This window comes from Centrocercus urophasianus, unplaced genomic scaffold (assembly GCF_019232065.1).
Source record: "Centrocercus urophasianus isolate 14NV4802_14NV808 unplaced genomic scaffold, USGS_Curo_1.0 seq_12, whole genome shotgun sequence".
Classification (NCBI taxonomy): Eukaryota; Metazoa; Chordata; class Aves; order Galliformes; family Phasianidae; genus Centrocercus; species Centrocercus urophasianus.
In genome coordinates, this window is record NW_024884364.1 from 16667491 (window position 1) to 16811669 (window position 144179).

The 144179-nt window shown below is 39.0% G+C and overlaps 1 protein-coding gene across 3 annotated transcripts; it reads right to left on the minus strand.

Annotated features, from left to right (window-relative positions):
- Nucleotides 1-966: 966 nt before the first annotated feature.
- HTR1F (5-hydroxytryptamine receptor 1F) lies at nucleotides 967-113974 on the minus strand. Of its 3 annotated transcripts, XM_042810913.1 has the most exons (6): nucleotides 113849-113974; nucleotides 58730-58823; nucleotides 11561-11652; nucleotides 9183-9315; nucleotides 6911-7062; nucleotides 967-5827 (listed from the first exon to the last, which is right to left on the minus strand). In XM_042810913.1, the coding sequence occupies exon 6, from the start codon at nucleotides 5787-5789 to the stop codon at nucleotides 4689-4691; it is 1101 nt and encodes a 366-aa protein (XP_042666847.1). In that variant the 5' UTR covers nucleotides 5790-5827; nucleotides 6911-7062; nucleotides 9183-9315; nucleotides 11561-11652; nucleotides 58730-58823; nucleotides 113849-113974; the 3' UTR covers nucleotides 967-4688. The 3 variants fall into 3 exon arrangements, with proteins under 3 accessions (XP_042666847.1, XP_042666845.1, XP_042666846.1); XM_042810911.1 differs by lacking the exon at nucleotides 6911-7062; XM_042810912.1 differs by lacking the exon at nucleotides 6911-7062 and having other exon boundaries at nucleotides 11527-11652.
- Nucleotides 113975-144179: the final 30205 nt, after the last annotated feature.

Genomic DNA, 144179 nt, shown 5'->3' on the forward strand with positions numbered 1-144179 from the left:
TCTCCCAGTGACTATCATTTTAGAAAAGGTAGGTGTGCAAATAGAGTGATTTCTTATTTCATGGCTCTGGATCACTTTAGGCAGCTTTGTACTGCGAAATGCAGAAAACTGGGCTTAGCCGAAAGTGAGTTGCTTAGCAGACGCTTGCTGTCATACAAATTAGACACAGCTTTTGCATCTTGGAGTGCTGCCAGCAGAGAACTAGTTATTGCATTAAATGTCTACTACCACTCGTGATCCAAACTGAAAGCAAGGAAATTAATCACTTTTCTAGCTTCACCTTTGTAGTTAGCACTTTGGCATTAAATTTGTTTTTCGTCTTTTAAACACAAACTGTAATATACTGCTCTGAAATTCAAATCAATGAGTGTATGGGGAGAACAGGAAAAGATTTAATTTAGCAAGAGAAAGTGATGTGCATTTGTAGGATCTGTCTCATTTTAAAATGGAAAGGGATGTTAACTTTGTTAGTGCTGTGTAATGTCTGTTTCACAGGAATTCATACCTTCAAAACTGAAGTTCAAATAAACATGTAACTTGAAGAGTGGATACCATTGATTTGAACTACCAGTGTATAAAGAAATAGCAGTGTTCAATAAACACTTTCCTTGCCTTTTTACTCTGCCCCAACCAAGTCAACAACTCAACATGAAGTAAAGAAGTGGATTTTAGAAAATTTAGAGTTCAGCAATTTCCTGAGGATATAAGGTTTCTTTCAGTCATTGCTGTCTGCTGTGAGAGGGTTTTGACACTTGAAGGGCTGTGCTGGATTGAATCGGTAAACTTAACTGTTTATGCCAATGCTGCTGACTTCTGCCTGTTCTGTACTCTGTAGTCTTTATCTTCTTAGCCAAGCTCTGTATCACCAAGGTTTTGATCTATTTACTTATCTATTTATTTACTAAATGGTATCCAGAAGCCCTAGGTCATAGAAATGTTTATTTTTATTTTAAAGGTTTATTCTTCAAATTATACAACAAATTAGAAATTAAGCTCTTCAGAAGACAAATAGAAAATCCTTAAGAAAAATTCTGCTTAATTAATTTCAGGATTGTGCATGGGAGGGGAGATAGCAACATATTGCTGGCATTTTTAAGTTCTGATATTGGTAGTACTGTCCCTGTAGTGTATCAGCACTTTTCAGAAGAGGAATAGGAGAGAAAACAGTAGGTAAATCTCACTTCTTGTGGCTCTGAAATGCTTGCAAGCATTAGATTTATGCTCTGTCTTTACAGGTCTGCTACAAGGGTTTCTTCCTGCTTTTCCTGCAGCCTTTTTTTCTTTGATCTGCAGAGCTCTAAAAAGCCCTCCCTTTACTGTAGCTACAGGGGTGATTTTCTGTTTCCTTTTGCAAAGGAATCTGAAATACAAAGGCCAAGTAGGAATGTGTGCTTGCCTGGAAGTAATGTGCTGAGTTTGTAACTACTGGAGAAAATAATTTGGCAGATACTTATTTCTGTGTGCCTCCCTAACGCTAAGAACAATTAGACACCAGCTGAAGGCGGTGATTGCCAAAAGCACATTTGGATGAGGTGGGTGTTTCTGGGTGGTACAGTCATGCATTAACAAGTGTGACTGCGTCATGAAAACAAAAGTGTATTCATACCCCAGTCCTTCTGTAGGAATGTGCTATCCTCAGGAGAAAAGGACACCATTTGGTAGGGAGGCAAGGAGAAGGACTAAGCACAGGAAAATGAGGTGTACTTAATTTCTTACTGTTAGTAAAAATGTCTACCTGAATTGGATGTAGCTTTCATAGCTACTTCTGGAGTCATCCTCTGTGAAAGATGAAGTGGGAATAGGTCAGCTGCTCCAAATCCCGTTCTCCAAGTGTTTGAAGCAATCTAAATGGATGGGCAGTTGGGCAGTAAGCAGCAACTAGGAGGGCAGCTGCTGCAGCGATAGGGGTCCAGGGAGCTTTGTCCGAAGCAAAGGTAGATGGAAAACCCTTTCCTCCAATACATATGCTCTCTTCCGAAAAATAGAGTTAAGAAAGCAGACTTTTTTTTTTTTTTTTTTTTGTTCCTTTTTCTATTTGGAGGACTGAACTCCTACAGGGTAAAGAGCTAATTGTAAAAAATAAGTCTTAATTCCAGTGCATAAAATCTTGCAGTCTTTCTCTTGCTTTTTTAATTCAATGCTGAGCTCCAGTTGGTGCCTGTGTATCTTTTGGGGAAGGAAAAGCTGCATCCAGCAGAAACCTTAGCTATTGTGTGTCTTGAAGGAGAAAATTAGAGGTTTTCATAGCATATCACATGCACAGATAGATGCTAAAGATGAAATGGTACTGTGTGGGGATGTGTAATGGAGTAAGTGTTTGTCACCATGGAAGTTTCAGACACCAAGAAATGATAGTCCACAATCTGTAAGTGCTTTTAATGAGATAACTACCTGCTTGCTTGCTTAGGTTTCTTGTAGTTGCGTCTTCCACCACTGGGGTTTTGAAGGATGAGTGCATAGAGCTCAGTGAGAAGGTTACAAAGAAAACCCACCCTGTATTTTGAGAAATATTTAGCAGCTTAATTAGTTTCAGAGTATGGTGTTGTTGACAGTGCATAAATGAGAGCTATTTTCTATTTATCTACACACAATTCTATTCTCTGAGCCTTATCTATTGTGAGTATCTTCAGTACCTTTTCTCCTCAAAAGCAATCCTTGTTTTTTCTTCCAATTTGTTTTCACAAGACATTGTCAAACATCTTGTGTGTAAGAGAAAAATAGTACACTGTACCCTCCAGCAGATTTATAGGGAAGAGCAGGGGGACAGGAAGCCTTGGTTTTAAATATCCAGAGTTAGTACTTAGAAAAACAAGGGATGCAGTACTTCAAACTTAAACGTTTCACTGCGGTTTTCCTTGCGGCCTTCTGCTAATCTGGTAATCCTTTGATGAAGCTGAGTTCTGTGGCTTTCTGGAGAGAGCAGAGCACAGCTGATCCTGAACACAGTTATTTTCTTTCAGCATAATATAGCCATCGCTGAGGTCACAGGGACTGCTGCAGCTGTACTCTGATTGCAGAGTTATCAAATGCATTATTTTATGCGGCATACAAGCCAAATTACATGCTGCCGCATCCTAGTGCCTTCAAAATTTAGCTGTGCTTCTGCTGCACTAGAGCTACTAGAGCTATGATGTGACAAGCAAGCTTTCCACTAGCTTCATAGAGGGGTTAAAATCAACAGTAAAACAAATGCATGGTTTCTGGTACTTGTGAATAATATCTCATTTGGATCTTGATGTGAAAGCAGAATACAGTAAATTTCAAGTGACAGAAACAAATTAGTTCAATTTCTCAGGTCTCTAACCTTATCATCTTTCATGAAACACCTTTGACAGCTGTTGTGGCAGCTTGTATCTTGGGGGAAAAATACAAGCTGGAGTGCACACAAGGTCCTTTCAGCTTTTCTGGGACCGGGGACCAGGGCCAGAAGCTTTGGGAGAAGTGGGGTTTTGGAGGCATCCTCCAACTACGGGATCCCTCCCCAGGTGTGTACCACAGACTGAGATCGCTTCCCTGCCCTTTCTGAAGAAGGGCTGCAGAGGATTTTCTGGAGACCCATGCTGCCTAAACTGTGGTTGGAATCTGCTTCCTAACGTGACTGGGGAGAAGGCGCACAGCCTTAGTGCTTGAGGCAGAGTTGAGAAAAGACGTGGGGAACATTATGCTTCTGGGGGTGGAGGAGCATGTGCTGAACTGAAACTTCATTTGGTGGCTCTAAAGCAAACCTCAGTAAGCCAGCCACCATCAACAGTGAGATGGGGGCCCTGGCACAAACTGTGTAGATAAGTTTGGTACTCAGAAATATAGAGGAGTTGTGCCTGGACAGGCATGTGAGATAGAGATGAAGTCATGAGCAGGGATTATCTCATGTTTCTACCAACAGTAGGACAACCAGTAGCTTTTTACCATAGACCCTACCGAAACGGAGTCCCAGAGCACCAGGCTCTGAAACCCTAATCACTGGAGGTACACCGACCACCATACCACTCTCTTGGGGCTATGGCTATGTGTGTCTTGAATGCAATGGCAGAGGACACATAATATTGGCTCACTATGAACTACTGGGCTGTGAAAGTGTCTTGCCTACTACTGGGGCATTGCAAGGGCATAACACATGAAAGTCCTGGGGAAGAGCAGGGCTGGAACAGAACTCAGCTAGTCAATATAGCATAATGCTAGGAATATTTAAGGCTGCCACCCTTTGTTCAAAATATCTTGGCTCTGTGCTGCAGGCCTATGAAGTTGTATTTTCCATTTTACTGATAGCAGGGACCAGTATCTGTTTGTTGTTTACTTAAAACTTCATCAGTCACTTAGGGTTGCTTTTTTTTTTCTTCTTTTTTAAAATTTGTTTCTTTTATCTACTTCAAGAGTGTGTATTTCCTTCATATTTAATGTATGCTATACCCTATATGCTTCAAACTAAGCAGCTCTGCAAATGCCAGCACGGTCAGGGTCTCAATGAATGTATGCTACCTCTTTCTTCAGAGCAAAACCAATCCTGGAAGATCCATCTCTTTAAAACTTGGGCAGTTTGTGCTCCCAGTGCTACTTATATAAAAGAGTCATAATGTGAATGCAGAGTCTTGGTGCTTTTCCTTAATTACAACAAATGTGTTCTCAGTTATATAAATTTATACACGTTAAAAAAAGCAATGAGTATGTTTTGCTTATATGAACAAAAGCTCTTAAAGATATTGCCTACACCGCACAAGCTTCTGGAAGGCTTTCTTGAAATCTTCATTAAAGATTGTGTAGATTAGAGGGTTAATAAGGGAATTAATATATCCCAGCCATGCTAGGAAATTAGACATGTCTTCTGAAATGTGACATCTTTCACAGGTGTTCACAACTACTTCTTTTACAAAAAAAGGGAGCCAGCAGATCACAAAAGCTCCCAGGATCAGACCCAGAGTAGTTGCTGCCTTTCGTTCTCTTGTACTAGAGATTCTCTGTTTTTTCCAAGACTTCTCATGCTTAGATTCAGATCTGGGGCTTCGTATGCTGACGTTGATTTTATCACAGTCCACCAGTGGATCTGATGTCTTCTCCATTGTGCTGGGCATTGAAGTCAATTTGGTGCTTCTCTCACCTGCATCCAAAAGGACTTGTCCATTTACCTCCTCCCTGACTATCCTGCTGACACTTCTTCTGTGAAAGGTCTTTGCTGCCTTGTATATCTTGTAATAAAGGATCAGAATCAAGGCCAGGGGGATATAGAAGGCGCCAAATGTAGAGTAAATGGTGGAAACAATGTGGTCATGTTTGATGATGCATTCATCATCCCTGCTGGTTGTCTGGTGCCGCCAAAACAAAGGCGGCATGGAGATAAAAATGGATATGATCCATACCACTGCAATCATGATACCAGCATGCTTTGGTGTCCTTTTCCGTGCGTATTCCACAGCATCTGTGATCGCTCTGTAACGATCCAAAGCAATGGCAGAGAGATGCAGGATGGAACACGTGCAACACGTAATGTCCACACTCAGCCAAATGTCACACACTACTTGCCCCATGATCCAAGTCTCCTTTACAATGTAGACAATGCTGAAGGGCATCACTAGGACTGCCACAAGGAAATCAGTCACTGCGAGAGAGCAGATCAAATAGTTGGCGGGGTGGTGGAGTTTTCTTGTCACAATTATTGCAGTCATCACCAGAGAATTGATGGCCGTTGTCATTAGCGCAAGCACAGACAGGGTAATGGAAATGAGAATCTTGGATGTCACCCACTTGAATAGTTCTTCTGATGTACTGTTTTGTTCTGTTGAGTTTATTAAATCCATGTTCCCTTTTAAAGGTGATCTTTACCAGTAGAAGTTACCTGTTGAAAAAGTAAAAACGTGTCTTCAGTTTGCAGAGAATCTTGAATTTGTCATCTTAAAAGATTATAGGCTCCAAGCTTACAGGAAACTCAAACTTATTGTTAGAAATGATTCTAGCTCCAGACAGTGATGTTCTTGGCTACTGCTATGTGGGATGATGCTCTGCCTCTTCTTTGTCCTTGGTCATGCTGAAGTGAATGTCACATTTGAAAGACAAGGGAGAGAAGAATGCAGTGGTCCTGAGATGGCACTGCCCTGCGGGGTGATGCAAATCACCGTAGGGGACAACTGTGTCTGTCCTTAAAGCAAGACACTGACATCAGTGAAGCCCCCAGGTCGCAGAGTCAGGCATCCCGCTAATTGCTTACTCCAGATAAATTGTAGTGGGTTCTTGAAACTGATTAAACATGGGCAATCTCATCCTAAGGTAAGTACTAATGTTGCTTCTAGGCTAGTGCAGTCTACACTGCTAAGCAATGTAAACACCATTGAAAATCTTAATTCACAGAAAGATAGTGAAATAATTCTCTCTATATCAATTAGCTTTTTCCTATCAGTATGTGACTTGTATAGAGAAGCGTAGACTCTTTCACCTGGGACATTGTTTTCGAGAGGAAACAGAAAAGTGAAAAATTGTAGTACAAGTAGGAAATAGAACAATTATGTGTTGAAAATTTCTATTTTCTCGTGCAGCCCTAAAATTAAACAGCAACAGCTGAATATGTCTTCAAGTTTCAGATGAATGACTTACTGTGTAACTAAAATATATGTTGATTAGACTCCTAAGAATGTCATTACTTTTCCTCAGGTTTTGCTTTTCTGTGGCTGCTGCCATAGTAAACTGCCCAGAATTTGAATGCTGGCTGTTTCTGTAGTGGCTATCTCTATGGAAACAGTACAGCCCCTGCATGGCTCTGCAGAAAGTAAAAGGCAGGGAAATACTGATAAGATGAACTCCAGATTATGTTCTGGGAATGTGCTGTTTTACCCTATGTTCTCATCAAAAAAGGATTTCTGAGCACTCTGTAGTAGGAACTGAAGTAGGAGTTCCTAACTTTTTTGGACTAGAACTTGTAACTCACAGGAAGAAGATCAGGTTGGGTTTCATACTCTTGTGAGTTCTGGTGTGCAGTTTCTTGTGGACGGAACCTCTACTGGACAAACCCCTTGGTGACATTTCCTCTGTCCAATTCTGGAGTATAGTGAGTGAGTTGTGCTTCTGTTGCACTGGGTGCTACAAGAAGAGGAAAAAACTAAATAGGTGACTTCCCCCCAGGAAAAATGGGCCTCATTAGCATAACTGCAGCCTTTTTGTATTGTGCTGAAATGGCTTTAAAAAACTCATATATTGTAAATAACCTTTAGTTCTTTGGTTGAATTTTGTTTGATATTCTAACCAGGACAAAGCTTAATGTGCTGCTGGGCTACTTAGAAAGGTTTTTATCGTTGCTTGACCCCAACCCTTAACTGTATGGAAGGACAAGGACAGGAAATACATTTTATTTTGTGTTATGTACAAACACTGAGCAGAATCTTGTCCTGTACATGAGCTAATTACAGCATGCACGTGCTCTTTTTCTCTCTCCATGCCCCTCTTTTTGAACTTGCAATATACATCACATGCATAAAAATATATCTTTTGTCATGTCAGTGTCACCTTAAAACCTTCTGAATTCACAGTAATTGCTAGGTTGCAGATATTTTTGTCCATAGATAGCTGCCTTCCAGTGAAGGAACAGGCAGATATAGTATTATCTAGTGAATGTTCAACCTCTGCTAAAAAAAAACACAACTTCATCTTCCTGCTTGTTTAAAAAAAAAAAAAAAAAGGCTGTTGTTGGGAAAAACTAAGTCTTCTGTTGATATCCAGCAGTTGATCATATTTCAGAACAGTTACTCATTACTGTTAATTATTATATAAATTTCTGGCTCTTTAAATATTAGTTTTCATTGCAAGCAAGCAAAAAGCAATTAAGAATGGAATTTATAATGAAAGCTGATTAACAGTTTTTGAAAGATTATTCAGTCTGATAATACAGAGTAAGGAAAATAGTGTGTTCACAGAAATGGTGTGTAGGAATAAGTAGGTTTCCTTAGTAGTGCGAAGATTTGGAGGCTCTTAGTAAGTACAGTGACAGCAGTGCTCTTACTTGCCATGTGGTTCTCTCTGTTAGATTGTTAGCGAGTGTGTTCTGATTTCATTCAGGCTGATAGCATGGACCCTCAACAGAATTGAAGACTGCCACCCAAGTATTCATTGCTGCTGTTTTATAGATATTTGTGCCGGGCTCTTCTGTTTACAGGATGTAACCTGCTTTGTAAAGGTAGCCATCTAGAAGTACACCCTTTTCCTATGTGGAGTGTTGGGACCTTCAGAACCCAAGAAGCTGGTGCCTGGAGCATTCACTGTGTGCATACCAAGGAGCATGGCTCTATGGGACTGAGCACATTCTGGATCTGAAATGTACTGGGGGTGGAGGAATAACTCATAAAATGGTTTTGCAGTTCAAGTCTCTGTTAACTGAAGTTATTTATCACAGAAGGTCACAACAGACCTATTTCTAGAAACACATACCATAAATTACTGCAAAATTATAGATAAATCAATTGAGCTAATAACAACTGAAGATAATACAGAATTCTGCCTAACAAGCACCCTCTCAGGAGCAGCCTGGGCAAATAGATATGCTTTGAAGCATGCCATGAATATCAATATAACACATGAAGGAAACAAATTTCAGAGTCCTAGAGAATACGTGCTTCCAGCTTAGAAATGCACAAATCCATTTATTGCCTGAACACAGAGACTTTGATTTGTTACAGAATGGTAAAATAAGTAAATAAATAAATAAAAAGGTCCATTTCTATGCCTTGAATGCAAGGCACAGTTATGTAGTGAACCTGCTTTTCTTAGTCATGTTACCAATCTAAAAGTCCCTGTGTTGTAAGATGATACACTGCAGTATGTTTTCAGTCAGGTGCTACAAAGATGATGCTTGCTTTTAATTTTTGGACAGTGCTTCAAATTCTTTCAGCCAACAGAAATAGTTCCAAATGTTTAAAATGACAAACTCTGACAGGCTTAGCCCCGAAAGTTACCACTTCAGATGTCTCTACTGCTATGTTATTTTGCACTTGGAGCAAAATCAAGAGGTGGAAGGTTCTCCTTCCTCTGAAGCAGCTGAAATGCAGAATCCGAGGGACTGCTCATGCTGCTAGGGAAGGAGAACTTGCCTTGTGATACTGGGTACTGTTAGAGTATTGTGAGAAGCAGTGTGAAGTTGTTAACCTCTGGCAAACGGGCAGAGTGCAGAAATAGCTCCTGTCCTCACCTCCCTGCTGTAATCAACTCACCTTCATGTTTCCTACTGACGCCACATGAATTCGGCGTGCTGGCTATGGTTCCTTTGGCACGTCTCCCTGCAGAAGGCTGTGGTTCTTCCTGTGCTACCCCGCCAGCATTACCAGACACTCTGTGTTTTCCAGCCTGCAAAACACCGGATACTTCAGTCCTCAGTGTGATAAACCCAGATAACAGGAGATCAGGGGAGTTCTGTTCCAGGGGTAGTTCCTGCAGAGGTACCACCAGAGCTGTCTTTCAGCTCCGCGTGGTGACTGAGTACAGTGCTCAGTAAAACCTGCATGGTCAGCAGGGCTGCTGTGTTGTGGGGGGGTTAATCTATGATGCTCTCCTCTCTTCATTTGCCGTGTTCTCTGCTTAGATCTGATGGGTTGCAGCATACTCCATCGCTGCTTGTCAACCGTGCTCAGGGGATACCTTCCCTACTTACTGTCATCAAGTCTGTAGCAACCTCTGCATTTACTTATACGGAAGAATGATGTTCAGAAAGTAATTATGCATTCCTTGCTGGTGCTTCTAATGATGAAGTTGAGGGTTTGTTGCTGTGCATTTTTTTTTTTTTCTTGGCTCCTTTCAGAAAATTAGTCACTCATCTGTGTTTGCTCTTTATTTTGTATCCCTCTGCCATCTATTTTAATCTAACTGAAGAGGATGGGGAAGGAAAGAGCAAGGGGAAGACAGTCCCCTAGCCAGCATTCTGAGAGGCAGGAAGGAGGAGCAGCGAGAATGGCAGAGTTCACAGCATGACAGGATTGCTTATGTAAAACAGTAAGAATGCCTCCCAAATGCGGTTTCAGTTGTTGGGTAAATGGACAGTGAACCTGTTTTGAATTTGAACATTTTGAGTGGAGAAAGGGAAACATTCAGACATTCTTAATATTGCCAGGGGAGATAGCAGTGATTCGTCTCTGTAGTTCATTGGATCACAAAACTCAGATCCCCTTCCAGTTTGAGGCTGATCAGAATCCACAGTTTAGACCTCTCAGGACAGTGGTCTGGGTGTAGTTGTCCTGGAAAACAGTGCCTGTGGGTGCTGTGTGAATAAATGTCTGTGAGAAACAAAGTTGTGTGTTGGCATCCCATCCCCCTGTGTGAGTGGAATGATCTCTGTGGTAACTCTGCACAGACCAATCCAGTGTCCCTGTGATTGGCACCCCATCCATAGAAGTACATATCCCCTTGTGTGGGTGGTCAGGATCTAAGCTTGGACCCTCCAGATCTTTAGTTTAGTTTGTGTTTTATAGTCTGAAATCTTCTTTTTAACCAAAAATTTTCTGTATTAGGAAAGGATGTTTAAAATTTTTTCCTCCATAGAGCTGGAAGAGAAAGAAAAAGCAAGTATTGCAAATATTTTTTAAATTTTGTTTCAAGTTTTGAGGTTTTTTTTTTTTTCCTGTTTGCTTTGACAATGAATCAAAGTGATTATTCACCCATCTCTGCAATTTGTACAGCTAATTTTGTACTGTGCAGGAGTGACTTGCTTTCGTGTTTATCAACTAAATTTATACCACAAAGTACAGAATTATACAGAATTATAATATAAATATTATATATATATTATATATATTACACATATATATAATATAAAAAAGTATACAGACAGTACAGAATTGCTTTGTGTATGTTTCAAATCACTGCCCTTTGGACAAGGACTTGAAACCTGCAGGAATGATGAAACTGTGTTGGAGCAAAGAGGTCGAGAGGTAGCATTACTTCCTTTGTATGGTGATAAAATGCAGCCTTGTTTCTCCCACTTCCCACTCATCCGTATGCTTAAGGGCCAAGTGTTGTTTGACAGCCCTCTGAAAACACATGCAGGCACAGCTGTAAGTAAAAATCCTTTCTAATAGATACACCTACCTCTGAATGTCTATTATAAGAAGGGCTTCAGCTTTGAGGAAAAAGGCCTACTAAAGGCCTGTCAAACTGAAAAATCTAGCAATAATCTTGCACTTTTATTAAATAATAATAATAATGGTGCACTTTGGTTAAGAAGCATTTTGGTTGAATGCTTCCTGTGTTACCTGGCTTGGATAATGTGTGCACCTTTTGTCTCGCTTCCTTGGATGTTGGTCCTAATTCAATTAGTCAGATTAGTCACTTGTAGCTCACAGGAGTTTCTGATTCTATAACGTGTTCTGTCAGCCTTTTCCAGTAGTGGTAGAGAGATTGGTTTTATCTAGCACGTTTTGTATTATAAAAACTTTGAAATCTTTTATTGTGCCGAAAGAAATGGCCTTATTTTCTCCGGGACAGTAATAATACAACCTATCTTCAAATATATCTGGAACAGATCTCTATTTCAAGTTGGAGAACAAGAAAACATCATTTTCAAACCTGTAGTACATTTGTTTTTCTGCTGTGTGCTCACCGAGACAGCTCTCAAGAAGAACTGGCCTCAGAAGAGTTTGCTGGAAGACGAGTGAACGTGACAGGTTGGAGTTATCCTCTGCAGCAGGGATTCTGCACAGCAAAAAGAACATTAGTAATATCTGGTTAATTGCTTCAGTTTGGAGAGATGCCAATATTCACATAATCTGCAATCTTATCACTGCCCTTTGCCTGTATTTTTTTGTCTTTCCGTCTGCCTTTCCATCTGTCTTTCCTGTCTTAATGTATACTTCCCAGTATTTTGCCTCATACTTCTTGTTACAATGTCATCTCTATTCTGGTTCTTATCTAATAATCTCAAGATCGAAGCTCTTTCCCTAGGCTTTGTTACCCTTTTGTGATTGAATAGGCCTATCACTCAGCAAAGCGTGCGCTGGGTTTGTGCTCAGCAGCAGTTCTCTAATGTCCTCTTAACCAGGATAAACTGATACAATTTGGATTAGTTCCTCTGAGTGGTGCACATGGAGTTCTGGCCGAGAGGTATTTTAAGTAAAACAAATAGAATCAATCCTTAAATTGATGGCTTGGGAAATGTGAGCAAATGTAGAAGTCTCAAAGTAGAAGTGGAATTCAAAGTATTTTTTACCCAGTCTCCCTAGAAAAGAACAAGAGAAGAGGGGTCTACATGCTTCCAGAAAAACAGACAGGATGTGTTGAAAGCTTTCTCTAAGGGATGCTTTGGGAAGTTTCATTTAGAGGATGCTTTGGGAAGCTTTATTTAGAGCGTGCTGCCACCACTATGTGAAGGAGAATATGCAATTGGGAACGGCACAAGAGATTGTGTCCAGCACGAAACATTGACATGCTGTAGACTCCTGGGAAGCAGCAAGTGGAGAGATGGCCTTTCTAAGGTACATAATGCACTAATCTTCCTTGAAACTGTTCGGTCTGGAAAAAGTGAACTTTGAGACCAAAGGTGGAGCTCTTTAGCTCTTTACGTGGAAGACTGAAGAAGTTTTGTTAAGTGCATCTGAGAGACATGTAAGAAAGTATAGATGTCAGATAAAATCTCAACCTGGGATCGTGCCCATGGGTTTTCATTTCAGAAGTAACTAAAATGTTACCAAGGCAGGCAGGCTGAATCACTGTGCTCACACTGACGCGTGGTGGACTCAAAACCACACAATGTAGCAGTCCTGTAGAAGTGTCTGAGTTTAAAATGTCAGCCTTGGGTCAGCCTGCATAAAATAAGAACAGTGAACAGGAGAGCTAGGGGGATGAGGGAACCAGTGAGGGGAAATCTGATAGGGAAGTTGGGGGGAAAATCTGAAGAAGGGGAAGAGCACCTGCTGCTTACTACTTGCATGCTTGTATGTCCCACAGTGCTGTTCACTTACACTGAATGTATGCAGATACAGTGACTTCTCACAAGAGTGAGGATGCCAAATAACTCAACCATGCAGTACCATGGAAGCTTGCCTTTAGGACTTCTGAGCAAGCTGGCATGCTGCCTTGAGAGAGCAGATCTGCTGAGTGGGGAGGGCAGGCAGGCAAAGTAGCCCAGTGCAGTGCTCAGGCCAGAGGAGCTCTGGAGCTGGTCTGTGGCTCTTTGGCCAGAGCTCGCTGTGCCACTTCAGTTAGGCAGTGTCTGTCTCCAAGGACAGTTGGTATCATGGCTTGTTAAAGAATTCCTGGGAGACTTTGGCTTTGAGCCCGTCCTCAGGGCTATAACACTTTCAAGAAAGCTAATAGCAGCAGGATAGCGTTAAAATATGTCCAAACTCCTAATTTGGAATGAAGATTTAGCTTCCCTAGGAAGCTTTCTGAATGTGTCGAGTCTCCTGCTGCAGACACTTCCATTGCTGAATGAGGTCTTAAGCTCCCTAACACTTTGCGAACTTGTATTCATTCTTGATAGGCAAATAATGGGCTGTCACACACAGCTTTTTCCTTTGCATAATTCTGATGAAGCTGTGACACTTGACAAACAGCACAGATGACTGTGAATGGCTTCTTAAAATTAAAGCAGATGAATCAGAATTAATTATGAAAAATGGCATTATTGTTGTCCCAAGAATTCAGTACAGACAGCCCTCATTTAACAAGATTATCCAGCTTCAGTTGACCCCCAGAACTTTTTAGGATTACCATTTCAGAGTCTTAAGTGCTTTATCAATAAGAAATTGTTTCCAAACGAAGTTTCAAAGCCTTTTATTCTCCCCATCCCTCTCCTCCCTCCCTCCCCTCCCCCCCCTTCAGAATCAACTGATACTGCTTTTCTAATATCTTTTAAAACATAACTTTGTGATTATGAAAATCTTCAGTACTGTAGATAAATTTAGATACTACTTTGTGCTAGGGGTGCTTCTAGTCAGCACTGCAGCACTTTGTTTTCTATACAAGGAAAAAATGTGTAACTTCAAAAGATAGTTGAGCAGTGTTATCTTTTAGATTTAGATTATAATATTAACATAAAAAGCAAGAATCTTAGCAGCTCTTTTCTCCTTAAGCTATACGCTACCAAAATGGAATTTGCCTTTTTATGTGATAAGGATATTTGTTTGTAATATTGCTGTGCACCTGCAGTATATTTCAAAACATTTCACAAGGTCTGTTTGCTAAAAGGTGTTTTATAGTGCTTTTTTTTTTTAAAAAAAATGTATTTTTTGGATTAGAAGAGAACAAATGATGTTAATTTGACAATGAACAGAAGCATCAAACTTTTTTCCCCCAGTTGCCCAAATCCATAGAAAGTGCATTAATGCTCTGAGTTGCTTTAGTAGAGCTCAAAAACCTCTAGTGCATTCTCAGCAATGGTATGCTTTTTGTGGTCTCGAGTTTCAGAGAGAGAGAGAGGGAGAAAAAGAAAGTAAGCTTTCACAAAATAACATGGTTAAAAAGCATTAGCAAAGGACAGTTGCAAAATGGTTAATATCCCAGTCTTCAGAGACTAGAAGAAGCCTGGAAAAATCAAAGGCAAACACTTTTTTGTTACATAGCAGAGCATCTTTGTGCTTTGCACTTCTGCAAATGCTGAATTCCTTTCACAGAATCACAGAATCACAGAATGGCCAGGGTTGGAAGCATCAATGACCTCAAGCATCATGAATCTCCAACCCCCTGCCGCAGGTGGGGCCACCAACCAAAAGCTAATACTAGCTTTTATTAGTACCACACCGTTGGCAAATAATTAAAAATGTAGTGTTTCACATTGCATGCCCTTATGCATGTAGATATTGCATCCTGTTTTTTGCATATCACTTCAATGTTGTGTATTTTAAGAAGTTATTGCAAATCCTGTTTTCTTAATGTTTAGCATGACTCTGTATTCTCTGAAGCTGAAGAATATTTTGACGTTAAATCTTCTGGAAAGAAGCAGTGAACAGATTCAGGCAAGTCCTCATGTCTGTATACTTCCTTGCTCTTTTTTCTAATTTCAGTGTTTCCCATTTTTTGTCACTAAATATTGGCATTACATTCTGGGATCCTTTTACCTCCATGTCTTAATTCTTAATTTTTGAGATGTTGCTAGGTCATATCAAATCTTTCCCTGCATAATCCCAAGATTTAGAAGCTGTTGTAAAAAGATACAGCTCTAGCTATATCTAGAAAGCATCTTCAAATCAACTGAACAAAATATGGCTTCGAATAAAACTAGCAAGCTTGTGGAGAGATAGCCAGATTGCTGCTCGATGACAGTCTAATTTTATACAGAGCAGCCATCTCTATCAAAACACCTTCGTGATATGCTTACATTCCTAAGTTTGGGGTATACACACAAACACACACACACACACACTCATATATATATATATATATATATATATATATGTATGTTATGTACATGATATACGTATATATGCATATGGTATGAAGGCATCATAAAAAAGTTCTTGGTGAATCTAGCAGGGCACATGAATAAGCTTTTGCCTGCTTAATTTGCTATGATGGGAAAAGTTGTTGGAATTGAAAATTGATTTATTCACCAGTATCTGAAGAAATCAAATATACTGTCTTTAGTTTTAAGCCCTTACTGTTCTGTAGGTGTTTGACTCCAGTTTTTGAGGTTGAGAAGTTCCAGCAGCATTAGCTGCAGTTCCTGGGTTTATTGGTGTTTCACCTCTACTGCAACATCTATTATTCTTTCTGGTAATTCAGATGGATTGCATTAGGCCAAGCATGTAATCAGAGTATTTTCCTTCTGCAAGTAATTTATTCTAGTCAGTTTGTTCTCTCTGTTTCTGATGTTTTTTTTTTCTTCATTAGAAGGCGTATTCATGTAACTAATTTAGGTCAATGCAGCTAAAATTGTCCAAAAATCTTTGAGTCTGCTGGACTGAATTATTTTATTAACATTACACTTATACTTATTTTCAAGTATTCCACTACAACCTGATTTGTCTAAGTGTTGACTGTCAGTACACTAAATTCACTACAAAGCATATAACACTGCATGGAAGAAAACATCATAAATATAACCATCTATGAATCAATTAGCCTAAACTTAAATTGCAATTAAAAACCCCCATAAACTATGAAAAACATATGACTTAAGGTCGTATCACAGAAAGGAAAAGTGCTCTGAAAATACTTGCTCTCCCATTTTTATTGTTATTTTTTAGCTAGCAGTGGAAAAGATGTTGCAGACCTTTAAACAACAAGACTTCTCATATATCTCAGCTGTGGATGAGACATGACATGGAAAGTAAATGCAGAACACTCTAGTAAGAAGCAAAACAAAACGAAACCTGAGCAGGAAAATAAAATAGCCATCAAGTATAGTACAAGATCATTAGATTAACCTTATGATGAAAAGTGTTGCTGTAAGATGTGCTTCAGGTACACTTAATGGGATCAGTAGGTTTATGTTCTTCTTACACTGAAATGGATAAAACTTTTAATTTAGATAAATGGGTACCTGACATGGTCTGTTTTTGTAGTATCTGTTGCATATATGTTGGCTTCTGACTTCAGTGGTTATTAAAAGATAATTGTTTTTTTCTTGTGCAGAGTAGTGCTGAAGTTGGGTGCCAAGAATAAAGTATGTTCTTCATGCAGATGATGCTTTGCTTCTACAGCAATATCCAGCAAGAGCAATGAATCTGTTAATAGCTTTCCATTGGCAGCACAGAAAATTAACTAGGGGGAAAAAAACCTCGAGCCAGTGCCATGCCCTTGAATAGCCCCTTTCCAACAGCATTTTATGGCTTTTCCTTAGCAGAAGTTTCGTAAATACAAAGGATGTATTTATAATTATGGAACGATGTCAGCCATAGGTAGGACGAAGATGCACTTCAGTCTGGGCAGAAAGTAGGTCATTTGTGGCAACAAAATGATCCAATGGATGGGAACTCCTCTCCTATGAGAACAGACAGAGAGCTGAGGCTGTTCAGCCTGGAGAAGAAAAGAATCCAGGGAGACCTGAGAGTGGCATTTCAGTATCTAAAGAGGAGGCAGTCTGTTGTGATGGGACAAGGGAAACAGTTTCAAACTAAAAAGGGGGAAAATTAGATTAGATATAAAGAAGTTTTTTACGGTAGGGATGGTGAAGTACTGGCACAAGTTGCCCAGAGAGGTGGTGGATGTCCCAGAGACATCCATGGTCAGACAGGACAGGGTTCTGAGATCCCTGATGGAGCTGTAGCTGTAGATGTCTCTGTTCATTACAGGGGAGTTGGACACCCTTCCAACTCAAGTGATTGTATGATTCTTTTGGGGAGAGCAACTTCTCTATACTATGTCTTCCTTTGTGCTTGCAACTCTCTTCCAGATGTAGGCTTTCCTGATGGTTGGATCTTATATGTCACCCAACATAGTCATGTTGCAATAGTCTCATGCTGTGGTTTTATTGCAACTATCCTGTAGGTGTGGCATAGTCATCAATTCCCTCAGATCCCTTCTCTAGAATACTCTACACCAGTCTGCCCCTTTTCCGGGCTTGCCTCCAGTGCTTCAAAGCACTGTGGCAAAGTGTGCCTCTTTAGGCTTTAGAAGTAGATTGGGTAGGTTGGGTTAAATGCTGGAGACTGTTATTTAATTATAAGTTGATATCTGTGCCAAAACTGTTTTAGAAAGTTCCCAGTTAGGTGTTGGGGCAGGGCAGTGTCACACAGGATCCCTTCTGTTACTTCAGGGTTGCAAAAAGGCCAGGAGATCTGGGACAAATGACTTAATTTTCTCTATATGTAAAAAGGACGCACCAAACTTGTGCTTCACAGCTATACTGAAAACTTTCGGCTTTCAGCTTTCTAATGGCCCTTGAATTGATGTATTGAAGTAAGGAATAAAATATGCTTAGGCCGAGAAGTATCTTGTTCAAATGACTTGTTACAGACTGCAGTTGTTCTGTCTCTGATTTGACTGTGGGCCAGTTCAATTGGAGCCATTTAATTTCATGAGAGGTTTCTCAGCTGTAGTGGTGTGGAATGTCTTTAATGATCCTCAGAAGGATGCTCAGAGTTTAAAGATGTTAGCACAGACAAAAGCTTACACATTGCTTTAGATAACCTTGAAAAGATGAGTTACTATTGCAAGTTTTGCTCTCTGTGACAAACCTGAGGTGAATAGCTGGAGCTTCAGGGGATTGCTATTAGCAGCACTGCATTGAGGAAGCAAGTTATCCTTCTGTTTTCTCCTCTCGTCCCCTCCTGGTGGGACAGCTAAATCTGTCATTGGCAAACAGACTTTGTTCCTCAGATATAGCAGGCATTTTGAGAATTAGTTAAATGTTCCTAAGCTCTTCTTCCCCAGAGATTTGCTTCCAGCCAGTAAAATAAATGCATTCCAGCTGAGGCTTCTTGCCCTGTGCCATGGACAGTATCAGACATGTTTTTCCCTGCCTGGCTGAACAAATGCTAAGCCAAGAGTTAGGGTCTGTTAGCCTTAATAGCTGTTAAGGAAATAACTGATTGTTTCTTACTAGTGCAAGGCTGTTCGCTTTTTTTTTCCCCCCCAGCAAAATGTCATTAGATATCTTTTGCTGCTATGACAGTTATTGCAGAATATCTAGGAGAAGGGTATTGACCAGCCTTCAAAATACAAGGGGTTGATGTCTTGGAGATTTTCCTTTTGCTGACATGTAAGAGAAGGGAAGAGGTACTTGTGACCTTTTATTCATCTACTGAGAGCGTGCTCTCTTGAATTTTTGTGTGGGTAAGAAGTATGCCTTAGAAGGAAGCTCAGCTGTGTCCCTGAATGTATTGTGGTAACAAAATCTGTGGTGTAATTGTTGAGAAGAGATATCTATTTAGGAAAACGATGGCAGGGGCCTTGTTATTTGCTCAATTCCATAGCACGACAGCTATTTTCCAGTCTGGAACTGAAGCATTAGTTTTTTTGACTGCAACTAAATGTTTCACTTTCACCGTGTAAGAATAATAATAGCAATTATTTTTTTTCAGGCTTCTTCATCTGCATGTATTGGCTGCATTGCAGATTCATACTAAAAATAGTAGTAAAAATTATGATGACTTGCATACAGGAATATATCTTTTTAATATTCTTACCGTGGATCATGATTGCTGCGCTTGTGATTTAAAAGCAGTTCTGTGACACACCTTTCACTGTTTTTACATAAGAGGCAATTGCCTTTGAAAAGCTTAAGCTGTTCTATTAAGCATTTTGATGTGTAGTATCTGAGCAGATAGACTTAAAAGTAACTGCCTTTAAGGTTGTCACAAATGTTGCTTGGGGCTCCTGGGAGAAGCAATATTTGGATCATTCATCTATCAAAAAAAGAGACTGATGAGCATAGGAACTTCTGACTGTAGAAAAAATGTCAGTCCGTGCCATTCTTGCTGTTTCAAGAATTTGCTTTTCATTTAAGAGTCTACTGCCCTTTAAGACCGTTTGATCATAACATTAAAGACATATTCAGATCCTGTGTCCTCTTCAATTGTGATATTTATATTCCTATATGTATGCTCCAGACACTAGAGAATTAATGATTTGATTGGTAGGGCCTGAGGAATCCAAATACCTCCTCCTGGACCTAGTTTTGTGTGGCTTAAAAGTTCTGTTTTACCACCCGTAAAGAAGCTTCTAGTGCTATTGCTGTAGTCATATATAGGCGAGTTTTTTGAAAAGACAACCAAGACTGCCTATATTTATTAACTTCAGCCGAAAGGCACAGAATCAACTGCTTATTTCTCCTAAAGCTCTGTTTATGACCAGAATAAAGCTCATAAAAGTGTCTCAGACTCCATGAAACAGGATAAAGAACCTCATCCACCAATTTCTTGAGAGACTTTCAACACCCAATTGACTTCCTGCATATTTTTAAAGGACATTTAGTGTTGGTTAATTATTTAGAGCAATGGACTATCAACCTTGCTCTTGGGAAATAAGTTATACTTAAGTATCTCAAATTGTAGAGATTTAGCAGAACTGTCATTTAATAGCATTCCCCTCATCTGCTGTATTGCAAACACTGTGTCAGGAGCTATACTTCTGTTTGATTGTATATTCAGTCTTAATGATACCTCTGTTTCTCTAGGCACTACTGCACTTTTCCCACTTTTGGATATGATGTTAATGAAATGAACCTTTTCTATACAAGGGGTGTAGACCTTCCTTCAGTGCATAGAATTATGGTAGTAATAATTGTGAGTGGCAATAGAAAAATCATACATGTACACATGTTCAATTATCCAGATTTCCTATGCATTTGATCATCTGGATTATCAGTAGCACATGATATTTTGGATTATTATTTTTTTAAAGTAACTTTTCAGATTTTTTTATAATACTAGCAGTTAAGAAGCTGAAATTTCACCCTCCCAACCCCCTGCCAGAAGCTGCTGAAGTTAAAGCCAAGTTTTTTGTCTTTTGCTTTAATTCAACAGCAGTGTACAAAATGTTTGCTCTAGGTAAACTAAGTAGTTGTTTTTTTCTCTACTGCTACATTTGTAGTTCTGGGTCCCTCTGTCTGTATGGGTGAGACAAGACCTCAAAATTCTGTTTCATACAGTTTTTAGGGTGTCTTTCTATGCAATTTGACCAAATGCTCCCATCTGGCTTTCTATCCCCATCCATACCAATAGGCACAGGAAATGTAACTGACTCACTGTTGCCAATTGATGTACAGCCTTCAAGGAGTCTGAGTGATGAGCACTGTCCATTAATTTTGCAGCAGAAAGCTCAGCAGTAAATCATTCCTGATGCATTTCCCAGGGAGAAAGGTTTTGGCTTTTTTTTTTCCCCACAGTTTTTCTGAAGCACAAGGTAGAAGCCCAGCCTAAATGTGCTGAAATGTTACAGGTGTCCCTGTTAGCTCTTATTTGGATTTCTGGAGGACTTCTTTTAATGGAAAAAACACAGTGCTTGCCCTATGAATGTAAGGGGGAATACTCTGTGATATTAAACCTGTAGAACTGAATGGAAGAGTAATGGGCATTAAGGTTACTGAAAAATCCTTAAAGATAAGGAATTTACCATTCAGAATGATACTAAGAACTTACTGTTTTTAATCATAGAATAGTAGAAATGCTCAGGATGAAGAAGACCTTAAAGATCATCAAGTCCAACTACAACCTAACCATACTGACCTAACTCTAACAACCCTCTGCTAAATCATGTCTCTGAGCACCACATCCAAAGGGTTTTTAAACACATCCAGGGATGGTGACTCAACCACCTCCCTGGAATCCTATTCCAGTGCTTAACAACCCTTTCTATAAAGAAGTTTTTCCTGTTATCCAAATTAAACTTACCCTTTCATAACTTGAGGACATTTCCCCTCATCCTGTTACCAGTGAGAAGAGACCAACCCTGTTCTTGCTGCAATCACCTTTCAGGTATTTAAAGAGAACATAAGTTCTCTCCTCAGCCTCCTTTTCCCCAGACTAAACAGCCCCAGCTCCTTCAGTCTCTCCTCATAGGCACATTCTCCAAGCCCTTCACAAGCCTTGTTGCCCTTCTTTGGACCTGCTCCAGCATCTCAATGTCCTTTGTGTACTGAGGTGCCCAAAACTGGACACAGTTCTCGAGGTGAGGCCTCACCAATGCGAAGTACAGGGGCAGGATGACTTCCCTAGTCCTGTTCACCACACCATTCCTGATACAAGCCGGGATGCCATTGGCCTCCTTGGCCACCGGGGCACACTGTTTGTCATCTTGGAGTTTATGATTTCACTCAGATATGGAACTGTAGATGGATCTCTATATGTGATTTTTTTGAATGTGTAAGCTAGGGTTGAGGGGTAAGCACTTTTCTGCCCCTCCATTTGTTCAGACAGCTAGAAAATGTCTGCTTTCCTAAAGCACCAGTACTTAGGAACTTTGGATGCACAGGGTACATTGAAATGAAATGATGAACTTGATGCGTTCCAATCATCCTGCCAAAAGATGCCTCTTCTGAGGAAGGGCCATCTAAGTTTAAGTGCCTTAAGCTACTAAGAATAAAAATTCAGATACAAGTGAAAATATTCATCATGCCTTGAATAAGGCTGTGATAATTTTCTTAGTTTCTAGTAGATCATAAGAACAGAGTATCTTCATTAAAAACTATTCAGCTGGTCAACAACTGTCAATTTTTCTCCAAGAAAAGCAAGTAAGACATTTTTTTTTGAGAAAGTACTACTTGAGTTCTTTAATAGTAAAAAGATAGAAGAAGGTTCTTGGTGCAGAGATATGGGTTGGAAGTCTTTTTCATAAAAAGACATAACCCAAGGATGTACCCATGAAGGATACTTTTTTGTAAGAGTTCTTTCTAAGTCTTATCATCTTTACTAAGAAAACTAATTTTCCAGAAACAAATGTGTGGCTGAAAAAAATCTTCTTCAAAGGATCAAATTTTCCTCTTTGTCAAGTTAACCTGTTGTAGTGGAAATACTAAGTCACAGCTTGAAGTAGTGATTGAGCATCTTGTGGGAAGGCAGGGCCAACCCAGGGGAGCTCAGGTGCAAGCAATGCAGCTGAGTGGCAGGAAGGGATGGAGCCAGGATCCAGCTTCCCAGATCTCATTTAAGGGTTGGCAGTGGAGAGGAGGTCACCTGTAGATTCCTGACTACCTGAGGGCTTCATAGGTCTTCTGAAGGTAAACAGTTTCTTTTTCTTAATTCTATGCCTACTGCTGCAATGTCTAAGCAGGTCCTCACTTGCTGTGGTTTGGGACCTTGCTGCTTTGCTGTCTTGTGCTTTCCATTGTGTTACACCTGCACTTTGCTAGGAAATCTGTCCTTTCTCCATTTGAGATGGCTATGTAGATGTAGAATCATAGAATATTCTAGTCTGGACCCACAGGGATCATCAAGTCCAGCTCCTGATTCCAGAAAGTACCTCCCAAAAATCAAAGTGTGTGTCTGAGAGTGTTGTCCACTATAAGAAGAGACCCCCATCAGTATTGTTCTGGGAAGGTTATCCATGCCAGATGTTTGCAGGTGAGCCCTGAAGAGATCTGATGCTGTTCTTATTGCATATAGTGTCTCAGCAAGCAAACTATGCGTGTGAAGCAAAAGTAGTTGGTAGGCTCACTGTTAACATTGGTGGCTTCCTTTCTAAGGATGAGGTCTATCTCTGTATTTGACACTTAGTAAGCCTTTCTATTTTGGTAGAGGGTGGGTGGAGGATTAAAGTAACCAGAATCTGGCTTTTTATTTATTTGCTTATTCCCCTTGTCAGAGAAGCCTATCCCTATGCTTAAGCTTTTGGTACAGGAGAAATGTCTGTTTAACTTTTATTCTAATATAGTGATACCTTCCTTGAGTGACTGGATGAAATATATCATTTATTATTAATTATTATTTAGGTTTGTGTTTGTAGGATGGATTTGAAACTGGGAAAGTCAGCTAACTCCCACTTTGACCACCTTATGTTCTTGTCTGGAAATGACCATTTCAGAGCTTGAGATAAATGGCCCTAACAGTCACCCGTGTTATAAATCTCAAAGGGGGAAGCACTGACTAGCACTGTGTTTCCTTGTTTCTGCTAGTCGAAAGGATTAAATATTTTTGGTCAGGAAATGAGGGGGAATGAGAGCTGCCTTGTGCACCTCTAGCATAACTGGAGATGCATATCCTCCCATTGTGTCTTTGTCCATGGACTGTGACTTGAAAACCCCTTAGAGAAGCTCAGAGAAGCTTTTCTTACAGAAAGACCTTCTGAGGCATTCAGAATTTAAAAAACACCAAGCTGGAATATTAGATAGCAGGCTGAAAGTAAATTAAAGCAAATCAATTAGCTGCAAGTGCTATTCAGAGAGTGTTTCAAATTAAAATAGGCACCTAAGAGCATGAAGTATTCTGTCAAGTTATTGAACATGAGGGTGGAGAATAGAGGAAGATAACTTTAGTACACATGTTCAACCACATTAATTAGAGCAAATTGGTGATTTCCTTCTGTTGGGAACTGCTCTTAAAGTTAGAACAAATCTTCTGAGAGTGAATTCTCTAACATACTATCACTTAAAATTTCCCCTTGTGATTGTGTAAAATTTCAGTTCTCTGTTGTTGAAATGGGGAGAGAATGTTGGGGGAAAATTGCTTTAAAATACAAATGGCAGGGTTGATTTTACTTAATGCAGCTATCTAACTCAGAATTGTTGCCCTACACAGTGAGAAATGGGCTTCTTTGGGGTGCGGTTATTCTTATCCTAAAGTAACTGCTTCATTTTGGTCAGATGAATCATGTCTGAAAGTGCTTATTTCTCCTGACTAGTAATAAATGGAGCCTATGAATCTTAATACAGATATAGGAATCTGCAGCGTGGACCTCTACAGCTAAAGGAAATGAATCCTGATCAAAGTACACTAATAATAAGAAGTTAGCAGAGAATTTTCCAAACAGAACATTTATCATGTCTACAGTAATGTTACACGGTGGTTCAAGGAGGTTGTAGAACTGCTAAAAAGGTATGGGGATATCACATTTGCAATGCTTCTCCAACCGGGCATGCCTGGAGTGTTTCTCGTGATAAGCCTACCTAATCACAACAAGCTTGCAGGCAAATTTGTAGTGTTAATGTTGGGACCATTTCTCCTAGGGAATTTATCTCATAGGTGTTCACCATCTACCCTTACATCCTTGTAAAGGGGAACTCAATGGACGGGCAGTAATGATCTAAGTCTTCATCTCATTCAGTCCATGTTAACTCTTTGCTTATTAGCTAGGTGCTTTCCTGTAATCCTTTTGACATTAAAAATCTAATTCTGTCTTCTAATTAGAAAATGGTATATAGTACCATTTGGCTTTTATCCTTTTTGTATTAAGCAGTTCATCATAAGTGAGAATATGAAAACCTTAGATGTGATGCAGTGTCCCAGTATATGGAACTAAAGAACTTCTAGTGAGTCTACATCACTGTAATTAAAATCTCAAAGGATTTATATGCTTGAGTGCGCTTTTTTTTTTTTTTTTGGAATGCGCTGAGAGCCGCTGTCTAGCATAGCAAAGTACAGTGATTTACTTCTTTTAAGCTACACAAGCATTTCTAATTTCAAGGAAATGAAACTGCAAGCTGCTAGATTTTTTTAATTTAACATGTCTATATAAAGACTATGAATTGTTACTCTCTTCTCCTCCTGTGCAATGAACAATGAGTCTCAGAAGTTGGAAGCTTTAAATATTGGTAGCTTAATTAGAAAGTACCCTAAATTAAAAGTCTCAGTATTTTAATTAATTTCCTCTGGAACTCTTTCTCAAAGGAAACTGCAGCAGATGTGTGAGTATTGGGGATCACTAGGGAGACCAGGGAAATGTGGCTCTGGGCGGCCTGGTCTAGTGGTTGGCAACGCTGCCCATGGCAGGGAGATTGAAGCTGGGTTATCTTTGAGGCGCTTTTCAACCCAGGCCATTCTATAATTTTGTGGCAGAAACTTTAACTATAAAGTGTTTGTCTGCAACTTTGAGGTACACGTAGACGCAAACACTGTATTTATGTCTATTAACTTGAAAAATAGGAGTCTGTATGTATAGCAGTCTATTATTAACATCTTCTGGATGTGAGCTAGGTCTGATTCTGTGATGTGTTGGGCTCAGTGTTATCCTCGCAATGTGGATTTGGTTATATTGCTTTTCCAACACTGATAATCTTAGGAGTTACTTTAAATAATTTTTGCGTCCTCCCTCCTAAGTAAACATGTGGATATCTTGGAGAAGGTCCTTTGGACCACTGTTTTAAAATAGGCAGTTCTGCCTGGCGCTGGTGCAGGCTCAATAATGAGAAGCTTGTACACTGTGTCTTTCCCTCTCTTTTTACATGTTAACTTATTTAACTTGCTGGTACTTGCAATAGGTTTCATAGGATTTTATTGCTTAATCTGTACTGTATTTATTTGAAGTAGCATTTGTTTGTTCTTCACTTTTTTTTTTTTTTTTAAATTAATCATAGAAAGTTTTTTTTTTTTTTGGTGTCATATGCAGCTAGACTGGCTTCTTGGTATTTTCACTTCAGCTATACTTTTTTCTTAAAAAAGTATAAAATGTATTAGATCAGCCAATGGTTTCTGTAAATTTATACTTAATTCATGCAGAAATATTTTAAAACTTTATCAGCAGGAACTGTCCATTTGAACTGGTTTAAAGATTCTTCTTTGCAGATTCAAGATTATAATACCATTTTCCCACTGGAAAGGGGATTGTTGGAAAAAACATCTGCTTATAAAAGACCAAATTTTCACCTTTCCCATCATCACATCAGTGCTGTTTTTTGTATGCAGCTGCACAATCTCAAAATGTTGTCTGCCAAATTGCTGTACTTTTGGCTTATTCTTTTGGTTTAGAGATTGGGTTTTAAAGGTATAATTATTAAACTAGTGGGAAGCATTGTTTTAATAGAAGACACATAGTATTTACTGCATGTTGTCAGGTTTGATAATCCTGGCAAGCAGAATACTTCTCACTTTTCAAGTAATAACTTGAATACATTTATCTTCTTAATAAGTTCCTCAAATACTGTACCATGATTCCAAGCTCCTCCATTGCAGTGATGACGTGTATAGGAAGGAGAACTATGGTAGTTACTGTGCAGTTATTCTATGTTTAAAAACGGTTTGTGAGGGATTTCTAGGACTTTCGTACCCTGAAACATAGGAAGCTTCATATTTTGAAACATCTCCCCCCCCCTTCCTGCTGCACCTGAGAATGGTTCGTGTTTGAATCTCCCTTGAACTGTCTAGATTATTTTTTTTTGTAATCTTGGAGCTGACTGTCATAGTGAGCCAATAATTAAGTGGGTGATGTATAACTACACAAGAAGAGGGTCGATCTTGTATTCACTTTCTATGAAACCCTGATGAATTTAAGGCCCAGAGAGGATCTTTATCATCTTCAACTCTTCTGGCCCCTAAATCCTGTCTGACATGCTACAGTGCAGGGTGAGTAAGCAAGGTTTTCTGCAGTACTAACACTAATTTGTTAATAGAATACCAATTATTCCATTATCTTATTTGTTCTATTTTGAATCTTACAAAACTCATTTATATAAGACAGCTACTGATTAACATAATGCTACAGCATGAAACAGTAGAAATGCTAGAATAAATATTTGCTTAATGCGTTTTTGTAATACATATAACTGTTTTTAGAAAGGCAGACTGATTACGTTACTTTTTGTTGAAAGTATTAAAGTATGGGCAATCTTATTAATGTAATGAACATAAGCTTATAGCTGATGTTACATGATAGGGAAAGCGAGATTATTGGGAAGACTTTGTGTACATATATGGTGCAAGTTATCCTTAAGTACAAATGAAGAGATAAATTTATTAAGTATGTATGTTTTACAGGCTTGAAGAAGTTTTTTTTTTTTAAATTAATTTGCTGGACTTAACTGATTTTTAGCAATCAGTTAAGTATCATGAAAATGTTTGGAATAACTTATTTTAAAATGACCTTTTCAGTAACGAGCCGAGTAAGCTCTAGTACCAAAATACCATCTTCTTGTACATGATCCTGCTTGCAGTATAGAAGAACTAACCCTGTATCTTGAAAAATCATCCTCATTAGGACTAGAAAGAAATTTTACCTAGGAAATACTATCAGTTTTTCCTAAGCACAGTTTTGCTCTGGGCTCTTCTGACTACATAGTATGGTTGGGGGAGGGAAGGAAGTGTTGGAAGCAAAGTCCATTGCGATGCACGTTAAGTTTTAGAGCATGCCAGTACAATATTTCTAAGCCTGAGCATGCTGACACTACTCAGAACTCGAACAAAAGAAAAATGAAATAAGACAGAAATTATTTCTTCTGTGAAAAATTTGCAACGGCTCCTTAACACATGAAATTACATATTTTAGGTTTTGAACAAAGCATAAAGGAATTTGGGTTGTGACTGATAAATTTCAGTCTTTAACACAGTAAAAGTTTAAACATTTATCAAGAAACATGTTGAAAGCTGAAATGGTTGAATGGTGCTCTTTTCTGTGATATCTAGTTTGAGGTGCAAAATGAGTTGAATCTGTTTATAGTCCTTACCAAAAAAAATTGCTATTTTTTTTTCCATCTAAGGGACATTAAGGTAGCCATTTAAGGAAGAAAAAGAAACAGAAGAGAGGTTTTCAGGTCTCTCCGGAATACAAAAGCTGCCTAGCTTGCTAAAAATAAACGTTGTCTCTTCCTCAATTTTTAAAATTGAGCAGCTTGACTCTGCATTCAGATAACAGCAGTCTGAGTGAGCAGGTACAAATAAGCAGGCCAGAAGCACAAAGGCCATTCTCACTGCTATTGCTGTTCCTCAGTCTTTCATGGTTGTCTGACTCCAGGTCTCACACCTCATTTTCTGCATGAGGCACACTGAAGTGAAGCAATTAGAAGAACAGAACAAATGTGAACAGTATCTTTATGCTATTCTTTGGGGTAAAGGTATGATTCAAGGTTGCCGTAAGCAAGCTGCTTATGGCATGACAGAGCTGGCTCGGATCTTCTCTGAAGCGTAGGAAGAAATGTGACTAATGCTACCTTGAGGGTGAAGGGGAGGTGTGGGAGGGAGGAACTGAGTTAGGCTGGAAAGCCAGAGGACAATTGGACTGCCTTCATTAGGGCAGGGGCTATGGCAGCTGCTGTGCTGGTATGAGTTGTATGTACCAGACTTTTTCCTCTCTTATTGGTGGAGATGCCAGCCTGAAGTTGCTGTGACTGGGTTTGTTAGAAACACTTCCAGCACAGATAAAGTGGGTTGTGTCCAGTTTGTTATCCTTGGCAGCCAGATGTCCTAGGCAAATGGCAAGCTCTTAAAGTTATATCTGGCTGTAGCAAAGACAGAAACAACACTGATCTTGTGGCACTGTTGGTTCAGAGCTTTAATGAGCTAATAGCCCAGCACTTGACAACTTCTACAGAGCTCAGCTGAGAAGTGTCCTTCTTCTACCTTCGTTGTGAAGTTCTAGGTGAATGGAAGGTCAAGATACTACTAAGGAAACTGAAAACATAGAAGCAGAGTGCTTCTTGTTCTTCCATTTCTGAAATGTGATGAGACAGTTGCCATAGAAATGCTATTCTTTGCTTGATGCATTGTGCACTAGTTCCAGAAAACCATTGGTGCTTGTCACAAATACCTTTTCAAACTTAAATATCTCAGAGTAATGTAAGGGAAAATGTCCCTGTTTTTTTTTTTTTTTAAATAGAAGATCAGGTTCTATAAAATCTGTGTTTACTAGAAGGCAAATATGACAGTTGGCCATCCGTTCTTATGGATGGTCTTCAGATTGAATGTAACTGTAGTTTTTAGTTGCAGGAAAGGGTTAGCTTATGTTTGTTTGTTTTTTCTGAAAAAAGAAATTGCATCTTTTAGGATGGTTTTGATAGAGCTGAACCTGCAAATCTCTTTGATTGATTTCTATTAACAGTCTATGAAGCTTGGTCCAGAAGACTATTTTGGCTGTTTGAAAAAAGTGTACTCCGTAAAGAAACAGTTTTCAGCCGATAACAGTCTGAGATATTCAAACTTTCTATAAATACAGCAATACAGCAAAGTGTATTATTAAAGTTCTGATAACAAGAAAGATACTTTTCCATTCTTTTTGATATTTACATATTACCACTGCGTGCTCTGCCATGGCAGGAGGTGGTAGCAATTAGTCAGAGAGAGCACTGAGTGCATGGAACAATGTGAGCTCATGGTCTGCTTTCCTGGTTGGCACACTGCTCCACAGAGACCAGCTGAAAGCAAAATCCTTCAGGGGGAAGACAGTCATTAGAACAGCAAAAGCCAAGCTACCACAGGGAAGGAAGAATGACCTATACCAGCCAACCTGTTGAAATGATGCTTAAGGAAGTGGAGGCTTGAAAGTACTTTACAGATGAAAGAAAGATTCAGTTCACAGCTACTCTTAGTGGCTTGTGCTATTCACAGATTTTTGGCAGCCAAGCAGAAAGATTTTTTTTCTTTTATTCAGAGATTTAAAAAAAGACAAGAAAATGAATTCTATTTGTGGGAGTGAATTTGTTTATGGACAGCTGGAATTTATGGCTAATGCAGATGGGGCCAGTAGATGTTCTTACAGAGCTTTCTGGACCAGCGCAGCATTCTTCAACAGCCCTGTGCTCAAGAACAAAGGCTTAAAAAAACCCAAACAAACAAAACTACCCCCCTCCCTCCAATCTTTGTTGTTTTCCCTTTCTTATGGTTAGATTTGGAGTGATGTAGTAGATTACTGCTGACATAAAATTATCTGACCAGATGAATGTGCTGTGTAACATACAGATGAAGGGCTTACTCAAAAGCTGCGGTGAAGCTTGCTGCTGCTGTGCTGGCCTTGTCTAAAAGGATCCTTCTTGTCTCTCAAGCCTTAAAAAATGGGGGTGTGCCAGCTACGAGCTAGTACCTTAATTAATGGGAAGGGTAAGTTTATGTGAGAGTCTAGGTCAGAGATTTAGTGTTCCCTTCTCCTTCCCATGGAGTCTGCCAGCCACTATAAATTACAATGGTATCCACTGCTACTCTGATTGGGAAGAATGAGCTTTACAGCAAGGCAGCATCAACACCATCCTCAGGGCACAGCAGTCCAGCACTTGATTTGCTTTAGGGCCTCTCTAAATGAAGCAGGTGACTATTACAACCTTGTTCTCAGTCTCAGTTCCTCCCAAGTGTTCTGCATGAAAGTTTTTTGATTCTGTTCTGCTCTGCTGTACTCATTAATATTTTTATATTGCTTCAAAAATGCAATAAAAGTATGTTCAATTCCTATAGTGGCAAGGAGAGGAGTTAATGGTTCCCCTGTGGTTGATTCAGCTGAGCAGAAGTTAGCATCGCCCAGTAATACCAGTGCTGTAAGAATACCCTGGGAATGTGGAGCCCAAATGGAATGCCTTCAGCTGCTGTGTAGGATTCAAGGTGCAGACCTGTGATCAGAAGCTCTGGATATGCTCTATGGAGGTGTGCCATTGCTTGGCAAATTCTCTAAGAAACAAAGTGCCAAATGACATCTAGTTCATTATGGGACAAATTTAATTTTGCAGTGTTGATTTACAGAAGCCTAAAGCCACAATGAAGTTTAGTACTCTGTTTCTTGCAGTTAATGTAAACAAACATGTCTGTGCAGTGAGAACATAACTACTTGTTCAATATTTCACTTCAAAACAGCTTTTTTTTCTAGGAGTAGTGCTTTTATTCATTGTTGTATGAGAAATAAGAAGACTTATTTTCCCAACGTCAATAATGATCCTGTTTTCAACTTTCTGATCTCTGGCTTACTAAATATCATTAATTGTGATAGCTGGTTATTTCAAGTGATTCAGTTTTCTATTCTGTAATGGCCAAATGTGAAGGCCTTAAATTTGAGTGCTCTTAGCTCTCTGAGGCAAGCTACATGGTGCTGCTAGCATCTTGAAAATACTTACTTCAGTTTGTAAATTGAAGAATGGCTATTTATTGTCAGTTATCTCTTCTCTGCTTTCACAACCACGGACAGTACAAATGTTACTCATACTGTGAGTGACAGATAATTCTCTTTAAGTATGTTGTTATTCTGCTCTATCTTACTGAAAAGGATGAAACTACTGTCAGCTGGTATGTGGATCTGGTGGCATTACTGTCCCTCTCTGGACAGAATAAATGCATATTAGTAAATGATGGCTAACGGTCAGACTTTCTGATTTGTGTTTTTATATAACCTAAACACTAAAGCCCTTTAAACACCAATTCTCAATGTTAGAGCTTAATGTTATACTCTGCTTTAAAAACAAACAAACAAAAACAACAAAAAGCAAAAGGCAAAACAGACACACATGCAAAAAGAACCACAACAGAAGAGAGAGAGAGAGAGAGAGTGAGAGAGAGAGAGAGAGAGAAAGTATAGGAAGGCTAAATGCCTTGTCCTACCTCCTGCAGGAGATGGACAGGAAGGAGCGCAGAGCAAATACCGAGATCTTCTTCACCCCAGCCTGCACTCTGCTTGTGATGTTCCCTTTGCCCTTGCAGTACTCTGTAACCTGCCTATGGAATGTGTTTTCCAGCAGAGGAGTTTACATCATTAAGAGTGCCAAACATAGAATCCGCCTTCTAAAAGACATGAGAGCAGAGGAGTGCTTTCTAGTGAGTATGCTGACATGCTTAGCGGCTTGAATAAGAGGATAAGTCTTCTCATCTTTTTTTCCCCCAGTTGGCCTTTCCCTTTGGTTTGCAGTAAGTTCCTCCTAGTTAGAAGGTGAGACTTACAGTGATTTTGTGCATACACACCTGTAGTGCAGGGAGAGGAACAAGGAAATCTTTCTGGAAAGCACGCTTTCTCAAAAGGAGTCTGCCCTGTTTCTGCCCCTTTCCTTAGAAGTCAGTAAAAGGAAGAGGGATTTTGCTAAAAGCGATAGGCAACTTTTATTTTACTGGAGACCACAATCTGTTCTATGAGATGCAGCTCCATAGGGATCTCTTCCCTTCCACATTCTCCTAAATATTAGAGCTTACTCATGCTTGATGCTTAGCAGTATTTGGTCTCTTATGCTCTTTCTGTCATGGTGAATTTTTTTCTTCCCCTGCAGTGATGTTCTGGATGTAATGTACGTTTAACTTCAGGCATAAAGCAACCTCTTCCTAGAATCACTGAATGTCATGAGTTGGAAGGGACATGTAATGATCATAGAGTCCAGCTCCTAAAACAATGGTGATCTTCTATGAGAAATGGAAAGGCCACAAATTCAGTTCTGCAACGTACATATCTGTCTTTTCTTAAATGGGTGAAAGTCTTTTAACTTTTCAAGCCTTTGGTAATGCAGAACAAAGAGAAGTGGAAGACTGCAATCTGTGTGTATTCTAAGAATACTAGAAAGTCTGCCAGACTTCAAGAATAAATTGGTTATCTTAAAGTATGCCTTTAAGTTGCTGCTGTTGAAAACGACCCAAGCAATTCTTAAAAAGTGTTGCAACATTTCTTATTCTCAGTCCATTACAGTGTTTTGATTTCTGGCCACCAACACCTCCAGTAAGAAAATATCCTGCCAAGAATACCACAGACTGTGAAGAGTATAGGACATGGTCCCTGAAGTGGGATCGTCTGGCTCTCAATGTATGAAGACTGATACCGTTCCCGAGAGTGGGTGGCGTCTCTTAAAAACCTCAACCAAGAAGCAGCTGGAGCATCACTGTGTTGCTTTGCTGACAGCTCTGCGAGGCTCTGTTAACAGCCTGGTTACAGCAAGGGCACCAACATTCCATGTTAAGATGCTTGAAGAAGAGTTGAAACCAAAGGCATTAAAGATTACTCCAGCTCCAAAACACTTGATTTATGTCTTAATGATGATTTGCTTCCTTGCTATATCCCTTGATACCTTTTATTTTCCTGGAGCTGGAGATGACTTTTTTCCCTCAGCCAGGAGCTGGACAAAACCTGATTCTGCTCGGAAGGCAGAACCTTATGACCAGGTGACCCATCTGATGAACAAAACATATTCAGAGCTCTTGAGATGGAGGGGAGAGGGGGGAAGTCCTAGAATATAATTTGGAATAGCAGGAAGCATCATTTCTTGGTTCCTCTGAGGAATTTAAAGTTTACTGAACAAATGCTTTTACCCACCTGGAGATTGTCACAGTTCAGCAAGTGCTCTGCTCTCTGTCCTAGAAGCCATGTGTGCTTCAGCACCAGTACTGCTCCTTACACAGATTGTATCTGTGGAGAGTGGGGAGATTTGTTCATCTAGGCCTTGCAGACAAGGTGGGATGGCTTCACTGAATGATGCTTGGAGTGGAGTACTCCATAGTAATGGGCTGTAGGGGTTGTTTGGCAGACCTGCCTTTACAATAGCGCGAGAGATAATGGCCTAAAGTTGCACCAGGGGAGGATGAATATCAGGTTGGATATTTGGAAACATCTCAGAAAGAGTGGTGAGGCATTGAAACAGGCTGCATGGGGAGATGGCAGTTACTGACCCTGGGGGTGTTTGAGATGTGGCTCTGAGGGACATGAGTTAGTGGACATGGTGGTGATGTGTTGATTTTTGGACTATATGATTTTAGTCATCTTTTCCAATCTTTATGATTCCATAATGTCTTGTTTTAATCTCTTTACCTCTTCATTGCCCACTGACTTTAGTAGAATTAATGACCTCTAAGAAACAAATGAATTTTCCTTTGAAGTATTTCCTTTTATGAATCAAACAGCCTTTTCCTTGAATGGCTTTATCTGATCGTGTGGTTGATATATTTTCTAGATGGTGAGAAAGGCCAGCACAATCTTGTGTATCTACTGCCCTGCACAAACACTGAAAACTGGGTAAAAAGGCCTTTCTGCCAGATGCTGTTTTGCCAAGCTTCCTACCTATGTGAAACCTATGAAACCCGTGATCAAATGATAGCAACAATTGCACTTAAAGTGGGGTGTTAAATTGGCATAAATCAACAAAAGAACAAGGTAGAGGACATACAGTTTCTCGTTGGGGTATGGATTGTACTTTTAAACTTGCTGAGTTATGTGAGTGTTTATAGTCTGGGTGGGCAAGAGTCACCCTGATGTGCGTTATGGTGAGGTCACTGTGGAATTTCTGTTGAAGATGGCATGGTTAGGCACCCACAGGAATTGTTTGTTCCCTTTATAATTGAACAGTAGGTCTTCAAAGGAAGGAAAAAAAGTAGTTTACGATGAGCAGAGTTAGGAAAGGAATTAGCTGGGGAGAAACCCATCAATTCCCTGGAGGATGTTTTAAGAAAAAAAGACTACCCTAGAAGTTTTGCCAGGTTTTCAGTCTGAAGGCACACAGTGAAGAAGAGAACTGAGGCTGTATGAGATTTGAACCTTGCCAACTACAGAATTTTTGCACCAATCTGGTGACCTTAAGAAGCTGGATTATCCTGTGAAGGATTTGGATGCTGAGCCACAGAGATTCAAAGGAGTAAATTAAGCAGAGTTTTATGAAAACATTATTTGATATGTTTAACGTCTGGTCTCCTCCCCTCATGTGAATTTAGGGAAATCTTATGAAGATTGGAAGTCTTTCATGGAAGTATTATTTTTAGAATTATTTGTAACATCATTCTTTCAAGGATTATGATTATGTATTATTCAAATTGTGTGTGTGTTTACAGGGGTACGCTAATACATTCAAGGTAGTGAAGGCAAAAGAAGAAATTTTTATGCGATCTCTGCTTATAAACTTATTTCCTTTTCTTTAGTGAAAAAAATATACATGGTTTGGATATGCATAATTCTGACTTGATACTGACTGTAGGTAACTGTAACTGTACAAATTTTATACATAAAACTTGTGCTTTCATCGTTGGCTTAAGGATAGGGATAGATTGGAGGCAAGAGAAAAAGTAATTGAAATGAAGGCCCAGATCCTCCTAATATTCAAACTTTATAATAAAATGTATAGTACCTACAACTGCTTGATTTGTGGGAAGTTCTTAAATTATTCGAAGAGACTGGCTTTTCCTATTATTTCTTGCACATAGAGTAATTTTTTTTTTTTATTAAAGTAGATACTGTTAAAAGCAGCCACTACTAAACTCTCCAAGATCTCAAAGTACTCAAACATTTTCCCATGAGATGCTGCAGATGCACGCACCGCTACCCAGAAAAACCTTTTTTTGTTAAAATGTGGTCTTAACAAGCCTCATTTATGCATGGTTTTTCTTCTGCCAGCCCACGCCCTTCCCTCCTTGCTTTGAGAGGGAATGGAAATGCATAGGAATTTGGTCTCTAGATTTCCTTCTTTTTCATTTAAGACTCGCTGCTGACAAGGGAACATAGAAAAACTAGCAAAATAAGAAAGCAGCCCGAATGCACGTATGGAGGGGGCACTATAGTAAAAACTACTTGTGATCTCTTGTTTCAAGAAACAGTCGCCTGTGACAGGTCTGCCTTTCAGCTTTGTTGTCAGTCAGCTGTGGCCATGAAAATTGCCCAGTTAAGGGAACAACACTGAATGGGGAACGCTAAGAGAACTGGATCAGAGGTCATTACCTGTGAATATCAAAAGGTAACAAAAAAGGAGGTTGCTTGAAACTAGTTACTAATTTCTTACACAATAGTTAGTTGTGAAATTCATGTTACTCATGACAATGAGCAATTACGTTGCTCCAGTAGGCAAGATTCGAAGGGACCACATCTTAAAGTGTTCAAAGCCAAGGGAAAGGACAGATAGATGTGCAACCCTTCTGTATGTTTTTGCTTTGAAGCATAGCTACCCAAATAAGTACTGATGTGACACTGCAGCTGTATTTAACCATTTCCTTATTCTGATGCAATAGTGATCGCAGCCATCTAGAGTGCAGTGTTTAGATCCAGAGCATTGCTTTTAGCCTTTGTGTTCAAGAGAGATTCTGTTAAAATGGGATCTTAGACACTGCACAACAATTCCTGCAAAATTGCATAGAGTAAAAGAACAAAATTGTGATAAAGCCTGAAGTGTAACTAAATTCAAGCAATAAATAGGAATATAACTTTAAAATTGTCTCCCTTGTGCTTTGCTGTCAAAACAAATCTATCTCCTGTAGAAAATGGGATCACAAGGAAATGGCAGATACAAAGCTTCTAGCTCAAAAAATGTTTCTAGCACTTGGTTCATGTGACCTGGAACACATATTATCTATGGCTAATCCTTTCTTCACAGCTACAGAACATGCAAGGAGGGGTAAGAAAGCTGACCTGAGTTTCATCATGAGCAGGGAAAACATGTGGAGGTTGTATTCTTCTGTAGAAAATAACAAGAAAGAAACTGATCTTCTCTAATTTTAGTACTGTTAGTTTGGGTTTGTCAGAAACAGCTGAACTATAGCTCAGTGGTGTATTTATCCTGCACTGGTCTCATTTTGTGTGCGCTTTCCTGACCTATTCCTAAGCTTCTGCTTCTGGATGAAGATCCAGATTTCTGTGAAATTACAATGATGCAACACCTACATACTTCTTGGGGATACTGTTGGTATCAGTCTCTCTGCTGTCAGTAAATCAGTATCTAGCCTACAGAACTTCTGTTAAGTCTTACATTTTTCTGGTGCTCTTGATAGCTTATCTCTTATGAGCAGAAATATATCCGTATAATTTCATAAAGGCCATTTATGCCTTTCAGAAATAATTTCAGTTGTTCTTTTATATTAGGGGCAGGATTTAGGCCTGATTTAGATTGATAATCTGTTGTTATTCATCATGTATTATAAGAACATATAGCTGAAGTTATTTTTTAAGTGCTCGCTTCATGGTCACTGGAAAGTCCTCTTATAGCACCTTAGGTTCTTTTTCTTTGTAATGGTCTCTCAAATTTTAACTAGATTAGGATTTTACTGTAGCAGCAGATGAGTCATATTTTAGAATATTTCTAAATAGTCATATTTCATATATTAGAAAGAAATGTTTTCAGTGCCAAAAAGGGTAAATACGAACTCCGCTGTATGTATTCTGTTGGCATTCTTTTACAGTTTAAAATGTCTGTCTACATTTGACAGCATCACAAATGTTGGCTTTAGCTCAGCAGAAAACCCTTCCAGGTTTGTATGCTGCTTCTTGCTATGCAGTGCCGTGCCTCTGGCCCATGCAGCCCCATTATTTCCCTCCGCTATGCGGCCTCAGTTAAAATGTGTGAGCTTTCTCACCTCCAAGCTGTTGCTCGCTCAAGTGTACAAGTCCATGTACTTCTACACTGTGTGTGTCAGAGGCACCTGGTCACTTGTAATTTGTACTTTCATTCACAAGAAACTGCACTTGTTACTGGGGATTAATCTTTCCATCTCTTGCCCTTTGAATTGTTGCTGATCACCTTTCATTTATAAACTGATTTCTTGGATGATGATAACAATCTTTTAACTCACCTCTCATTTTTCTGCTTTCACATAACTACTCATAAAAATTCAAGCACTTTTCTAATTTGGTAAATAATTTTATTCACATCATACTGTATGTACTGGAACACCAAGAAAGGAAGAAATGTCACTTTTTTGTTCATCCCGTGCAACAGTACAGATCATAAATACAGGGAAAGATTTACTCAGCTCTGGTCTCCTGAGATGTTATTCAGAGGCACTCACTCTGAGGCACTCACGAATGTGAAAACAAGTACAAATACATGTACAAACTAGCCCCTCAGCAGAATGTGCTCTTGGGAGAGGTTCTGAATTTTAGAAATGACTGTTGATCCTTTTGACGATGCCAGAATGGTTTTTAGCAGTGGTGGTATGGAATGGTCTTTACAACCGTCCTGGTTTCACCTGGGATAGAATTAACTTTCTTTCTAGTAGCTCGTATGGTGCTGTGTTTTGTATTTAGAATAATATTGATAATGCATAGATTTTTCAGTTGTTGTTGAGTCATACTTACCCTAAATCAAGAATTTTCAGCTTCTCTTGCTACCTCAACAGTAAGGAGACTGGGGGTGCATAAGGAGCTGCTGGTGGGGACAGAACCAGTACATCTGACCCAGACTGGCAAATAGGATGTCTTATACCCTATGGCATTATTCTCAACAGTAAAGCTGGGGAGAATTGTCTTTGGAGAACAGCTGCTGCTTGGTGTCTGGCTGGGCATTTTCTGAGTGCGTGATGAGAAATTGCACTGTGCATCACTTGTTTATTTTTTTATCATCACCACCAGTGACAGGACAAGGGGAAATGGCCTCAAATTGCGCCATGGGATGTTTAGGTTTGAGAGCAGGAAAAATTTCTTAACAGAAAGGGTTGTTAACGTCTGGAATAGGCTCCTCAGGAAGGTGGTTGAGTCTCCACAGTCCTGCACAGAAGGATTTGGGGGTCCTGGTGGACAAGACACTGGAAATGATCCAGCAGTGTGCACTTGCAGCCCAGAAGGCCAACTGTGTTCTGGGCTGCATTAAAAAAGGGGTGGCCAGCAGGGAGAGGGAGGTGATTGTGCCCCTGTACTCTGCTCCTGTGAGGCCCCATCTGGAGTGCTGTGTCCAGGCCTGGGGGGCTTCCAGTATGGGAAGGACGTGGAGCTCTTAGAGAGGGTCCAGAGGAGGGCCACTAAGATGATCAGAGGGCTGGAGCATCTCTCCTATGAAGAAAGGTTGAGGGAACTGGGCCTATTTAGCTTGGAGAAGGCTCTGGGAGGACCTCATTGTGGCCTTCCAGTAATTGAAGGGAGCTTATAAGCAGGAGGGGGAACGGCTGTTTATGGGTGGATAGGGATAGGATAAGGGGGAATAGTTTTAAACTGAGACACAGGGGAGGTTTAGGTTAGATGTTAGGAGGAAGTTTTTCACACAGATGTTGGTGACACACTGGAACAGGTTGCCCAAGGAGGCTGTGGATGCCCCATCCCTGGAGGCATACAAGGCCAGGCTGGATGTGGGTCTGGGCAGCCTGGTCTGGTGGTTGGCAACGCTGCACATAGCAGAGGGGTTGAAACTGGATGGTGGTTGTGGTCCTTTTCAACCCAGCCCTTTCTATGATTTTTCATCGTTACCATCCCTGAATGTGTTTAAAAAACATTTGGATGTGGAGCGCAGGGACATGACTTAGTGGAAGGTTGTTAGAGTTAGGGTAGTATGGTTAGGTTGTAGTTGCACTTGATGGTCTTGAAGGTCTTTTCTAACCTGAGAAATTCTACAATTATTATTTTCCCTTCCTTTTCTTTCCTATTAAACTGTCTCTATCACAACGCGCAAGTTTTACCTTCTTTTTTTCCTGTTCTCTCCACTATCCCACTGGGAGAGGAGTGCATGAAAGACTGTGGTGCTGAGCTGCCTGCTGGGTTAACCAACAGCAACTTGTTCCTTTTTTTGCCTTTGAAACTATTGCAGTCTTTTTGATAAAATCTTCATCCACACTGCTCCAAAGAAATGGGAACAAAGAGAGGGATATGTATTATTTCATCTGTGGCTTTTTCCATGCTCGAGCTAGTCTTCAGATATGATATAGGTGGTTAGTTCTGAGCTATTCACAAAACAGTTCTATTGAGATAAGTCTTGGCAATTTTGGATGTTTATCCAGTGAATAGTATGCAAGTCTCTTGAACTTGTGAAACTTTCCGAAATAACAAGCTCTCTACGGAATGTCGAATATTGTGATTCCTGCTTTGGGATTAGTCAAATACCTTGAAATACTTTTTCTTACTGATTTTGCAACATTCTTAATTCTGATGTTATTCAACAAACTCAGAATGTAAAACTGCAACCATAACAGAGAGAAGGTTGTGTGTGTGTATGTATGTTTAAGATAAAACAAAACATCAGCAGAATTCTTACAATTTTTTTCTTAATTTTTGACACTTAAGCAGATTGTTTGCCAGTTAGAATCCCATCTTTTTTGTGTAAATTACTTCACTACTGAAAATGACTTTAAAAAAAAAAAACCAAAAAAAAACAAAAAAAACACCACAACAAACAACAAAAAGCCTGCCAAAAACTTATTTGAGACCTACAGTTACTAATCATGTAGTGCCTTGATCTATTTTCTTACTGTACCTCTATGCTTAGTTTCTTTCCCAGCCTGTAATAAGCTCTTTGAAATTTACTGCTTTATCTTACTTTCACCATTAACTGCTTGCTTAAATTCTGAAGGTTGTTAATGTAAGAGGCTTTTTGTTCCTGTTGCAAAATCTGAGGGTGATCCTACAGATGCTTACCTTGAAGCGTTTGTAATATTAATTGGTTATGGGAAATAGGAAAAAGTACAGTATGCTTTTCTTTCTAACTTTTACAGTTGTTTGAAAGGCTGAAGTATGCAGCTTTGTAAGCTCTTGCAGGTTCAGAAAGATAGATTAATTTATGCAGTTTCATTCTGCATGGAGGCGCTTGCTTCCTTAAACAGATTATTAGTGAGAATCCTCTGGTGAGCTGAAGAATTATAGGGGTAATGGCTGTCCAGCCTGTTCTGTGTAAATTGGTGACCAGGTAAGCTGGTTTTGAAAATACAGCTGATATGTTACAACCTCTCTGGGTGAGAGTCCTATGCTATACTCTTAGTGAAGTTTTTTCTGGTCTCTAGCCTGAACCTCTCAGTATGCTGCTTGTGGATGTTGGCCTTTGTTATATTGTCTGCCACTCTCAAAAACCATTTGACTCTGTTGCCTTTGATACATCTCTCTGGGTAGTTGCTGCCACTAAGTGGATCATTCCATCCATCCTAAGCAAACCCTAACCTCATGGTAGCCTTGCAAGCCTTGTGCCCTGACAGTCTCAGCAAATTCTCTACATCCCTCTTGAACACATCCCTGATCCCAAAAGTGAATGAAGTGTAGCGTTATCAATGCTGACTAGAGAGGGATAACCTCCCTGTGTGGTGGACATATGTGGTCCTTTGCTTTATTTGTGACAAGAGTACACTGATTGAATGATATTAATCTGGCATCCAGTGCAACCTCAGGATCTTTTCAAGCTAATCAGCCTATGTCATTTCTGACCTCTATAGGTGCATGGGGTTACTCTTCCCCATGTGAAAACTTTTCACTTTTCTGTGTTGAACATGTGATGTTTGCCCACTACTCAAATTTATGGCCAAACTACTTTGGATTGACATTCTGTCTTTTGTCATAACAGTCACTTCCAATCTAGTATCCTAAAGGGTAATTCAGAAAAATTACAGGCAAATTTCAGTCAAATTTATTCTTGTGAGGAAGTTTTATCTATCCAGTAACTGTAGAAGGAACCATGAAATATTTATTCTCTAATCTAAGACTGGCTTTTGCAGATCGTCCCTGCAAAGAGTGTATATCTGCTGTAGCTTTTAGAAGTTTTGACTGTGGGACATAGAAAAAGACTGCAACTTTCTTTTCTTTTTACCCTACTATGCAACGCTCAGGTGTGAATAGAACTCTAGCCTTTTGTTTGCTAAGTCGTTCTTCTGCTTTGTGTCTGTTTCTGTCTTCCAAATATTTCATCTTTAATGGTTATGGCACACATTAAGCAGAGAACAATCTTATGACTGAACCAGCTCCACAGACTGCTAGCTTCATTATAGAATCTTAACTTAATGTTCAGACTGTTGGTGCATTAATAATTGCTCAGCATAAAATGTTGGCTTGTTTTCTTGTCTTTTTTCCTCTACTAAGCTTTCGCTATTTGTAAATAGCGTACCTGCCTAGTTACCCTATGCTGCGTTTGTCTTGTTAATGTGATACAGAGGGAAGGTTAACTACAAGTACTTGCAATTCTTCTCAGATTTTCACCAGACCTTCCATTTTAATATTCTTAGATAGCAAAACCCCAGTGGATACCTTTATGTGAATATTCCCATCCCTTTCTGTGTTTCAGTGGCCTCTCTCAAAAATGTATTTTGCTATTGACCTCACAGATATCACTTGGATTTATTTATCAGCTGCAGTAGTTCTCAACATTTTTCTCCCCAGCTTATTTCTAGACTGTCGAGAATCTTGCAGTAGAAATGTAATATATATAGCATACAGCAATTCCACTGTTCTGCTCCAATAGTGTGTTGCTTTTGTTTTCTTGCCTCTCCAATTGTTTTGAGTCGTTTGTGTAAGTTTTTACAGATTCCAATGTAAAAATGGTTGTTTTATATGATAGGAAAGTGGACAAGCAGTGCCCTTAAGCTATTGCTTACTGTAGAGACTGCAGCATGTGATAAGCGTATGCAATATATTCTGGATAGTGTTACCTGTAGGATTTGCTTTGAAACGTGTATTTAACTAGCTTTGCTAGTTAATATATATATAAAAAAAAAATATATATATATATATATATTTTTTTTAAACCATAAGATTTCACTTTGGTACAGCTCTTCAAACAAAATTTACAATGTATTTTATTTAATCTTTTCTCCTTCAAAACAAATACATTCCATCATCTCAAGCCAGACTAGGTTAAAAGGAAGATATTTTAATAAGTGAAGAAGTGTGCTACTACCAAGAGGAATAGCAGCAAAAAGGCACAAGACTGATGAGTGAGTGGCTTGCTCAGTCTCAGCAGCAGCAATTTCTCTGTTCAGCCGCTCACCACCCTATGTGCAGCTGTATGAAAAGCCCACTGCTGAGGGGGAGCGAGTGTGATATTCTTGTCAGTAGGGTCCAGCTCATCCTCTCCCTTTTCTTCCTTCATGAATTGCTGTGCCGTGGCTGCCAACCTCATACAGTTTCTTTCTACTGCTAAAGTTCAGCAGAAGTTTGGTGATCCTGCCTGCTGGTGCTTAGTTTACATTAAAATAGTGGGTTGCAATTTAAGATTGCTTCATTCATGCTATGTTGTATCATCCTTGTTTATTTCTTTTCTTTATTAAAAATGGGTAACTTTAAAATGTTTACAGCAGAGAGATGCCTAGATACGCCACATGATGATCTGCCACCTTGTTCCAGCTGAGGGTAAGTTCAAGTAAGAATTCAGATGATACAACAATACCAGGGATGACATTGCCTGGTATTGTGAGCTATCATGAATACGGTGCTTTTCTGGATTGACAGAAAATGAACTTGCAGTTAGTCACCCTGAAAACTTCTGGAATTATTCCTCCGTGTGAAATGTGTGGTGTGAGTGAAAGAACAGACCTTCACAAAACGGTCTCCAGATTGTTGGTGGTTGTATGACTCGGCAGCACTCAGCTGCAATAAGTAGCTACTTTGGACTACTTTGTAAAGGTTTTATCAGTGGGTTTTTTTTTTTTTTTTCCCCCCTCTCCAAATCCTAGATCTGTATTTCACTTGCTTTTTAAATGATACACTTTAGATGTTGTTTGGCTGTTCCCTTTTTTTTTTTTCTTCCTCAATCTTGTCCATCATGCTGGACAATGTTTTAGGTTTTTTTAAAATCAAATAAGGTTTTGAATGAAATAAAATCAGGATATGCTTCAACAGTGTTCTCAAGTATAAGACCTTTCCAGGGTTCAGACCCTAATTTCTAAAAAATAAAGCATTCATAGAATCATACAATGCATTCATTATTTCCACGTACATTCAGCTGTGGTACCTAATGGGAGACACGCAGAACCTGATGTGTGCCTGGTGTGTGTCTCACTGAATCCCAAGATTAATCACCTCTTACCCCAGCCACATGTCTTCACTGTGATCCCATCCATCTTCACTGAAACTAGAACATGCATGAGGTACAGAGTAAAAAAATCAATGCTGGTTAACCTTGCTGATGATTTAAGTGAGGGAGCTGATGGAAGAGCAGAAGCTGAGTAGCGCACTGAGGAGAGCAATTTTTAAATACTTAATTAGAGAGTGCCTAAATTAGACTACGAGCTTTCTGGAGTGCAGATCAAGTATTCTCTCCCCTGATAGGATTAGACCACTTTGGCTACTTATGTCTGGTCCCTTCCAGACATGCCAGCACTTTGATTCCTCCCACTCCCCAGAGGACTGTAATTAAGAAGTTACTGCTTCCCAAGTGCACAATTATATTCTCTAAAAACCAGTAATGAGCCCTTAATCTGAAGCATCCCAAGCTTACTTCATTAGCATACTCTAGATAGGTGGGTAGTTTATTACTCTGCGTGATGTGCTGAGGATGTTTTGTCCTCCAGACAATTTGCTGAAATGCAAATAGTCTTAGAGAGAGGATCAAAAGAAAGATATGAAGTAGACAAAATAGAAGTGTAAGTATTCCTGATAAGTATTTTTGAACAAAAGATTACATAAAAGATCTGGGTATTTGTTGAGTTTGTAGAAAAAGAATGATAATAGGTTTCTAAGGATGAAAAGCTTATGTTTTGCTGTTTTTTATTTTAGACTGTTAAAAAATGCTGATTTTTAATAAGTTGGAAAATAACTGCTGAGAGACAGTCTCTGCTGGTGATAAAAATGAAGTTCAAAGACTTGTTAATCCTTAAATCCTCTTGTTTAGACTAGCCATGAATTCAGTTATATCAGTTGTACTTGTAGGCTTCTGTGAAGGGGAAACTGTTTATATGGAAATTATGTGTGCAAGGTGACTTGTTTGAAAACCTGTTTAGAGCAGTAATTTGTTTAACCTACTACACCACTGTATTTGCCACATCTGACAGAAATTAAGCAAGCCTTAGGCATGATCTTCCAGTGCAGCCACAAAATGTTAGCTAAAACTTCATTGTTGGAATGTATGCATTCATGCTGCTTTCTGGATGGACATGGAGGCTGTTGTATTCCCTCTCTCACTGAATTAGCCTCTAGGCTTTCAGTTGTGCTTCCTCTCTGCTTTCTCTGTTTACACTAAAGAATCATAGAATCATAGAATAGCCTGGGTTGGAAGGAACCTCAAGGATCATCAAGCTCCAACCCCCCTGCCAAGGCAGGGCCACCAACCTCCATATCTAATACTAAGGGCCCCAGGGCCCCATCCAGCCTGGCCTTGAACACTTCCAGGGATGGGGCATCCACAGCCTCTCTGAGCAGCCTATTCCAGCACCTCACAACGGCTTTTCAATTAGCCAGTGTCTCTCAAATATAGCACTCAAAGATGGATGGAGTAGTCTGGGTTACAATATATTAGTGTCTAGCTCAGCAAAAGGTTTTTTTTTTTTAAATTCTATCTTATACCCCTCTTTCATGTATTACAGTATAATTTCTTTTTCTTTAACACTGTGCTCATTGCTAACTCGTGTTCAGCTTGTGACCCCTTGGGTCCTTCTCTACACACTTCAGCTAGTCCTTTGCCACCCTGCCTTATGCAGGTTTTTATTCCTACCTAAAGATATGTAGTGCTCTGAAATTCAATAAGAACAATATCAATATCTTTCCAAATTAATTATTTATCCAGCTTTGCCACATACACTCTTTACTCAGAGCCTTGCTGCCAGAGATGAGCCACAGTCTGGTACCCCCTAGTAGAGGAAAACATCTTTCTGTGCTTGGACCACAGTTCAAGAAGAGGAATTAAATCTCAATTAGTAGATATTGATACCTTGGACCTTCAAAGAAGTCTTAAAAATTAGGAATCTCCTAAGGAAAGCAGGAAAGTCATAGTTCTAAAAGAGTAGTTTCTTGCTTTAATGTCTTTACTAGTAGTAATTTTCTGCTGTTCTACAAGTTATGGCAACTTTCAAGTATGTTGAGTGCAAGCAAAATGGCCTGATTCCACACCAAGGATTAATGGCAATTGCTTGAGAGAGAAAAATAAAAACAAACTGCACAAAAATTAAGGAAACAAAATAATGAATCTTTTTTTAGTAGATGATTCTAATAGATTGCAGTTCAGCAAGTTAACATAATGAGGTAAATGCTATACTAGAAACTATGCAGTACTTTCTTCATTATTTTATGTTCCAAAATGACTTCTGTAATCATTTTAATCCTGGCTGTTGACATGTCTAAAGTATGAAATCACTTGTAAGAACTAATTTAGAAACATGTAAAAGTATTACAGTTATGTGCTTCTGATACTGCCCTGTTTTGGTCAGGAATGAGTGAATCATGCACAATATTATTGCTTCTTGGAATTGTTCAGACCCTCAACATTATTCATTACATGCATTTGGAGAAAGTCTTTAAAATAACAGTGCTAAGTGAATTGTATACAACTTCACTGCAAATCTAAGATTAACTTTGAAGTTAAAATTTATATCTTTTTTATATATTCCTTCTGTTACCCACATTGCAGTGATATTTGTCATGCAAACAGAGCAAGTATTTTAGTTAGAGTGTGCAGATCTCTGAATAAAATGAGTACTACTCTGTTTACCACAATAGTGTTATTATTCAATAACTAATTAAAAAAATTAGTCAAACTAGCATTTATATACATATATAGTAATATACAGTCAAGCAAATTTAGTATCTTTACTTTGCATCCTGTTGATTTTCATGAGCCCTTTCATTTCCTGCAAACTATCTATTAGCGTTGCTAATGTCTCCATTTAACTTAAATTCCCCTGTAAGGAATCTTGGTTTGTGTAACAGAAGATAAAAAGTCTAATTTAGGAAAACATTTTGAAGTGTTGAGTACATGGAAATAACATCCCACTCCTAAGACGACGGCTTTTATAGGACCAGCACTGCTGTCATACTGCAGTATGATGTTTTAAGTTATTGTATCTCTAAGTTTGTAAGAAGAAGGAAAATAGACTTGCTACTTAATACCTTGGAGACGAATGAATTTCAGAGTGGTTGTACTCAGAAGATAATGTCTAAAATTATCCCCATGCTTTATATTGTATGATATGATTTTTGACATCTTGTGGCTGTGTGCAAAAAATGTCATGCTGAATACGTGCAAGTGGGAGAGTAATCCCTGTGTCCACCATCCCTAGGTTTTTCACTTATCAACCAACACCTGTGACACTCAGTGACAAAATGTGTAACAATATTCTACTAGAAATAGGCGCAGGGGCAATTTACATTGTACGGTGCTTTCTTCCATACCATTAGCTCAGTGAAAGATGGTGGTGTTAGCGGTTCAAGAATATTAAACCTGTGTGTTGAGGTGATAATGGCTTCAAGAGCTCTAATTGGTGCTGTTTTTGAAAGGAAGAAGGTTCTGCAAAGTAACTTTATCAAGAGAAGACACTGAGCGTAAACTTGGTTGTACAACCTTGAGATGATGTTCAGGGTGTAAGTAAGAATTTTATGGAGAAGGGAAGTTTGGCAGACTACGGCCTACTTTGTTGTAGAATCAAAGTGCATATAAAGAAAGAGAAAAGAAAATAAAGGTTTCAAGATGAGACATTTGCCTCTGGTCCTAAAAGAATTTTAAGTGGTACTGGGTCAGAAAGATGTTGATGATCTCTCTGAAGTCAGTTCAGCGAAACTTGTCTCACTCTCAGTCATCTTCCATGCTTGACGTATGAGAGGCTGTGTCTGATTGACAGAAGTGGAAAGTTGCTTTGAAAAACTGATATCCAGGAACTGTGTGATCTTTAAGTAAAAATAAAGTGGTGTGCATTCCATCAAATTCTGGCAACTGAGGCCACGCTCTTCTTATGCTGAGATCATGCAGTCAGTAGTTACTGATGTCAGTGTTTTCCATCTTCAAAACTAGAACAGTGCTACAAGCTCATGAAGTTTTGGGAAGAGGCTTTCACTGTGTTTCTGAAGAAGTCTACAGTTCTGAACATCATTAAAAAGGACCACAAGGAAGTGAGTAATTATGATGAATGAAGCTTTGGGGAAAGAATATTAGTCAAGAAAAAACAATACTATCTGCCTGTTCAGTGTGCATGATCCCTTTGACCAAAAAGTGTAGCAGGATTCTGTGGGGAGAATAACAAAGGATGCCCCACTGAAAGCAAATGAGGAGAGATGAATTCTAGTTGCATGGCCATTTTAATCTTGTTTGTTTTTCCTAATTTTTGATCTCTAATAAACAATGCGTTACTTTGTAGAGTGTATGGGAGGTATTTTGGGCCTTGCAGGGTCAGTATTGCATGGTTACTAGGTACATGTGTGCATGTAAACCAATAGCCTACTTATCTTCTCCCAGAAGTCTAGGATTTTTGCTTGTTTAACCAGTGTGTTTTTGCAATGTGATGATTTTGATTTGAGGCTGAGCAGCAAAAAGAATTATGCAAAAACTTACTGTGCTGAATTAGGACTTGCAAGGAATATTTTCAGTTTCCATGGATTTCCTTCTAAATCTGCACTTTGGATGTTTAGTATTGTTTATTTTACATTTTTTTAGGCTCTTTCCTCTGAACTCTTTGTTGCCTCTCTCGTGCTTTTCCCAAATTCTGTTCCCACTGAGCAATTTATAAGGGCAGCTTCAATTATTCTCCCTTTGGTAGGAGACCTTGGAAAAACCTTCAGGAGGCTGTGAACTAGTATGCATCATACAGATTATCCTGTCATGTTTTTACTCTTTGTTTTCCCCCTTTCACCTTTTGTCCTGAGGATGTGCTGCCCTTGTGCTGTGACTACATTGTCTTTTAGCTTCCTGTTTTACTTTAGGTTTCTGATCCTCTTAGAATTGATGCTGTGCATGCACTTTTGGCTCCCATACAGAACCAGTCAATTTCTAATTTCAATTTCTAATAGGGAAAAGCCAAATATCAAAGCCTGGAGAGTTTTGAGCCCAAGCTGGCTCCAAATGAGTAGTAATGACAGGAGGCAGCACTGTTTGTGCCCCTTTGATAGTAGTCCTTGTTCAAATTTTTACATGCTGTGCTATAGGAAAGTTACGTAATGTGAGCATTGTAGTTGTAGTATGGCTGGCTGGCACATGGCTTTTCACATTCTTTTACCTGAAAGTATACATACAGCTTTTCCCAGTACTACAAGGGCTAATAGCCTGAAAACGTCAGGGAGGGCATACAGGCTCAAATGAAAGATTTCTTCGGCCTTGTATCATGGCTCCAGCGTTTTCCCCTACACAAACGGGGAAAGAAACAGGTACTACAGGTGCTAAGTCTGTCACTGTTCATACTGATATCTGCTTTCAAGTAGAAAGGAATACTCTTCATGTGTGGGAAACACATCAAAGGGGATTGGCCCAGGGTTCAAACCAGCAAAGCTTATTGATTTCAACTCTTATGCTGCCAGTGAGAAAAATTGCACAGTCAGAACAGTACGGTATGATCTCTGAAGATTATCTAGTTACAACCCCCCTGCTAAAAAAATTAATTTTAAATGGCAACTGGAAACAGTGACGCTTAAGGGACAGCTTGGCAATGTTCATGGACACAAAGTAATCTATATTCAATAATGTTTCTGCTGTAAACCTCATGCATAAATCAGTACTTCCTGTCTCATATCTGAAAACAATACTCAGGGTTCATTATCTGTTTCAGTAATGCAACTCTAATTTTAGCTGTCAAAAGGTTAGAGTCAAAAACATATAAGAGAATATAATCCCTAGAGTGAAATCTAATGGGACATTTGATTTGTTTCTGTTCCGTTACTTCTGAAAAAGTCATTTTGAAATGGATAATGAATTTATGTCAGTGCTGGTTTTCTGATCTCTTTCTAAACATTCTAAAAGCTTTTTTAGGAATGCCTTTTTTTAAATTTTTTTTTAAAGCGTAACCAAATGGTAGTATGCATTTGTTGTTGTAGCTCTTTATCTGGTTGTTGTTATTTTTTAGTCGATGTTAAAGTGCCTGTGAAGGTAGTTGAAGGATGAGATTTCAAAATTCATGCTTTCTCAAGTAAAATTCATATTGTTGTGACAGACTTGTGCTTGAAATATTAGATAAATGTTTTATGTGTAATTTTCATTGCTACAATTGTACTGGCTGCTCCCAGAGGTTTATCACAGGGAAGGAGAATCCTAAACTTGATAAAGTCCATGAATGTTAATTTCCACTGCTAATTTGATTATGTATGAAGATAAATCATTTCATTTAGGCCTGTTTAGAATTGAGATACACAAGCAAAATTCTCTAATCTAGATTTTGCATTCTATTATAAAGCATACTCAGTTTTTGAGGCCCAAAATAACAAGTTTGTGCTTTAGCTATGCTAGTAAAATTGTAGAGAAATTCCACTGGAAGTGCTGGAGGTATCTACAAGCAGAGTTTTAGTAACTAAGGATGAGTCCTGTTGCAGAATAGATGAGGCTATGGAATTGTTAAGATTGCAGTATTTATTGTCACTGAAGCAGTCAACAATAGAAAGAGATTGAAAAAAGATGGTGACAGATTCATGGAAAAATGTGTGCAGTCTCAGTCTCTGTCTTTGAACTTTGATGCCATTTTCAACAGTAGTGCCCTGACATGACTCTGCTTCAGGCCTTGACAAAGGTCTGACCGAGAGCCAGCATACTGGTTGGCTGTCCCTGAAAGGAACCTGGGTGGTGACATGAAAAAATCTTATCTCTGTTGGTTCACTGTAGTGAAATTTAAAAGACAACACAGCATTCGATTTAGTGTTGTAGGATACTTGCAGTGAAGCTGGAAAGCTTGTACCAGGTGGTTAATAGATTCAAAGAGTGCTTTTAACCTTGGAGAACCAGGCTGAAATGTTTTTTCTTCTCCCTCGTTGACTTGGTCTGCAGCATACAAATGGTGTTTGGCTTGGGCTGATGGCAGACTGAATCCACTGTCACTGTCTTAATTATGGAAAAAGAAGCAGTTATAGTTGAGAACTCAAAAGTGTCATATGCAACTTGCTGCTGCACAGCTGAGAAAAGTTGCAATTTTTCATTTAGTGATGGTTTCAGTAGTGTGGTTAGCCAGTGATTTCAAGCATTTCCATCCTTCAGCATCATCATTTATTCCACTTTTTTGTGCTTTTATCTCTGCCTTTCTTAAATTGAGAATGAGATGGAGAGTCATCGTAATTATAACACTGCTGTACCAGAACTCACACCACATCGAACTATAAAAGCTGTCACTTAACATGAGTCATTCTGTGTGTGCATCTCGTGAGTGAACAACTGAACGAGAGATGCCAAAGTTTGCAAGTTATCTCAGCACTTCAACTGAGTTCAAGGTACAAAAAGTCTCTACTAAACTTCATTGTATTCTTTTTCTTCTCCATGTTTTGGGTTTTCATAGTTACATCAGAAAATAAGCTGCAGAATGTGCATCTTCTCAATATTTTGCAAAATTTTGACTTCCCTTTCTATGGGAGAAACTGGTAAACTGTGGCACTTTTTCTCTAGCTTCTGATAGGCTATTGAACACTGTGTGCACAGCACAAATGTCCATAGTAATCCAGCTACAAGAATTCTTGACATTGCCCTTCTATTCCAGAGGCTACCAAGAAAATGAAGAGAGTACGGAGTTTCTTCAAATCAATGTAAAGTTGTTTTTAATTTTTAATTTTTATTTTTTTCCTGTACTTTCCTCTAGGGACGGAAGCTGGTATGTAAAGGTGCAAAGCTGCTCTTCTGGATGAATGAATATTATTTCCCGGTGATAATCTTTCAAAATCTAGGTAAGATATTTGATTTACTATTTGCTCTGATTCAGATACAACTTGGAAGAAAAAGTACAAAAACAAAAGCAACCCTTCAACCTTTCCTATGTGTTACCTAAATGTATGAGTAAGATAAAACAACTATTTGCTGAAGTATTTTCAGAGATGCTTAATCACAAATGAAAGGACATCTGATAGAAGATATAAACTGTTAAATTCTTACACAAATGGATTCCAATTGCCTGGAATAGCTCAACCAGTTTCTGAAAGGGTCTAAACAGCTACAATTTGTCAAGTTAACCAGTACCACAGTTATTTTCCAAAATACTTTTTTTTCCAAAGTATTCATTTTGCCTATTTATACTGAAAACTCTTTAGTGAAAGGACTACTTACCACTCTATGTTTCTTCAGTATAAGACAAGTTTCTAAACATTATTACAATAAAGCAGTTAAGATGAAATAACTACTCCAGAATGATTCCATACACGGTGGTGAGTAGAGCTTTTAATTAATGCTCCAATACTTCAGATAAAGTCATGACTTACGCAGTACAGCAATTCATTACGCTACTGGTTAGAATCACTGCATTACACTGAATAAAATCCCAAATTGGAATGCTTATCAGCTAAGCCTTTCAAAATGGAATCTGCTGAGTTTTGCTATATTAACCCTATCTATAATAGCAGAATGTAGTTTAATTCAACAAGATGTGCTTAGGTACTAACACTACTGTGTTCAAAACAGGACACAAACTTATCAAATATACTGTAATTGCTATCATTTTCAGGGCGTTTTAAAACTCTGAAACTTTTCCCCCTATTTATTATAATTGTACTTCACCAAAGTATCAGCTTGCCTTTCCTTAGCTCCAATGTAATTGACCCTATTAATTGCTAGTTAAAACTTTCCTCCCTGCAGTCCACTGACTTCAACAGAGTTACAACTTGAGTGGTTTCAGCTGATTGAATCTAATTCAGCTATAACGTAAGAAAGTAGCATAATTCTTGCAGTATGTGACAGAAGAAGCAATTGGCAAAGGTGAATTTTTGAGATACTTTGTGGAAATGTAATTAAGTATAGCCTTCTGGTAGATTCTCCTGCTTCAGTGTCTTAACAAAGCTTCTGGATTTTCTGATTGAAGTTCAGCATTTGGGTGGCTTTGTTAACATCAAGTTAAAAGGTTCCAATATAATTAAATAAATTCAAAACCAAATATAATAGGTAGGAATTTTGCTAAAACTGTTTGGAATCTGTTATATGAATGTGAAACAATTTTTAAATCATTTGTCCTTCTGAATGTAGTTAAGACTTCTAAGCTTTGAGGAAAAGTCCTAAATGTCTGAATTAAAAAAAAAAAAAAAAAAAAAAAAAAGCAAAACAAAAGGTTCACACTATTCTTTGATATTGATGGGGACAAAGATTATGCCAAAATAATGCATGCAAGGTCTATCTGCATTTTGGTTTTCCATTTCTAAGTTCTAACTTGTTATGATGGATGTTGGAATGACTCTTTGTTAAGCTCACATCACTTTGATATATCACATAATGACATTTTGTTAAGCTGTCAGAAGACTAGATTAGTGTGTATCTTCAAATGCAGACCCTGAGATTGGAGAAGGTGCAAAAAATTTGGAATGAGCTCCAGTTTTAAGCTGAGAAAAAATATACATACCAGCATTGTTGCTGTCTGTAGACAATTTTAGTTGAGCTGTCTACAAATGGGGAAATGCTGAAGTGATCATTTGCTGTGTGAATGTCTATTTAGCTGCCTTTCGTATTAACAAGCTTAAAACCAAAAGATGGGCAACAGAAAGGTCCATGACAGTGATCAAATACAAAATCAGTTAGAACTAACAATAATAAAAGCTGCATATTAGATATGGATTGGTTACATCGGTGAGATGACAAAATTACGTCTCTGTCTTACTGGTGGTGCTTGTACTTGCTAACAAAGTAATGCATGACCTTGTTCTCAGAGCATATTTGCTGTCTTTATGTGGGTAGAAATATGTGAGTGTGATAGACTGACACTTAAAATCTGCATTATATTGCCCTTTGGGAAGGACTAAGGGGCCAGAGAGTTTTCTTGCATATTTTAGAAGATTCTTTCTGTTAGCATGAATGGCTTCCTGACTTCATAACTATTCAGGATACATTACCATAGATGATAGCCAGCCTTAAAGGGATCTCTGCATCACTGCAGAGGTCACTGGATCAAGGTGTCTGCCAGGACAATGAGCAGTATGAACATATCATCTCTGAACAGCTGAGGATTGAGTGTCCTGGAGCTCCTCAGATATTAAACTACATGACATATCCTCACCAGACATATGGATGAACTTGTCATGTTAGTTTGTTGGTCAGCCCAAGGGATGATATAACAATTATTCAGTAAAGTTCAGGATTTTCTGTAAAATACTGTCAATTACATCATACTGAGCTGAAGAAAAAATCCTATACCTGTAAGATTCAAAACTAAATGTAAAACAAAATGTAATTAATTTTGACAGATTAGTGCCTGAAATGTCCAACTAAGAGTTTATTTAGCATGTGTTCTTATGGACCAGTCAGCATAAGTGATAACGAGCACCTCATAGAATCCCAAAGAAAACAGTATATTCAAAGCTGGTGAGTATTTACATAGTTAGTTAACAAAAGTGGAAGAGGCACTGTGTAAACCCACCTACTGAAAGAAGCTAGAAAAGATTGCAAAATCAAAGAATCATTAGAATGGTTTGAGTTGGAAGAGAGCTTAAAGCCCACGCAGCCCCAGACCAGTGCTTTGGGCAGGGCTTCCAGGCTGCAAGTGCACATTGTTCAAGGTACAAGAATATTGCTGCTTTAATATATTCCAAGGACAGGGAGTTCATAAGCTAACTTCTGTGCTTCAGTTCTGACCTTATTGAGGTAAAAGAAATGTTTGAATAGTCTTTAAAAATGCTAGTAATTTAAATGATAAATGCTGCTAAGTTCTTTTCTCCTTCGTGCCTAAAATTTACACAAAATCTTCCATTGAAGTATGCAATCAAGTACCTAGGCAGCTGCATTTAGATTTACATCTACTGCCAAAACAATATATCTTTCAGATAAGAATTTCATGTGTGACTCTTAATAATAATGTTTTAAATTCAAAGACTGATTCCATCTGAATAATGAAGCAAGATAGCCAAGAAAATAGATATGAGCCTGACGACACAAATTCATTAAAATAAGAAAAATCCATGGAACAGTGATGATAATGAGAAACCATTGAGTATCATTTGACAACCTGAAAACAATGATTACATTTATGGCTAGCTGCATGGAGGGGTCTGTTTTACTATTTTTATGGTCTTTCTCTCTCTAAATCAGAGGGATAAAAAAACTGTGGCATCTCAGTTGCTCTCATTACCATGGGCATACAGAATCTTAGTAATACAAAAACTAAGTCTGATGGCTGTATAAGGAATAATGCTTTATTTTACTTAAGTAAAGATTAGCATTGATGATTGCCCTTATTCCTGTACTATATAATTATTTAGTAATGACAAATATTACCACTTCAAGAAGGCAATTTAATGTAATCAAGATATTCTCCTTTCTAATTTTGCTCTTGGTTTCCATTTAATTTGCAGATAGTGTATGTGTTACCTGTCTTCATTTTAGAAATAAGTTGTCCATACAAAATCTGCTTTTAAAATAATTGTTTGAAGATGTGCAATCTTTGTTTTCCTTGTTAAAATATTTTTACCTTCTTCTGAGTATAATGAACTTCCATAGCAAGTGCTGATGAGATGCATGATTGCCCATCAGTTCCTTGCCCCTTTCTTCATTGCTTATACTGTTCCTTTTTTTTTTTTTTTTAGCAAATCAACTTAGTAGTGAGCAAAAAGTGGCACCAATGCAAGAGCCAAATCCATCCTATAATGTCTGTGTATTTGCCTGCCTGCAGGGCTGCACTCATTCTCTTGACAGACCATGGGATGTGTCACGGAGTTGACCAGATCAATCTATGTCTGTGACAGGGGCGGCAGGCCTCTGCCCTCCCCCCCCACCCCAGTCCCACAAAAAATGGGAAGGAAGGAAGGGAGGAAAAGAGCAGTGGCAACAATCTATGGAGGAAAACTTATTTTACTATAATATTGGAATGCAAGATAACACAATATATACAATTTAATTGAAATTGAGATTAATAAATCAGACAAGATGAGAGAGAGAGTTCCCGGGACCGAGTCAAACCTGAAAAGCTTGGAACGGCCAGGAAAGCACCCTCCAGCACCCACTGCAAGGCAGCAAGAGAGCGCCCCCCCCACCCGGAAGGGCCAGATCCCGTGACTGCTGTAATGTACAGGGATAGGTACTTGGAATTGGGGCAGTGACACTTTAATGCCCCGTGCACTACATGATGTTTTGATGTGGAATACTGAAACCCAAAAACAAAAAACAAACAAACAAAAAAATGTAGAACCATGACAGGATGTTAGGAGTACTGAGAGGGCTCACAGGACAAGCTGATGCTCTGTATATTTCCAGCCAGAGACAAGTTTTATAACTGATCCATCTCCATTGACTTCCGTTGACTATGGAAAGACAAAAGGCACTGCCTGGGACACAGCAACCTTTTGCTGTTGGAGCGCAGATGGCATGGAAGAGCTTTATGTGACATAAACTGTCACAAATCATTCAGTGCAGTAAAGTTCGCTGTTGAGACCTGTTTTCTTTAAGCTTTCAGTCTGTCACTGTCTTTTGAAAACTAGCATAGAACCAGCAAGCCCATTTCCATCAAAAAATGAAAGTCCTGTTTATTCTTCCATTTTCTCCCACCAGGTAATTTCATTCTATAACATCACCTCAGATATTATAGTAGAATTAATGAAGAAAGTAGATTTTTAAAAAGGTAAGTGAAAAGGAAAGGGATGCTTTCAGACTAGACATTTGCCACACCTGAGTCTGCTGAACTTCCTAGGTACAATATGAAGCCACTCACTTTCTGCACTATAGGCACAGATGTTCTAAGATGTTTTAATATCACCTCATTATACAGACCTGTAGTTGATTTGAATACCACTAACATTCACTGCTGAGTCCTGTATGGACCATAGCGAGTGTTTCTTTGAGTCTGACTGAGAGCTCAGACTAAAATGCTGTTAGAGACAAAGAACATCACTTTACTTCCTGTTTTCCCGAAGCCTTGATGGTTATTCTGTTTCTAATGGTTTTCTCTTGATTTGAGATACATCATTTAATAACTTTTTTTAAAGTTAAACTAATGAGGTTATGAATCACAAATCTCCCATTTGGCCAGTACTGCCAGTACTTGGTTCACCTGTTTTTTAATTTGTCGTTTGGAGGAACTACTGATTGAAGTAAAGTTCTGCTTGAAAATATAAAATCTTATGAGTCTGGGAACTTTGTCTTTATGCCTTGTAAATACTGAAAGTAGCCTGTATTTTGACCTATTTTTCACTAAAACCATATGATTCATTCTGTTTACTCTGTATCAAAGAGAAGACTTTCCTATTTTTTTTGTTAATTTTACAGTTACCTAGCGACACTTTTAAAATTCTTTTGTTATTACAAGTACAGCAACTTTGTCTTTGCCTCTTTCACTGTAAGAGTTTTAAAGATGACCTCTTCTGATTTTTCAGACACACAGAAAACAGACAAAACCGTGAGATGTCAGGACTCTGAACTTCTGTAGATACAAGACATGGTAAGGAGTGGTGAATGTGTGAAAATATGCTTATCTACGCATTAGTAGATGCGAAGAAGAAACGTCTGTTTCTTCTTCTATGAAAAAAGTAATGAGAGAACTCTGCCCATGGCAGGGGAGTGGGAACTAGATGATCTTTGAGGTCTGACCCAAGCCATTCTATGATTATATTCTATAAAATATCACAGAACAGAATCATAGGATCATTAGGGTTGGAAAAAACTTCTAGGATCTTCTAGTCCAACCATCCAGATACCACCAATATTACTCACTACACCATGTCCTTAAGTGTTACATCTACATTTTCCTTAAACACCTTCAGGGATGGTGACTCTGCAACTTCTCTGGGAGTCTGTATCTCAAGAAGGATTTCTAAGAATGTCAAATGATGATACATTTCTTTATTATCTCTGAACATACACAATTTTTCAGGTATAGTTACAAGCAATCCCACTTAATGTGAACTTGTCTGGACAACTGATTGCTTAGTATTTCAGTTTGTCTCTTGTTACTTTTTGTATCCAAACATTCAATATTGAATGATGATTTTGCTCTTGCACAGTTCCCAGTAGTTTTACCCTTCTATTTTTAAATATTGTTGTATGTAGGTCACTTTTAGGTGCTTTATGAAGCATTGTCGTTAAGCTATTGCATTTGAATTGTTATGAAAACCAAAGATTTGGGGATTTTGCCATCTTTGTTATTTAGAAGCTATGTTTGTGCACTATTGGAAAAGTCACTTCTTTTCAAGCTACAAATACCAAAAACAGAAATAAAAACAAGCATGCGGTGGCATAAAATGACCACAGGCCAACAAAAAAGCGAGAAAAATGTTCTCTCACATCACATCTTTGTTATGAACTAATATCAAAAGATTTTAGAGTTCAGCTAGGCAAAGAGATATTTAGTTAAGCAAAATAATGAGTTCTGCTATGCTTTTCATCTTCAAAATGTCTTACAAAGGTTAAACCTTTAAAATACATCTGTGAAATGAAGCGTTATATTACTAGTGTTACTTTTTTCCCCTCAGTTGAAGTAGATGTTGAATGTTTAAACGTCCAGAGCTGCAGAGAAGGTTGATTAGATTTAGGACTGAAGTTTGTGAACTTCTCCTGCAGTGCCTGCACTTCTCAGACTGTGCTTGATGTTCTTCACTAATTTATAGTCCACCATCCATTGGTCACGTCCTTCTTTCCCTAGTGTGTCTACAGCTTTCCCTTGCACTTGTGCGTACCTACACTTACTGGGTAAGGCTGCCATAACCCTCTAGGTACACCCTCACCTGCCTACATTTGACTTTTCAGATCCCTTTATTTCCTCTGGCACTACTTTACAAAAAGATCAGTTCTAGAACTCAGCAAAACTCTCAGTTGAAATTGTTTTGTGGAGCCTTGATGAAACCACCATAAATGAATTTGATCCCACATTATGTATAGCCCTCATGAATTTACATAAAGGAGCTCTACATATGAAGGCAGACAGTGACTCACCACCTCCCATGTTTGCATCAGTCTTAGAAAGATAACATCTGTACCAGGTGGCCCAGGGATGAGAATGGAAGTAGAAATTGCGTCTGTCAAATACCTGTGAGAAAGCAAAATGTCATAATTATATACTCCGTAAGTTTCAGTGAAAGAGATCTCTACTTCAGGAGAGGAAAACCTTCTTTCAGAAGTTTTAAACTGTAATTTGCAGGATTTCTTCAGCTAACTGGTAATGGCTATTTAAATGCTTAGAGATCAACATCAGGAAAACCCTACAGTTTGTAAAAGTATGTAGCTGGTAATATGTTTGTAGCAGGGTAGTAACCAATAAAAACCTGGTAGGATTTGACAGTCCAGAAAAGCCTCTACTTGAAAAGCTCAAGAAATTATAAAAAAGGACTTAGAACCTCTGGAGATAAACAATAAAAAGAGGAGGAAGTCTGTGATGATTAGCCTTGCTAGCAAGTTTAGTGCATCATATGCTATATATATTAGTACCCAAGTGCATCTGTGAGTTTTTGGATGTCCTCAACTCTGACTGCAGTGGGAGCCCAAGACACTTGGTATTTTGCAGCCTTAGGCTTCTTGTTATTAATCTGAGGATGCACAGAATCACAGAATGGCCAGGGTTGGAAGGGACCTCAAGGATCATGAATCTCCAACCCCCCTTCCACAGGCAGGGCCACCAACCTCCTTCAATGCTAGACCAGGCTGTCCAGGGCCCCATCTAGTCTGGGCTTGAACACCTCCAGGGACAGGGCATCCACAGCCTCTCTGGGCAGCCTGTTGCAGCACCTCACCACTCTCTCTGTGAAGAACTTCCCCTGATATCCAACCTAAATCTGCCCTCCTTCAACTTGAAATCATTTCCCCTTGTCCTGCAGTTATCAACCCTTTCAAAGAGTTGTTTGTAGGCTCCTGTTTGTAGGCTCCCTTTAGATACTGAAAGGCTGCAATGAGGTCACCCAACAGCCTTCTTTGAACTGCAGGACATTGTTTCTTGCTTTGTCAAAATATCAATTTTTTTTTAATATGTGATTCATAATAATTAACTTGCCTAAAGAAGAAATATACTGCAAAGGTGTACCATAAAAAGTGGAAATATAAATAATTATATAAATAATATAAATATAAATAAGTGGCTGATTTAATTCTGAATATGTTTAAACGGCTAATGTACTTAAAATGCAGAAAATCAAATACTGAAGGCAGCTTTTGTTTCAAAGTAGATGATCAGTAAGAAAAAACAGTAAAACAGAAGACGAAGTTACAGAAGACCTATGGAAAGATCATTAATTTCTTAGCAATAAAAAAGGACTAATAATTTTTTGGGCATTATCTAATAATGCAAAAGTTCTATGAACAGTTGACTGTGACTTGGCACCAGATCAGTTTCCACAGCACAGAGCCCTCTGGGGAGTTTAATGAAGATGGTTACTGTCCTGTTTTACCTTCAAGAAGATAATGTGGCTGATAGCCTAGCTGAAGTGCCTCTACACCAGTGCACACAGCATAGGAAATAAGCAGGAGATAGAAATTGCAGTGCAATTAGAAAGCTGTGACCTAAATGGCATTACAGAAACACAGTAGGAAGAATTGCAGAACTGAAATAATATGGTTGAGGGAAACAAGCTTTTTGGAAGGGATAGGTCAGGCAAAGGGGATAGAGCAGTTACCCTCTATGTTAAGAAGTGGATAGATTGAGAAGAGCTGCCTCTGAGAAGCAGCCATGATCAGGTTTAGAGCTTGTGTGTAAGAATTAGGGATGGGGCCAATAAAGGACATCTAGTGGTCAGGATGTATTATAGTATGCTTGATCAAGGAGAGCCTCCTGACAGGCCTTCTTTCATTAGCTAGAAGAGGTGTCAAGCTTGAAGGCTCTCATCCTGATGGGGAATTTCAACCACCTGGATGACTGCTGGGAAAACAACACAGCTAGCTGCAAGCAATCCAGGAGTCTTGTGGAGTCTGTTGAGGATGACTTCCTGGTCCAGATACTGGACAGACCAACTAGAGGCTGATGTGATTGCCAAACCACTCTTCATCATGTTTGAAATGTCATGGTTGTCAGGCAAAATTCCTGGTGAATGAAAGAGAATCTCACTCATTTTCAAGGAAGAGAGAAATGAAGTTCTGGGGAACAATGGGCTGACAAGCCTTGTGTATGTGCCTGGATAGATAATGGACAAGATCCTCCTGGAAGAGTTGTTAAGGTACAAATGTGGAAGTGATCCAAGACAGTCAACATGGTTTCATCAAGAGTAGATTGTGCCTGACCAATCTGTTGACCTGTTACAAAGGAGTGATGGCACTGATGGACAAAAGAAGGGCAACTGGTGTCATCTTCCTGGACTTGAGCAAGGCCTTTGTTGAGTTCCCCCAGCACATCCTTGTCTCTAAATTGGAGAGAGATGAATTTGAAGGCTGGACTATTTGGTGGGTAAAGAATTGGTTGGATGGTTTCAGGCAAAGGCTTGTGGTGAACAGCTTAATGTCCAGGTGGAGGCTGGTGACAAGTGGTGTCCCCCAGGAGTCTGTCTTGGGGCTGGTGCTTTTCAACATCTTCACTGATAAAGATGTTGACAGATAACAGATAGTGGGATCAAGCATAAATTATTCTTAACAGAACATCCAGGTTGCACTTAGACAATTTAGAGACTTTGTTTGGCTTTTCTAGAGGATAAAAAAAGTTCTGTTCCTTGCCAAACTCTAGATCCTTTTCGTACAGTCCTTCTCTCAATATTCTACACTTTTGTTATCCTCCTTTCCTTTCAACTTCTGTATCCTTATATTTTTTGTCTTCATTATCTTTTATTGCTGTAAGATGGCTCACTGCACAGAAACCCTTCTTAAAAGCGCTCCCATTTTCCCTATCCTGAACATCTAATGCAGAAGTATTTTCAAAATATGTGCGTTTATTTAGTTGAAAATTTCCCAATTGGCTCACAGTCCAGTAAGCCACACTCTCATATGAGCACGGAGAGACTCCTCTGAAGGAGACCTGGAGGCCACGTGGGCGCTTAATAATTTGGATCTTGTTATCTAGCCTGGTGTTCTGCTAGGCATTCCTAGGAAGGCAGATTTACAGACTGCCTACCAGCTCTTGCTAAGACCTTGTTTGAAGGTGAGGGGAAGATGGATGCGAGAGCCCTTGTTGATGATATAGCAGTGTGAACATAGCTGTTTTACTTTTCATTGTTTTAGACTAATTAAAATGTAAGTACTTTGGGATAAGGACCTAGAGATGCAGACGTATACTGAACAGACATTGCCTTAGGAGAATCCAAGATAGCCAGCAGGTATAATTCATATGGGATTATTTCTTTTAGCTTTCTAAGAACAGCTGAGAAAATAAGTAACATTCAATCAGTAACTGGGACTATTTCTGGAGCAGTGACTCCAATAAATTGAGAATAGAAAGGAAGAGAATACAGAACTGCATGAATTCGGACTTTTGGAACCATTCAGAAGTAATTTACAAACAGGATATTTTTTTGTTGCGGCAGAAAATCCTCAGGCAAAAGGAAAACTTACGAAATTACTCCAAACCCTTTAAGCTCATCATTTCATTAAATACATTGTAGCCAAACTTTTAGCAGATGAACAGGGTCTACTTCTGCCTATTGGGAATTGGTATCTCTAAATGTAAACAAACTTCTTTTTTACCCAATATAAAAACATTTCACAACTGCTCAAAAGGCCAATAATCTCAATTTGTGCATGGCAGCGGCTGTATTTAGGGAAGTAGTTTGTGCAGCAGAAGTAATTCTGGAGGCTAAGAATTTCTGGACCTGCCTTCATCTCTGAAGCATATTCATTGATTCCATTGCTTTTGAGCCTCAGATTTCTTTTGCTTCAGGTCTAAATGTTTATTACCTCAGATTGAAGTCTGCCAGTAATCAAAAAGCAGGACTCTCAATTCCAAGTCTTTTGTCCTAGCAATGACACCTTGGCATTGAAATTATGAAGGCTTTGATCTTGTGAAAGACAGGAGCAAAATTCCTGTGAAATGTATGGAATACAAAGACAAGCTTTTTTTTTTTTTGCTTTTTTTTTTTTTTTTTTTTTTTTTGTGTGTGTGTGTGTGTGGTTAAAAATAATATCTGCAATAATTCCATGACAAAACTAAAATTGCCTATCTTACTCTGTGGAGGATGCTAAATAAGAATTTTTAAATTGTATCTTGTGCTAAGGTAATTATGGAAAAAAATTCAGCTTTACATGAATTTGACAGCTGTTTTAAAAGCTCAACTGGCAACCATTCACTACGGTGCTGAAGACCTATGTTCAAAATCTCATATAAGGGCTTGTCTTCTAAAAGCTAGCTAAGACTTGAGATTGCATAACAAAAATGACAGCCTTAGTGCAAAGGCAAATTGAAATCAATCTGTGATATTGAAATGTTTGTGTTTCCTGTATAAAGGGGACAAGGAATTAGAAGGTAATGCTACCCTGAATGGCTTGATGTCCCCACTTGGGGACATCAATTTACAGTGACTTAAATGTACACTGGCTGCTTAGATACACCAGAAACTGACAGATCAGTACAGTCCTATAAATCTTGAACAAGTATAGCTTTTCAAAAACAACCTTTCAGGAGAAGAAAAAGCCCAAAATAATGACAGTGCACTGACAGTATAATAAAGAGGAATTCGTTATTCTGACTGCAGGGTTTGACAGAGACCAGAGGGCAAATGCATAAAAAAGGAAAAAAGAGCCTGTGTTCAAATGTCATAAAATCCCTGCCTCAATTGAAAGAAAAATAAATATTCTCAAATTATTTTATATGAGCATAATAATAAATAAAAAGTTAATTTATCTGATCATGGCAAATATTTCTGAGCACAAAGCTGAGGATGCAGTGTTATCATATATGATATCATCTGAGTACAAATAAACGCTTTTTAGGGTTGTCACTGCCATGAAAATAAATGAAGCCTATTACATCTGATGGTGAGGAAAAATGGAGCAAAAATTAAAATGAATAGTGAGTGAAGGGTTAAATAGGTAGGATGGTCTTTGGGAGTAATTTTTCTTGACAATTTTTAGGTTACCATTTAATTGTAGAAACAAATCTGATTATTACTATTTCTTTTATTACTGGAAAAGAATAATAGCAGCTCACAGGAATGACTACTTCTATATGCAGACATAAATTGCACCCTCAGACAAGATCTCAATCCCACAGAGGAACAGAAATAAATTGAAAACCCAGTTGTTTTTCTGAAGATATTTAGTTCTAAACATACGTTCTTGCATAATTTGTCTTCCTATTACTATTATAACTTTAGGGATTTTTTTTAAGGGTTTTTTTTTTTTTTTTTTTTTAATTGAATGCTTTTGTGAGGAAGAAGGATTTTTTGAGTTTTTGTTCCCTTGATATTTCCTATGCAAAGTTACAATCCTCATGCAGCTTGTATGAAGAGGATTAGAACATGTCATCACTAATTGCAGATGAGGATTTAATGCAGAGACGGTCAGGAGAAGAAGATAAATGAGATTGCCCCACCTGTCTTTATTCAGACTACACAGACATTTTGCTTCTGCCACTGCTGCTCCAAAGATTTTGCTTGGCTTTCATATCTCTTATCACTACATAGAAAGAGAAAATTTTTGTTGAATATAATGAACGACTGATTTTTCTATTGCTTGTGCTCATTATTTCTAAGGATCCATTTCTGCCCTAAGAACCACAAAGACTTAGTTGGTCTCACACACACAAAAAAAAAGCAGGTGGAAAAAAGAATAATTTATGAATTAAAAAAAATCCCAGATTGCAGTTGCTTTTTTTTCCTGTTTCTGTTAGACAGTAAACTTTGGAGTACTGGCATTGATCTTCTAGTATGCCATAAGAGTGCGTCATATGATGATAGAAACCATCTGCAAATATTACTGTTATTTAATGTCAACAACAGGTAGTAGTAATTTAACTAATATGCTTTAGGAATTACATAAGTAGCAATAGAACAAAATAATGTCAGCTTGCATTTCCCATTGTTTTGTTTCAAGACAAATCAATTGCAAAACACAAATCAAAGTAATGGATACACGTTGTAGACAATTTTGGGTCCCAAGAATTAATGACTGAGAGAACTTTCTCTCATAAATATTATACAATAAAGATCCAAAAAGCTCCCATGTGAGGCCTTGAACTACTTGGAAGGACATTTTATATTAGTCCTAACGTTTTTTAATGGGTTAAAAACTAACGAGTAAGACAAAATGAGTAAGACCAAGTAGTCCAAGTTACATTGCAATTCTCTGGATGGATCATTCTTCACTAAACCATGTAAGTAAAGGACAGAAGTTACTGTCCCTTAATTTGCTTTAAAAAAGATAATTTTCTTTCGAAGTCTACCTCAGGCCTTTCAATAAGACAAAAAAGTGACTCAGCAGTTTCAAAATATGATCGAGGCAGTGGGAATTTCATTATCTTCAGTCATCTAATGAGAAACAGAATTTTGTTACAATTTTGTTTTCAGGACTTATCAGCCCCTGTACTCAGCACTGGTGAGGCTGTACCTTGAGTACTGTGTCCAGTTTTGCGCCCCCCCCCCCTCTGCAAGAAAGTCATTGGGGGCCTGGAGAGTGTTCAAAGAAGGGCTACAAAGCTGGTGAGAGGTCTGGAGCACAGGGCTTATGAGGAGCAGCTGAAGGAGCTGGGATTGTTCAGTCTGGAGAAGAGGAGGCTCAGGGGAGACCTTATTGCTCTCTATAACTACCTGAAGGGAGGTTGTGGTGAGCTGGGGGTCAGCCTCTTCTCTAGACAAGTGATAGAACTAGAGGGAATGGCTTCAAACTGTACAAGGGGAGATGCAGGCTGGATATTAGGAAATACTACTTTTCTGAAAGCGTGATCAGGCACTGGAATGGACTGCCCAGAGAGGTGGTGGAGTCACCGACCCTGAAAGTGTTCAAAGAACGTTTGGACATTGTGTTGAGGGACATGGTTTAGTGAGAGCTATTGGTGATAGATGGATGGTTGGACTGGGTGATCCTGTGGGTCTTTTCCAACCTTCATGATTCTATGATTCCATGATTCTAAATCTTGACAGATCAGAAAAATGGAAAGGACTGTCTCCTGATTGAGTCTGAAGAAGAGCTTGAAATTCATTTTCAAGCAGAAATTATATATATATTTAAAATTCTACCTTTATTAATAAAGTCAGTGAAATATGCAGTAAAGCTACCTCATTGTCTAACTTATCAACAGAGCTGTAACCAAGGTTCCCCTTTTCTGTATGTTCTTCCTATGCCATATTTTGGCTTTTCTCTTCAGGGGAAGGATATGTATTTTTTTCTGGATCATTTAGAAAGCAGCTTGTGATTTGAATTAAGAGAAGAATTAAATGCTATGTGTTTCTCAAAATTAAAGGAAAATAAAATTTCAGCTGTATCAAATAGTTGTTGATGTAACATTTTGGTTCTTGATCACCTGAACCCACGATGAAAATCAATATCTTGCCATGAGAACAATGTTACTAAAATGGATGTTTTAGACTTTTACTCAGAGCAGTTCCTGTGAGGAAGAAATACTTCCTGAGGACAGTGCGTAGTATTTTAAAACTTGTATGACATTTTGCAAAAGATATAACAGGTACAGTAAGAGTGCTCTCTCCCTGACAAAGCAATGTCTTACATATCAGAAGGGTATACCTGCAGAGCAGGCAACATTTGAGTTCTCTACAGTAAGCTTTTGCTGAAGTGATCATGTAGCTCTACTTTTCCTGGAATGTTGCCTCTGTTTTAATGTATAGCTGTTGGTGGTGCAGGGTTTAATGCAGGGAAAGTTCTGGAAAAAATGAAGGAAATCTTGCTGCAAACTTTGTCAGTGGCTTGGCAACTTATTAGGAGACAGATTAACATTCTGTTGAGTCATCTGTGCTATCAAAGTTTGGGGTTCTGAGCAACACAGTGGTTTACAGAAGCCTGCTCAGATTTTTTTGCTTCCTTTCATCTCAGTGGAGATGCTGCTGTCTAAATAGCCTTTGGGGAAAATTTCCTTTGTGGGACACAGACATAGCAGTGGGAATAGCTGGAGCCTGCTGAAGGTAACGATCATATTTTTCTTCTTCTAGAAAAGGCAAATAAATACCCTGTAGACTTCATACAAAAGATCTCAGGAAGCATTTTTATTACCTTTTACTGATTTGGTTTGCTTTTTTGGTAAGTATTTTTTGAAGACAAATGGCTTTGGATAGTCTAGGCATGGAATATTTTCATCATTCTTTTATCTGTTTTTCAGCAATGCTAGGTTGGTGGAGCAAATGGGGAAAGCTGTTACCAAGGAGGAAGAGGGAGAAGTACTTGAATGCAGACGAAGTGGAAATTCTCCTTCAGCCAAAGCCATTTCTCACCAGTTTCCTCAAAGCTGTGAGAACGTACCCAAAAGATCCATCACCACAACTCATATAGGTAAAAGCAAACCAGGTATTTGTAAGAGAAAGTACTGCTATAGAAGTAAGACATAATATGGGTAATTTAAAAATCTCAACTTCTACTCTATTTTCCAGATTGACTGGTGTTTGTAGGGTCTCAATAAATACAGCTCAAAAGATGCTATTTTCAGAGACGTCATCGCCCCTATCAAAAACAGATCTATTTAATGATGGTGTGCAGTCAAAGAATTCCTCTCCATTCTGCAAGATCACGTTTCATTTCAATAAAGTAAAGCTATACCAGAAAGTACAACAGTTTGCCATAGAATCATTTGAGTTGGAATGGACCCTTACAGGAGATTTATCCCAACTCCCCTGCAATGAACAAAGATACCTGCAGCTTGATAAGGGTGCTCAGAGTCCCATCCAGCCTGATCAAGGATGTCTCCAGGGACAGTGCATCCACCATCTCTCTGGGCAAGCTGTTCCAGTTTCCCTCACTACTCTTATTGTGAAAGAACTTCTTCCTTATATCCAGTCTAAATCTCCCCTCTTTTAGTTTGAAACAATTTCCCCTTATCCTATCACCACAGGTCCTGCTGAAGAGTCTGCCCCCTTCTTTCTTACAGCCCCCCTTTAGATACCAAAAGGTTGCTTTCAGGTTTCCCTGGAGCCTTCTCTTCTCAGGGCTCTCTTAACCTGTTCTCATAGGGGTGGGGTTTCATCCTTTGGATCTGTTTTGTGTCCCTGCTCTGGAAACACTCCAACAGGTCCATGTCACTCCTGTACTGAGGATTCCACATCTGAATGCAGCACTCCAGGGTACAGATGGCTTTCTGGAATGCAAGGGCACATTTCTGTCTCATGTTCAGCTTGCCATCCTCCAGCACCCCCAAGTCATTTTCTGCGGGGCTGTGTTTTAATCCTTATATTCTGCAGCTTGTATCGATAGCAGGGTTTTTTGTGATCCAGGTGCAAGACATTGCACTTGGAAAAATTGAAACTTGAAAAAAGAATTAGAAAAATTAGCCAGCAGACTGGCTGATCTTAAAACTCAAGCTCAAAATTTTAATATGCAGTGGATCGTCACTTTATACCATTCTACACAAAGAATATTTAATGATGTATTTGAGAATATTGTAGAGAGGTCTATAATTAGGATAAGGTAAGGCTTCTTTTATGAAGAATTTTTTTTTTTTTGTACTGATTAAGGAATTTTGAAAATATTGTGCATTGATTATTTTTACTCTGTATATTAATGCTGCATATATTGTGTTTGTTTCTCTGTAAAACAGGGTGGAATTAGAAATACCCAAGTTTCTTTTACATTCAGGAGGCAAAATATATTAAATAGACTACACAAAAAAGTGAGGTTGTCTGGATTTTATCTGTATTAATATATTTTCAAGGCTAGGCTTTTCAAGGTCTTTCCCCTAATCTTGTACTAAACCGCATTTTCCTATCCATTAAAGGTGCCTAAGTTTAACAGTGTGGCTTAATTTAAAAATGGTGGATTAGAGCTCAAAAAATAAAGCATTCCATTTCTAGTGCCAAGTATAGAAAATGCCCTCCTCTTATCATTCTTTAACGGAGGGTGGCCAGCTTAGCATTCTGTCTATTTTTGATTAGAAGCTAAGCACAAATCTGATCTGGAATGGTAATTACTATATTCCAGTTTAAGTCACAGATCATTGCGGCTATTATTTATTCTCAGGCAGAAACAATTGTCCCTCCAGCCTCCAACTACTGGATACAATTCTCAATTGCTAACCTTTTGCTATGAGTGAAAACTGCATTATTTCTCCTTTGCTTCAGTAGCTGTGGGCTCCCTCACCTGTGACAACTGAGATAACTGCACTATCTGTTATCCATTCTCTGTGGAAAGATTTGAAGATTTCCTATGCTTTCTTTCACTACGGATCAGAAACCACATAACTTTTCAATGCTAAGGATGGTCAATCGTCCCTTATCTAGTTTTTCTCTTCGTAAGTAACTGCACACAGATCAGCCAGAGAGCAGACTGCCTCTACAAAAATTTTATTGTTCTCTTGTTGGAGTAGGTGATGGGACCTATGCATACTTAAGCCTATCTTGGCAAATTAAAACAAAACAAAACAAAACAAAAAGAATGATAGAACAACAATTGCTAGTTGTGACAACTTTCTCTGCTATGAAGAATACTAAATTTATATCATTCTGTTAGAAGACATAGGCTAATATGGAATGGAAATCAACAAATAAGCAAGGAAAATGCCTATGATAACTGAAAGTCTTTGCCCAAACTAAGCCAAATTGGTAAAAAGTGTCCTTAAATTTCATGTAGGTCTTGCAATAGAACACCTGCAAATTTTTACCTTATGATTGACACTGTTACGAATATACTGAGAAAAAAAATCCAAGCTCTGGAGAGTTGGAAAGTTTCCTGAGTCTTTTTTATCTGAGCTATTACTCAGTCAGCTTCAGACTTCCAGATGAACGCTCTGACACAGCAGCGGGGTGCACATCGGCAGACCTTTTGCACTGGCAACAAAGTCTCCTAGCTGACTGTACTCCTACTGCAGTGTCCAGGTTTGCTGGTATGGCGAGAGTTTCTGGATTGGTGTCTGTGTGCTCCTTCAGAGAAAAACAGAAGAACCCCCTAATGCCCCAACTTTTTCTGCTGGAGCTGTTTAATGCGGAAAAAAAGCAACTCCCCAAAGGTAAGCCTATTGTGAAATAATGAGTTACTATTTCCAGTCTGTAATTCCTAGGTTCAAGCTGATGCTTTTGCCGATGAACATTTTAGACTAGACTTACCACTTCTCTTGAGCAGATGGATATAATAGAAAAGTTGAGAATTTCAAGACATATCTCACCAATTTACTATATATAACACATCTGAGAAACTAGACATCTAACAGTAAGGAAAGGGGGGACAGACAGGAGCTGCTGATCAGACTGCAAGACCTGTTGAAGTACTTTCACCTGGATAGAAACTTCTAGGACCAATATTTATCAATATTTAAATATATCTTGAAGAAGCTACGCATTGTAAGTAGTAACACTGTGTAAAACTTTTTAAAAGAACTGAGTACACTAATGGCAGAATCCACAACAGCTGTCACAAGGTGGTGAGCGTTCTTCAAAGTAGACAAATGCAATGTTCAAGACATCTCATTTCCTGCCAAATATTACTAATGAATAGAACATAATGTGAGCAAGAGAGGTGCAAAAAGGACAAGAGGCCTGAATAAAATGTCAATTTTCAGTAGAGGATGTAAAGGCAGGAAAATCTACCATAATCAGCCATAATTGAAACAAGGTTCCTCACTCCTTTCCAGCATATGGAAAACGTATTCCATTGTCATCAACGTCCCCTTACACTACAAATGATAGGAACGTACAGGTAACTGGAAAATCAGTCTTCAAAATCAAAACATTTTAAAATGGAAGAAATACAATGATTTTAAGTACACAGAATGCGTACAGAGGATTAGCTAATACAAAAGTGCTGGTGAAGCATATTTTTGGGAGTAAGAAAATATTTTCTTCGGTATTTTAATGAGAATTCTATTGCACTCACTCCACCATAAATTTTCCACTGCTGTTAATAGACATTTCAAGAATTTGAAGCCAAGACTGGATGCTGTAAAATTTCAGATAACGGCTCTGAGGAAACAGAGCAATATGCAGACCACCTCACCTTTTCATACTTAGATTCCCACAGAGAAAAACAGTTTTAAAAAATCTGGTTGTGTAATGAAAAGGCAGAGAAATATTTCATCTTGTTATTTTCCTCTCCTAAATCTCAGGCTCACATGCTCCCCCTTGGCTTCTGAAGGCATAACTATTTACTTGTCAATCATGAGCAAAATGTCCCTTCCTGGAAGACCTTTTCCCCAGCTCTTAACATAGTTTTTGGAGTTGGATGATGGTATCTACTAAGGCTAGAAGCTGTGAGGTATGACCCAGGAATGTCCAACCTGCATGCCTGGCCCAGCACACCCTGCGGCTGTGCTCCTGTGCCGCACCATCCTGATAGCGACTTCATCCATTTTTAAGGATGAGACACAGAAAGAGTACAGTTTAATCAAAAATATCTGACAAACACCTTGCAGCTGAGCAATATGCTGTCAGCTCACTGAGAATTGCTACCATTGCCATAGAACCAGACTGATTTGCTAGTTTCACAAAAACAAGTTCAAATTTCCCACTAGTTCAATGTTTCAGTTGCCCACTTTTTTCCCTTCTTTTAATATTTCATTAAATATTAAAACAATTTTTGTTATTTATATACAGTAACTATATTAAATATCTCATGGGGGCTGCTCTGAAAGTAATGCCTCCTATTTTGCTATGTTGGTCCAAAATGTCAGAGGCAGATGTTGATGGTATGGCAGTAGAGGCTGACTCTTCCCACCAGTATTCCATTATACACTGTTGCTCTATGACAACTGGTGGCAGAAGGGCAGTCTGACAGAATGGTGTCTGATGTGGAAGTGTGTACGAAGCAAAGGGGTGTCACTGAATTTTTGTATGTGAAAATAATGGCATTCATTGACAGCTGATAAAAATTTATGGAGACCGAACAGCAGATGTGAGCACAGCAAAGCGGTAGATGATGTGTTTCAGCAGCAGTGACTGCAAGTGTGTCACCTCTTCTGGAGCAGATTTTTATGAGAGGACCCTGCTGCATACAGGCTCTTGTCCATTGCTGATAAAAATGTATTGCTAGTGGTGGTTACTATGTTCATAAAATCACAGAATGGCTTGGGTTGGAAGGGACTTCAAAGATCATCTAGTTCTAGCTCCCCTGCCATGGGTAGAGTGGTTGTTGTTGAAAAATGTTTTGTAGCTGAGAATTTGCTCTAGTAAGTATTGTTATTGTGCTCGCTTTATCAGTTATAGTTCCCTGGAAATAAATAGGAGTCATTACTTTTGATTCAACCTATATATGTGTGGCCAAAGACAATCCCTCTTCATACAGTGCAGCCCAAACAAGCCAAAAGTTTCCACAGCCACAGTCTAACCAACAGTTGTGTTATCCTGACTGGACAGTCAGGAAGGATTGCAAGTCCCTGGGGGTGTTCAAGAACTGTGTGGATGTTGCACTGAGGGACATGATTAGCAGTCATGGTAGGGATGAGCTAGTGGTTGGACTTTGTGATCTTAGTGGTCTTTTTCAACCTTAAGGATTCTGTGATTCTGTAAGTCTGGCTAGGAAAATACTGCTGGAAAATACTGCTTTTTGCCTTTTCTGTGTTGTGTTTCAGGATATAACTCTTAGAATAAGAAGGGAAATTTAAACAGAAAGGAAGCTAGCATTTGAAGACAGACCCTGTTGTTTGATGCCTCTATTAGCCAACATAACATCTGTCAAGGAAGCTTGGACACCTGGTTGTGTGTTTTTAGCAATGCATGACCTGATATTTGCTGTCTCTTCAACTCACCCCCTGTGATGCAGAGGAGATCTGACACTAGCGCCAAGGGATTTCCTTTGTAGAGTGGAACTGCTCTGGGACTCCTCTTAGCAGTGCTGTCATCTCCATCTCAAACTACATCTGATCTGCCTGTGAGGACTATGACAGACAGCTGACCAGCCAAAACGTGCCCTAGATGTCTCTTATCTGCCTAGGAAGGATTGAGGTAAGTCAAGCTCTTCCTCTGACCTAATGGGCTCATCTAGAGCTACCTCATCAGAGTAAGTTGCATCAAAAAGAGAGGGCTCCTGCCTGCCCTTAGATTAACTGTAGCCAAACTTGACTTTAGTTGAAGCCACTGACTCTTGCCTGTACAGGACATTGATGCCATCCTGCAACAGTCATAGCTGAGTTTAAGCTTAAGGTTTTGGAGATAAGGAACAGCAAAGCCAAACCTGTTGCTGACTACCAGAAGGGCAAAGATGTGAGGGAGCAAACATAGGAGATAAAGTCATTCTGAATATAGTGAGTGGCAAACAAATATACTTTCAGTGAGATGATACTGCAGGACATTACATTTTTGCTGGATTTTCCTGAAGCCTCAAGCAGCAGGATATGCAGGTGCTCTGCTAATTCTGAGTGATTATTTTGGGAAAAAAAACCACACCTGATTCCCACACAGGGAGTTGGAAGGCTTAGGATCTGAACAGGTGGGGTTTTGTAGCATGCTGTTAAATCCGTGTGGACATGATTTATACTGTTACTCATGTAGATGATCCTCCTCCACCGCCCCAATACAGTTTGAAGTGACTAATGGTTTCTAGGAAGTCCCCAGACAAAGCCAGGATTAGGTCTGGTTCTGCAGTGGCTGTCTGAAATGATAGGAAGGGAAAATTTTATTGTTGAGTTACTCAAGGCCTTGTCTATTCTTACGTCTCATCATTAACTTTCTGGACATGCAATGGTTGTTACTATGTTGTTAACACCATGGTTAGCACTAGAACTGAGATTAAGGCACTGATCAGCAGGTCAGAAAAGATTTTTTTCCTGTTAGACCCAGCAAGTTATTTTCTGGATGAAACAATTCATTTTGGTTAGCACTGGGATGAGCATGGACTTCTGTAATATCGATACAGTAATGTTTAGGTTTAGGATTATGCTCATTTTTAACAGATTAGAAAAATCAGGGTAGAAGAGAGAAGTTAACTTGCTTGATTCTGCAGGACAAGAAGAGTTTGGATGAGGAATGGTGATGATGAGACAAATGGCTTATAACTAGCCATGCACTGCTATGTGCGTTGCTGAGGCTATTGTTAGTACTAGTATTGGGTTTGTGGTTTGTAACTGAAGAACTTGAGGAACTAAGCTTATTCCTGAATATCAGAGAACCCTGTGGGTGGAGGAAGACTGATGTCAGGCAGGATTTTATGCTGTGGGAAAGTTTCTTCAGGGGAAGTTTGTATTGGATATCAGGAAAAGCTTCTCAGAAGAGCAGTGAGGCAGTGGCACAGGTTGCCCAGGGAGATGGTAGAGTCACTGTCCTTGGAGGTGTTCAAGAGCTGTGTGGATGTGGCACTGAGAGACATGATTAGCAGGCATAGTAGGGATGAGTTGACAGTTTGGACTAGATGATCTTAGTGATCTTTTCCAACTTTAACGTTTCTATGACTCTATGAAAAGTCTCTGCATTGGAGAATGCCTTGGCTAGTACTGACGGTAATAACATCTGAGGCACAATATGCTCAAGGCTTACCATGGCAGAGATAAAGTCAAAATCCCCAGGCCCAACGATGAGGGTTAGGTCTGGGTAAGACATAGCAGGGGGGAAGGATAGTGGTGGGACAGAGAGTAAGATGAGGCAGGGAGAATTGCTGCTTTGGCTGTTGTATGGGAAATTAGAGGTGAGGGACCTCCTGCATATTCATGACTCTGTATTGCTGTAGCACTCAAATAGGATTTCTAGGCCTCTGGTGCAGGCAGATCTGGAAGATGAACATGCAAGTTGTAGTGCTAGCTTTATGTATGCTTGTAACTGATGCTGCTCTGAGGACTAAGGTTTATTGATGGATGCTGAAGGACCTTTAGTATTTCTGCTGACAAAATGCACTGGCATGTGGGTGCTTTTGCATGTTACTGCACTATAGTTGAGGCTGCACTTGAGGCAAGGATTACAGCTAAATAACTTGGCAGTAGGGTTTGAATAACTGTGCTTATTTTTGCCTCCTGAGAGGCTTCCATGGCAGGTTATGGGATGAGCTGATGATAGAACAGCTGGCTCCAGCTATGCAAGAAGGATTGGGAGGAGGATAGATGCATGCAGGGGTGAATGCTGTGTGGCGTCAGTAAGATCAGGGCTTTCAAGAGAGGCTGGTGAAAGTGGAAAGAAAAAAAAAATCAGTGGAAAAAGGAACAGTGAGGGAGAAAAGTGAGAAGGAAGAGACAAAAGACAGAAGCAATTTCCTAAAGCTTCTCTTTTTCTCTTTTCATCCCTGTCCTTCTTATCTTCAGGGTACACACTAACTCAAAGCCTGTACTCTCAAAAATGAAGCACAGTATGATATACAGCTTTCTGTGTTGTTTACAGTAAATACTCTCAGGTTTGCTTGTGAGATCTGCCCTTTTTTAGCATCTTGTGAACACTACAGCCTGTTTTTCTCCAGTGCTTTTTAGCAGAAGACAAAACACAGCAGGCTTTTTTTTTTTTTTTTTTTTTTTTTTGAGGCTTTTGTTCTGTGTATCTTCAGATCTCTGGATGTTGGTCCTCACAATTCACCAGAACAGGAATGGAGCTTCAATTATTCAGAAGTGTTAAGAAATAATCTATCTAGTATAAATCATGATGATGATGATAAAGGACTATTATAGATGTGTATCTATGTATTAGGGTTGCTTCAAAAGTAATGCATTCAATTTTGTTTTGTTGGCTTGCAGTGTCAGAGGCAGTTGTTGGTATGGCAGTAGAGGTTGAAACTTCTCACTAGTATTCCATTACATTTTGTTGCTGTGTGACGGATGGCAGCAGAAAGGCAGTCTGATGCAATGGCATCTGACATGGGGGTGGAGCAAAGGTGTGCCATTGAATTCCTCCACACAGAATAAATGGCACTCTGTGACATTTGTTGATGCTTGCTGAACGTTTCTGGAAACCAAATAGTGGATGTGAGCACAGTGAGGTGGTGAGTGATGCGTTTCAGCTGTGGTGACAGCAACAGTGGTTCACCTCCACTGGTGCAGATATTTACGAGTGCATACAAGCTCTTTTTCATCACTGGCAAAAATGCATAGCTAATGGTGGTGACTGTGTTGAAAAACAGCGTAGCAAGGAATTTATCAAATACTGTTAATGTGTTCTTTTATCTGTCATATTCTCCATAGAAATAAATAGGAAGATTTACTTTTGGAGTGAGCTACATATATGTTTGTATGCAGGTGAAGGAGTCAGTTCTCAATAAAAGTGGATCTGCTTCTGGGTTAAATAACAGGAGAAGCAAGATGCTGACTGTGAGTCTGACATGATATTGCAACTTGAAATCTAATTCAGGAAAGAACAGAATTTAAATAACATTTGGATGCAACAGCAGGAAACAGAAGGAACAGGTGTTTAACATGATTTATTTCAATTGTTTAACCTTTTTGTTAATGCCAAAACCCAAACTCTGTCAGGTTTTGGCTTTATGTACCTTCTGTAGTTGTACTTTTGGCTGTTTCATGCCTCAGAGCATTTCTTCTGCTGTTCGTTTGTCTCTGAGGAGCTAGGTTTCTGTCTCTGAGTACTTTTGATCTCCAGTGTATGTGTGGCTTTTTCTTCATCAGTCAATGGAACTACATGGTCATGTTACTCTGCTCTGTGGGTTCACTGGATTATCAGCAGGAGAAACTTTTAGATCTGCATCCCAAAATGGATAAAATTTGTTGCCTAACATAGAAACCGCAAAATGCTTTTTTTTTTTTTTTTTTTTTTTTTTTTCTGTGATCACTGTAAAATACAAAATTGCAAATAAGTGCTTCACAATTTTTCAGGTGCTGGTATAGTCTTGATGTATATCTGCTTAATAAGACAGGTCTCTCACTGCTGGCACCCTGCTGAGTGCCTCAGAATACATAATGTTGAAGTTGCTTTACATTTTGGGAGAAGCCTACTGGTTTAAAGTAGTGAAGAGCTCTTTCTCTCAAGTCTTTCATGCTCCATTTCACACTATTCCTTGTGTTTAGCAAGTCAAAAACTATAGCAACATCTGTTTTAAGAAGAGGTGCCCCTTAATGATACAAGTGTTTACTTCTATCATGACTTTTAAAAGTTCCTTCTCGACTTACTTTGAAGGTTTCAGGGTCCAATGAAAAGAAATTATACGAAGTTATTTCTGTAAAGCATGCTTTCTTTAGGATGGAATTTCAGTAACTTTTGGATGATAGAGAGATTCTATTTGACATCAGATTTTGCCTGTGTCAATCTCCCCCTCTCCCAAACACTCTGCGCTGGTGCACTGTCATCAGGAAATAAAAAACAAAAACTTGGAAAATAAGAATATCTACAGATCATAATCTAGAGTAACAATGGGGAAGGACAGGAAGCAGAATCTTTGTTAGGGGAATTAAGGCCACCAGCTGTCCTCGAGATAACATACAGTACCCCTACAGTACTCCTTTGAGGCAGCTGTAGAGTGTCATGAAGTCTCCTGTGAGTGTCCTCTTGTCCAGACTAAAGAATCCCAGGTAATCTATGAAGAAAACTAATTTATTTTGTTACAGAAACTGATATTTATGAGAAACCTCAATGTATCGAAGCCCTACGTAAATAATGAAATAGTTTATTTTCTTCTGTTATGATTTGGTTTTATTTATTGTTTTCTTTAGTAGCTAGAACTGTAACTCTCACACCTGTAACTTCTACCACACAATTTAAATGATTTCAGGAGTAACGAATGCTAGAAAAGATGACAATTTAAGAAGCTTTAGTGAAAAGCTATTAAATGAATGACAAAGAAGTGTTGCTGTTTTTTCTTTTCTTTCCAGTTTGCTTTCAGTCAGTATACTAATTGCTCCCTTTAGCAGGATTCACTGCTCATTTATACAGCAGGGTAGTTTCATTTTTGTCTGCTCCTGTTTGGAGTCCTCCTGTATACATCCTCAGAAGTTTCCTTTTTTTTCTTTGGGCATGCAAGATGATTACATAAAATTAAAAGTGAATATCTTAAATCTCAGTAAACATAACCGAAGAATGAATTCATTTTTAAAGCTGTCTAGATACTGAACTCATAATTTATGTATTATTTTTGTCATCATCCTGTTTAAACCCCCAAGGCTCTTCAAAATTACAGCTGTGGTATCTACAACAGAAGAGCTAAAGAAGCATTGTAGTTAGGTCGTATTGTCTTGCTGCTGTAGATGAAACAAATGATAACAGCATTACTACCTGATGATTTTGGAGCATGTTTTATTCACTAAAAAACAATTGTAATGATTAAGAGTGTCATAATTCTTGTATGCTGAATGCATTTCCTCTAAACTCTGAGTGGTCGACTTAGCTAAGAAGCATAACAGAATAGACCAACTCCAGCTGAATCAACTTGGAGGTAAGTGCAGAGGCAGGTGATGGAATTGGCTGGTTGGCAATCTGGGTAGAGCAAAGTGGTTTTTGGAAGCTGCATGGAGAAAAGGAATTTTTCCGAATGAATGGTATAGAGAGACTAACGTTAGTGTGCTGCCTTTCAGAAGGGAGGAAGAAATGCTTTGGGCTATCTATATACTGTAAGTATTTGAATATATTATCATAAGTAGAAAGAGGTTATTCTCCAGAGTTACATTTTGTTGGTTGCTCCAGCTGGTTAGGGAGAAGTTGTTAAAATTAGGCTGCTGGCTGGAAGAGTATTAGCAAATTGGTTTGGGCATTTTAACTGTGTTTAGCGATCTACGTAATTCTTAGAGTAACTCTTATGGGGCTTGCTGCCAATTATTTCAAACAGAGATTGAAAAATTCTTCCTAGGATAAATACTATCTACTTGAGAAGAAATCTAACTGCTGCTTCAGAGCACTTGCATAAACATATGCTCCACATCTACAATTACTTGTTTTCTAGAATGAAATTCTTGGAAGTGCTATTAATGGTTTAGAAGGGTTATACTAGCTTCCTGCATGCGCAGACTATTGGACCACAGATGTCTGATTCAGAAGGTTGTAAAGCATCTACTTTGCATGTTTGCAAACAGTCCAAGAAAAAATTGCTAGATAATGCTGTTACAAGCATAGGACATATGTGATAAAGTAACGGACACTATGGACAAAGAAAACCCTGAGTAGTTGCAATTGTAGGTGATTTGATGAGCAGAATGCCCAGAAGTCCTAACATTGTGCCTCATGCCAAAGGTAACAATCTGCTTCTATGTTGGCTTATCTGTTTTGTTTTGTTTTGTTTTTCTGTTTGAAGTTGTTTGGCTTAGTTTGAGGGAAATTGAGAGGAATTGCTATGCTAACCCTGGGAACTGAATGCTGGTAGGCAAGCTGGCATGTACTTGCATGCTACTTGCAGTTTGTCTCTAGCTGTAGCCAACAGATGAGGCCAATTTTGGGACAGTAAAGTGGAATGCTGAAAAGCACTTAAGGCTTCATCTCACAGGATTTAGAGGAAGGAGAAAGGAAAGCTCAGAAAACAAATGATGTGTCATAGGCAAAAAAAAAAAAAACCCTTCTCTCTTGCTCTTGGCAAGTAACCAAAAGAAATACCAAAACTGAGGTCTAATACAGCGTGTCATGCAAATGAATTTTGTTGGCTATACTACTGCACCAGCTATTGAAAGGCCTGTAGAATAGACTTAGTTTTCCATCTGTAGAAATTCTGAAGTATGTAAATCCCAGTGTAATGTGATTGAACTCAGTTTTAAAATAGTATGAGTTTCTTGTCCCAGATGTCTGAAAGGCTTTGTCCCTTTTGTCCCTTTGTCTGAAAGGCTGTTAAGCATGAAGTTCTTTCCCCTGCTGATGTACTGCAAAATGTATAAAAGATAAAATGAATACAAAATTGAAAATATCAAAAATTGTATAAAATTAGATAACGAATTCTTATCACATAGACACAAATTGGCCAATAGTGTTTATTTTGACTAGATACTTCCAAAATAGAAGATGCTTATTAAAAAGAATCACCCTGACATGCTGTACTGCTGTGTGATCTCACAGTTTTACTGTTGCTTTGTAATAACATAACCCTGACATTACTCTGATACCCTGTTTATAACTGGAATATTGATTTTTTTTTTTTTTTTAATTTTCAGGTAATATTTTATTTGGGAGAAAAAAAGGAGCTAGATATACTAACGGTACATCAAACAAGATGCAACTGTTATCTAATTGCAAAAACTTGAAATTATTCCCAAATAGTGTTTAAAATAATTATTTATAATGAAATGAAAGCTATTATTGTATTCCTTCAAGACAGACAAATTACAAAAGTTTGCAATCCAAACCTCCCAGAAGTCTACATCAATAAACTCACAGAGACCAAACATAAGAGATTACTCTCTCAAGGAAAACCAAATTGCAAGGGATGTTGAGAAGACTGGCAGTGGAGAGGGAGGGCAGGCTGCTGATGTCTCCTTCATGAGATGTGCAAAATCAAGGCAGCCCAATTCTACCCCACAAGCTATGCAATTTAAAGCTGCTTCAGAAAAGGGTTTGTATGACATCTGAGTTAAATCTCCAAAGCAGAACCTTGGCAAGGAAAGAAGAGGCTCAAACAGAATTGGAACATGCAGAGTTGTGAGCTCTAATAGTAACCAGCAGCTTAATGGCATCAACTTCTCTCAGTATTTCTGTGGTGAAAGACACTAGTGATATTCTGCACTCTTACTCATGTGATTTCTAAAGACTATGTTTGTGAAGCCTTTTGATTAAAAATAGCGCCAACTAAACAGCAGCATTGCTTCCCCTGGGATGTGTACATGTAGATGCTTTGATGATAGGAGGAGGTGGACAGTTAAAGATACTAGGTAAACAGAGCCTTGTGAAGAAAAGTTCATCTGAAAATAGAATAATTTTACCTACGCGTTGTGGATTCAAATTCACAGACAGCCAGTGAATAACTTGTTGCATACAAAAATGGTATCTGAAGTGCTGACATGAAATGTTTGCATTGACATATGGTGTGTGAGAATTGTCCAGTATGTCAAATTTCTAGCAGGATTTTTTTTTGGAAGAAATAGCATAAATATAGATTATTTACTTGTTAGCATGGAAGGTAAGCAATGAGGAGATAGAACTAAACAAATATCAGGAACCTCTTATTTAAAAGCAGCAACATAATCTTTCATCCTGGTTAATCAACAGCTAATTAATCTCATAGTCTAGAAGCTAAAAATCAAAATCACATAAAGCAGCATGGGTGAGCAGTCTTTACATATGGAAGAGAATACACTAATAGTTGGAAGTTTTTCAGATTCGTGGACATACTTTTTGCTCACTTTAATGTTATTTTTTTTCTCATTTTCCTCGAAATGAGTTTCACTTTGACTTTTAGAAAAGTTTTAATGATAAATGACTCTTCTGTGAATCAGCTGTGATGATCTCTGTACTGTGCTCAGTGTCCAAGGCCAGCTCAGCCTGCTAATGAGAATATTTTTACTGTAAAGTTGTCCCTTTATGTGGCAGAACTAACATGGAATTTCATGCTATATACAACACTAATAGCATGATTTTAAAACCATTTTAATCCATCCATTTAAAAGAAATAGTTTCGACTTGTAATGATATTAAGTTCAACAATCTGGTTTAAGAAATTTCAGGTAAGAGATTAATTTTGTTATATGCAGATGCATACAATGCCAAAATCTATAATAATCTTTTTCTTTCTTTCCCCCCTTCCATTTATATTCAGTAATCCTTCTAGAGTGCAGAGTTCTGCAATGGAGAATCGAATGTCCAGGATAGATGAGAGGAATTCCATTCTGTCCTTTTCTTTCCATTGGCTACAAGGAGAGTGTAGGGTGACCTACTCAGACATAGAAATGTAAGTAAGATATGTGTGAAAATCTTGCTTCTCAAGCAATGGCACCAATTGATACAACTTCATAGAAGAAATATCTGGTGTACTTTAAAGTGGATTGTCAATTTTGATTGGAAAATCTCACCTACTCAAGCTAGTTGATATGTTTGTGGGTTGGTTTTTTTTTTTGTTTTTTTTTTTTTTGTAACCTACTGAGAATGTGGGGACAAAGCAATTCAAGTCCTTTATAATGCATTTAAGCATATAGTTCGGAACCTTCCTTGCAGCAGAGGTCCTAAGTATTATTATATTATTTTCATGGATTTTGACTGAACACTACTGCGGGAGTCAAATATATATGGTTCTTTGTTGGGATTGTGTAGATCTTCACAGCTATGATCTAAGAGAGCAGATGTGCTTAGAAGCAGCTTGTTATGAGAATCACAGACCATTAAAATAAGTTATTTCGGTGGCCCTTTTTCTTTGTTCCAGGAGGTTTTTTTTTTCAGTTACTGTGAATTGCTGTAGTTATCATAGACTTGGAAGACATACTAAAACGCAGAATCTACATTTAGTTCGGATGTGTCTCGAGAAATAACTTTGTGAACAGGATATAGACCTTTCCTGAGCTGTGCTCAGTACTTGAAGCACTGTGCCAATTCTGAAACTACCATAGATTAACTCCTATGAATTCCTATGAATTTATCACCTTACAAATTTAATTTTCAAATGAGAGCAAGGCAACTTAAACCCATCTTCCAGCTCTCTGAGGGCTTTTCTTTCTATTTCCTTTTCTTCCTTAGCCCTGCTCATCTACTGAAGAGTGAAAATCAGAAGATTAGAAGTCACTTGGATGTTAATCCAATGTGTTAATATTTCTACTGTTTAGCAGCTGAAACAGTTATTATTGCAAAAGACTGTGTACTCTTGTTTAATATGCCAGGGTCTTAGAATTAGGGCTAGTGTACTTGGGAAATAAAGCAGAAGAATTATTCACCTTACATTTCTCCAACTGTAATACTGCATTTTTTAACTCTGCATAATATCAGAGTGGTAGAGACTATTTCTCTATACACAATGTTAAAACAAAACCAAATACCTCATAATCAATTTGGTTGCAAGTTTGAAATCCAAAGGGGATAATGAATAGAAGATATTGCTTTTCCTTTGCAAGAATCTTAAAGTTAGTGTTCCCAGCTTGTAACAGTAGTAGTAGTGCACAGATTGGATGATTTAAAAGCTAATAAGATAGTGAATGTGTTCAAATTTCTTAATGCAAATAAAAGATGTTCTTGCTTGGTTTTCTTATACATCCGAAATGCCTGTTCTAGAGATAACAATTCATTGTATAGGAAAGGCATAGTATTTAAAATGTCAATGGAAATTTGAAGATCCTATTTTCCAAGCATGCTGAAATTCATGCTTTAATACAATGCCATTAGAGGAACATGAGCACATGGTGTGCATCAAAATGAAGACTTCATGGCTTTTCTTTATGCAGTTTGATACCCCATTAATGCATTACATAGATCTAATGACAGAAACTGCTTTATCTTTCTCTTTAAATATGTGAGGTTCAAACAGCACCAAGAACTATATAGCACAGGATTTAAAAGCAGCAGTTTCCACAGTGAAATAGATGGCAATTAAACAAGGGGATGTCAGGACAGGACTGGAGGTGGGGGAAAAGAGGTGTATTGATGCTCTCAGTTTGGCTGACTCTCTGCTTCTGCTCCTTGATGTCTATGCTGCATACATACCAATTTGCTCTCACAAACTGCCTACAGCAGACTGAGCCTGTGGTACTGAGTGAAACGTGATTGCAGAGCAAATCTAGGCCCTGAACCCTTCATTGCCTATGCTGCCTGATGGTTAGCAGGGTCTCCAGCTCTGTTTTGTCTTCTTGAAGGGAGACAAATCCCTTCTCTGTGGGGAAGGGATTCAGCACTCAGCCTTTTGCTTTGTGCCTTCAGGGTCAGATGTGGTCCCTTCTGTTTTGTTTTTGTGTGTGTGTGTCTGTGTGTCTGTGTGTCCACAGGCTGAGTGAAGTGGGCTGGACCTGCTCTGGAGTGTAGTCCCCATGGAGCTTGAGTATGGGTTAGCTTCCTCATTTGGCTGGTGCTTCCAATGCAGCCCTGGCTAAAAACAGCTGTTCCAGGGGGGCTGTAAAGTTAGTTTTCCCCGTTTTCAGTGGATCAGTCTTTACCTCAAAAATTGGTAACACTGATACTAGTCTTAAGGATACCCCAGAGATTGAAGTCTTGATGTCTTCAGAGATCCACTAGAGAGTTTTAAGCTGCGTCATAACCAAGGGGAGAGGAGGATAGTTACGTTCTGTGGCTGTGGAGGTGAGGAGGAGGTGGAAATCAACAAGGATATTTTCCCAGGCACATTCATCAGCTGCATGGGCTGTACATGATCACAGTTAATTATTAAAAGTTTGTGAAGCAGTATATAACAGTTTGTTGAAGGTCTGATGAGAATATTGCAATCATCCTTCCAGTGCCTGAAGGGAGCCTCCAGGAAAGCTGGAGAGGGACTTTTTATAAGGACGTGTAATGACAGGAAGGGGGAAATGGCTTTAAACTGGAAGAGGGTAGATTTAAACTACATATTAGGAAGAAGTTCCTTACTCTGAGTGTTGTGAAACACTGGAACAGGTTGCCCAGAGAGGTTGTGGATGTCCCCTCTGTGGAATCATTCAAGGCCAGGCTGGATGGGGCTTTGAGCAACCTGGTCTAGAGGGGGGGGTGTCCCTGCCTATAGCAGGGGGTTGGAACTAGGTAGTCTTAAATGTGCCTTCAAACCCAACTCATTCTATGATGCTATGGTATGATTTTGCCAACTGCTTTTGTCTTTCTGGAAAACAACAACAACAGTGCTTCATTTAATTTTAAGCCGTAACATTCTGTCCAGTTCTATGTGCTGTGGCCTTCCATCCTATATCAATACAGTTGTTCTGCTGCAATCGTGCGGTTAAAATGTTTTTATATTTCTAAGAGGATGTTGCAGAACAGTGGAGGAAAACAGCAGGTACCTGCAGTGGATTGAACTCAAAATAAGTTTGAAAATAATTGAATAAAAACATCACCACCTCAACGTCCCTTCCTTAAAGATTTTATTGCTGACCATTTATTTGAGAGCTAGACACACAGATGGCACTAATCCTCCCCCTAGATGTAAACTGTATAAATGTTCTGTTCAAATAATATACTGCAATAAATAACACATGAGTTTCCCACAAAGTTCTGTCTCTCTGCACTAAAATTGATGTATTCATTTGTTAGTATTTAAAGTTTCTGCTGTGTAAGCTCCAGTGGTGTTTTTTTGTAAGCAATTTGTCTTTTATTCATAGTCACGTATAATCATATATGACAGCAGGAACATAAAAGTACTTCCAGATAAATTTTACTGAAAAATAAAATCTCCCCAATTAAAAAATGTTCAAGCATGTTGAGGAATATATTTTAAATGTTAACTAAAGAGCAGCTAAGCATTTTTCAAATTGCCCCATCTGGCACAGCTGCAAATAACAATCTGTCTACCTTAAGCAGTCTTTTGTTGGCTGTTAGCAAATGTTAGGATTATTTGCTGTTAACTGAGAATTTCCTCTCGGAGTACATTCATAAAGTTCCGTGGTCTTGACGGTGTGTATATAATTTCTTTCAGATTGATAGAGTACTGAGAGAATCTTTATGCAAACATATTTAAAGTACTTAATCTTACATCTGTGGATATAGATTTGGATAGAGATATTTGTCATCATCTTTACTTTGATCCTTCTTTCTGCAAAAAGGCAATAACCTGACAAATTAATGTATCTGGAGAAGTAGGGAAGGCATCTTCACCTGCCCCTGGGAGTAATCACTTAGACATGAAAGATTGGCTGACTTCTGGATGTTAGGGGGTACAACATCAGTTGTCTTGCAGGTGTTAGGTGTTGCTTAGTGGTCTTACATCAAAGCAGAATTGATGGGTGTTTCCTTACTAATAGATCAGTAGTATAGAATATGGTTATAATAAGTATTATGAAAAGATGATAGCAGTAGAATAAAAGTAAATTATATTTGCAGGTACTAGTGTATGTCACTCTGTGAAGAAGGAAAAAGGGGATGCCACTCCACTCCTGTAGATATTCATTTGAATACTGAAATGAGGCAGGCAAGAATTCCCAAGTTAAAATCCGCTTTGGAACTTGACCCACCGGTTCAGACACAAGACAAACATGATGAGAAGTGTTAAGTAAAATAAGTTTTTCATTCTTCACATGGCAATTACATTAGTTACTTTTGATCCAAAGCGTGTATGCTTGGTAGAGAACACTCTATCTGTGTTTAAAACGTGTTATCTGCTGTGCAAAATACCTATTTCAACCTTTCTAAGACCAGAGTAGACGAAAATCCAGGCTGGAAATTCAGGTGCTAAGACATGCATTATTTCTTAAGGAACAAACCCAAACTAACTGTCTTTCTTTTCCCAAGCCTGGAGAACTTTTTCTCTGAGTTATTTCTTGGAGTTTGGTAAAATGAAAGTGCTACAAGTGTACAGCAAAAAGGCAGAGTGAATACAAGTAAAAACTAGGTCCCAGGTACTTCAAAAACTGTGCCAAGAAGAGTCTTTTGCTAACATCTCCCTCCCAGATGTAAAATTGCCTCCTACTCAAAATGTTGTGTATATTTGAAGTTGTAGCTACTAGCTTGCTTTTAAAGCTGATGTTTCAACTGCTTGCTTTGGTGTTCAAGCCCAGCCCAGGAGATTTGCTGATAGCAAAAATAAATCCTATGCTTTGTTGTATATCTGCATTGTTTGTTGAGTTCCAGTCTGTAGTGGCTGTGCAAAAAGACCTGACACTGTCGGGAAACAAAATGCTCAAGCGTCAGCAAGTCAGTTTGGCCAGAAGATCCTTTGTTAATGGTAATCATGCATGATAAGAACTTTTCTTGATTGTCAGCTTGTGTTAGTAGAGCTGGCACATTGCAGAAAACGAAACAAGTTTAACTTGCAAATAATGTATTCTTGACATGGAAATAACTGACAGTCAAGAATTTACAAAGTTCCTGCCTGCTGCTTCTGTGGCTGCTTTACTAGCAGAGCTATCATTGATGAAGAAGGAAAAAGCTTATCATGCTCTCCTGAAGGTTTCATTGAGGTCACACAAAATCTGGTTAGAATGGGATGTTCAGGTCCAGAACCCCTTCAAAAGCAATGCAGAAAAACCTATTGATAAACAGCCTGTCTCTTCTGCGAAACACAAGTGCAGGACAAAAACAACTTTAACAGAAATCTCAATGTCTGTAGAATAGTCAGATGTAAGATTTCCTGAAGCAGATGATTATAAGAATTTTCTTGGTTTGTCTGGTTTGTAAAGGTTCGAATAACTTAAATTGATCTTCCGAGGATGAGGATAAAGAAGATATCAAATTTTATTTCTGACTTTGAAAAAGATTCTGTCATCAAACTGAATTGCGTGACTACACAACAATTGTTGTAAACTCAAAATATGTGAAGAGGAGACAATAGGAAATAGAATTGGTTTTAGGAATGAGTGAACACGAATTAGCTCTGAAATGTTCAGTGGCTGTGATATGGAGTCCAACTGAAATGCATGTTTGTTCTGCAGAATTTTTCTGTCTTTCCAAGAATGAAGAAAGTTGGTTTTGATTAAAAGGAGGGATGGCAGCATTGAAATTTATTATATATACATATATATATATATATAGGCAATCACTTCTTAATAAGGTATATAGAGAAATAGTGAAAGTGTAATGTGTACTGAAAATAGTAGACATGGAAAAAAAATTACATGACAAAAATGGAATAAATTGGGTTTAGAGCCATTCATCATGGAGTGGAAATGAACTTAAAAGAAGATACAGCTTGGCATACAAAATAATTGTTTGAAATGAGTATATGCGGAAAAAGGTTCTGTCAGCATGTGTGCACACAGCTCCTGTGCATGTAGCACATTAGGTTGGGGATGGAGAATTTTTGGCTTCAGACTACCGCAGGGTAATTGGCTCTCAAGTTTTGAAAAATAGAATAGTTAGCATTACTCTAAGTGCAGAATCCTTTTCCTCTTGGATTGTTGTAAAGCTTTTTAATAAGGTAGCTTACGGTATGTTTCTGAAATGTCATATATTTTAAATAGGTATATTAAAGCAAAAGTAAGACAGAGTTTACCAGCATGGTATGTCAGTGGCAATAAAACAGGATGAACAACTTGCAAACAAAACACATACTTAGGTTAGTTAAGCTTGTTGAAGGAACATTCCTTCATGTACTCCAAACCTGAAAAGCATAGAAGTAAATATCTGAAAAACACTTGAGCTTTCTTTTCTATTCTTATATTTCAACAGTAGTGATTATTTTGTCTGCTCTGACAGACTTTTCATAAACTCTGCTAAAGTTTTAAAGTAATGGATTGAGGGGAGATCCTTAGTTGCTTCTCCTGGTGTGTGTCAATGCTCTGGGCAGCACGGATGCAGTCAGTTGTATTAGTGGTGAGCCATTGAGGAATTTCAGCTGTTACCAGAGTGTCAGAGCTTGGCTTCTCCATTTTCTCTCTCAGCTAAAGGAGTAAGTCACAGAACAGGAAAAGTGCAAACTATGTCCATTTGTCCAACATAAAACTGTCGTGAGAGAATGTGTATCTCACATCTGTGTGTATATACATATATTTTGCTACAGTGAGGCATATGTAGGATGGAAGGTAGTTAAGCTGATTGCAGGTAGTAAGATGGCAAAGAATTTTTAATGCGTGTTGGAGTGTTACGTAATGGGCACAGGGAAATTTCTATGACACTGTGGAGGAATCACAGAGGCTTGATTAGAGAGAAATCTATGAATAAAAGGACTAGAAACACTCTCTCTTCTACCTGTCTTGGGCAGATTTGTCTCTAGATCCCTTTTCCAGACTGATTGGTCTCCATTTCTAACTAGTTTTGTGACAGTTACTCGCTGGAATATTGTTCCCAAACATTGTTGCCTTGATGGTGGAAATGTTTTTCTAAGGTCAGGGTGTTTGTTCTCGTGTGAAGATTGTCCTTCAGCTAAATCATTTCCCCCCTTTCTGTTTTCAACTTCAGTGATGTGGTTGTAGATTGAACCCCTATCCTTCACTTGGCCAGGATTTTGGCAAGCTTAAACAGTCTTTCGTGAACCTCTTTACAATTTTATGTTCATTTAAGTCTTGTTCTTTCAGAATTCTGATGTGAAGATTATGTGATCTCCGAAGACCAAATAAGCTTCTTAGCAATTCCCCTAACCTGATTCCCACTAGCCATTCTGCTTTTTATTCCATACTCAACATCTCCTCTGATTGAAGTGAGGTAGAATATTTACTTAGTTTTAATGCTGTACCTAGATTATCTTTAATCTCTGTTCCATTTTTCCTGACTAGCAGCTCTGTTTTTCCCCTGCTTGTTTTAATATCCTTTGCAGTCTAATTTTCAATATATATCTGCATTTCTTAATCTTTAACACTCAGCTCTGATTGCAGCTCAGTATCTTGTTTGTTCTGCATATGCAGTGGCTGTTTTTCTTGCCACTGTGTACCCTACTGATCAGTTCTATTTACGCATTTAAAACAACACCTAAGTATTTAGATGAGGAAAAGGCATTTTGCAGTACGAAATGCAGTACTAAACTATGCTTCCAGATCAGGTTACTTTAGTGGCATTTGTTATCCTACAGGAAGGTCTTATTAGGTAGATGCAATATTTTGCTTGCTTAACGTTGCCAAGTATAATTCCATTTTGCATTTAAATATTGTTATATATTGGCTCCGAAATTGTATTCTGGGTAAAATAACCATTCATGCTCTATAAGAATTTATGTAGCCTAGGTCACTGATTATGTATATTTCTGCATTCCTACCTAAATAGTGATCGAATTAAGCTTTTCTATTTAGTCCATAGATGACATTTATGGACTAAGTAGAAATGAAGCTCTCTCTTTGTTAATTCTGCAGAAAAACACAGCAGTAAGGTCAGTTTACTCACAGTAGATCTAATTTTTGTTACAGTGGTGTAAAATGAACAATAAACAGCTTCTTAACAATAAATAAACTTTTAAAGGAATAACAGTAACTTTATAAGCTTATATACATTTTACCTGTTTTGATAATTTTTTACTCTTATTCTTTCCCTGCTCCCACACTTTTCAAAGCACTTCCTTATTTCTCGTTGCCTTTTGTAGCTTTCCATCATGTTTTTTCTTGTTCTTGAATTGCCTTTTTCCTGTTCTTGTTTGCTTTTAACTTCTACTTACAAAGACCTTTCTTGCTTCACCTGATTACTTTCATAAAACTAAGCCTTTTTTTCTTGAATATTTTGCAACAGGCAACTTTGAGCAATACAAGGTCTCTTAACATCCCTGTGCTCGGAGAGGGGAAGCTGTCCTTTGCAGCATTTGTTGCCTAGCAATCTGTTTCTCAGGTGCCTTTAGTTCTGTGGTGTTGTGATCAAAGCTTAAAAGGCAAGTGCAAAGAAAAATGAAAATGGGTTCGAAAAACCCTGCAAAGTGCAGCACTTCCTGCAACTTTGGGATTTTTACATGACGTTGAATAGATGCCAACAATGCTTTCTGCCCTATGTGCCATTATGTACCAAAGGCTTAACTCATTTTGCTAAGTGCTCCTTGGAATATATATAAGAAGTAGTTACCATCCCACAGCTTTCTGCTGGATGGCATCACATGTCTCTGCTCAGGATTTGAGCCAGTATCACTCAGCCTTAATTCCGGGTTCACTTTTTTTGTTTGGTTGGTTGTTGGTTTTCTTTTCTTTTTTTTTTTTTTAAACATTACCACAGGCACTTTACCAGATGGCATTCTTAGCAGCAGTCAAGAACTTAAAGTAGGATGTTTCCTATAGGATAAAGCTAACCCGGTACCCTGAGAAGCTAAGTTGTTTTATCACCCAGAACTGAAGAGCCAGATATGCCTTTTTGAGTAACAGATTCTCCCTATTTCCAGATTCTCCAAACTGGCTCTGGGAGTGTGTATTCAATTAGATGGGTTGTTCAGTACCATTCATGAGGTTAGAGGGAAGACAGACATCTCTGAAATCAGCTGGGTGCAAATGTTGTCTAGATTAACACCATGTGACCCCGTTTTACTGTAGCATTTTTTCAAAAACCTTCTTAGTTTAGGTATTTAAGTCCTATTAGTTTTTATATGATTGTTTAACTAATCTGTGCCTTCATACAAATATTTGCATTGTGACCAATGAATGGAATTATAAGTATGTTCTCTGTTATTGAGGTCCTGGAGCATGTCCAGAGAAGGGCAACGAAGCTGGTGAGGGTACTGGGGCACAAGTCTTACAGGGGATGGCTGAGGGAACTGGGATTGTTCAGTCTGGAGAAGAGGAGATTCAGGGGAGACCTCATCACTCACTACAACTGCCTGAAAGGAGGCAGTTATGTGGTGGGGGTTGGCCTTGTCTTGCAAGGAGCTAGTTCTAGGATGAGAGATAACAGTCTTAAGTTGCACCAGGTGACATTGAGGATGGATATCTGGAAAAATTTTTTCTCAAAGTGGTGAGGCACTGGAACAGGCTGCCCAGGCAGGTGGTGGAGTCACCGTCCCTGAAGGTGTTCAAGAAATGTTCAGATGTTGTACTAAAGGACATGATTTAGTAGTGAAATATTAGTGGTAGGTGGATGGTTGGACTGAATGATCTTGGCTGTCTTTTCCAACCCTTATGACTCTATGATTCTAAAAAATTCTATTTATGGTATATAAAAATCCAGAGATAAAAGTAAATATACTAAAGACAAAAATTCTCAGAAATCTGGAAGAGTCAGGGTATGATTCAAAAACAAACAAACAAACAAACAAACAAAAAAACCCCAATCTGTTTGTTATCTGTTGTCTCTTTTGTCTTTGTTAAAGGTTCAGAAAAAAAAAAAAAAGGAGTTCATCAGCCTGTCAGAAGATTCAGTAAGGATTCAGTAAGGATTAGTAAGGAAGTACAATAGAAATACAGATGATTTCAGCTTAAGTTCAAACTTACTGCGCTGTAAGACAGTTAAGCATGTAAGTCTTTTCCTCTACTAAATGACTGCTGAGGGATTCTCTTGACTGTGATTTTGGAGTTTCACAATGACATTTTCACATGCCATGCTGTTGGCAGGTGAGCAAGAATCTACACCCTGCTGCTTCTCCCCTTCAGGCTATTTTGAGAGTTAGAAAATCATAGTTATTTGTGACAATTTTATTACATTTCATGAAAAAAAGTTTTCAGTGAATGCGGTTATTAGCTCGAGTCCTTGTGTACCTCCATGATTCCTGTGTTTTCAGACTTTATCTATTCTATAATGCATCTGTGTTTCAAATTGAAATTATTTGCTACTGAGGTAACTTTCTAATAATATTCTTTTGCATGGAGGAGAGAAAGATGAAACCAAAGTTTTGATTTGGGTTGAACTTTTCCTTAGCTTTCTGAGCTTGAAAGAACACCTTTTCTGTCTATATTTCATGTCTAGTTTTACGTTTTCTGAGAAAGGTGTTTCCTTACCTAAGCTGTATTAAAAAGCAGAGATCATCACTATAAAGACAAGGGAATGAATCTTCAGAAGTAGCAGATATAGGACTTTTGATCTGAAGGTGTTTTCCTTCGCAAGGCTGGAGGAGAGATGAGAGTGTGAGATGGTGACTGTAATTCAGAGCCCCACTGAATGTTGTTCTGCTTTTGGACTCCTTTTCTTTGCTACTACAAAATACAATGTGTAGGTGAATAATTAAGACACTACCTCCATTTAAAGCATTAGTTGCTGTGGTTTTGAAGGCATAGCTACAAGAATATATTATTAGAAATTATGTTTTTATTTGAATTTTTTATTTTGAATTTTTTTTTTTTTTTTGCTCTGTCATTTATAGGAAAGGATGTGATGAGGACATAAGTGTGAATACCAAGCATCTGAATTTTGGGCCCTTTTTTGCAGCCCACATTTTAGAGCTGGAGCCCTGCTCCCTGAAAGGTTGACTGTGAACAACCAGGCAGTCTGCTGCTGTTCTGGGAGTGGGTTTCACCTTCTGTGCCATTGCTTTATGATGTCTTTCACTACCTAGATGAAATAAAAGCTTAGCTGTACTTCTGGTGATTGCAAAGGTGTATGGTTGAAAGAGCAAACCTGGTGCTTACTGCACGGTCAGAGGTAGCAGAGCAGAGCCTGTTTGCTGGGTTTTTCACAAGGGCTGCAACATGCCGCTACTGACTTGTGAAAGACGTGTTCAGAGATACATTACAGAATCAATGATATTGCCTCCAGAGCCTGTCATTAATTGTGACACATAGTGGATCTGGAATGCTTTGTCCCCTTAGTTTTCTGAATTATTATTATTACCATCCTTTTTTAATGCTTTTCCAGTGTTTCTGCAGAATGGTTCAACACTTATAGCACAGGTAGTTTTATGGAAAGGTGTGAAATCTATGTCAGCAATAACTCATACAGAAACAGTGCAGACTTTAGGACCCTGAAACATATACCCCAAAATAAATGGTCCAACCACCTAATTGAAAGCTGTTTTAAATTGTCAAATTGATACTAGTGTTCTTCCTCTCAGAAGAAAATGTGATGTTATTTATGCTTGGTAGAAGAATTCTTAGTGCTGAAGAAAAAGAGGAAGCTGTTTCATATGGGAGGAAAGGTGACTGTTCCAGTTTATACTGCTGAGTGCTGGACAGCCTGTACATTGCTCCCTACGGGGGGCAGAGCTGTGCTAATGAAGGGTAGAAGGTAACCATATGGTACCAAAAATTTCCTATGTTCTGGCATCTCCATGAGCCATTACTGTATGTCCCTTCCCTGCCTCTTATAATTCTTTTTTTTTAACCCTCTCTAATTTCTCCAGCACAGAGTCTGGGAGGTGCCAGCTTTGAACTGGTGGAAGGGCTGTTGGGATGTTGATGAGAGGCATAGAAACAGTTAGCAACTTCTTTATGCAACTCTGCTTACAGAGATGGATAGATGCTACGCAGTGCAACAGACAGCAGTGCTTTTATTAGTATTGTGGCAGAGATCCTATCAGCGTGAGAACAATATTATTTACATAGGTGACACATCTGAAAAGACACCCTCTGAATGTATTATTGTTACTTGAAATTTTATATAATTAAAGGTTCATTAAAAATGCACAGCAAAAATAAATAGGGCTCTGCAGTAACATCTCTGAAATTAAAGCATTTATAGTGCTGAGGCTATGAATAAAGCAAATTGAGTACCTTAAAATCTCTGTGCATCTTTAAATATCTTCCTTTACATCTTATATAGATATCTTATAAAAACTGAAGGTAGCTGAAAGCTCAGAAAATTGTTCAAACAGTGAAGCAAAGTACTTTCTCAATTACGCTTTCTCCAATACCTGATGTGGTAATTATGCTTATATGATGCTTGTGGGGTTTCTTTTGTCCCCTCTGGTACTATCATAGGGATGATAGTACCATGATAGGTGATCACCTGCGAGGAAATACTTTCTTATATTCCGTAAATGTGAGCATTCCCAAGTGCATTTCTTGTGGCTCAACACTGAGTGCCATTTGGATAATGCCAGGGGGCAAATGTTGAAAAGGCTTAAGAAGCACCAAGAGGGAGAAGAAAACTTTAGAAAATGCTGTTGTGACAGATGGTGAGATTGTAAGCAGTTTTCAGATGGAGGCAAGTTGAAGAGCTTTACTTCTCCAGGCTGGACATCTCCTCGAGAAAAGCTATGAGCTTTTTTTTAACTAGGAAACTGCAGAGCAGCTTTCATTGGTGAACTACTGGCAGGACAGAATTAGCCAGCAGCTCTACAGCTAGCTGTATTAAAGCCAAGCGCGTTCTAACAGTTCTCACTGTCCACGAAGATTTGCCAGGAGCCCTGACTGGAATTTATTGGGCCTTGGCTGAGAAATATTAGAGCTGGCCACAAAACATGAGAGAGCAGTGATGGCTTTCCTAGCAAACCAGTAGCACTGGTGGAGACAAACAAGCACCTACCTGGAGCTTTTCTTTGAGCAGTCATTTACTAATCTTGCAGTAGTCGAGCATCCAGCTGTTCCCCTCTTAGCTACTGGGCCAGTGGGATGTGTACATCCAGGTCTGGTGCAACTCTGGCAGCTAGATCTGAGGACTGAGGTATTTATGTGGAATAGATCTCTGCTAGGTTTTACTCAGGTTTTTTTTAACTAAGATGACTGTTACAATCTCAAGAAAGGCATATAGTTCTGCAGCTGGGATGCACATACAGCTATGCAGCAGCATTTAAAGTGGAAATGGCACCTGCTCAACCCATAGAAATAGTGAGCTCCCAGGAAAATTGAGAGTTCAGTGAAGGAAAGCCGCAGGGGAGCTAATTCAAAAGACAGATAGATTCAATTTCTTGCTTTTTCATCTGTCTGAAGTTGTAATGATAATCCACTTTAAAGCAAGTGTTTGATTTCACCAAAGGTATACACTAATTATTTAGACACATTAAATGTATTAAATGGAGGGAATAAACCTAAGCATCTTTTACTTCCTCCACTCCGTTCTGTCCATCCCTTCTTCTATCTTGCAGTCACATATGAGTCTCAGTACCCACATTATAGACCTTTCCTTCCCCACACATTCAGAGATTATTGCGTACTTGTAGCTCCCAGAGTACTGAGTGGGTTTGATGTACCATCAGGCTGGAACATGTTAGGAGCTAATTCTGGGATGTGTGAGTGCAGGAATTGTCATGGGAACATAGCTGATAATCAAGAAAGATAAAAGTTCCAGTAGGAAAACAGGCAGAGCGAGGTTTCTGTGATGTTGCTCTAAACAACATTAAAGAAATAGTGATTTTGAAATTATTTCAAAGGAGAAACCATACAGTGGAAATCCCTGACCAAGCAAATCAGCAGTAATAAGATGTAGGTTTTAAGATGACACTTTAAAAATTCTTTTTTTTTTTTTCTTCTGGTTTCCTGTAACTAAAGTGGGGTTAATTAACTTTGCTTAAAAAAAAAATATATAATAATTATATTGGTGACAGAAAAGGAAGGGTTGAATGAGCCTGCCACATAACCAGCCCCCAGTCCTTTAATTCGGTTTCTTAGGGAAATTGTGTTGACAAGATTGTGCTGTCTGTCAGGCCCCATGAGCTCTTCTTGAACTCACTGCCCATTTTAACTGCATTGCAGGGAGATGAAGAGTTCTTACATGCTTCATGAAAACAAACAGACACAAGACAAACCCCCTGGTAATGGGAAAGCCGCAGCATGAGTTCTACCTACTATTAGACATCAGAAAATCTGTATGAGAGAGCAGAAGGACTGAAAACAGTTGTAGAAGCAAGAGCTACAGGAAAGCAAGCTTCAAAAGTTTACAGTTTACTGCTTACAGAACTTGCTGGGAGCTGCTATACTAAGCTCTGTATGCTCTCTTCTAACCTGTGCAGGGCCTCCTGATAATTAAACTGTCAACATTTCCATGATGAAAAGCTGCATGGAAAATCAATGTTCAGTTGATATTGATGCACACAGTGAAGACAGAAGCCTTGGATAGGTCTACAGAACCAAGCAGTGAATGCCTTGTACCATCTTGCTGGGAAAAGTGCTGCAAGACTGAACCACCGTCCTTCAGTTCTCATCCTTTAATCTTATGCCTGGCTACAGGTAAGATCAAGGATGTATCTCTAAAACTGCATGCCTTGTCTAAAACTTACTTATTTTGCGTATTCTCATACCAAGATCACAGACTGAGTAAAACTGAGTGAGAAGCCACAGGGAAGCTCATCACAGAAAAAATCTGTCAGTCTGAGCAGTGTGCACATGGCCCCTTGTGTCAGAGTTCAGGTACCTCTTACTTTCCTATGTATTTTTCTTCCCAGTGCTTTCTTAAGCATAGAGTACTCCTCACCTTGCCTTACTGATGAGGAAAGTGAGATGCAGGGAGAATAAATTATGATATATGCTTTGGCAGAGGATGAAATGAAATAGGAATTTGCTGTACCAGACTAGCAGTAGCACTGAATGCTGTGCTGTGGGAGGGGGCAGCCTTGGGCTCTCCTGGAGTGTAAAGGTCCTTCTCCTGGTCTCTACTCTTCCTTCCTCCTCATATCAGCTCCCTTTACACTATTTGATTGCACTTCACTGTATCCTATGCCTCACATCTGAACATTATCATGGTGGGACTTAGGAACAGGTTCTGCACCAGATGGCGGTAGGCATGGCACAGCCCCAAGTGCTGGAGTTCAAGAGGTGTTTGAACACTGCTCTCAGACATAGGGTTTAGATTTTGGGTGGTCACAGGTGGAGGCTGGAGATGGACTTAATGGTCCTTGTGAGTCCCTTCCAACCCAGGAAGACACTTGCATTACAAACCTGGCTACAGAAGTTGCTATCTTCCCTTTCAGTATTCATAAGCCACATCCAGAAATGCTCTGAAGTGGTTGTTAGCAGCCTTGGTTGTTGTTTTGATTGCACAGAAGATAGACTATTTCAAATTATGACAAGTAACTACTGTGGTAATTTGTTTATTGTTATAATATTTGCAAGTTTTTTATCCAAGGTACCTTTTTCCCACAGGGAACTCTGGTAAGCCTGAACTGACAGTACATAGTGTGGTTCACAAAGGTCTGGTGATAGAGTTAGGAAGAAAAAAATAGATAGATGACACAACAGAAATTCCACTTCAGTATCTTACCTGTAATTTTTTCATTTCCTTTTCACCACCTGTGTTTTTCATATTGAACAATCAGAGTAGAATAGACTATTCTGATTTAACAACTTCTTTAAAATCTTGTTCAACAGCATACTTACATTTTTGAATGCCACTCTTGTCAGAATGCCTAGTGGAAACCTGCTGAACTTCTGCAACCCATCAGCACTTCCACTAAACCAAAAATGACTTTTCTGTTTCCCAGCCCCGGACAAACAACCTCCAGGTTGCCCCACAATACAGCCCAGTTCCTGCCACAGATGGTAGTATGGAGCATATTCCTTAGATCAAGGAGACTGTGCAACATCAAGCATAACCAGGCAGGGCAGGAAACTTCAGAACCATCAGATCACTCCCAGCCCACAGCTGCTCATGCTATTTTCTTACAGAAGGCAGAAGCAGCTTTTGTACCTCTGATAGCTTGACTTCCTCAGCATGAAGCAATAGGTGGCAGTTTCTCAGGCAGCGTGATGCAAAACCTTGTTGTCTTAGACAAGTCTCGTGCCTTCAGATCTTCCTTGTAAGCAGTGCTACGGCCAGCACTGAACACAAAATACTAGTGGTGGTTGTATGCAAGTACCTGGAGATTTGCAGGTACGTGCAAATTGTTCAGTTGTTCAAATAGGGATTTGCTTTAACCATCGCTTCCCACAAACAGCCCAGTGACACAGTCAGCAAGTACAGCCTCCTTGGTACTACACTGGAGAACTCAAAAAGCAGAGATTACATTGGAAATATTTTTATTTTTTCAACTTGTTTGTATATTCACCTGGTTCTAATATGGACCCTTCTTCTACCTCCTAGCGATTCCTCTTCTCACATACAGGAAACAGGGCTTAAAAACAAACCAACCAAACAAAAAGTAGAAGAGTAACTAGCTGGTTAATCATTCAAAAAGCATAAACACCTTCTGAGTTACCTCTTTAGTTCTTTGCTGTAGCACGTTATCATCACTTGATCTGAACTGAACTGAACGTAAGCCAATTTAGCACAGCAAATGAGCAGATCTACAGATGCTGGAGGAAAGGTGCTTGGTGTAAGTCTGCTTGCTCTTGGAGGCACTAAATGAATAAAAGAAGTGAGGACAGATTGCGTAAGTTTCCTCTGCTGCAGAGAAAAACTGATTCTCACTTTCAGGATAGGTTTTAGAAGGATGTGAAAATACGAAGGAAGGTGTTTTTCTCCCCTTCCTTCCCCCTCTCCACCCTCAAGCTAAAGGACTTCTTTTTCTCTCCTGGTGGGGACAGAGCTGTGCTCTGAGAAAAGTTCTGCCCACAAGGTCCCCACTCCTCCAGGGTGTTTCTTCATTGCAGCACAGCTATTTCAGAGTTGATGACTATTGTAGGCAGGAAAAGGGAAGTCTTAAGGAGTCAGGGGTATCAGCATTTTTCTTACTGAAAGCAAGAGTACTTCCTGATTCTTACACTCATGGATTCTCACAACTTTTTAAAGCCAATAAATCAAGTGAGAGCATTTGCTTGAAAGGTGTAGATTCAGATTTGTAACAGGGAACATGAGGAGTGTGCTTTGTTCTCATTAGCAAAGAAGGGCTTTCTGTTTCAGTTAGGACAAACAAGTCTGTATTTCCTGTATTCTTTAATTACTTCAATTTATTAAAACATTTGTTTTTATATTCTTAATATCCCTGCAGTGCTTTGACTTCTCAGGTCAGTGAGTCATATCTAAAGCCATACAAGAGTAAACTTTTTATATAAATGCCTTACTTCTCAAGCTGACCATATAGTTTCATCATTCATCAAATGACCTATAAATCTCTAGATTAAATTAATGAATTTTCAGAAGGCAAATGTGTTTAAGGCTCAACAGACAAATCTTTATGTCATGGTACTGCCAAAGAAGTCTATGCAGTAGTGTCCTAATAAAAATGAGAAAGTAAAAATCAGTTAATCACAGAGGTACTACATATCAGATCAGCAGAAAAGGCATTGTGAACTGTCATACAAGTAGTTCACTCAGCTAAGGATAGAAAAATTTTGGTCGCACCTAGACGATGTATTGCTTTTATGAAAGGAATTGGAGAAGGTCAGAAATCCATTTATAAATACAGTCATTGCTGATGAAATAAGTGCTGTAAAGTTCTGACGCTTACAGTGTTCCTTCCTGTGTGGCTCATGTGCCTCATCCTACGTGTATTTTAAAAACACCTCTCAGTCTGCCTTTAAATTTGAAATTCAACACAACAGTATGGAACTATTTAGATTCTTGTGCCAGCAAGGTGCTTCACAGATTTATTAAAGAGAAAAATATAAGTGTACTTTTCACCTTGTTCTCTTTCTTTGTTGTGTACTTCTTTTATGCATGCTAGAAACTGGATTTCAGCAGACAGATACATCCAGATCAGAAAATTTAATTTCTCATCTTTCTGCATCTTGATATATTTTTTTCCCCTACAGATAAACTTCAGCCAAAATTTCCTCCCCCTCTCCCCCCCATAAAACTTGTTCTCATGAATTTTCTGACTGAGACAAACAATCTCCTGTAGACCAAGTAGACCAAGTTACCTTTGGCTGTTACAAATTGACATTAACATTGCAATGGACCTGGTAGCTGTTTGTGTAAAAGGTCACCAGCTTAGCATCACCGAATACCCAAGAAGTCAATACCATTGCCATATTATTTGGGAAGATGAGAGTTAAGGACTCTGATCTACTATATCACCCTTGGCTTTCTCCATAGGTCTATCACCCTCTGAAGGAGTAGGATGAACTAACTGTACAAGACACTTTTCCATCTTACAAACTGTGGTGACACAACCAGTGGAAGCGAGATGCCATTAGGATTCCTTTAAAGAAGATCAGCATCACCATGTAAGTTCATAACTGAAGTCATTTTCCAAAGAGAACTGGGACTCATTCCTCTCTTTCTTCACCCTTGTCTCAGAAAACATCTAAATACAGCAGATACCAGTATTTCTTGCAAGAGATTTACGTGGGTGTAATCCAGATGCCGCACTTTTGGCATGTTGTTTTCCCCGCGGTCTTCATGTGTTCCTTCATAGAAGAAGATAAGATTAAAGGAATTTTCCAATAATGATTATTAAGGGGCCCGCGGGGCAACAACTCTGCCAAAAATATATTTCTTTTTTCGTTTAGATGTAAATCCAAGAATGTTGGACATTGCTTTTCTTAATTTTCTTTTTAATCACTCTTACCCCAGCTGGTGCTGGGGAAGGGTAATGCAGCTCTAACGTGCACACTTGCCAACACCAAGACCTGGTTTCTTCCAGCTTCTATCCCAAGCCCATTTCAATCATACTTAAACAGGGAAAAAATGGGTTTGAACCAGATTATCCATACCTTAAAGAGTGCCCTAACAAGCTGCTTCAAGAGCTATTGGATGGCTCCAAGCCTGAGAATAGCAAGAGCAAGAGAACCTAAGTGCTAGCTCCTTCTCTGCTGTGTGTGAAGACAGAGCCTTCTGCTGGAGCCTGAAAGAAGGGAGTGTCCCAAAGAGCAGGAAGCTGGGCCTGGAACACACTTCCTTGCTGCTAAATTCTTTTGTGACTATCTTTATGTGCTGCATCAGAACTATTCAATACATTAAAGTCTCTGTGCTCAAAAATGTTTTGTCAAAGATTTTTCTGGCAAAACTCTTTGGACTTATTCATAGAAAGTTTACTACTCTAAATTGCAGTGCTTCAATGAATATATGGTTCACCATAAATATCATTTCCCTGTCTTCATCACTTACAGCTGGCACTCAATGACAGCTCTTCAGAACATGAATTCAGATACCTCTGGGTAAACATCTTTTTTTTCCGTGCTCATAGAATAATATAAAGATCATTAAGCAGCTGAAAAGGTCATGGGAAACAGGCACACCCTCCCTCTATGTATCATATATGATGGACTTCCTTATGCTGCAAGTTTACATATTATTTAGACTATTCAGCAGAGAATATGAATCTTAACACTGGAGTAGGAAGACACCAGGAGGTTTCTGATACATCCATGACAGGCACAGGGGAATCCAGACCAGCCTTTCCTCTGCCAAAAAAAATGAACTCTGAAAAAATCCACTGTAGTACAATACACCTTTGAGCATCAGTGATAAACGCAGAACTGCCATGAAGAAAATATAGTAGATTGGTGGAGAGGGGTTATGCTTGCTGAATGAATCTTGACTTCATTGCAAGTTTGCAGCCGCTCTTCAAAAGGAGAAAAAGGCAATGAATTCCCTCCACACACAGCATAGCTTCCCTCCTATTCTTACTTAACTATGTTTTATGTATTTTATCTAGTTCTCTAACAATCTGTGTCAAAGCATTTAACAGGCAAATCTTCCACAGAACTACTGCCCTGATATTCAGAATATATGAATTTGATCTATTTTGCTCCAATGTTATTAGCAGAAGAAACATTTGTATTCTGTAGTCTAATGTAAAGCAGTTCAAAGTCTTACTTAAAAAAAAAAAAAAAAAAAAAATGGGGGTTTGTTTTTTTTTTTTTTTTTTTTAAATGTTTGCTTAATTTGGCCGAACTTCTCATTTTCTCCTAATATCAATCTTTCTTTAAAATTAAAACATATAAGTGAATTAATCTGGGGATTCTTAAGTATCTTAGGTTCATTTCAGCATGTAAGAATCAATCAAAGTCACAAGGCATGATTTACCTCATGGTGCCACGACTTCACCAAGTTCTGTGCTTTGAGTATCAACCTTAATCTTTATATGGAAGAATATGTAATGGTCCAGGAACCGGGAAGGCCTCACACAGCAAGAGTAACAGAGGGATGCACAGAGAAGGTAATGCAAAAGAGTAAATGCAAATGCGTTGACTTTCAGTAAAAAATATATATATTTTAAACACTAAAAAAAAAAAAAAAAAAAAAAAATTAAATACCTTCATTGAAGCATTCAGTGTAACGCATTGTTTAATAGAATTAATTTGGTCCAGGTAAAAGACATCTTGTGTCTGACAACTGACTTACACGTGCTTAGGCTTAGTTATTTTCTTCACGATAGAATGGACTCCCAGTCCTGTGGTATGTACATAAAAACCTAGAGAGGCTGCTTGGGTGAGACTCATTCTTCCCTTGGGAGACTCAGCAGAGACTACACAATTTATTTTTGAAGAATGGAAGTCAGCTTTTTTTTTTTTTTTGAAAACCAATTGTCAGGCTTGAGGTAAGATGATTAAATCAAAAGCTGAGTGCTCTCTGTAGCCCCAGATGTACCTTGTCAAAACTGTAGTACAAAATGGCCCAGCTATTTTATCGAAGAAGAAAAAGTAAACCCTGTTTTCTCCTGAAGCTTAAGAGCTTCATTTAGAGAGTAGTACTGCCACATAGCTATCTGCTATTACTATGCTTTGTGCAATCACCTTATTATTTGTGCTGAAGAAATGGGAGAAACTGAAAGAAATTCACCCAGCCAGGTGAAGTCTTCTTAGCAAAGAAGGGAGAAATGAATTCAACTGCCAGAAAGATGACAACCTAGGCTGTTCCTGCTGTGGAAACAGTTCAGACAGAGAAGATGATTCAGGCAGAGCCATAATGTTTTGGGTTGGCAGTTTCTGGAGGCCTCTTCTATTTGCAGCAGCTGTTCACCTGGACTGTGTGTGCTCTGGCTCATTTGCAGCAATTCTGATTTAACAGAGCCACACAATAAGCGTAATCCCACTGCCTCCTTTGCTTATTTCCTCGTCCATTGCTGTCTGCTACCATAACATCTTCCAGCCCTGTCTGTGATTAAAGCCAGTGACCAATCCAGGCAGCATCAGTGATGTTTTTGTGTCTTCTGCACTTGATGTGACCTCTCTAAGTCTCCCTCACAAAAGACACAGAGCTAATGACCACAAGCCTGGTCTTCAAATATTTAGCAGAACACAAGTTTGAAAACAAAGTTGTACATAAATATCTATGGTTTTAGAAGCTCAGTTAGTGCCCCTAGGTCAACATTCTGCCCTACAGCTGCTTATGCTACAGTATAATAGCATAAGCAACAAATATACAGAGTGGTTAGATTGGTGTCTGCAGATTGTATAGCTAGAAAGATTATCAGAGTGAAAAAGGATAACTGGAAATAAATGAAAAAAAAAAAAAAAGCTCACCTGTGTCCTGTGTTCACAGGAAAACTCCAAAGGGAGCCATCTCCAGGAAGAGATCCTTCCTCAGTGGCAGTCAGCCCTTAAATGGGGTCTAAGAGAGGTGCAGCCAGGCTCCACCCCTTCTGATCACGCAGCTGAATTGCCTTCACCTGTGCTCCTGCTGCTGACTCAGTGCTAGCCTCAGGTGATCAATCAGAGGATCAGGTTATGATCCTGAACAAAAGTTCCCATACACTTCCCCATTGTCAATGGGCTTAGACATGCTTTAGTTTAACAGTAGAGATTGTAAAACCCTCTTGAAATGCTTGTATGAGTATCTCTACATCAGTTTCTACTTATCAAGTCTGTCAGAGACAGGAGTGATCTTTGCCTCTGGCTGGATGCATGAACACTGCTACCAACTACCAAGAAAAAGAATGGACAAAATTCGCTATCAGATAATAAATGTTTTAATGTGGAAGGGGGGTAGCAGAATACGTTTCCGAAACAACACAGTTCTGCTCTTCGGTTTAGCATCCCTTAAGTTAAGATTTTTATTTTTCAATTTTAATTGCAGATCTTGTTTTTCATACCTCAGCAAAATTCTCCTACCTAGTTAATTGAGTTTGAGGGCTGCTTGTATGAGTGACATCTCCTCCCACTCTTTCTTACTCTTTGACTTCGTAACCTAACCTTTTCCTTCTGCTTTCTCCCCCTTCCCCACCAGTACCCAATGAAGAAATTGTGTTTAAAGACTCAGAAGTACTGCTCACAGCAGGATGCTGTGCTATGTTGCATTGAAAATGTGCAAGATGTATTTTCCTATTCTGTCTTTAAAGAATGAGTTATTGTTATAATCAGAATTTTACCTACTTGTCAGTAATGTGATTGATATGTTTTTTTTCCTAACTTTTTTCCCCCTTAGTTGAAATTAGAAGTTAATGACTGTTTTTCTGAAATTAAACATTATGCTATACACAGAAGTCTCTTAAGTAACTAGTTATATGCATCATTGAGACAGCAACTGATTTGGAAGGATGATGTCTTAAAAAAAAAAACAAAAAACAAAACAACAACCAAACCAACACTGACTGTTACTGTCTAATACCTGGTTTTCCTCATTCATATTTTTTCTGGTACTTTTACATTAAAACCAGATGAAGTTTCAGTCTTTCTCAGTTTTTGTTTTTGTTGTTGTTCTATTGTAGTGATTCTGTGCTTTGAAGTGACTAAAATGACTTAACATGATCATGGAATCATAGGATCACAGGATGGTTTGGATTGGAAGGGTCCTCAAAGCGCACAAAGCCTGCCATGGGCAGGACTGCCTCCCACCAGCTCAGGCTGCTCAGGACCCATCCAACCTGGACTTGAGCACTTCCAGGTATGGGACAGCACAGCTTCTCTGGGCAGCTGTGCCAGTGCCTCATTGCTCTCTGAGTGAACGTCCTCTTAACGTCTAATCTAAATCTCCTCTCTTTTAGTTTAAAGACATTCTCTCTTGCCCTATCACTTTCAGACCATTAAAATGTTGCTCTCCCTCCTTTTTATAAACTCCTTTCATGTACTGGAAGGCCACAATGAGCTCTTCCTGGAACACTCTCTTCTTTAAAATCTGATCTGTTTATTTCTTAGATAAAGCTATAAATAACAAAAGATGTGTACCATTAGCCAATCAATACAAAGAATTCCAAAGAGTGTCTGGTTATTTCTTAGCATAAGTGATTTTCATGGCATGAGATGGAGTTATCTTGAATCCTTGGATTCAAGAAGCTGCCAGTAGAGCCAGTAAATAGTTTCAGTACAAGATCAATGATGAAGCTAAAGAGCAGGAAACCTTACTTGCTAGATGAGAGTAGAGAAATGAAACAGAAGTGCACTTAAAAGAGATCATTAAGGAGTGCCATCATGGTCAACACACATTCTGTGCGAGTTTGTGTTTGCCAAGTAGCAGCCTTCAGAAATGTTAACTAGCAAGTAAAGCTGGTTTCCATTTTAGCAATTGTTTCTCCTGATGGCGTTATCTGCTATCGGTCAAACAGCAAGTATGGATGACAGCTTAATAGGTCATCTTAAACAAAATATACATGCAGAGCCACTGATTAAAGATTACATAAGTAAGCAAAGATGAGACATTTAATTTTTAGGTGGCTACAAGGGATTGAGAATTCCACAATGAATATCAAATCCTGACACAATATCATGTACACAGGCTGCTGTTCTCTAGGGACTTTGCAACTGCTTTACTGAAGAGCAGTTCATTTTCCAGAAAAAGTGTCCACTTTAGGGAAGCTCCCATTCTTTGCTTTTACTTAGGAATCTGGAGAGCCCTCCACATAACAGCATCTGCTGCCATCAACAGACTACTCTTAAGCCTTCTTTACTTGTCTTTCCTTCATAACTATAGCTGAAAATAGTTGGTTTTTTTTTTAGGTCAAATCTGCCTTTAGAGATGGTTCAAAATACCACTGACTTTTGTGCCAAAATCTAATGGAGGCACTTGAATCTTGCTTCTTCATTTCGTCATCGATCTAGCATTAACAGGCTTGCCCTAGTGAAAAGAGCCTTGTCTACTTTCCTCAGGAGAAAGCTTAACATCTCTACACCAGTGTAGAAATTTGAAATGTGAACAGAAAATTTAAGCCTGAAACAAGCATATCTAAACAAAAAAAAGATGTCTATATTGCTGAGAGATCCCTGCTCCCAAGCCCAAGAGGCAGTGTGGCCTGTGTCCACACATTAATCTCCATTTAGAGCAGTGGAGGCAACTGTGCCCACACTATATCACACCTAAAACAGGTACAGTGTTATTGCTATTTCAGAGGTTTAATAGTTCAAAATAGCTGAATTTGTGTGAGAAATGACCCAGAAAAATGGCAGATATAATAACATAATTCCAAGGGGGAGATAGGTTGCATTTTCATGGATATGGCATGGGGTTTGTGAGTCATAAGGAACAGAAGGGAGTACAGCAGATAAAACAATGTAGGGCAGAAAGATACGGGTATGGTCTCAACTACTGTGCTTATTTGGTATGGTCTCCTCATCTATAATAATTTCTGGATCCACATCAGACTATTGCCTTGTACGACACTTGGTTTTGCTCCAAAGCAAGGTGCAGGAACAAAACAGCATTGATGCAGTTTGGATGATCACGAGATCATCTTGAGAACAAATAAAGGAAGTGAGTGTAAGCACATCCCTAGAACCTACCTTATAACGGAAAATTGTACCTTATTCTAAATATAAACATCAACTAAAAAAGCACCCCCAAAAACAAAAAAACCCACAATGTTAATAGAAAGAAACCAAACACATACACACAACCACCCTGGTGGAGATGAAAGAAAACACACATTTCATCATTTCTCACACATCAGGGCCCTTTTTTTGCCATCAGCAACTGTCAGTCTTCAGGTAATTGCATAATATGTCAGTCCATGAGGACTGTCTCAAATACAGTCCTTGAGAGGAGTGAGAGTTGACTGAAAGAAAAAAAAATTAAAAGCCTTCAGTGAAAGGCAGAGTGAGAAAGAGCTTAATTTATAGCCTTAATGTAAAAATTCTTTGTGCAGAGGAGATAGTAATGATGCCATTATGTTGGGCAGGCCCAATACAGAATATTATTTATGTAGATGCAAGTGTTAGTGAGGACAGAATGTAAGTCATTTCCCTAGGAAAGAAATAAGCAGACTTAAAATGCAGCTTTTAAGAAGACTAAAATGATATTAGACTTCCAAAGACTGAATTTCCTGTTTTCTTGAGTGGATAATTATATTATTTGCTTGTTTTATCTGGTATGTTTGGATTTTTTCAATGTCATTGAAAAACATCAGTGTTGCCATCTGCTCCTGCCTATCCTTCCTAGGTGGCCCTGGTTCATCCCCTCACCATGCCTGGGCTGTCAGTGGGTCCCATCTCCTGGGCGTGGCTCTGTCTGCCCTGCTCAGGACCCACAAGCTGTGCCTGTCCATGAAGCAGAGCTCATGCTGGGATCACTTTGTCTCCCCACATACCCTGCCTGGCAGAGAAGCCTCCTGCTTTTTCTCACATGTCCAGATGCAGGATGTGAATGGCCGTCTAGCAGTCCTCCAAAAGAAATCTGCTGGTTACATCATCTGGACACGAATCAATTTTGAGATATAGTTGATGTGTTGGCATGTACATCTCTAACTGGTCAGTCCTTCCTAATCTGTTTGCACGCTTGGTTGTTCATGCTCAAGAGCATCCCTGATACTTATTCTATTGAGCTACATTTCTTAAAACAACTTTGAAGTCTAATTGAATCGTTCAACTTATTTGCATCCCCATCAAGATGGTAACACCTGCACACTTACAAAGTGTACAATATATTCTCTTTGCTAGACTGGTAAGGAAGAATACTAATTATTGCTGGAGTATTAATTAAACATTAAATGACAGCCAGGAGAGTCTCCTCCACAGCCTGTCTTGATGGTAGTTGTAATAATGACATAAGACATGTTTTCTAAGTAAAGTTTTCCAGCCTATGGTACACATTCCTTCTAATATTTTCACCCAAGCCACGTTTATGGCTTTGCATCTGTGGCAATGTGAGAAGCTTGTCCTGTAGCTACAATTTAATATAGGATTTAATATAAGGATTTAATATAGCGCCACCTGGAGGGAAATACTATAACTGACCAAGATGCATCTGTACAGTGCTGCACGTGGTCAAATATGCTTATGTTCTTTAGTGCTCGAGACAGACCACAGCCTGAAATCTTTCCCAAAGATCGTATTTTGATAGTAAGCCTCTCTGTTTGTTACTAGACCTCTCCATTTCAATTTTATCTCTTTAGTTTTCAAGAGACCCTTCTATTCCACAGCTCAGTGAATCATAGGCATCATAGTGAGGCACCATAGTGAGCTAGGAAATTTGTACTCTGTGGGGTCTCCACCACCACCTAGTAGCGTGGCTTGGCTAAGCCATGCTCATCCCTTAGCATCTAACACAAATCCAAGGATAAGATAATAAGTGCAGATAGTTAATTTTTTTTCCGCAAGGAACTTCATAGATAATCTTATGCTTAGTATGAATGAACTAAAGAGACTTAATGTATTAAAACAACAGTATTTTTTTTGCAAGATGAAGAGATAGGAATACTTTCCTTTTCTTCCATTGGAAGGATCAACTCTTCTCCAGCAAAGGATTTAGTTATGGCCCAATTCCATGTATCTACAGACTAATGAATATAGTTATGATGCAAAGAAATCATCTATGTGTACAGATGGCTGTGGTAATTACTGAAGCCCAAACATAGAAAGTTTTTCAGTCAAGACAGTGTCAGAGTATCTCACTGTGAGTACAGTCAGTAGCAATCCATGAATTCAGAAGACCAGGAAACTCAGACAGCTGAGGACAAGGAGAACATGGTCTGCCTGAAATCTAGCTGCTGTCAGATAGAGGAAGATGGTGAGATTGGAAGGAAGAGAGAAAATGCAATGTGATGTTGAAGTCACGCTACTCTGTTGACCGAATGATACACTGAGCACTGTTGTCCTCCATAAGAGGTGGGAAGTAATAAGCAAAGAACTTTTTGTCCATGAAAAGGTCCAAGTCAACTCTTCTGCTCTCATCATTACGCTGCTATAGCAGCTAACTACAGACAGCAATACAAAAGTCACTGTTACCATGGGCAAAAGGAGTGAAATTTAATTAAAATAAACATTTATTCCCAGAGAAGAGGCTTCTAATTCTTATCTGTTTGCCTAGAATTGTTATTGCAGACTTGATTATGTAGTTACAAGTACAGTACTTAAAGCTCATATATTCTATTTTGAAGGTCAAAATTCTCTGAAATTTATTATAGCCGTGCTTGTGATTTATAGCTGCAGAGATGGGAAGTTTTCATCAACCCAGGGGAAACTGTTAAATGCAACCACACTTCAATAGGCACAAAATACTCTTTGGAGGAATTCCTGGTTTTGATTTCTCATAAAACATCCATCAAATTGTAATCACTTCTTATTGCTGCACAAGCAGTAGCTTTTTTGAGTTAGGTAAGCCAGTTCAGTCCTTCTCATTTAATATGTCCTAAATTTACACAATGGATTTGACCTTTCTATGACTCTCTTAGTTCTTGTTTCTGCTCTCTTTTCCTCTTTCTCCAGCAGGTCAGAGCCCTAAAGTTCCTTCATTACTGTAAAGTTTTGCCCCTTCATATGCCTTAGCTGTTGGCCTCCATGAAGTTGGTACATGTGCTTGTATTGATATGCATATATTTAACATATGTTACATATATATGTGTACAAACATTTTGTCCCTGTCTACACTTCATAGTGACAATCTTGAGAGAATAAGCTATATACACAATGCAATATTCCCTGTGGTGAACAATGACTTTTTAATTGTTTAGCATCTAAAAATTGCTGTGACTGCTATTGGGCCAGATGACTTGCTACTTCATGTCTGAATGTTTTGCCATCAAATCTTTGTATTTCTGTCTGAAAAGCAGTTCAAAACCTGAAATGGTCTCACTGTCAGTGAATTCAGCGGAATAATAGTTTCTTACAGAACACAGTGAATTGGGCTCAGAATGGCAACAAACCATTTCCAGGGAATAATAATCAAAATTCTAATTAAGTTGTCCTCTTCTTCACTGTGGTAAACCACATATTCAACTTTGGACTGCTTGCCCCTTAAAGCAAAATTTTCAAAGTTCAGCTTGCATTCTGTCTAAAAAACGGTGATTAGACTTATTCAACACGGCTACTTACTGGCATGCTAATGAGGTTTTCCTAAAGACAAAGCCACAGCTAGTGGTTAACAGAAATCTTTCCACCTATCAATGAAGCCAGTGCATGGGAGACTTTAGGTTGGGTCTTTCACAGTGCTGTGCTGCTGATACATCATGATAGACCAAACCATACTTGCTACATAAAAGCTGGCTATCCAGTGTTCAGGCTCCATATCTCTATCCCAGTATTAAGAATGCATTTGCAGTTTTTTGAGATGCACAGATGTAAGAATCAAACCCAGTTTTATAAATTCCACATCTGAGTAGTCCTCCCAAATTACAACAGCATACATTCCCACTATAGGCAAGGGGAACTCAAAAATAATTTCTCATTCTTACGAAGTATCTGCCTGTGTAGTTTGCATATTCCCATGTGCATTTTCTTCCTCCAGGAACTGAAGGAAAACAGAACCAGGAGAAGGAGATGACCACCAATTTTCTTCCATTGCTAAATTACTAATTTATAAGAAGAAGCATTATGAAAATTAAGTATATATCACACACATTCCTAAACTTTTTTGAAACAAGCTTATTAAAATGAAAGATGTATGTACTGGGGGACTTGCCCATGTGCCAGGAGTAGCTGCCTGGGAAACAAGGCCTTTTCCCACTGCAGACATCCAACGTCAACTGGAAAAAATACTTTGTTTTGTTCTTGTATTGAAATTCTGACAATTGGAGACTTTATGGCAATTGGAAACATAACATAGTAGCAGAGAGCAACGTTGTGCCTTGTATGCATAATCAGTTTGTGAAAACTGAAAAAAAAAAATTAATAGAACCAGCAGACATTTTTTGTAGTATCACTTCATACAATAGTTACACAACAATGTATCACATTGACTGATCCACCTTGCTAAACACCATGACAAAGTAAATGAGCATTTGTACAAAAATGCCAAAAGAGTTTAAGCTTAAATTAGAGAGTCTGTAGCCTTTGTTTGTGACCATAAATTATGGAAAAATCCTGCAGGGAAAAATGTAACATTAAAAAATTCTTTAAAAGCCAACAGATATGACCCATCAAATACTAAAAATGTATTGAACTATACTATATACCTAACATTACTCACTTAGGATGCTATAACATTCCAACAGTTTCTACAGTTATCTCACAGGTTAAATGAGCTCCCACAGACGGACACAGGTCAAATGACACACGGACTGTCATTTGAAAGACTAAGGTATAAAAATGTTTTCAATTAATAAAATCAGTGTCCCTTTCATCCTGAAGCTACAAAGATTTCCTCTCTGTTTCTGGGTGAAGGGCTAATACACGAGACAAGCCACAGAATCTGTCAGGACATATGGCTTCTTTCCCATGAATAACTTAAAGAAAATTAGGGAAGAAAAGAAAAAGTCCTACTCTTTCAGATCCAATAACCTCAGTTGTAACTTCTAACAGCTATGTATCAGTAGGTTATAAGAGGGCTAAGTTTTAATCACTGATGTCTTCTTAAACACAAAAATGGTGGTCTATCACCCTCAGATGTGCAATTGGCATAAAAATCTGTGAGCATTTAAGAGACGTTGTATGCAGTATAAGCCCTTTCTGACTGTAATGCAGCTCAAGAGGAATCTCAGTACTGAAAAGTCCCTCTGCAAGCAGTGAGTGCCTCCTGCCTGAGTTTATTCTGTTAGCCCTTTCTTTTGCTGTCTGGATGAAAACAACAACAACAACAAAAAACCAAAAAACAAAACAAAGCAAAAAAAAAACCCAAACAAGTAATTGGGAGCCTACAGAGGGGAAGAAAGGATGGAAGGAGGAAATCTGGTCGTGTATATTTGCAGGTTTCTCTGAAGAGCTGTAGAAGAAAAAACTTGTGGGAAAAAAATTGAAGCGATAGAAGCCCAACTATTTTTTCCTTAAGAAAGCAGAATTTCTGACTTACCTAATTTTTGTTATTGTATTGTATTAAAATTTGCCAATAACCTAGAGTTGGTTGCCATTTTTTCCCCATTTTTTGCTCTACAAGCAACTTCCACAATTAAACTGAAGAAACTTCCAAAAATTTATGATCAAGTGATTCTACCAGATCTGCCAAATCATGTAAAAGAAAGAAGACACAATCCTGCCTGTGAACCGTGTCAGTAAAGAGGCAGAGGTTAGGGTACCAAGAGCAATATGCTTACAGCACCTTAAAACAAGCAATGCTGTACCATTTGCTGTGTTCAGACAGTACCATTCCCAGGAGTCACTAATGCTTTGAGCAGCATTGTTGATTACTCGCTTCAGTGTTCTTCTCTTATCCGCAGGAGCTCCCTGCTTGCTAACTCCCTTTCAGCTCAATACTGTAGAAAAGTGAGTGTCTAGCATCAGCAGATAGCAGCACATATGTTTGTGAAAAAAATATAAACCTTGCAAAATGTTTTCCTCTTGAGTCAGTTGATCTTAACATTTAGCAGTTTATAAATCAACAATTAATTGACATTCTGCCCTGTTCTCAACAACAGGGAGAGAAGTGATGGATGGACATAAGTTTTTGGAAGATGAATTCAATCAGAGTTGTAAACACAGCACCAGTTTGGAGCAGAAGCCAGTACTAGACACATTGAAGGGCATGTGGAACCCTCTTTCTCTTCTTTGACTACTGCAACTGATCTTCAAGCTAAGGTCCCTAAAATGCATGCCCAAACTCAGTGTTGTAAGTCTCTCTTGTCTTTCCTCACCACTGTCAGCAAATCTCTGTGGTTTGAAAACTGGAATCATAAGTCCCGTGCTTGGCTTCTCTCAGGTTGGTATGTGTGCTCATGCACACATCATGTATACACATGTATGGACAAGTATGCAGATCGGTATGACTTAACTTTTCAGAAGGGAAAGAAGAGAATCAGTGAAGAGCTACAGGAGTCTACACTGATATATGCTTTTTCTTCTGAGTAAAACTTGGAAGTTTATTTCACACTGTGGTTTCAAGTTCAGGTCAGTCATATTTAGCAGCCATGCAACTGATACTCCCATTCATATTTTCCCTTATTTTATGAGAATAAGGAAGCATTTTCTCCATGTATATACATGCTATTTTTTTTTTTTTTTTTTAAAAAAAAAAATAACTGACTCCTCATTTTTATTTTCCCCATGTAAACATCTGCTATTCCAGGTTGCTATTCCAAGAACAAAATAGCTAATAGTAGAAAGCATAAATGTATGTAAAATTACACTGTCTAACAGTGCAAAGAGATACAATCTCCTAAAGTTGATTTTCATAATGTGCAGAAATCCAGTGGTTGTCAGGTGCCATCAAGCATCCAACTGTTACAGTGACTGTATAAAATTAATAATCTCTCAAAAAAGGCTGCCAGATTAAGCTACGCAAACTGCACCAATTGTGCAGGTTTCTATTGCTTAAGTAATTGCAGGGTTGAGAAATATCATTTGTGTAGTTTGGGGTGACCTTGTTTCGTCAGAATCCACAAGTGGAACTAAGGTGAAAACAGATGAGTGTTCACTTGTTAACATTATAAACTGAAAGGATTCAAAGCCTGCCTGGATTTTCAGATGTGAGTGCCAGCATCCACAGTCAGTCAGCATACCAGATTGCATGTGCACAGCATACACATATCTATGCTGTATACATAGCACCAGCAAAAATTAAGCAAAGGAAAAGCAAACTCAAAGAGATGCCGCCACACGAAATCTCACCTACAATCAGGTTAACAAAACAAGTAAACACGTTTGCAAGGCTAGTATGATCTAGGAAGATTTTCATTCCTCAGTCCAACTTTAGGATAAAGCAGAAGCGGAGTCCTGCTCTGTCTGAAGCCCCAGTATTTCAAGTTCTCAGCACCAGAGAAGCTAATTAACAAAAACCAAAGGATGATGGAAAGAAGCCAGATAAGCCATAAACCTCTCCAGATATAAGCGCACAGCGAGCAAGATAATAAAAAGTTAGCAGGATTTACCGTTTTAATTATCCAAGTGGGCGTTTTGTTTGGGTTGGAGTTTTTGTGGAAGCGCCGGGAGCTGTTTCCCCGAGGACAGGTCCGTACGCATCCACACCGCGGCACACCGCGGAGCGCAAAGCAGTAGCCACGGCTCCCCCTCCAAAAAAAAAAAAAAAAAAAAAAAAAAAAAAAAAAAAAAAAAAAAAAAAGGCGAAGAGGAAAAAAATAAAACCGCAGGGAGAGGAAGGAAGAGGAGGCACCCCGCCGGCCGGGCAAACTCCGCCGGTTTTGCTCCCGCAAGGCTGATAGAGGCGGCTGCTCGGCGCAACTTGCGCACCGGGCGGATGGAGAGGCGGGCACCAGGAGGCGGCGCGGTGCGGCTTCACCGCGGCCCCCGGGGGCTGCCCAAGGGCTGAGCCGGACACGGCGAGCGTCCCCCCGTGGATCCCGGGTATCCAGCACTGGGTGGAAGGGATGCTGCGCGTTCGCCGCCTTTTCAGTCTCCGCCTTGTGCCAAAGCAGTGGGTGGGAGGGGAAGTCTGTATCAGTCTCTCATCTGCCGCGGGTTTTTGGATCCTCCGAAGTGCTGCTGTCTTCCTCCCAAATATTATGAGCCGGCTGTATGTGATGCGGTGCTGAGATGGAATATGTGCTCAGCTCTCTGCAACGGTTGCATACCATCTGGCAAAGCTGTGTGTTTAGACCAGGAGATTTGGAAATGGCCAATAGTTTGCCACTCCTAAGCCATGACTGAAGATACTCAACTGCTATCCTTGAGGTGAGCCCCGTGCTCTGCAGCACCCACCATCAGTTGAGCATCTATTTAGTGCCTTCCCTCTGCCTCCCTGGCACTCAGTGCTGGGTCTGCGTGTGCAGCACATTCCTGCAGTTGCTTCTAGCATGGCATCCCAGGAGACTGAGCACAACGTGGGTAACCTATCTGCAAGCACAGCTTTCTGCTTCTCTTACACTTCATGAAATTGACTTTCCTCGTGGACATTTTACATTGGTACTAATTGAACTCTATTCCCCCTTTCATCATTTCATGATGTTTGCGGTTTGCTTGGATCTCTGCTTACGTAAGCATTTGCTTTTGAAACAAAAAAAGAAATGTACTGGGGGGAAATCAACCCCTATATGCCAGAGCACCTGTCTAGATAACAACCCTAACACTTTCTCTCATCCTATGGCAGCACTGTAGTTCCATCAGTTTCCTCAGAGGCAGTCTCCCTTGGTCATTTGGCAACTGACAGCACCTGTGGTGGCTGCTTAGGGCTTGTCTTTCTGCAGGCCTTTAAGGTTCCAGCTCTATATGAGCTGAATGCAAGTTAAGGCTCTACTGAATAAAGTCTTCTTCCTCAGCCACCAATTGAGTGCATCTCCTGCTGAGTTTTGATTAAAAGAATAAAGTTTTAATCATACAAGTGACCTTAGCAATAAAGGAGGTTAAACAGAACAGCCTTGCTCTGTCCGTTGCTCCTGGTGAGTAGGAGATGACTGTTTATTATTAACCTGCATTCACACTGTAGCATGCTTTTGGGCTTCAATTGATGCCATTACAGTGAAACTAACGGAGGATGTGGAAGTGCCTCTCTAGAACAGACAATTTAGTATGTTATTTTTCTGTTTCTGTGAACATAGAAAAAGATTTTGTCCTAGGGAAAAAGGCTTGAGTGACATTGATACTGACAGAAATTCTCCAATAATTCCCAAAACAGCGTGCTGGAGCATTGGTTGTCACAGTGTGAGCAACTAATCTTTCCAGTTCCTTCTTCAAATACCTCCTTGGGGCCTCTTGCTTCCTGCGGTGTGATGCTCACAACACACTCGGGAACTGCTCCTTGGTACTCTGTGCTTTGTGTTCTTTTGGTTTTAAAACATTTTTTGGTTTTAAAACATTGCCCAGCTTCAGATTGCACTTTTTTGAACAAAGCTATCCCTGCCCAGCACAGGGGCATCTTGGCCAGCTGCTGTCTCTCACAGCAGTAGTTTTGATGATAGCAAGAAAGGGCTTTGATTATAACAAGTAGCAATTTAAGGCTTATTTCCAAGAGTAATTTTTCTGTTTTGCTGTTTTACATAGGAGCAGTTACACTGGGTCAGAGAAGAAGTTGTTCAAAGTCCATTATCTCCTCTCAGAAGAAAGCTGGTAGTGAGTTGGAGAAAAGTACATGACCTGAGAAGCCTTGTCCTGTATACTCTTGTCTTCCTGAAGCATAGGCACTACTCCCTTTGTGAACATTTTTATTATTTTGGTATCCACAGTGCCTCTTCAGCAAGCTGTTTGGTTTAAACTTTGTGGTTTTCTGTTTTGTTTTCTCTTCTTGTGTGTTAAACTGAATGTCACACAGCTGTGACAATTTTCTTAACTGATATTTTCATTAGATGAGATACACCTATTGAAACCCCTGTACTTGAAAAATTCGCAGGCCAGTGAACAGGTAATAGTTGCATCCAGGGCTATTGCAGTTACTAGGGGGAGAAAGGCCTATGCTTACATACTTTGATCTCAATTCTTTGGAGCCAGTTTTTTGTTTTGAGTTCCATGGAACCTGTCTTGTTAAAATCACGATCCTGAACTCAGGCACTATGACACTACAAATAGTAATAATAATAGATTATCTGAATATTTTAAAATAAACAATACGTTGGCATGGTGTCTTGGCAGTGGTTGCAGAATACTGATGTGTTTTGTGCCATCACTGCATGCATTTTAGTTCCTTTCTGAGTAACTTTATGCAATGTAACTTTTTTTTTTTTTTTTTAGATGAAAAATAAAATAATATGATTAAATGAAATCAAGATCGCAGTCCTGCTTGATTCTCAACAGCATTCACCACAGTGATGAGAGACCAATTTCTTAGATTCACAGAATCATAGATTCATCATGGTTGGAAAAGATTTCCAAGATCATTCAGTCCAATTTGCCTCCTGCAACCAATATTCCCCACTAAACCATGTCCCTCAGTACAACATCTAAATCCTTCTTGAACATCTCCAGGGACAGTGACTCTACCACCTCCCTGGGCAGCCTGTTCCAGTGCCTGACTACTGTTTCAAAGATGATTTTCCTAATGTCCAATCTGAACCTTCCCTGATGCAATTTGTGGCAGTTTCCTCTCATCTTACCACTAGTTACACGTAAACAGTCCAATTTCCACCTCACTACAACCAACCTCCTCTCAGGTAATTGAAAAGAGCAATAACGTCACCCTTGATCCTCCTCCAGACTAAAGAATGCCAGTTGCCTCAGCTGGTTCCCATAAGACTTGTTCTCCAGAACCATTACCAGCTTCGTTGCCCTTCTCTGAACATTCTCCATGGCGCCCATGTCTTTCTTGTAGTGAGGGGCACAAAACTGAACACAGTACTCAAGATGCAGCCTTGCCAGGGCTGAGTACAGAGAGCTGATCGCTTCCTTGCTTCTTCTGGCAGCTCTACTTCTGATATAAGCCAGAATGCCATTTGCTTTCTTGGCCACCTGGGCAAACTGCTTGCTCCTGTTCGGCTGAGTGTTGACCAAAACCCTCAGATCCTTTTCCTCTTTGCAGTTTTCCAGCCACTCTGCCCCAAGCCCATAGTCATACATGGAATTGTTGTGGCCAAAGTGCAGGACCCAGCACCTGGTCTTGTTGAACTCCATCCCATTGGCCTCAGCCCAGTGATCCAGCCTGCCCAGATCCTGGGGGTGGGGCCTTCCTACCCCCAGGCAGATTGGCACTTCCTCCCAACTCAGTGTCATCTGCAAACTTAGTGAGGGTGCACTCGATGCCCTCATCCAGGTCATCAATAAAGATATTGAACAGGACAGGCCCCTATACCAGCCCCTGGGGAACCAGCATCTTCCTTGACCTGACAGGGCCACCAGCACCTCAGTCATTTGTTCTGAGACAGTTCTTCAGGTATGCCTATGGCTAAAGAAATTCCATGGGGTACTTGTCCATTTTACCATCTGATTGTCTCCACAAAGTACTTCAAATTGGAAAATCTGAATCTGACGATATCAGTAAGGGTACAGTTACCTACTACTTCAAAAGACAGCCTTTCTTGGTGTCCGTCTGCAGGACTGTCCTGCAGTGCATGCATGACTTGAGAAGATAGAACTGTGTTGGGTGATAGTGTGCTGTGAAGCGAGTGCAGGGGGAAGTTGTCACAGCGAATCTCCTGTTCAAGTCAATGTTTGAAGTTCCAGTAACCAGCTGGGTTGCTTTTCTCTTTCTCTCTGCAAATTCAGTTTGGTGTGTGGAAAAGAATCTGAGCTCATTTGTAAACCTATGTCCTTTGTAAATCCCCCTTACAGTTAATCAGATTGACAATTTGATTCTCCTGTGAGGGATTCCCTTGACTGCAATCCCTATTTCTTTCTGGGATGCTCTTTTTTTCTGGATATTGAAAAGCCTTAGCTGTTCTTTTCTTCTTCACTCTTTCCTGTTCATTGAAAGAAATCTGGTGGCTAGAGTTTGCTGCCTGCCTGCCTTTCTGCATAGGCTTCCTTTCTGCATAGTCTGTACCGCACTGTGGAAACTGATAGCATGTTTTAATGAGATGTTATGTACTTTAGCTGGGTATTTGCTGCTTTTGTTGTCACCTTACTTGTGCTGTACCAGTATTGGCTGTTGATCTTAAGGCAATATGACACAGAGGAGAGCCACTAAGCGCTCTCTGAGAATAGTAGACAGGTCCTGACCTTGATTACTCAGATGTAACCACCAAAGGCATTAAGCACAAAACAACACAACCTGATATGAGAAAATACATAATCAATGAATATACAGATGCTATAATTAAGAAATATGCAGGAAAACTTGGCTAAACAGGTTATCATGCTAAAGAAGAACGGATGGAAATCTTACCTTTGCCTTGAGATTTCTGAGAAGACTCCAAAAATAGTGATCTCAAAAGAGATCCTTCCCCAGTGGTAGTCAGCTCTAAAATGAGGTCTAGGAGAAGTGGAGCCAGGCTCCACCCCTTCTGGTAGCACAGGAGAATTGTCTTCACCTGCGTTCCCAGGGCTGACTCATTGCTCACCTCAGGTGGTCAATCAGAGGTTCAAGCTGTGATTCAGCAGTTCCCTCATAGATGAATACAGCAGGTAGGGTTGCCAGAAGAGGTTTCTTCCCCCTATATTTATGATAGGCAAGTAGAAAAGCTACTGCTCAGTCTCTGGGGCTACACTGTCTTAGTGAAGAACCTCTCTGGCCAAGGCAGCCAGTATCAAGAGGATATGAGTGCCTTTTTGATTGGTGCTGCTCTGCTCCTAGAAGAGCTCTAGCAGACCACATACATCCTGATTTACTTGGTGTAAACAAAGCAAATGCTGGTTTGGACACCGAACCAGCATAATGTGGAGATCCAGATCAGGCTCAGCTGGAGAACAGATCCTTCAGAGCAGTGCTCAGAGGCTCAGCATGTGGCTGGGTGGAAAAGAGAAGCAAGAAGATCCATACTAAACTTGTAGTGCAGCTGCTGGCAATTGGCATTAGTCATCTTTGGGAGCTGTAGCCAAGTGCCAGGGTGACCATGCGACTGATGGCTCACAGTCCTTGCCCTTTCTGCTTCACTATAAATACCCGCACATTTGGGATAAAATGTGATGTGAGGATGTCTGGCTAATTTCAGATGACAGTAGTTATGGTGTTATTATTTATATTACCGTGTCTCAAGAGCAAATAATTTAGCCTCTGACTCTGCCTTGCATAGCTGCTGCCATGCTATGCTCTGCCCCTAATGAGGGTCGGTTGGGCAGGTCAGCAAGAATGGTGACAGATTGTTTGTGGTTCGCAGTACCAGGTACTCAGCCTCTCTCAAAATCAGGCCATTTGCTTGCAACCTTTAATTAAAGCACTCTCACCTCTTTTAAGTCTGACTATTAAGTGAGAATGAAGATTGCTACTTAGGAAAACATCTGATTATCTTTGCTCAATGAAATGCGTATATCTCATTGCTGTGTATCCAGGCAGGGGAAAATGTGAAAATGTTTACCCCCTGCAAACAGTACTTATACTTGATCACAGAATCACCAAGGTTGGAAAAGACCTACGAGATCATCCAGTCCAGCCATACACATATCACCAATAGTTCTCACTAAACCATGTCCCTCAACACAAAATCCAAATGTTCCTTGAACACCTCCAGGATGGGTGACTCCACCACCTTCCTGGGCAGCCCATTCCAGTGCCTGAAATCAATGTATTCATACCTCTCTCATCACATTCTGCCATTGGATAAAACTCAAACATGCCCCAAAGCAGCTTTAGTTGGTGTATGAGACAGGTCTTTTTGGGTTACTAGACTCCAAAGAAAACAGAAAGGCCAAGACTCCCTCTTGAAAAAGGGAGAAGGTGAAACTTCTATAAACAGAGGGAGAAAAAGAAAATGCTCGGGCATTGTCACGTGCTGCTCAGGATGGTGGTGGAGTCACTGTCCTTGGAGGTGTTCAGGAACTGTGTGGATATGGCACTGAGGGTTAGTGGACATAGTTAGTGGACACGGTGGGGGTGGGTTGATGAGTGGACTGGGTGATCTTATGTTTTTTTCTAACCTTAACTATTCTATATATAGCAGTGTGTAACTGAGGAATGAGAAATGGACTGCGACTTTAAAAAGAATGAGTGTTGACTCGTGACGTATGGTAAAAAAGGAACCAAGTGACAAGTTACACAGAAAGAAAACATGAAACATAGTGTTAGCAAAACATGTTTCCTGAGTGTGAAAACTGAACCTGACATTCAGCTGAGAGGGAAACCAAAGGTCCCTGGATGCTGATGCCCTGATTTACAACTAGATTATATCAGAATGAAGTTTAATCTCTCTTAGATTTAGTAGCTTCCATTCCAGTTGTCCACTGTTTTTTAGAGGAATACTTCAAGCCAACGTATATCAATGTGTATGTTCGTGTAGTAAGCACTACAGAAGCCAGAAAAATCCATATGCTTTCCTTCTTCCTTTAAAAGTGAGGATGTCCTCCACATTTCACTTTTTTTTTTTTTTTTTCTGAAGCGTAGAGACTACATAATACATTTCTTTATCTGGACTGATAACTGCCTAAGAGATTAGGTAGATCTGTCATTTCTAAGTAAGTACTGAATCTATTCTTACTTATAACAAAGAACAGAAGGGTCTGAGGGAATCTTTAGGTGAGAGTCACAAGAGAAATCTTGATCATTTTCCCTGCTGAATTACTAGGTACCTACGTTTATCAGACTGGGCAGATTGTTGCTTCTAGGAATGCATGTTCTTATCTTCTGGAAATTGTATTTTCTCCTTGGCTGGGTGCTGCTTTTCTGTCAGCTGCTGTGATCATGCTTGCACATACTCATAGACAAGTATCAGAGAAGTATGAAACTGGAAATCTACAAGTTTCATAAGCCAAAGGAAAAAATGCTAATTAGAGGGTGAAGTGGTACACAGTATGCTTACAGCTACATAGGCAATAGTGTCATTGTTCAAAACATGATTAAAATATATCTGATACATCAAGATAAAAAGCTTTCTGTAGGGTATAAAACAGTAATATAAATAGCAACTTCAGTACTCAGTTCAGTAATGACAAAAAAGGAGTATCTCCTTTTCCTCCAAAGAGAAATGTCCTGCACAAATGCTGATCATGAGAACTACTGCTGTCAGTAGTACTTGTAGAGATGTGTCAGTGTTGATTAAAAAAAAACAACTCAGTGGCATTGGGATAACTTCTGAAAATGGCAAAATGGCAAAAGAAAAGCATAGTCTCTACTTAAGTATGCGCCAAAATGCCAGTAACAGAGGGAAGAGGGATTGCTAGCACTGCTTTGAGGAAAAATATATTTAATTCCACTTCAACACAACCTAAAGCAACTTTAGTTGAAGAAGGGAATGTGGACTAGACCCTACAGTGTTCCACTTTACTCTTCTTTCTCCTGATTTCTCCAGACATTGCCTTTTCTATAATCTGTTTCTCTTCTGTGTGTTTATAGGATTGATTTTATTTTCCTGCCATGTTATGTCATTTCTCTGTTTCTTTTATTCTTGTCATTTAATGCACCACCTTTTCTTCTTTCTATTTACTTTCTGTCTTCCTGTTTGTTTTTTGTTGTTGTTGTTGGTTTTTGTTTTGTTTTGTTTTGGTTGAAATTATTTCTTTTAAAGTTTCTCTTGGAAGCTTTGACCAAAGAGAAAGGATCTACCGGACAAGGGCTGCAGATACTGTTGGTAAGTGACAATCACTTCTTCCAGTCTGGGCCTTTCTCACCTCTTGATGCTCAGCCATTTTTAGCTAAACAGGTTGGCTACTTTTTTAATAAAATGAATGTTAAAAACACAGTAATAATAATAGTGTTTAATGATATACAGTGTATCAGATGGGAATAAGAGAGCTATGTAGAACAGAGAAAAGGAAATTTCCAGCTACGTGAGATGAGGAAGAACTTACCTTCTATTTTATCAATTCTAGGAAGCTGTGCCTTCACTCAGTCAAGTTCACACACAGCGTTTCAAAATCCTTGGGAAGGAGCACATGCAAGGAATACTATCTGCAAGAGGTAAACTCTGTACTAAAACACCTTCTGATGTTACAACAGTCTTTCCCCTTGGATTTCCTAAGAGCATTTTATTCAGTTAGATTCCCATCCAGAAATCTGTATCTTTGTTCCCTACCAACAAGCCTCCAGAATTATTTTGATAACAAACAGCTTTGATCTCTGCCCATGGCAGTTGCCTCAATAAGCACGTTGATTATGCTCTGATTCAGCTGTATTGAAAAATCTTCTACTGAAACCTGTGGGGCATGGTAATTTTCATTGACAAGTAGAGCCTTTGTCATCTTGGAGATATTTTCAAGACTAATGAGAGCTTGCCAAAGTGAATAACTCCATTCTCCCTGTTGTAGAGTAGATCTAATAACCCAAATCTTACGAATAGTCAAGTCTGTAATCTGTAGGAAGGAAAAGGTAACCTTATCCGTCATGACGAAAGGCTGAGGAGGTGAATGTGTAATCTTACAAAAAATACAATTAAGATCCACACTGGAGGAAGGGCAGAAAAAGAAAACCGAAGAGCAGCATAGCAGTAACTAATAGTTAAGTGACCTATACATTTGTCCCAGTTACATCTAATTAGTGTGTAAAGTCCAGCATCTCTTGCTTGAAGGCCTTTTATACTCTGTGGTGGACATTTGTGCTGATTTGGCTGAATAAGACCAAGAAGGCCTTGCTCATGGATAAATCAAAGGTTGTCACTGCTCCTGTCACCAAGTGCTGACTTCCATTAAGAGTGCAGGAGTTGAAAAAAAATCTCCTCCCCTATTCTTATCCTTCTTATTCCAGGAAGATATTCAGAGATTTCCAGTACAGCCTAAGGTTCTCTTTAGGAAATCTTTGAGGGTGGTTTTGGTTGAAAAGTAAACAGACTGCATCATATAAATAAGGTTTGAGATTAAGTATCAGGGTTTGCTCAGATTTCTCTGAGCCTTTCTGTATTCTTGTGCTTGTCTGCATATTTAGAAAATTCCATGGGAAAATGAAAAGCCCAGAGAAACATTTTTTGCAAAGATTTTGAGTCTTCCATTATTGAAAACTTCACTGACTGCATAGTTCTTAAATGGATTGAGCTCAGGTGAGACTATGAAAGAATAGATGAGACAAAGTTTCTAAATAGATGCATCTTTCCACAATGTTTGCTTTTAAAGATCCAATTGCTGAAATTGCTTCTTACACTGTTAATGTGTATTTTATACTGGCTGATTGTTCAACTTGTTTTGAGTGAGATCTTGTAGGATTTGTGTGCATATGGACTGTGGAATGAAATCACTTGATATTTTAGAAGTCCCTGTTTTCTGAAAAACATCTTTGTTACCAAGGCTCATTCCTGGAAATGTGTAGATTATCAGTTTCTTGACTTCTAAAAACGTAAATCATATTTTAGGACCATCACCAATTTGTATGTTTGTGTGCGTGGATAAGCATATTCTTTCAAAACTCAGATAAACTGGAGTCTATAAGAAGCTCTTCTGAAAGGGTATAAGGAGTAGTACTTTTGTGTTATTTTGATTATGTCTTTGTTTTTCAATAAACATTTCAATGTAACTTTGTAAGTGATGGTTCAATTATAATTCAGAAGTATTTCTTATTAGCCCATTTTCTAAGAATAAAAGTTAAAATCAAACACAGATTGGTGTTGATCAGCCAACTATTTCATGAGATCCCCCAGATCTAAAACTGGTAAAATTCATGGCAGTTCATTGCAGTCATCTTTTCAGCTATTCACAAGGGAGAAAAACATTTTTGACAGTTGTCTTTCTCTAAAAACAAAAAGATTGCGGAAGTTATTGACAGTTCTGCTTTTATTTCACCGTGTATCTGTGCATTTCCCGCTAGCTAACTCTCTCTCTTAAGTTTTCTGTCTTGTATTACTTAGACTTCCCTTTTTCTCAAGAGGTGATTGGCTTTCTCTGTCACCCTGGAGGTCTGAATGTTTTCCTTGATTTCCCAGAATTGTTTACTTTTCTACATATTTGTTTCCTCTCCCTCCATTTTGCATCTGTATCTTTGTGTTTCTTCTAAATTGTGAACTCTTGCATGCATCCATTAGCCATTAGATCCTCACCTGCTCCGTCACAGAGAAAGAAGCCCTTTGAGACACACTCTTCTCTATCATTCCTATGAAGTCAGTGCTTTTTACTTTCCAACTCTAATAAAGCCTTTGATCTTAACACTTAGTATAGACAATCTTTCAAAATCATTTCCATACACTTGAGAGTGGCTCTTGCTTTCTACTCTTGTTATGTCATAGAATATTTACAATTAATAGTAAAACATGATTAGATATTCTGTCACATCTGTGATCCTAAGATTTATCTGGCGTAGGAGAGATCTGTGGATCATTAATTCATATTTAGCCTTTTCTGTGTGAAGTTCAGTTACAACTTTTTTTGAACTTTAACCATTGTCTGATTGCTTTTACTTTTATGAAACTATCTTTACAAAGGAAAAAGAAAGTCTGGTGTGAGTACAAAGATGCCTCTTAAGTGCATTTCGCTGTTTGCCAAAAAGACTCGCAGGTTGGTTTCCTGAACTTTTGTATGCACACACAAACACAGAAAATTCCTTCGCCAATATGTTGGAAAGTTTCTATTAGGGAATGTATTTGCAGTTAAAAATTAAATACTCTTACACTTAAAATTACATTATTTTGAATTTATAGATGTAAAACTTTATATTCTTTTCGGTCTAGGAGGGTCTTGAGGCTGGGGAGCCATCTAGCTTTTATTGATATCAGATTAAACTGGGACATTGCCAGGTGATTTCTACAGAGCGACAGAAACAAGGGAGATGAGTTTGTTTGGTAGGAAGTGGAGGGCTGAAATGATTGCAGCTTGTTTTGGTTAGGTGAGTTGTTGGTTTCTTTCCTTTAGTAAAGCAGGTTGTTCTGATAAAAAATGACAACAAACCTCAGCTATAAACCTAGTCTTTCTGGGCAAGCTGTTGTTTTGTTCTGTGCCGTGACTGAAGATTTAGCCCTTAAGACAGAATAAGACCTCCAGCAGGAATTTTAGTGTTCATGCATAAAATAGTACTGTTTAGGCATGATGGATGCTTAGAGAAAGGTAAACACAGCTGAGTTCACAGCATCTCTCTCAAATGTTGAAGTAAAGTCAAGGTAAGATGGTCTACAGCTTATATGCTCATATCTTTTTGAAGGTTTGTGCAGATGAGGTTGCTATCTCTAGGAGCCGTCTTGCAGGACTACCATGGGGGTATCTTGGGTGAGCTCCAGGTGCTCTGGTGGCTTGGTTTTGTTGGCTTTGGCAATTCAGACAGTGTTGACTCACTGACTCTCAAAAGTCAAAGTAATTATTCTTTTTATGCATATCATAAATATTGTCCCTCATGACATCTGATGTGGCTATGATACTGTTACGAGTGGGTAATGTGACCTTGAATGTTAATAATGGTAACATGGGAGGGATAAGTCCTACTGTTCTGCAGAGTTGAAGCTTTATTTGAGAATGGTTTTGAGTATATGAAATTATATTTTACTGTAAGCCTTAAGATAAATGGAATGAAGGTAATCAAATACTTTGATGTTCTGAAATGACTTATCCCTATGTTAACATTTGGTAAATACATTCTTCTGTCACTTGGTTCCTTTTCTGTATAACCACTTCATGAAAGCTTATAGAAAGTCTTGGCATCATTTTGCTGAAGAGGCAAAATTCTCAGCACTCACCTGTTTCCACATATTCTTTTCCTAAACAAAGCTGTTCTGTTATAACTCCAACATATGATTCAAAAAAACTTATGAGGCTCCTCAGAATATCACCTGCATGAGAGATTTGTACCTAAGATACTTCTCGATGATAAAAGAATCTTTTTAGTACCCATTTGATTTTTCCTACTCTCCTTTTATTTCAAGCTAACTTTTGTTTAGGCTTTGTTGTAGAACTGGAGTATGCTTATCTTTAAGATGGGCTGTTTATGTTATATAGAAAACAATCCATTGTATATTCTTTTAAAGAAGAACTTTACGCTGAACATAAAAGCTAAAAATGCTGTAACTTCTTAAAGAAAGGAAAACAGGAAACATTATGTGTTATGATTTAGTATGAAGTTCATTAAGTAGAAAATTGCTGTTGGACTCCTTTCTTTGGAAAGTTGTATATGGGTATACTCTGGACATTGAAAGTTTCTAGTTGGTGAAAGTGTATGTGGGGATATATGTGGGATATAACTGTGGGATTTGTTCCTTTGGCTTTACACATTAATATTAAGTACCTATTTTATAATTAGTGCTTGCAATGTGGATCAAAATACTGTGCCCTAAAATACAATTAGAAATAAATATTATTGGGATAAATCAGCTGTTTCTTAATGGAAAGGTCATAACAAAATGTCCATAGATGACTGTAAATACACTTGTTTGCAAGTTTATTGCCATCATGTTATTCTTTACTAAACACTTTGAGAGAAGAAAAGCAAGGCAGTGAGAACAAAGTCTTTGAGTAAGTTAATATCTTTATAGCAATTATACAATTACTTAATATTTGTTATTATTTTTATTTATTCATTTTGGAGGAACTAAACATTCTAGAATGGTGGCTAAAATTCTAATACTCAAGTATAACTTAATTTCAAAAGAGCTGCAGATAAATGGATTTCTTCATGAAACTAATGTTGTTATGTTTCGATACCTATTTCTGATGTGCTGGAGAGTGTTGGTGTCATGTCCCTCCCTCTTTTTCTGAATCTGAAAACAGCAGACCAGCTTCTTCAGTACAACATGATGCTGAACAAATGAACTTTACTGCTATAAAACTGCCTTATTTTTGTAACTTAATAAAACAGAATGCATTTTCCCTTAATTTATTCTGTTTGTATTGCTGGAAATGACTCTCATTCTTTCCCCTTGAAAGAGTAAAAAATGATTCCTTGTAAATGCTTGTTACTGAACAGATTATTAGAATTAAGTAATAACACTTGCTTTAAGCACTTATCCAAGACTGTGAACTGCTAGTAGCCTTTTTCTAACAAAATAAGTGTTAACAGGGAAATTTGGTGTTGCTGTGGCCTCAGAAACTGAGGTGAGAATCATAGAATCATCTGAGTTGGAAGGAAGAATTGAGAAGACTAATAGCTGCAGTGCATGGCTCTTCCCTGGGGGTGCCTCTCTGTGTGCCTGACCCCTCTGCAACACAGCCTCTGTCAAGACTTTGGCTGCACATAGAGACTACTTGCAGAGGTTTCTTATACAAGTCTCTGCTAGCTGACAGGGGGTGATGAGTATTTAGGAAACTGTTTTTTCCTTCTCTCCGTGAAGTGTGCTACAGCCAGGAGCCCTGATCCTGAGCAGTTAATGGAATTGGTGCGTTATGACATGCGCCTGCTTCCCCACCCGTGAGTCAGTCCATCTCTTCAGAGCAGCATTTTTGCCTCTTACAGGAAGAATACTGCAATAGCCAGAGACTGCTCACTGAATATTAATGCTTAGATGAGAATTAACAAACTGCCCTGTTTTTTTTTTTTTTTTAAATTATTATTTTTTAAATCCTTAGCAAAATCATTGGCAAGAACTTGATTTCTGGAGAGGTGCCCTACAACCCCTACTCACTGTTCAAGAAGAGGAATTTGACATAATATAACTGTGTAGCCTAGGGTAAATGTATAATGATCTGATTTGGAATGTTTTTTTAATTATTATTATTTTTAACTTCAGGAAGCTTTATAGCTCTGCAGGTGCTGATGGTTTTGGTAGAGATGGCACTTACGATTTGTACAGTTGATCTTTACAACAGTGTTCCCCTGTTCTTGTCCAAAGTAATAAGTAGAAATTAAATACTGCCTTTATTTTCCTCCAGGACATATGTAAATTTTCCTCTAGCTCAATGGCCTTGTTGCATCTGAAGCTACTTACAGACAACTTTAAGAAAAGGTAGTTATAGCACAACTAGTGCAATTTGAACAAATGTTACAAAAGTTTTAAAGAACTACAGAAAATTTTTGACATTGCAAACTGTTTTTTTTACTTACAGTGCTAATACATTTTTCTGTATAGTTGCCATCTTAGTGAGTGTTTGAGCTGCACAGTAGCTAATATTACCTAAACCAAACCTAATATCTAGGTTTTTTTTTAGAAATAATAAGGAAATGCAACTGAAACCAAGTTGGAGCTTATGATTGAAGACGTATTTTTCTTTCATATAACTATTTTCATTTGTGTTGCCTACTATGCTTTCATCTCACCATCCTCTGTGATATGGTCTGTGCCTTAAAATGGTCACAGTTGCAATATTGTCTTTAAGATAACTGTTATAATGGCTGTTCTATAACTGGAGATTGAGTAGCAGTAATTGTGAGATCCAGATTTTTTTCCCCTTAGATATTGCCTTGGGAATTAATTCTTGACTTCTGATTTTATACTTGAGTTTTCAAACAACAAAACTTGTAAACCATGTTGGTAACTGCTCCATGTACTACTGTCAATAGCAAAGGGAAATGTTAAAAGTGAAAGTTATTGATTATTTTATTCCTGCATGAATAAGACATTAACAAGTAAGGAATATTCTTCTTGTTTTGTAGATGGAATATATTGAAGAACCATAAAAAAACAAAACCATGTAAGACTGAAATAGAAGGAACTGTCTTCCCAGATCATAATTTCCAAATGAGCATAAAAGAGGCAAACAAATTGTCTTCAAAAGATGACAAATGACAGAGAGATATCCTTCAGAAGAAAATTCATGGTTAAAATTCCTTGTTAATTCCTGAGCAGCAAATTGGTTTAGATATCTGACTGTCATTCTAGCCTCTTCATATTCTTCTATACTGGAAAAACAGTTGTTCTGGAGACTGCAGTGCCAGTGCTTACCTAGAAGTCGGGGCAACAACAGGGAAAATTATTAAATTGCTTTTTTTCCTTTAGTAAACAAATACTCAGACTACAAGGAACTTTTTTTTTTTTTTTTCTTATGTATTTTCTCTCCTTGTCTCCATTGGATTGTGAAGTATGGCTTAGAGCACGAGATCACAGTGTGATGTTCCTTGCATGGTGCGCAGGGTGTATGAAGGAGAAAAGGGAAGCGAAGCACATGATTCAATTGCAAGTCACTAGGCATAAGGCTGCTGTTAGGTGCTGTGATGCAGCAGCAGTTAAACTAGCCATTTGTGAAAGAAAGGGCTACGTGTTTGTGGTGGCATGGAACAGAAGGCTGAGGATAGAGAAAAAAAAGCTGTTAGCAGCTAGACTAAAATTCTTCCTTTCAGAAGATAATCACATTGTGGTTTGTAAGAAAACTTCAAACTGTTGTCTACTGTGTTGTCTGCTGCTGTTGTATGGTTCTGAAGGGAGAAATTAAAGGATGCTTCAGACAGGTGAAGGCAAGGGAGATGCTTTGGGGAAGAGTTTTGGCAGGAAATTTTCCCTTGTTTTTTTTGTCTCTTGGCCAAAATAAGTGTTCTGGGCTTTCTTTAAACTTGAGTTGGAGAAGTATAGTAGAAATACTATAAAGTATTTCTACTTTATAAAAGTATACGTGTCTCAGTTCTTGCAGTTTTTGAGTAATAAAATTCAGATTTAATCCATACTGCTTAGATCTGTGTTTCTTCTAGAGCTGTGCAAAATCCTCTATCACTGAAGGGAGTATCAGCAGAAACAGTACGTGGCTAAAACTGCAGTCAATATCTGCTGAAACCAAAATCTCCACTTCAAATGGCCCACAATCCATTTAAATTGTGAACTGTTCTGCTTGCTGAACAAGCATTTCTGTTTTGTCCCCACTGTCCACATTGCAGTTGGCTGTGATTTGATAGTGACTTGTAGTAAGGGGATGTATAGTTTTGTGTTTTTTTCTTTTAAGTAATAACCACAGTATGTGATTTGCAGTACATTGCATACAACTGCTTCAGTTGGAGCCAAAATTCACTTATTCAGTGGGAGAGATGCCACCTAGTACACAGGTGTTTGTGATAAAACAAGAAAAACCACCATGCTCCATAGGGATTTTTATTCATATTTTAGAATATTGGTATTTCCACCGGGGAGGGAAAAGGCCCTGGCTACTGTATGGGAAGGGAAACAGTGGAAATAATTTCACTTCTTTCTTCTCTTGCCTGTAATGTAAGGAGTTTCATGGAGAAATTAAAAATAAATAAATGCTTGCAAAAGGGAGACTTTGAAGTCTCAAAAAGGAAGAACTTGGACTACTCAAATTTTGGAAGAATTTGGATAAAGTAAGTGTCACTGTGCAAATGCAATAGAGGTCGGTGTTGAGAAAGCAGATTTTTCTTCCAGTTTGTAGATTTTTGCCACTTTTACTTCCAAGTTAAATTAGTCTCAATGAAATGCATTTTAGAGTCCAGCTGATATCTGCTGCATCCGTTTACAACAAAAGTTTGTCACTCCTCATCCCTTGTTGTTCCTCTTTCAGTGAAATAGTTTCTACACTCAGTGACCCAGCACTGTAGATAAGGTTATCACAGCATTATGCTCTTTAAGTCTGCTTGTTGTATTCTTAAAAAGGTATCTTATTTTGCCTAGTAGTAGAAGAAAAACAACTGGAAAGGTATCAAGGAGCATGAGGAGATAGAGAAGCTTGCAGCAGCTAAAAGTAGATTTATCACTTTAACGGTATTTTATGGTGTGCTCCTGCAAGTGCATCAACAGGTTATAAATAATCAAATCAGAGGATTTACACAAGCTCTGAAATGCTTGCAGTATTCCAGCCTCATTTCAAGCTGTGGCAAATAAAGCGTAAATACTGCAGGCAGTGTTTTGCTCATCTGTCTGGTATTTAGTCACTTGTAAAGCAGACTCAAAAGGAAAAATGCTGTGAAGTGACAAAATGGGGGAAGGGTGGGGAGGATAATTTTAATAGATGTTAATCTGAATTTTAGAATTCCTTGGAATATTTTACAGAGTGTACTTCTTGTCACAAAAGTTGCTTCATGCATAATTCTTAATGTATCCCTGATGAAAATGATGGCTCAATTTTTCCACTTGTTACAAAGAATTAGTAAGAATCACTAATATCAGAGTGAACCCTTTTATTTACTGCTATTTATGTGTGGCTGTTTCAAATTTCTAGGAATAATCAGCAAGACAGAACCATCTGCTATCAGTAATAACCAGTCCTTACTGTGGCTACAGGTCAGCTAAGGTTGTTGCACGTTGTCTTAATGTCTACTGGCAAACCTTTTGCAAGCTTGTATGCAAAACAGCTGTGTAATTGCTTTTTGTCCTTCCTTCAGATTGGACCTGCACCTACTCCCATTGGGAGCACCAGATTCAAATGCTGTGACTACACCAGACAACGAGGGGAAGTGGGGTGGGTGTTGAGCCTGATTACTTTGTGACCTATAGAAAAGCTCTGAATACTTGTTGCTCTGGAAAAAAATGATGCATATTAGACTTCTCTGCAAGGAGTGGTCTCAGTGGAAATCTCCTACAGGCGCAATTCTGCATCCTTTCAAAAAGACCCAAATTCAATTGAGCTCTTCTCTGGTGGAAGAAAGGAAGAGATCTTGGAAGCTAGTCTCTCTGACTTATTTTCAGACCTATGACCGAAATGACAAGTGCTAATCAAATAAAGTTCACTGATACTTTTAGATTTGATGCAAGTATGCTAGTGCATATACACAGCCTAATCACTTTGTGTTTAGGTTTTGAAAGCTACAGCTCCAGAATGATGCAGCAGATTTATGACTGCATAGCACAAAGTTAATCAAACTGCTCAGTTAAGAAGCTACAAGACTTCAGCTACTCTTTTGATATGACTAATTACTAGTCAGTCACTGAAAGCTTGAAGCATGCTGCTTCTGTACACATAAAATTTTTCTTCTTATCCTGTAGAGGAGACAGCACCAAACATTGATGGGCGGTGCTACTGTGCTTGTCTCCATTTGCAAGAGAATGAGGTAATGAATGAGGGACAGCCGTCTTCCCAGGTGCAGGAAACTGGGAACTGATAGGGGGAAATCAATGCTTTGGACAGGGTTATCAATACATAAAGAGAGAGAGAGAGGAAGTTGGAATTGTATGGTCTTTCAAACTAGTCCATAATTCATGGCAGTGGAAAGAGTACTACTTTGTGACTTTCGAATGTTCTTGATAACCACAAATTAGTCTTCCAAATCTTTTTCATCATGAAGTGGCTGAACTCATGGTGCCTGTTTTGTGTTGGTCTCATCGTTAGGTAGGTACTGGCCACCAGCTGATTGTCCTGTGTGCTCTCTGTGTCTTTCAAACTACATTTACTGTACCACCTTTTTTTCTGAAGTGACTGTGGTGCTTTGAATGGACCACAGGAGGTACACATTCTATATTTCCCTTGAATTGGACTCTGCACACAGGGAGGTGCTTTCTGTGAACTTCCAAAATTCCTTGCAATGTGTGTGCGTAAGTGCGCAAACATTTATCTCTAGATTTAATAAGCTGTTGATTTAGCTATGGAGAAAACTAATTTCTTCAATGCCCTGGATGTCTAGATGTGAAATCTATAATGCAAGGCAATAATATTAGTTCTAAATTAGCAATTAAATCACTTTGCCTTCATAAAATTGTAGTGCAAAAATTTGAGAAATAGTACACCTATATTCAAATTATGGCAAGATCATCTGTCTGCACAAATAGTGATTGAAATAGCAGCTGCTGCTTTTCCCCACATATTGACTCTGAACTGGGCTTGTATCACTGACTCTGTGATAAACGAATGAAAATGTCAGTAAGAGCTTTTGTGTTTTCCTCCTTAGAATGTCCAAGGGCCACACAACTTTGTGAGGATTAACCACTAGCAATTTTTCTTCTTTCTTTAGGGACAACTAGGGATGAGGAGAACTACATGTATGAAAACTCTGTTACGAAATGCTGATGTTTGGGCCGGGTGATTCTAGAGTCACTGGTATGTCTTTCAGTATATCTCTGCTTGGAGCTGTTGAATTTTACAAGGTTTACTTAATACTAGCTTAGATCAATATTCTGAGATGCTGTCATTTACAGTAAGAGAATTACATGAAATCACAGGGCAGTCCTAGATTTGTTTGTTGTAATTTCAATTAGGTTGAACTACTTCTAGTTAGCCTAGAAAGTACGTTGCTTTATACCTTTTTATACCTCACCAACCTTCCATGTAAAAATTAAATACTTTCATATGGATGAACTGTTAGCTTTGAAGTTCTCTGTCCATGAACTGCTATGCACAATGTGTTAGCTTTTCAGGCTGAGTTACTATGGCTGAGGTACTTTTGGTGGAAAGAAAAAAAGATGCCCATGGAACACTAATGCTTTAGCATGGATACAGCACATGCTGTTTGTGAATAAGTGCAGCCAGACCTTCAAAACTATATGATTCATTTCCTGACACTGCAAGATTCTAAATGTGAAATTCAATGCCTTTAGAGTGTTGGAGATCATTTACTGAAACTGCTAATTTACACTGCAATTGAAGCTCTAAACAATATTGAGTTGACTTCTGCCTCTGTTTGATAAGCTCATTTTTGAATTCCTCTTAGAGTATTTATTTCTCCAGTGTCCCCAAGTATGGTCCTGGGAAGGATGAGGGAATAAGAGTGACACTGACAAGTCTTCACCATTGAAAAGCTAGTCATTACTATTTGATTTTGGTGGAGCTAGTTTTTTGTGGTTTGGTGACTGCAGCCTAATTTGCATGAACAAAATTATTTTCTGTTGTGTGTGGAGGTGCAGTGAGCTGGAGTCTTGCCCTGAGCAAAAAATCAGTTATGTATGCTCATTTTGTCTTTACTGTAACGGAACTTAGATATTCAAATCCTTTCTGTGATTCTGAGGCTCTTGCCTTGCATAAATGTGCACATTAGCAGGCAGATTTATTTATATTGTACTTTTGCTTCTTATTTAGAAAAGTCTTTTTGTGGTGTCTTTTCATTGCTGGAGCTTCACTGATGGAGCTTGTGTAATGTAACTGTGAAATAACTTGGTCCTCTTTCACTAATGATAACAGTGCATTCTGCCACTGAAGCCTTGAAATAAAAAGTTTTCCCTTTTATTCTTTTTTTCCCTTATCTGCTTATATTGTGCTTATATTGCTACAAAGATAAGGAAGATCTCATCAACACATTTTTTGCAATGCCTGTGTGACTTCCATTCAGATCTTAAGAGCATTACAAAGTCATATTTAATACTGTTATTATCAGTTGCATTAAGGATCTTTTTCCATGGTTCTTGATGCAGTGAGTTCATTGCAATATTGAAATTTTCATCTATGTTTCCAGAAGGAAAAACAGGAGTGGACTCGCAGCATTATGATAACGATCAATGAGACAAAGTAGTAAAGGTAGAATTTTTTTTAGTACCTTGAACTATGAGGAGCAACATCTTACAAGGCTATATGTTGAATTGCATACAGTGTTGAACTACAGTCAGTGACCAATAACCAATTAAAAGTTTTTAATAAAGCTATCAAATTTATTTGCAGTTCTTGAGCAGAACAAATGGACCCTGTTGACTGGTCTGAAAACTAGCAAGAAAAAATAAAAGAAAAAAGCCTTGAATTCCTTGAATCAAGTCTGAGTCAGTAACTTAAATGATTTAGTAAGTGCTGCTTCTGAGCAATATTTAAATAAACATTTACTGTGATTTTTGCATATCTTAGACTTTTGAAATATATTTTATTATGAATCTTCATCAGGAATTTGCTGGGATACTGGCATTTGGCAAAAGAGATGATGTCTCAATATTTTTTTTTCTACATAAAGAATATTACCTTTTTTCCTTGAAAGGATGAACAAAATGACCTTGACCACAAGGTGATGCCCATCTAAAGGCTGAACAGTCAAATGTTATGTTAGCTCGCCTTCTCTTACCAGATCCTTTCTCTTTTCTCTTTCTGTTCTATCCCCCTTGGCTTTCTCTTTTTATTCTTAATTTCCTCTTACTTCCTAGTTCTCAGATGAGAGCACCTTTATTAAGTCTTTTATGAAAAGCCTGGTAAGAGAAAGAACTACAGTTAGAGTAATGGAAAGACCAAATGACTTGTTATGCAATTTTATCAAGTTACCAGGAATTGTGATGTATTATTTTAAAAACAAATAAATAAATTCTGGTTACCTAGTTGCCAAGTCTGTTCGTACAAGCCTTGTACCCTTCATGAGAGTTCAAGTTAGAATTCTGACAAGGTAGCACTGGTTGTCATTTCTACTTGGCATTTACAACAAAATGGTTTGGTTTCTATTTAAGCTCCGGAACTAGCATGAAGTTCCTTAAGTGATGATAAATAGAGAGAAATAACAGCGCTATCGATAGAGAAAGGTATGTAAGAGTTTTCATCTTGATAAATATAAAAAATTAAAACTTAAAAAAGGGGTTTATAATCATTGTATTTTCAAACTTCTATGTTGGGCACAGAACATGCTGATCAATGTTGCAACAGTATCTGTAGAAAACAATTCTGTTTTGCCTAGAAATATTAGACATTTTTTCATACTGCTTTATTACTGAAATAGTCCAGTTACAAATGATCTGACTTATTTTGAATGGAGAAAAATTATTTTTTTCTTCAGGCGACCTATCTTGCCAAAAAACTATGGTTTTTTTTCAGTAGTCTCCAAATATTTTTAAGTCTTACTTTGATAAATTGTCCATAACTCTGAGATGGTGAAAACCTGCACGTAATTAGTGAGCCTGTTATTACCTTATTGTTTCCCATCTGTTGATTGAGCTCTAAGAGTCCCTTTCTTCTTTGAGCTTTTACAGCGTTCACTGACTCTGATGTATTTAATTTGCTTTGTGCATTATGTATGACAAGAAGCACCTTGCTCACCACACAGGGAACATTCTGTGCTGTGAACTGTGATGCTTGTCTGCTGCATGTGGCATTAATCTCAGACATAGATACTTATAAAAGTCCACGTAGGATTAGAAAAATGAAAAAGATAAATTGGGTTACATCAGGTTGTTGGCTGGTCACTGTTGGGGTTCCCCAGGGCTCTATTTTAGGGACAGTTCTCTTTAAGGTTTTCATAAACGACCAGGATGTAGGGCTAGAAGTTGTTTTGAGCAAGTTTGCTGACAGTGCTAAGTTGGGAGGAGCTGTTGACTATCAAGGTTGAGAGGACTTGCAAAGAGATCTAAACGAATTAGAGAGCTGGGCAATTGCCAACCACATGAAGTTTAGTAAAAGCACACTCCAGATTCTGCACGTGGGAAGGGACAAGCCTTACTATGCACACAGAGTGGGGGATGAGATGCTAAAGTGCAGCCCTGCTGAAAGGGATGTGGGAACTTTGGTAGAAAGGAAGCTGAATGTGAGTCAGCAATGTGTCAACTTATACTCTGTGCATTATCAAGACTCGGGAAGAAGAGCTGCAAGCTTTGATCTTGGATGACTGTCAGAATGTGAGCTAATTGTGAACAAGCAAAACATTTGCTTTGCTGAATTTAAGACTAGTGTTTGGAAGATTTTTTGAAAATCTTTCATGATAAATACTGCATGTCTGGAGCAAGGAATGCTTTACTTACTGCCAGTTTATTGTGCCACTTCTTCTGAACTTCACCTTTTTTTAACTTATAAACACCTCCAAGTGCAGTGTTTTTCTGGGTAAATTTATTTTTACCCAATGAAGAAAATGAAAAGTATCTCCTCCAATCAAGCATTTGGAATTTTTTTTAATGACTTCTTTTTAAAATTACATCAAACGAAGAATGATAGTATGGTACATCTAATTATACTATTTTTTTTTTCAATACTGCATTCTGTAGGCAACATTTCACTTGAAACAATCATGATTTTTCTTCATTATTCAACAGCACATGCTTCACTCGGCACTTTTCAGCTTCAGGTTGTCAAATTCACTAGCATGATTACATTGTATGCAATTAGACTAATAATAAACAGCCGCACTTATATCCAGGTTTCACTGAAGTTAATGGAAATTCAGCTATTTGTTTAATTTTCATATTTTGAATTTGATCTTTGTGAGTCCCTTCCAACTGGGGATAGTCCCCTATTCTGTGATTTTTGCACATCAGGAAAAACATTTTAGATGTTGGACTTACACGAATGATTGGAAAAATCTGAAAGCTTAAATGAAAAAATAAGCAAGCAAAGTTCAAGTGTTCATCCTTGCATTTGCAATCTAGAAAGCTCTCAAAATCTCATTTGTTGAACTACAAGTCATTTAGGAGAAAGAAAGCTTTTCCACTTATATATTTTTGAATTTTGTTGCTGCAAAAAGACAAAATAGTCATGAAGGTGTAAAAGAAATGGGGGAAGGGTAGAGGGATGAGGACAACTGAGCCTTGAACTGACAGAAGAAAAATTCAGTATATGTTCATCTAGCCCAGTTGTTCTTTTTTCCCTCATATTAAATCTTGCTTGAAAGATGACTCTTAGTCAAAAGATGTTAATATTTTCTGTATATCAGTCTTCATTGATCCAAACTATGATCAATACTTAAGAAAAATAAATATTGGGGTGCGTTAATAATGATGAAAGCTTGATTTTTGCCAAGTTCTACTGTCTGTGGCAGATATAAAATGCAGTCAGAAGGCAATAAAATTTTCGTTGATATTTTTCATTTTTATTGAAAATATGAAGAATGCAGTTAGTGTAGAGCAGAAGCGCTCTTAGAATACAAGGACATGTTGTCTACTACTTTATCTATTGCACAACAGTTGACCATCACTGAGGAAGTGGGGGATTATACATGGGGCTGTGGAAAAAGATGGATGTTCCTGATCCTAGATAGGGAAAAAAGTAGTTGGAGTCTGTTGGTGAGGGCTCTCTAGTACCAGTCTCTTCTACTCAGGAAAGTGTGTGGAGTTTCTGAGGACACTATTTCCTGACCAGGTTGAATGACCACCTTCAGACTCCGAGTGTGAATGGATGCACTCCTAATAGAGAGAGTTCAACAATCCTGGTTAGAGTATGTTGTGTGGTGTTGTATTGGATTCCATATTTATGCATAGACTCTGCCTTCATCTGTGGATATCTGCTTTTCATCAGTGCATGACTCCACAGACTTTTCTTAGGTGGGAAAGAGATTTGCAACCCAATACATTTATTTCTTCAGTATGTGGGTGATTTCTATGAAGCGTGTATCTCTTCTGCATGGGGATCTTTTGAGGTGTTGCCTCAAGACTTGTACTTAGACTGGAAAGAGAAAAAGAGAAAATGAAAATGGTAAGGCTGTGGGACATGAGAGGAAAATACTGAAAGAAAATGTTAGAAGACATATTTTAAAGGCCACACTTACTGAAACAACTTTCTAAGTGTGGCTAGCTGGTGTGCACCTGCATCTGATATCTGGATGTGTAGGTGCCCTTTATTAAAAAAAAATAAAATGTTGCTATGTCTTTGCTGTAATCACTAAGCAGTATCCCCAGGGATTGGTACTGGGTCTGGTCTTGTTCAATATCTTCATCAGTGACCTGAATGAAGGGGTAAAATACACTCTCAGCAAATTTGCTAATGATACAAAGCTGAGGAGTGGCTGACACATCAGAAAGCTGAGCTGCCATTCAATGAATCTTGACAGACTGGAGAGCCTAGTAGAAAGGAATATAAGGAGGTTCTACAAGTGCAGAGTCCTACACCTGAGGAGGAATAACAGCATGCATTGATACAGATTATGGGCAGATCTGCTGGAGAGGGGCTCTGAAGCAAAGGACCTGGCTGCCCTGTTAGATAACAGGTTGGCCATGAGCTTGTAATGTGCCCTTGTGGCTAATAAGGCCAGTGGTATCCTGGGGTGCATTAAAAAGAGTGGCCAGCAGGTTGAGGGAGGTCCTCCTCCCCCTCTACTCTGCCCTGGAGAGCACTGTGTCTAATTCTTGGCTCTTCAATAGAAGAAGGTCAGGGAACTACTGGAGAGAATCCAGTGGTGGGCAACAAAGATGATGAAGGGCCTGGAGCAACTTCCTTATGAGGAAATGCTGAGAGACCTGAGACTCTTCAGCTTGGAGGAAACTGAGAGAGGATCTTATCAATGCTAAAGGGTAAGTGTCAAATGGATGGGGGTGGGCTCTTATGCGGTGTGCCTAGCAACAGGACAAGGGGCAATGGGCGTAAACTGGAACACAACAAGTTCCATGCAAACATGAGGAAAAGCTTCTTCACTTTGAGGGTGATAGAGTGCTGGGGAAGGCTGCCCAGAGAGGTATGTGAACAATTGCTAGGTACTTGACTAGCAGTTCACTAGAAGATTGTTGACTTTTCTTACCCCTATTCTAATGATGTGCTCTCTGCATGGACTTCTGTTTCCAGAGAAAGAGAATAGGGGAAAGAAAACAACAAAGCAACAAAAACCCAATTACAGTACTGGCCAGAAATAACATAATGTGATGTAATCTGTTGCTCTGGCAGGAGTGTTGCTAGAGGAGATGGCATCATCTTCCTTCTTGCTTAACCAACTGCAGAAACTCTTTTGCAGTTTATCATCATTTTTTAAAAATCACTTTCAAATCATCAACCAACAAGATTACTGAAAGCATGGATAATTAGAGTGGACATTCATGATAATTATCTTGCCTTTCAATTGCTAAGTGATGTGAGAGCTCAGGGAGCTCACATTTTTGAGAGTAACTTGGCTTTAGCTCAAAGGGTACTTTAGTTGCTGCTAGTTTGCTATGTGAAATGAAGATGACTCTTGTGGGGGATAAAAAAGCAGAGGAGTCAGTGTGTGGATTCCCTCAGTACACACAGGCAAATAAACAGCCTACCATTAGTATTTCTTACGGTATATCAAGAATACTAATGAGGTTCAGCAAGACCAAAGGCAAGGTGCTGCACTTGGGCCAGGGCAATCCCAGGTGTTTATATAGACTTGGAGAAGAAGACCTTCAGAGCAACCCTGCATGGAAGGACTTGGGGGTCCTGGTAGAAAAGAAGCTGGACATGAGCCAGCAGTGTGTGCTTGGAGGCTGGAAGGTCAACTGTGTTCTGGGCTGCATTAAAAGAGGAGTGGCCAACAGGGAGAGGGTGGTGATTGTGCTCCTCTACTCAGCTATTGTGAAACCCCATCTGGAGTGCTGCGTCCAGGTCTGAGGCCCCCAGAACAGGAAGGTCATGGAGCTCTTGGAATGGCTTCAGAGGAGGGCCACTAAGATGATCAGAGGGCTGGAGCACCTCTCCTATGAGGAAAGGTTGAGGGAACTGGGATTGTTTAGCTTGGAAAAAAGAAGGCTTCAGGGAGACCTCATTACAGCTTTCCAATATTTGAATGCTAATTTGAGCTAATAAACAGGAGGGGGAATGGCTGTTTACGAAGGTGGATAGGGATAGGATAAGGGGGAATAGTTTTAAACTGAGACAGGGGAGGTTTAGTTTAGATATTAGGAGGATGTTTTTCACACAGAGGGTGGTAAAGCACTGGAATAAGTTGCCCAAGGAGGTTATGGATGCTTCATCCCTGGAGGCATTCAAGGCCAGGCTGGATCTGGCTCTGGGCAGCCTGGTGTGGTGGTTTGTGACCCTGCACATAGCAGGGGGTTGAAACTAGATGATCATTGTGGTCCTTTTCCACCTAGACTGTTTTATGATTCAATGAATGCCTTCATGCTAAAAGATCAAGGAAAGCAAGATGCAAAGTGAGGCTGTTCCCATAGAGCACAGTGGGAATCACACCAGACCTACCAGTGCCCGGATAATGCAAGTCTGCATTTTTCTTCCATATCCATGTCGCAGCTGAAGCTGGGATTTCACTAACACTGCATCTACTGCATCAGTCTGACGCTCAGTACAGGAAGTGTGGTAACTCACATCACTACGTAGATGAAGTTGTGAAAGTTTTTGTGGTAGAGTGGTAAACTACTGCAATTTTGCAGCAGTTGTCTTGATTTGGTTTACATCAGCTGCTAAAGATGCACTACAGGCCAATGCCTGATCTCTTTAATGGGATAACATACCTGTTGTACAATTTTATCTGCATATATATCTACATGCAGTGCAAATAGGCACATTCCCTGTAAGCTGGTTCTGGTAGCTGAAGCCATGTCTTGAGTGGTTGACTGTGGTTTAATCCAGCAGGCAGCTGTTCGCTCACTGCCCCTTCATAGTGGGTTGGGGAAGAAAACTGGAAATGGAAGCACAAGAAATAATGGATTGAGGCAAGGAATGTTTAATAAGAAATAGGTTGGTGGGGTGCTAAAAAAGCCAACTGAAAACCTAACAATTACAACGAAGAATAAACAAAACAAATTATGCACAATGCAGTTGGTCACCATCTTTTGAACAATACCCACCCAGTTTTTGAGCAATGGCAATACCCCTCCCCTTCCCCAGGCAACTTCCTCTGACATTTTGGTTGAGCATGATGCTATGTGTGATACAGCTTTGGACAGTTTGAGTCAGCTGTCCTGGCTCTCTCCCTTCTAGCTGCTTGTGGATGCCAAGCTCCTCACTGGCATGCAGTGAGAAGCGGACAAGTCCTTGACTTGGTATATGCACTACTCAGAAACAACTAAAACATTGGTATGTTGTTAACACTGTCATCTTAAATCCAAAGACAGCACTATACCTGCTATACTAGTAATATTTTTTTCTCAGCCAAAACTAAGACTGAGTTAGCCAGGCCCATGGAGAAGAACTTCCCTGGGCGGGCTCCATTCTGATATGTAAATACCTGAGATACGATAATGTATGCCATGCTGTGAGACATGCTATCCCATGATCTGCCCCTTCAGGTAATTCTGCTGGCTAATCATGGTACATACTTCAGTTGCTTGCTAGCAGCTGGATGGATAAGTTTGAAACCTGTGTGGGGAAACCACTGAGAGCAGAGCTGAGTCAGCAGCTGCTTCTCCTTTCTGCCCTTTTATTACTGCTGCTGTGGCTGTGAACAACACCAGGGCTATCTCTAACGGTTTCATGTAGAGGCTGCTGAGCAGTCTCTTGCTGAAATGACTCTTGCTTCCTAGCACAGCCAGTCCAGTGTACAAAGGAAGACTGTATGTATTAGTCTGTTTTCTTTCCCTTCAGCATGGGAAGAATCTATTTCTGAGATACGCTTGTCAGCAGGCCTGTCCTCTGACGTGATACCCAAGGCTGATTAGCTGAATGTTTGTCCTGGGATTTACTCTGGTATATTTTAGCCAGCTTCTTAAACATATTGATTTGCCTTTTTATTAGTCTAAGCTTTTCTTAGTGAGTGAGTGCTGCTTAATGAAAACATGGCAAGTCATCTTCTAAATGATCAACCATCCTGTGCTGTGAGAAGTGAAATGGCACGGTGACCAGCCAGTAGCATTTTTCCTCTGGCACCAGTAATGCAGTTGGTCCTGTTTAATGTCTTTATTAATGGTCTGGATGAGGGAATTGAGTACACCGTCAGTAAGTTTGCGAATTACACTAGGTTGTGAGGAAGTGCCAATCTGCTTTGAGGGTGTGAAGGTCCTACAGTGGGATGTGGGTAGATTGGATTGATGAGCTAAGGCCAACTGCATGAGTTTTATCAAGAGCAAGTGCAGGGTCCTACACTTTGGTCACAACAACCAAGGCTACAAGCTAGGGGCAGAGTATCTGGAAAGCTGTGTGGAGGAAAAAAATCTGAGGGTGTTGGTTGATGCTCAACTGAATGTGAGCTAGCAGTGTGCCCAGACAGCCAAGAAGGCCAATAGCATCTTGGCTTGTGTCAGAAATAGCACTGCTAGCAGGAACAGGGTGGTGATTTTCTCCTTCTACTCAGCTCTGTCAAGGCTGCATCTTGAGTACTGTGTTCAGTTTTGGGCCCCTTGCTACAAGAAAGACATTGAAATGCTGGAGTGTGTCCATAGAAGAGCAACAAAGCTGTGAGGGATCTCAAGCACAAGTCTTATGAGGAGTGGGTTCACAGTTCCTTATGAGGGAACTGTGATTGTTCAGTCTGAAGTAGAGGAGGCTCAGTAAAAGTATTTCTTTTTACAACAATGTGAAAGAAGGATGTAGCAAGGTGTGGGTCACCCTCTCCTCCCAGGGAACAGCAACAGGATAAGAAGGAATGGGCTCAAATTGCAACAGAGGTGGTTCAAGTTGAGTATTAGGAAACATTTCTTCCCAGAGGGAGTGGTGAGGCATTGGAACAGGCTGTTCAGAGAGGTGGTGGAGTCACTGTCCATGGAGATGTGGTCCTGTGGGACATGGTTAGTGGGCATGATGGTGATGTATTGATGGTTGGGTTAGATGACCCTTTCCAACCTTAATGATTCCATGTGCCGGGGGGGAAAGTCCTGTCTTGCTCTGCCATAGAGTGGGGAACCTTCTGGCAAAGTCCTGTTCTAAGTCTCTAAGTTCTTGTTTAGAGATTGCCATGTGACTTTGCCTGCCTCTTGCCTTGCCTTGGTTGGCAGTTTGTTTACATGTGGTTTCAAAATTTGTATTTATTTGATAGAATTTTGTGTTTGCACGTCCCTAGTCTGAGGCTTATTTGATGAGACCCAAGCTCCTCTTCTTCTTTGTCACATAGCATACGGTCTCTTATGAATAAAATATCTAGTATGTGGAAGGGTTTTAATTATCAAATTAGCAAACTTTAAAACATTACAGAGTACTTCTTGCTTTGTAACAGTAGTTAGAAGACTTACAGGAGAAAAATGAGTTAACAGTATTTTAGTTGAGGAGACATCGATTTTCATACCTCAACACATCCCCACCCGAAGCACCCTGGGTTATTTACTTATCCTGTAAGTAAATCTGTGATTAATATTTACACCATAAAACAGTCTTTCTTTCTTGCCCCAAACTCAACATCAGTTCCTTGCTGCAGGTAATATTTGCAACAAGCTGATGTGCTCTGGAAAATAATTCACTGAGGGGAGAAAAAAGTTTTGCAAAGTTGGTGGAGAACGTACATTCTGAGAACAAGGGCAAAAATGAAGTTTGTTGATCCAGGACACAATGACAGAGCACAGGCTGTTAAGTGTACTGTCTGAGGAAGCA

Coding starts and splice junctions, on each gene's coding strand:
- HTR1F (XM_042810911.1), bottom strand. CDS start 5,789: ATGGATTTAATAAACTCAACAGAACAAAACAGTACATCAGAAGAACTA.